The sequence below is a fragment of the Carassius gibelio genome, chromosome B12 (genome assembly GCF_023724105.1).
Source record: "Carassius gibelio isolate Cgi1373 ecotype wild population from Czech Republic chromosome B12, carGib1.2-hapl.c, whole genome shotgun sequence".
Taxonomy (NCBI): Eukaryota; Metazoa; Chordata; class Actinopteri; order Cypriniformes; family Cyprinidae; genus Carassius; species Carassius gibelio.
Window position 1 is genome coordinate 18,212,213 of NC_068407.1, and position 144,179 is coordinate 18,356,391.

General features: G+C 35.7%; 6 protein-coding genes and 2 long non-coding RNA genes across 16 annotated transcripts; 4 read left to right on the forward strand and 4 right to left on the reverse strand.

Annotated features, from left to right (window-relative positions):
- The first annotated feature begins 13,532 nt into the window (after positions 1-13,532).
- Positions 13,533-23,981, forward strand: a1cf (apobec1 complementation factor). Of its 4 annotated transcripts, XR_008156201.1 has the most exons (13): positions 13,533-13,685; positions 16,344-16,487; positions 16,897-17,031; positions 17,220-17,350; positions 17,435-17,673; positions 17,929-18,093; positions 18,471-18,568; positions 18,653-18,932; positions 19,917-20,134; positions 20,235-20,371; positions 22,006-22,148; positions 22,702-22,937; positions 22,968-23,981. XR_008156201.1 is itself a non-coding variant. In XM_052570537.1 (12 exons), exons 2-12 carry the CDS (start codon positions 16,389-16,391, stop codon positions 22,839-22,841), a joined length of 1,785 nt encoding a protein of 594 aa, XP_052426497.1. In that variant the 5' UTR covers positions 13,533-13,685; positions 16,344-16,388; the 3' UTR covers positions 22,842-23,981. The 4 variants fall into 4 exon arrangements, 3 of the variants coding, with proteins under 3 accessions (XP_052426497.1, XP_052426498.1, XP_052426499.1); XM_052570537.1 differs by having other exon boundaries at positions 22,702-23,981; XM_052570538.1 differs by having other exon boundaries at positions 19,941-20,134; positions 22,702-23,981.
- Positions 23,982-29,942: 5,961 nt separating this feature from the next.
- LOC127968995 (phosphatidylcholine:ceramide cholinephosphotransferase 1) lies at positions 29,943-54,607 on the reverse strand. 3 transcript variants are annotated; one of them, XM_052570544.1, is made up of 6 exons: positions 54,514-54,607; positions 39,093-39,885; positions 37,305-37,422; positions 34,395-34,548; positions 31,266-31,432; positions 29,943-31,180 (listed from the first exon to the last, which is right to left on the reverse strand). In XM_052570544.1, exons 2-6 carry the CDS (start codon positions 39,704-39,706, stop codon positions 31,007-31,009), a joined length of 1,227 nt encoding a protein of 408 aa, XP_052426504.1. In that variant the 5' UTR covers positions 39,707-39,885; positions 54,514-54,607; the 3' UTR covers positions 29,943-31,006. The 3 variants fall into 3 exon arrangements, with proteins under 3 accessions (XP_052426504.1, XP_052426502.1, XP_052426503.1); XM_052570542.1 differs by lacking the exon at positions 54,514-54,607 and adding an exon at positions 53,951-54,418; XM_052570543.1 differs by lacking the exon at positions 54,514-54,607 and adding an exon at positions 40,412-40,657.
- On the forward strand, positions 43,675-64,086 carry LOC127969004 (uncharacterized). Of its 3 annotated transcripts, XR_008156204.1 has the most exons (4): positions 43,675-45,723; positions 47,645-47,752; positions 61,277-61,368; positions 63,744-64,086. It is a non-coding gene; the product is annotated as an uncharacterized LOC127969004 (long non-coding RNA). The 3 variants fall into 3 exon arrangements; XR_008156202.1 differs by having other exon boundaries at positions 43,683-47,752; positions 63,744-64,085; XR_008156203.1 differs by lacking the exon at positions 47,645-47,752 and having other exon boundaries at positions 43,686-45,723; positions 63,744-64,085.
- Positions 64,087-66,072: 1,986 nt separating this feature from the next.
- On the reverse strand, positions 66,073-68,430 carry LOC127968998 (glucose-6-phosphatase catalytic subunit 1-like). The gene is made up of 5 exons (XM_052570548.1): positions 68,146-68,430; positions 67,962-68,071; positions 67,752-67,860; positions 67,521-67,636; positions 66,073-67,017 (listed from the first exon to the last, which is right to left on the reverse strand). The coding sequence occupies exons 1-5, from the start codon at positions 68,373-68,375 to the stop codon at positions 66,515-66,517; spliced, it is 1,068 nt and encodes a 355-aa protein (XP_052426508.1). The 5' UTR covers positions 68,376-68,430; the 3' UTR covers positions 66,073-66,514.
- Positions 68,431-71,671: 3,241 nt separating this feature from the next.
- On the forward strand, positions 71,672-73,140 carry LOC127969318 (glucose-6-phosphatase catalytic subunit 1-like). The gene is made up of 3 exons (XM_052571179.1): positions 71,672-71,703; positions 71,778-72,122; positions 72,952-73,140. The coding sequence occupies exons 1-3, from the start codon at positions 71,672-71,674 to the stop codon at positions 73,046-73,048; spliced, it is 474 nt and encodes a 157-aa protein (XP_052427139.1). The 3' UTR covers positions 73,049-73,140.
- Positions 73,141-88,053: 14,913 nt separating this feature from the next.
- Positions 88,054-98,291, reverse strand: LOC127969005 (uncharacterized). Of its 2 annotated transcripts, none has more exons than XR_008156206.1 (4): positions 98,181-98,291; positions 89,402-89,515; positions 88,541-89,258; positions 88,054-88,420 (listed from the first exon to the last, which is right to left on the reverse strand). It is a non-coding gene; the product is annotated as an uncharacterized LOC127969005 (long non-coding RNA). The 2 variants fall into 2 exon arrangements; XR_008156205.1 differs by having other exon boundaries at positions 97,855-98,255.
- Positions 98,292-104,290: 5,999 nt separating this feature from the next.
- Positions 104,291-106,280, reverse strand: ptges3l (prostaglandin E synthase 3 like). Its single transcript, XM_052570553.1, has 7 exons — positions 105,990-106,280; positions 105,717-105,830; positions 105,448-105,514; positions 105,112-105,210; positions 104,930-105,019; positions 104,737-104,796; positions 104,291-104,637 (listed from the first exon to the last, which is right to left on the reverse strand). Exons 1-7 carry the CDS (start codon positions 106,016-106,018, stop codon positions 104,629-104,631), a joined length of 468 nt encoding a protein of 155 aa, XP_052426513.1. The 5' UTR covers positions 106,019-106,280; the 3' UTR covers positions 104,291-104,628.
- A 1,233-nt stretch (positions 106,281-107,513) lies between these two features.
- LOC127968994 (histone acetyltransferase KAT7) lies at positions 107,514-116,142 on the forward strand. The gene is made up of 14 exons (XM_052570540.1): positions 107,514-107,733; positions 108,135-108,282; positions 109,119-109,364; positions 109,546-109,628; positions 109,802-109,885; positions 110,165-110,263; positions 110,642-110,752; positions 111,069-111,260; positions 111,364-111,453; positions 111,626-111,766; positions 113,329-113,422; positions 114,176-114,322; positions 114,432-114,538; positions 115,365-116,142. Exons 1-14 carry the CDS (start codon positions 107,719-107,721, stop codon positions 115,464-115,466), a joined length of 1,659 nt encoding a protein of 552 aa, XP_052426500.1. The 5' UTR covers positions 107,514-107,718; the 3' UTR covers positions 115,467-116,142.
- The last annotated feature ends 28,037 nt before the right edge of the window (positions 116,143-144,179 follow it).

Sequence of the window (144,179 nt, forward strand, 5' to 3'; positions counted from 1 at the left end):
ATTGGTGATAAATGAATATTTGAACTTGAGGCTTTTTTTTTTAGACGAGTAACGTTAGACAGACATGAATGTTTATTCAGAACGGTACTGAAAATAAGTAAATATTGTAGCTGATGCTAAATGTCTAGCAGGCTTGCTGGTGCTAACTTGAGGTAATTTTTATAAATAATGTCCAAATATTTTTATTCAACCACCTATATATATATATATATATATATATATAGATAGATAGATAGATAGATAGATAGATAGATAGATAGATAGATAGATAGATAGATAGATAGATAGATAGATAGATATAGATATATAGATTACATCTGGGGAGAAAAGAAAGGATGTGATGTTCAGAACATGGTAACTACAGTAATTATCAAAGAGGGGAAGAGATGCACCCCGTTTGGCCAGGGGTGTTCTTACACCGCAGACAAGGTTTGAGAAGGAAAAAAATCATTAAGAATAATTATAATAATTATAATTATATTTTCCTTAAGATGTTCTTCCTAACTTCAGGCCTTATTATCTTGTCATATATAACTGTGGTGTTCTGTAAAACCACAAACTTTAAAATACTTTTTTCTTACGGGTGAAGATCAGATTATCATCTCTGTTTTCTCTCAGGTACATCACAGTGGAAGCTTCACAGTTAACATTACTCTCATCAGTGTAGTCCATATCAACAACAAAAATATATCTTGACTCCATATAGTGGTTATTTTGGAAAAAAATCCCAGGTATTTTGAGCAGTAGGATTATAAAAAAAAAAAAAAGTGCTAATATAAAATTAAATTAGCCTATATAAAATTGCAAACATCTATCTTTCAGTACTTTTTTACTTAAGTACATACAAAATTGATTACTTTTGTACTTTCACTTGAGTAAAATTGAAAAAGGAGTACTTTTACTTTTACTGGAGTAATATTTTATTATTCGTATCTGTACTTTTACTCAAGTACTTGATTTGTGTACTTCGTCCACCACTGGGAGTGGTGTGAATAACGTGTGAATTACTGCATTGTGTTTATCAGCTGTTTGGACTTTCACTCTGATGGCAACCATTCACTGCAAGTGATGTAATGCTACATGTCTCCAATCTTCAGATGAAGAAACAAATAAATTGACTTGGATGGCCAGAAGATGAGTACATTTAATAAAAAATACTTTTTTATTTTATTTTGGGGGGACAACCGAACCATAAGTCATAAATACTGACTTTGTTTTGGCCTGCAGAAACACATTATCCATGGTGCGTTCTATTTGTATAGACAGTCCATTATGGGTTTTCTGTCCTCTTTGGAGCTTGACAGGCATGTGTGAAATGTTGAATGGATGAAAACTGCATGAAGATTATTCAAATATTCTCCCCATGATTTAAGAATGAGTATGATTTGAGTACTGACTTTGAACTAGTCTTATACTGTATATCCTATAAAGAGTTTGAACCATTCCTTTGTTCCTCAGAGAGAGTTAAGGGAAGAGCTACTGCTGAAAGATACCATGATGTCGGCATTGTTTGTTATTTTGCAGCTTTTCAATGGGACTTCAATGACAGAGATTTATTTTTAGGTCAACTCCCTCACTCTGATCCCCTGTAGTGGAACAGATTACTTCCATGGTTGTTATAATTGCCAGGGGATGAAACTTGTCTTTTCAACACCTCTCTCATCTGCTGAATCCGCAGTGCTCGGATCTCACTCCTGCCAGGATGTGACTCTCAAGTGCCCTCACACAAATTCCCGGAGACTGGACCCAGCTGAAAGAACTCACAGAAAATGATTCCTCTTTTCTACAGCTGCATTTTATTTTATTTTATTCCTGTGGTACAAATCTGAATTTTCAGCATCATTACTCCAGTCTCCAGTGTCACATGTTCCAAATCACAGTGATTTGGTGCTCAATTATTTTTATTATTATTATTATTATTATTATTATTATTATTATTATTATTATTATTATTATCAGTGTTGTTTATGCTGCTTAATATTTTTTGAGGGAACTCTAATTTTTCAGCATTCTTTGATAAGATAATCAATTTATTGCATTGTTGCTGTATAAAATAATTAATTTCTTCTTTTCTCTTTTTTTATAATAATAAGCAGCAAATCGGCATTTTAAAATGATTTCTGAAGGATCATGTGACTGTAGTAATTATGGTGAAATTTCAGCTTTGAATAACAGGAATAAATTACATTTTAAACTATATATAGAAATAGAAAACAAACAGGTATTTTAAATTTTAATAATATTTCACAATACTACTCTTTTTTATCAAATAAATTCAGCTTTGTTAAATATAAGAGACTTCTTTCAAAAACCAGTAATATTTTCTAACATGTGTGTGCGTGCATGTGCGTGTGTGTGTGTGAGAGAGAGAGAGAAAAAGAGTAAGAGTGTGTCTTGATGCTGTGCCAATATTGTATGCAAAACAATCACGCCAATAAATCTGAAATTCAAATGTAATTTTTCGCCTCACAGAGCTAAGAAAGAACAAGTGGTTTGACAGCAAATGGTAATTCTAATCTTAACCCAGCATATGTGCACTTCCACCTCCAAAACTCAGCCCTCAGGCTGCAGAGATTTTCAAATTCATCAGAGGTCCTTCAGTGTCTGTCTCAGTCCCCATCATCATATCAATAACCATGGAGCAAGTGTACGGATGAAAAGGTCAGGGTACTTGTATCATACTGGTTTCGACAAAGCAATAAGAAACTGTCAGGAGAGATAAGCATCTGCACAGTGCACCAGAAAAATGGGGAGAACCTTTTGAGGTATAATATATATATATATATATATATATATATATATATATATATATATATATATATATATATATATATATATATATATATATATATATATATATATATGATACATTGAATGGTACATATAATAAAACATTGTTTAACCAGAACTGGAACAACTTTGGATGGTAATGACTTTTACAGTCTTAAAGGGATAGTTCACCCCAAAATGTACTTTCTGTCACCATTACTCATCCTCATGTCATTCAAATAAGATATTTTTTTTGGTACACCAATGAACATATTTCACAATTCTCTATACTGTTGGACCTCAATGACTTTCACGTCAAGTCAAGTCTAATAAAATAAAATAAAAATTGCACTTTATTCAGTTCAGTCTAATAAAAGCATCAATGTTGAAAAGTTAATCGATTATAAAACAAATTGAGCTACAAGCAGCTCTACAGAAAGCAATATTATTCAGATAAATTCAGTTCAATGTTGATTGGATTCATTATTAACAACAGTGTCAATGTTGCAAATTCAGAGTAGAAAAAAAAAAGAGTAATTTCCCACCTCAATTCAGTAGAAATGTGTTCTCATCTGATAGTGTCAATCCAGCTGAATCAATAAAATTCATCTGAACTGCATGCTATATGGAGAAAAAAGTTAAACGCTGTAGATTTTCACTACATAATTATTGTGGCCAAAAGAATATATCATAACATATGTGTCAGGATATACACTGGAGACAGAGGTAGTTGAATTTTACACAGTTTTTATTATTTCAAGAGTTCATGAAAGGTGAGTAGGATAATTTCAGGTGCGGATTCTGTGCAGATCACTTAGAAAGCGGCAGAATGCAGGTTAGTTCGTCAATTCGCGAGAAGTCAAAGCCACATAATTCCGGAATACTAATACTTGTCTCTTTACTTTTACTTTTACTGCACAGAGAGTCTTAAGAGAACACAGGAGATATCGAAGCTCGTAGGGAATTCAGGTAACTGGGTTATCTCAGGAGTTCTGGAGCCAGTAGAACAAAGACACACAGGTTATCTTCTCAATGGTAAGTATACGTTACTTCTGGAGGTCTTCTGAAAGCGAGGTGAGTTGGGGACAAGATCGTGAGGTCGATTCCTTTTGGAGGCTTGACAGTGAACTGGTGCTGAGGTGAGTGCTTTATAGTGCCTTGCTGATGGTGATCAGGTGCGGGTGATTAATAATCAGGGGAGCGTGAGCATTGTGGATTGGCTGAGACCGGGTTTGCCTGGTCCTTGACACTACCCCCCCTCCAGGGTCTCCGACGTAGGGGGGGTCTGCCTCCGCGCAATCCTGAGCTGGTGGAAAGGAAGTCTCTTCAGGGCCTAATGGGAGATCGGGAGCCTCTTCTGGGCTTACCGCGAGATCAGGAGCCTCTTCTGGGCTTACCGGTAGATTGGAAGCCTCCTCGGCGCTTAACTGGGGTTCAGGAGCCACTTCTGGGCCCAACTGGGATTCAGGAGCCCTCCCTGGGCTTAACTGGGGTTCAGGAGCCACTTCTGGGCTTAGCTGGGGTTCAGGAGCCCATCCTGGGCATCTACTACCCTGAAAGACAGCGGAGACCAGGACAACTAGAGCCCCAGATACAGATCCCCTGAAAAGACCTTATCTCAGAGGACCACCAGGACAAAACCACAGGAAACTGATGATTCTTCTGCACAATCTGACTTTGCTGCAGCCTGGAATTGAACTTCTGGTTTCGTCTGGTCAGAGGAGAACTGGCCCCCCAACTGAGCCTGGTTTCTCCCAAGGTTTTTTTCTCCATTCTGTCACCGATGGAGTTTCGGTTCCTTGCCGCTGTCGCCTCTGGCATGCTTAGTTGGGGTCACTTCATCTACAGCGATATCATTGACTTGATTGCAAATAAATCCACAGACACTATTTAACTGAACAGAGATGACATCACTGAATTCAATGATGAACTGCCTTTAACTATCATTTTGCATTATTGACACACTGTTTTCCTAATGAATGTTGTTCAGTTGCTTTGATATATAAATAAAGGTGACTTGACTTGACTTGACGGGAGACTAGGAGCCCATCCTGGGCTTAACAGGAGATCTATTGGGCGAAGATCTGTGGACGGGACCGCAGGCTCTTGATACATTTGTTGGTCGCTGTCAGAGTCGTCTATAGGTTCCCCAAACACTTCTCTAAAATGGCAAATGAAATTCTGAAAGGAAGAGGTGACCGCAGTCTCCTGAAACCACAACGCTTCGGCCCATCTCAACGCAGCCCCGGATAATTGCAGGATACTGAACAAGATTTTTGATCTTTCTGTAGGGTATTGATGTGCGTGTTGTTCCAGGACGAGAGACTGAGTTTGCAATCTACACCCGCATGGAAGCGTTGTTTGCGTAAGCGCCGTCTTTGGGTTGTGCTGAATTTATAGCGGTTTGCGTCAAGCTTTCTGTCGGGATACACACTGGAGGCAGAGGTAGGTGAATTCAACACAGTGTTTATTATTTCAAGAATGCATGAAAGGTGAGCAGAACATGATTTCCGGTGGGGACACTGTGCAGATCACTAGTGAGCGGTGCAGGTGAGTCCGTCAATAGACGAGAAGACAAAGCCACACACTCACAGAATACTAATACTTGTCTCTTTTTCCTTTTACAGGAGAGGCCACTGCCCAGAGAGTCTTAAGAGAACACAGGAGATATCGAAGCTCATAGGGAATTCAGGTAACTGGGTTATCTCAGGAGTCCTGGAGCCAGTAGAACAAAGACACACAGGTTATCTTCTCAAAGGTACGTTACTTCTGGAGGTCTTCTGAAAGCGAGGTGAGTATGGGACAAGATCGTGAGGTCGATTCCTTTTGGAGGCTTGACGGTGAACTAGTGCTGAGGTGAGTGCTCTATAGTGCCTTGCTGATGGTGATCAGGTGCGGGTGATTAATACTCAGGAGAGCGTGAGCATTGTGGATTGGCTGAGACCGGGCTTGCCTGGTCCCTGACAATATGATAATATATTGTGTGTGTGTGTGTGTGTGTTTGCTCTTGTTTTTGTGACATATCAGGACACAACTCTGTATAATGACATGGGTATGACACAGGTATTACAAGGAGAGGGTGACTTATGAGGACATAACCCATGTCCCCATTTTTCAAAACGCTTATAAACCATACAGAATGAGTTTTTTTGAGAAAGTGAAAATGCACAAAGTTTCCTGTGAGGGTTAGGTGTAGGGTTGGTGAAGGGCGATAGAATATACAGTTTCTACAATATAAAATCCATTACGCCTTTGGGATATCCCCACTTTCACAAAAACAAACATTTGTGTGTGGCCCATGAATCACACTATTGCATACGCTTAATAGAGACTAAAATGTGAACCATTTTAAACTAACTTGCCGTATAGTGTCAGTCAAGAAATTATTTTATTTTATGGTATTTTATACATTGATCAAGGCTATATCAATTAGCGTTGCATTATAAATATACAATCGCTCGAAGTTGATAAGCGCGTTCGACTTGAAGCAGCGCTGCACAGAAGGATCATTGTATGACATTAAAGTAAACAGATCCAATGCATTCAAATCGCTCTCATGGTACTTTTATGTCATATAAGTGATCATTCTGTGCAGCGCTGCTTCAAGTCAAACGCCCCTAATATAACTGCTCTCACTCTCATAACTGCATATAAAATATTGATACGAGCCATGACTGTTTCCTACACATACAGGTTCTTTTTCAGAAACAGGAGAGCTGGACGTCTGGTCACCCTAGTGTGTGTGTGTGGGGGACACAAATATCTATAATGACATGGGTATTACAATGTAAACATGGATTATGTGGACACTTCCTGTGCCCTCGTAATTCAAATGGCTTAAAAAAAATACTAAACAGTGTTTAATTGAAGTTTTAAACATGCATTTTTTCCATGATGTATAGAGGTAGTGTATGGGGATAGAATATACAGTTTGTACAGTATAGAAAACGGTTACGTCTATGGAGAGTCCCCGTAAACTACGTATGCGTGTGTGTGCCACGCATCAGTGAGGTCAAAACAAGAGTGTAAATCACTCACTGCTTCATTAGTCCATCTTTTAACGGTCCTTAAAACAGGTTTAGCTGATTTCATTTTCTGCCTGTAGGTCGGTATAAGATGAACCAAACAGTGCTTGGAGAGCCCTAAACCATATGTGCATGCAAATGCATCCTTTATTGCTATGTAACAGTGATCCAATATATCACAGTCTCTGGTGGGACTTGAATTTTGGCAGTTCACAGGAGCGATTTGATTTGTTATAATATCCAAGAATTATTAAAACAGAGTCTGGGTACCTTTGCTCCATTTCAGTTATTTGTTCGGCCAGATGTTGCATCGCTTACGCACACGTCCAGACGCATGTACACATTGACGAGAATGAAAGAGGAAAACTCCCGCGTTGAGTAGAAAGGTTTAGAGTTTATGATGAGTGCCTCTAAGTTAGGACAGCATACCTTTTTCAGCGTTGCTGCATCTTAACAACTTTTGTTGATGTAGAAAGACAATCCATCACCTCTCTGCTCTAAACAGCTGGAAGCAGAGCAGACTGAGCATGTTGTCCGGGCGAGCGTGATTTCACCAAGTACAACATGTTCTTGGATCTACATCCTTGTTGATCCTGGAACAACACTCCAATCAACCAATCAGAATTGAGATGTAACTTTTCAGGAAATATCTGTTTTAGGCTTACAACCACAGTTAGGTGCTTCTACACTCTTGTTAATCGACTATCATTTCCCACTGATTTTAGGAATAAATTATGGGTAAGGTTAGGTTTAGGAGTAGGGATTGGGTAAAGTTTATATTTTTGGACAATAATGTTGATCCAGGATCATCAGAAGATGTTGATCCAGGAACAAGTCTTACTTGGCAAAATGCTTCACTCAGCCAGGTTTTAGTGAAGCACAGTTTGAAAAGTCCTTATTGCGTGAGAGGAAAAATGTAAACTCCAAAAAATTGCACGTTCTGAGCTTCAATAGGGCATCAGTTTCCCTCTTCTGCATCTGACCACGCTTATGAACACCACCACTGTACCTCCGAATAGAATGTCCAACAAAATATCCGAACAATCAAAAACCAGAAAAATATTGTCTGGGATGTGTTGCTTAAGGCCATCTCTAGTAAAACGTATAGAAAAATAACAAAACACAGAACCAACAAAAACATCAGAAGAATTCCGAAGCTCAGCATCATGGCTGCCATTTTGTCAGGGTTTGGCAAGGGAGGACCAAGATGCAGAATTAATGTGGAGAACGGAGTTGATTAACAAGAATGAGAACAAACAGATGAGGAAGGAAGACAGTCCACACAATAGGGGAGGGCACATGGCAGGAGAACAGGCTGGTCAGGGATGGGGGTAGCTCCAGACTCTGTGGCAAAAGGAGACTCAAGGAACCACAGGCTTGGCCCTGGGGACAGTAACTCTTGAAGCACCAAAGCTGTTGTCATGTCAGAAGAAACAGCAACCAGGGAGGACTCGGGAAGCAGGGCAGGAACTAACACAACAGATATATAAGACAATACAACAGGAGAGACAAGAGATCGATCAAAAGTAAAAGCTTTTGAAACCATGACAAGGGAGAGAAAATAAAACTGAGTAATAAAATGCACCAGAAATAATTAACTGGAACTTATGAAAACAAGAGGATAACAATAGGAAAAAGCTAGGAATAGATACCTAGAACTAATATGTATAATAAAAACATGTAACCTTGCTGAAAACTAGAAAGAAAAAAAGTTAAAGAACTAAAATAAAGAACTAAACCACAAAGACTGGAACTACACTAGACTAAACAAGGGAACAAATAAAAACCAGCGTAACAAGAGATAAACTAGACTAGATGCTAGGGGTGGACGGATCAATCTAAATATTGATAGTATCGATGCCAACATTGGTATTGGTATTGGATCGATAAAATTGTAATTGAATCGATATTTTAATTTAAATATCTCTCATCTACTACATTCATTATATTTTGCTCGTGTCTTCTACCTCTACAATCCTGATAAAACGCTGCTTTCACATCCTGGCCCGCTGCTACTCCTCCCCCTCCTGCTGCTCTGCTGTGATTCGTTGTTGTGTCGTCAGCTGACTCACTGACACAACACTCCGAGGAGCAGCGAACAGAGTGAGCGAAGCTGATAGCACATTCAGAAGGGGGGCTCAGGGAATGAAGTTATATTTGTTCTTTGTTTGTTCTTCAGTAATAATTGTGTGCACGTTATTTCATTTGCTTTTAAAACCAGAAAAAAGGGCGAGATTTTTTTCCTTTAATTAATTTATTTTATTTTATAAGGATGTAAAGAATTCATTCTACAGTGCCAAATAACTAATAATTTTGTGGACTTCAATACATTAATAAAAAATATTGCCTAAATGATCATTCATTTACCTCAGAAATAATGACATAGACCTACTGCACTCCCCTACACAAACGTTTTTATGTTTTGTTTGTTTGTTTTTTAAGTAAAAAGTATCGTATTGGTATCGGTATCAGCTGACCCTATCAGCTGAATACTGACCCTATATGTATTTGGTATCGAATCGATACCAAATTTTGCAGTATCGCCCACTACTAATAGATGCAATACACTGAATAGCAACTAGCAAGAATGCACACAAGACAAACAAAAAACAAACCAGCAAAGACCAGAGGGAAATTAGCACAATATAAAGGGAAAAGAGCACACAAGGATCAGGTGAACACAATTGCACAAACAAGGAGTAAATAAGGGGGCGTGGTGATTGAAAATATGGAGGCAGGATGAGAGGACCACATGACCAATACAAACAAAGACACAGCCATGTGCTCAGGCATAAAATGAACAAAGACAGGACAGACAAGACTGTCAGGGCAGGATCCTGACAGATAATGTTATTAAATGTTTAGATATCATGATTATCGTCAATAAAAGTATATTGTAAAACCTCTATGATGGCATATTGAATTTAACAGATGAAAACAAGGCTGTGAGGAATTGCAGTTTTTGCAATGGCATGCACTGTATAGGCTTAAGATCACGTAATTAACTTAAAAATTTGCATACTGATTTTTTTTATTTATTATTCTTGAAATGTTTTGTTAGCTTGAACAGTTGTTAACCAACAGTGCAAACTATTTAACATACTGTATTACTGTTTTTTTTTTTTTTTTTTTTAAATGCAAATTAAAAATTAAATATGTCAGTCGCATTTAGAACTTCTATTAGTCAAATTTGTTCTACAAGTTTCCTAAATGTGGTCTTTGGAATGTAGAAACTTCTTTGCATGAGCTTGTTTAAATGTGTATGTAACACTCAAAACTATGTATTGTTGTTGCTTTACTCTGACAAATTGCTTTTATTTGGTTTGGTTGCGTCACTGCTTCAGTTGCATATCTAGTCAAAGAAGAAAATGGAAGATGCTAATAAAAAACAACAGTGGACTAAGGTGGATAAGCAATAGGTACATGCATGGGTTATTATTTTACCACAAATCATAACAAAGTTTATAATTATCAATAGCATATAGAAGTTGAAAAGGCATATTACAAACCAACCAAGAGCTGCCCAGTTATCCCTATGAAAGCCACCCTTTGAAATATAACTCAAAGCATTTTGAGTTATTAATTCATATAAAATGCACTAGCTGCAGTACTATATGCAGATATAGCAGGCCATCAAATAGATTTAAAAAAAACATTAAAAGTGCCTGTTATCTTCCATTATGGCTCTCGTCTTATTACCTTTCCTATCAGCACACATATTTGAAGGTGTAGTTAACCTGAATTAAAATCAGATAAGGGTGAACTAATGTTATTTCCATGCAGATATGTGATTTGAGAGAACTGTAGTTAACTCCCAGCTGATCTCGCAACGATCACATCTGTAATTGAGTCTCCTTATGCTTATGAAGAAGGAGTTAAATGGCTTGGTTAGCATTCCAGTGGGAAATGCTTATATTAGCTACAGTACACTGTGTCTGTTTACAAAAGCAACCTGCTAGAGAGGACTCTATGAACAGCTCACCAAAAAAAATGAAAATTAACGTCCATCACTGATCATCTTTCCCTGTGATATAGCTTTAATCATTGGTGGTGTCTTTAAACTTTACACACAAGAACCTGGTGATAGGTGCAGTTGAAGGCAGTTTAATATTTGAAAGCTCCAGCAGAAGGAATAATAAAGCTGCTTTTCTAGTTTTCCCCTAGTGGCAGTTGCACTGAACTTTCCAACAGGTTGTGAAGCTGCTGTTACAATCCACTTATTAACCTGGTAAATTTCACCTTACTACCATATGAATGAATAATGAATGTATTAATATACACACACAAAACAAATGTTTTTCATCCAATATGTTTCAAAGAAAAGCATTGAAGATTTATTTATTCATTCATTCATTCATACATTCATTCATTTGGCTAATCAGCATAAATAATATTTCTACAGTTAATAAATAATTATTTCAGACATATTTATTAATAACTGCCCATTTTACAGATATGTGACCCTAACGCACAAAACCAGTCTTAAGTCACTAGGGTATATGTTTAGCAATAGCCAAAAAAATAAATAAATAAATAAATAAAATAAAAAACACTGTATGGGTTACAATTATCGATTTTTCTTTAATGCAAAAAAATTAAAAAATTTAAAAAAATCATTAGGATATTAAGTAAAGATCATGTAACAAGAATGTATTTTGTAAATTTCCTACCGTATATATAAATGAAAACTAAATATCAGAAAAACTGAAACTTAAAACTGGTTTTGTGGTCCAATATTAAAGGTTTAGTGCAAACATTGTTAATTCTCACTTCATGCTCATGGTTTTGATTTAAATCTAACATTACATCTTGTCTAGCAGTGGTCTACCTACACAAGTTTTAATATTTTGATTCTCCCAAAGCTCAGGTCCGATCAGAAAATTCTGCATTGATCAGAACTCCAAGCAGCTCCCATACTACTCTCCACTGAAAATGAAGAATTTCCTCTCTATCATTTGTTGGAAATGGTGAAAGGCTTAAAAATCTGCATTGTATGGCTTTAGAGGACTACTAATATAACTCATAACTCACATGAATGACTTTTATTGTGCTTTATTGTGCCTATTTGGAGTCTGGCAGCATGAAGACATTCTGCCCAACATCTCATTTAATGTTTTATGGAAGGAAAATAATACTGGGTCAGAGTTTTAAGGTGCTCTAATTTGTTCAAATTATGAGGTCCCTCTGACATTTTGCTGACTTACTTCCTGCTACACTTTTTTCAGCTATAGAAAACCATTTCTTTTTTTTTCTTATTTGTACTATATCAGGAAGAAGTTTAAAATAAGGCCAGTTTTCACTAAAATAGTAATTTTGAAACATTGCTAGCTTCAGAGCAACATCAGAACTAAATATATGCAGCTCATAAAGTGCATATTAAACATATTAAACTAAATGATTTTATTTAGAAGAAAAACATCTTTTGTAACTGCATCGATTCTCTCCTCCCAGTGTATAAAGTGTCAGCGAAGGTCAACCTGAGGAGCACAAGCCATGAAGAAGTACACCACTAATGATGCAAGACAAACTGGACACTCTCAATGGAATTCATAAGCGCTGCCTGTTTAATTCAGAAAACAGTTACATAACACAATATGGAGAAAAACACACACTTCAGTTAAATAGAGTTGTGTGAAGCATTACGGTGGGATCTTGAGTGTGTGTGTGTTACTCTTTTTGTAGGCGGATGCTGACAGAGCTTGAGTAAAGAAAGCCCAATTTGCACATGGACCAAAGAGAAATCAATAGCACTCTGTAAAAGAAGCATTTTAAGACTCAATAGCTCTCAGGCTTTTTGCTGTGCTGCTTTCTCTGTCGCTATCTGTGGAAGTGTTTTCAATATATCTTAGACTATATGTCTCTTCATAGCCACATTTGCATTTAAAGAGGCAAAGAGTTGTGTGAATCACTGAATGAATCACTGGTCTCCACTCTGATTGGCTGAACCTGATAAAATCAGAAATAAAGCACTTATCCACCCCATTTCCTTCAGCTAGTATAGGCGCTTTTCTTCACAAGGGGGCGCTCTTTCACTCACCATGCCATTTTGCTTGCTAAATCTGAATCGTGATTAAAATTGCAAATAGAAATATCAAAGCTTTTGGTCTTCAGTTCACATTTAGTGAACTTCACAGACTCCAGTTAATGCTGTATTCACATGAAATTCAGGTCAGACTCTATGAGTGCACATCAGAGTTTGTCGTGAGACCACAGGGACCATGGGACCACTTGTCCATATCAAAGTCAAACAAACAAGTCGGAAGGCAGCAAACACTGGGCCTTGACAACAAGACATCAGCAGTAGCATGTTTACTTAGTCAATAGCTGGTGTAGAAAGAAAAGTAAGAACAATCTAGGTGATAAAAACTAAAAAAAAAAAAAAAGACAAATTTGGGTGATTTTCTTCTTCTTCCAGACTTTTTTCAGACTCTCCAAGGCTCAAGGTTACTAATGGTTTTGTTACTAAAATGTAAAGGCAGCTAAAGGCTACATAAGGTTGAAGTGCTGAGGCCCACCGATACAATTTAGTGAATATGTTATTTGGTTGGCCTGTATCTGTATTTGGCTGAAAACAAAAGATCTGAAAAAGAAATCTATTCATATTTGTGACAAAAAAAAAGAGCAGTGTTCTGTAGCATGATCTCTGGCTCAGGAGTCTCCCTGCTGCGGGCGAACCGTGATCGCTGTTCCTGGTCAAAGGGCTGGCCTACAGCGAGAGGCAGAGATAGAGCTGGTTAACATTTAACCACGCCAGTTTGTAAAGCAGCCCCAAGACAGTGAACCTTTGGAGTTTGATATGATGTGATTACAGAATCACCCCAGTGACACGTTGCCAAATTCAGCAGAATGAGGGTCTAAGTCTTCCGGGTGGTGATCTCTGAAATTGCTCAGGTAAGTTGCTTCTTAAATACCAAATTATGATATATAAGGAGCCTTGTCAGGTATAGTGGCAAGAAAAAGGCTGTGGCAGTTTTGAAAAAATGCTTTGCTCATACGTACAGCTCTGTTGCCTGCATTTACACACATTAATTTAACTAATTATTTAAGCTTAATTTTAGCAAAGATATTTCGATTTTAAGATTCAACAACACAAACTCTATTATGATAGTGTTTATCAGTGTTTACAATGCAGAAACGAATCATTTCATGTTGATTTAAACATGAAATATATTGACTATATATGCAACATGTGAATTTCAGTATAGTTGTGAGAAGGTCAGCTGTAACATAAACCCAGAGCTAATCACTGTTTCAATATGGTACTTCTCCAACATACAGTATTTGTTAAACATGGCATACTGAACCTCACAGATGGTGTTTAACAGCAACACTGTGTACATGTGTGATTGGGGTGGGGGGTAAAGTGCATATGATATTGTTTTTGATTTATGGTCTTAAATACAGTGGCAGGCAGCAAACGTTACATGCAATTGAATCGCAATTACAAATATGATATTCCCTGCACTTGTGCTACCATTTCAGTCCAGCAGAATGGCCTTCAGAACATGTTTATTTAGCTTCAGTCAACATGGGCTGAAAAGCAGCCATAGATCCAGGCATGATAAGCGCACATCTAGTTATCTTGTTTATGCAAACGGTAACCAGGCTGTCCAGAAGAGAGCAGTGGATGGACTGCAGACTAATGGAGACCTTTCCGTATACTGTCTTAAAACGCTCTCTTTAATGGATTCCTAATGTTCTGCCATCTCTCTTAAATCCCTGACGTTTGAGCTTCAAGAAAATCAACATTTGTGACCCTTCCTAAAGAGTTTTGATCTCATGCACTGGATTGAATTGAATTAAAGGCAGATTTGCCAACTGCAAAAGTGTGCAGTAATAGCATCTTGCTCGGTGAGTCATCTGTGACAAGTCCTTTCAGTCTAGATAAACTCACTGTGCTTTGCACAAGCTACTGAATTTGCAGAGGCGAACACATTAACGCTGTCATTGCTGTTGAGATGCATTGTAAAATTAATAAAAAGAAAACTACAAAAAATTCCAAAGAGCACACAGACTCCCAGGGGCATCTTGCACCTTTTTTAAGGTTGCACCAATAGTAGTCCTTAGTTACTCGATGCAGTAGGCAAGATATATATATATATATATATATATATATATATATATATATATATATATATATATATATATGTGTATATATATATATGCGCGCCAAATAAAGGCCAGCTTGTGTCCATCTTTTTTGAGCCAGAGACAATGATCATTGTACCATGGTATCAACGTTGCTGTCATGATTACATGCAGATACAGGCGAGCTTTTGAAAATGACTTATCACCTTTGACCCCTGTTTTGCACTCACACTCCTCTGTTGTCTTCAACATCTCTCTTTGATCAATTGAAGCTGAAAAAGACAGACAGATAGAAACTTCACTGATGATTTTAAAGACCCGTGGCCATGTGATTCAATCACGCTTGATAGCACTTTCATCTCAGAAGAAAGAACAATCACAAGGGAGATCTTGTTAATATTAGATTGAGGTAAATGGGGACTTTTGCTTAATTTTTGCTTCAAACTCCTGCTTGCCCCTCTTTTTTTCTCCTCGGAAAAAGACATAGCAATCTTGTGTCTCCAACGAGTCTCCAAAGGGAGCTCAACAAGTGTGCTCAGATTTGCTCAGTCTGCAAAATCATAGATTTTAATGTGAATTTAGTATCAACAAATGACAAAAAAAGGATAATAATTATCAGAGCTGCTATTTACATACTTAGTTCAATAGTTTAGTTTTATTTATCCAAAGAAATCTCCCAAAAAATACTAGATTATAGATATTTTGTCTTCTAAGCCACTATAATATATATATATATATATATATATATATATATATATATATATATATATATATATATATATATATATATATATATATATGATGACAGAATCTACATTTGTGTATGAAGAATCACTTTAGTCTCCTTTGCTCTGAGCTATATATAGATCACTCTTCTGGTGTTATAATATAATTATGCTTTTATATTTTCTATATTACGATTGAGAGAAACAACCTGAAAAGAAAAAGTGTGAAATAAGGGTGGGACACAAATGTCCTCCGGTCGAAATGTATGTGACTCAATGATTGTCTGCTAGTTTGATTTGCTCTCTTCAGTTAATAATTACACCGCGGTCCTTGACCTGGAGGTGGGGGAAATGTTTTTCCCCCACTTTTTTGCCAACGCTGTCCAGCAGATAAAAAGCCAATATATACCCAAAGCTTTCTCATGCAGTTCAAACAGACTTTGATCAGACACACTGATTAAATTAAGATGACAGATGCCTACATTAAGACCAAATAATCATGTTTCTCCTCATCTAGGATTAGATCTTTGTGATAAATTATATAAATTAAGTAAAATAGCTCTTTTCTAATGGACTAGTGTTGTTCTAAAGAGCATTGTTAGGACATATGAATTTCTTACCTTTGAACCAGTCTGTGAGAAACATGTCTTGGCTTCTTATCATGTTCAGATTTAAAGTTGGAGTGTACTATCTTGGCCTGTAATTTATGTGTGTTTGAACTTTGGTTTAATTTCAGTGAGCACCCCTAATTTTGCTGATTTATTGCTGATAATCACTCACAATGGAAACCAATCAAAAATGCGGGGATGGACTGACTGGCATGCAGAAAGAGACTGCGCTGCGTGATCTGATCCAGCGCACAGGATATCAAATACACCAGGTAATAGTTACCACAGCCTCAGGTAACCGGACAGGTGCCACTGGGGCATTATGGAATACGAACACTTGCTTAATTTGACTCTTACTTTAGACAGAAATTTGGTGCCGCTGGACCATAAGATCCATTTCTTTGATGTTTTCATTACTGGAGATACATCTGTGTGGTTGTCTTCAGCGGTTTTTAGTTTGTAATATACTGGCACCATCATGTGGTGAAAATGGAAAAACTCCTACCTTTCCGTCTATGAAAAAAACAGCATACGTCTATGGATCAGTACAATGACGTGTCCATTCCTGAGGTCTACTGTATTGTAGTAGCATATGCATTTAGGGTTTTACTTAGTCCACATCTCAATGTGCACGTTAATTTGTGATATATTAGAGAGTCATCACAGATGTTTTCTCCTTAGGAAAATGGCCAGAGGAGGTATGGTGGTCCACCTCCTGGCTGGGAAGGCCCACCTCCAGAGAGAGGTAGTGAGATTTTTGTGGGAAAGCTTCCTCGAGACCTCTTTGAGGATGAACTGGTGCCGCTCTGCGAAAAAGTAAGGGGGAAGTGGATTTAAAATAAATCTGTTCCCAGAACAACAACAACAACAAAAATGTATTTGCTTTGAAATTTCAGTATTTTTTTTTTTTTACTGTATTTTTTTACTCTGGGACATAAACAGTCTTCCATAGATATTTCAGTGTGGAGTAGCCTTAAAATTGTTACACTTACCTGTCTTTGCAGTTTGGCAAAATTTATGAGGTACGGATGATGATGGACTTCAATGGCAACAATAGAGGCTATGCATTTGTTACCTTCTCCACAAAACAAGAGGCTAAGAATGCCATGAAACAGCTCAACAACTATGAAATCCGGTGAGTCCTTGCTCAAACTAGACTCTTGTAGACAAAGCAAAACCGAAAAAAACTGATGGAAAATTCTCACATATCTTCACACAGGAATGGAAGACTTCTTGGTGTGTGTGCAAGTGTAGACAACTGTCGTCTGTTTGTGGGCGGTATTCCAAAGACCAAAAAGAGAGAAGAGATCCTGGTGGAGATGAAGAAGGTGACGGATGGTGTCATGGATGTCATAGTTTATCCAAGTGCTGCTGACAAGACCAAGAACCGAGGGTTTGCTTTTGTCGAGTATGAGAGCCATAGAGCTGCTGCCATGGCCAGGAGAAAACTTCTGCCAGGTAACATCCAATACAACAAATAATTTCAGCTACATCACATTATATACTATACCAATGGTCTTATCTAAAACCACTCACAGTCTCCTTCAAATGTACCGACATTTTTAAAAGCAATCAAAAATCAGTTTCCAGAGCCAGACAAGATTTTATTGATTTCCCACATGCTGAACTCATCTTGAGTTCAAAGATATTTAGTTCATTGCCCAAAGAAGATGAGTGAGAGATAAAAGACGAGCCACTGACATCTCTTTCCAGGGAGAATTCAGCTGTGGGGTCATCCTATTGCAGTAGACTGGGCTGAACCTGAAGTAGAGGTGGACGAGGACACCATGGCCACAGTGAAGATCCTCTATGTTCGCAATCTGATGTTGCCCACCACAGAGGAGACCATAGAGAAAGAGTTTAACAGCATCAAACCTGGTGAGCTGACAAAAGGTCTCTTTAATATTCTGGTCTCTGGATATGCCTCAGGTCACTCAGTGAAACCTGAGGCAAAAAACAGTGAAAGTTTTTTCTTCTTAGAAAAGTAATTGCGCAACAAGTCACATAATTAGAAGTATCATCCATGTTCACAGAACAGAAAAAAGTCTGGATGGGTTTTGCACCAAAGTTTACTTATAGGAATTGATATTTTGAAGAATTTTTTTTTTTTTTTAAACAACATTGGACCCCACTTATTTTCACAGTATGGAATACTCTGAAAAAATACTCTGTTTCTCCGTCTGAACTCTTAAGTAAATCATTTCATTGTTTTATAGGATTTTATTGAATTATTTACAGTGTTTACTAATTGACAGGTGCTGTCGAAAGGGTGAAGAAAATCCGAGATTATGCTTTTGTTCATTTCTCTCAAAGAGAGGATGCCATCAATGCCATGAACGCACTGAATGGAAAAGTAAGACGGCGTACAATCTAATTAAAACTCACTTGAATCATTCTGAAATTACGCTGTATAAAAAAACTCTGATTTTCCTTCCAGGTCATTGATGGCTCTCCCATTGAGGTCACACTAGCCAAGCCTGTGGATAAGGACAGTTATGTTCGGTACACCCGAGGCACAGGGGGTCGTGGCGGGACTGTGCTCCAAGAAAACTATGCTTACACCGTAGGCCAGATGTACGACCCTTCAGCAGCCTACCTAGGAGCACCAATATTCTACGCCCCCCACGCTTACGCAGCCATCCCTAATCAGTTCCGCTTCCCCAGTACCAAAGGGCACATAAGTACCAGGGGACTGGTGCACTCTCCCTCTGTGAGAGGTGGGTAATCTGATTCACTTGTTCCAGAAATGGATATTTAAGGGTGTGACAATCATCTTCAAAGAAATCTCAATCAAGCTTGTGAAGTACAGTATCTGCTAAAATTTTTGTTGTTCTTACTGACTATATGAAATTGCTCTGATTATTGATGACCAAAAGATCCACTTCATATAATTAAGTATAAGAAAAAAATCAATGCAGACTTGGCCAGTCTACAGTTATTAAAGTCAACATGAAACACTTTTAACATATTTACATTCATAATGTGACAATTCTGTGAAGAAAAAAAAAGACTCGAGGGGGCGGGATCAGCCTCTTATCTCTCTTCCACTTTTCTTCCTCTTAGTTCTGATCTATCCTATTGTAATAAAGGTGAAAATTCTTAAAAGAAAAGAGGCCAGTGGCTGAAATTATTTTAAAGAGGGTTTTGCGATGTTAGCTGAAAAGGAACATTGTTTAAGAGTGAATTATTGTATTAAAAACAAATAATAAAAACCACTTTTGGAATAACATGCACTGATGAATGGTGCACAAACAGGGGCACAATTAATTAAATCGAAAACATTCTTATTTCATGTTGACTTTAATAGACTACAAATTACTTATGTAAAGGTATTTAATTATTGTTTTATAATGGCAATTCAACCATATGCTTCAGCCATTTCTTCATTTGCATGTGACCTTGAACACAATGTATTTTGCTATATTGTTCTTGAAAGTTTGCTTGTCCTATTTACAATTTGATTTTTTTATCCATGCCTGCATATTACAGTCCAGTAAAAATATTTTAATATTCTGATGGGGTCCAAAAATCAAGTCTATCAAATGTATAAAAGAAATGATCTTGCATGAATCAGAGATGCAGCATCTGTAATGTGCTGGCTTGGAATGTATCTACATAATGATCAGTTTCTCTAAGCATTGATTGAAACCCAGGTGATTTCTGGTGATTTGATTCGACTTAATGCCTTCTTGCATTCCTAGAAATTTACATGAATGTACCTGTAGGGGCAGCGGGCGTACGTGGTTTGGGCGGGCGAGGATATCTCGCCTATGCAGGCATGGGTCGTGGCTGTGCCACGTACCAACTCAAGACAGACAAACGCCCCGATGACAAACTCTATGACCTTCTTCCTGGCATGGAGCTCACGCCCATGAACCCAGTCACTCTGAAGCCCCAAGGCATCAAACACGCCCCACAGGTACACTCATAGCCTCACTGAAAAGATCACTTGTGCATTTTAAAAGGAGGAATCTTTCAAAGAAACATTTTTCCAGGGATGATCTTGCCTGTTTTTGCAGATCTTGGAGGATATTTGCCAAAAGAATAACTGGGGACAACCGGTTTACCAGCTTCACTCTGCTATAGGACCAGATCAGAGGCAACTGTTCCTTTACAAAGTCACCATCCCTGCTCTGGCTACTCAATATCCAAATATGTATGTGGCAACTTCAACCTCGACAATACACACATCATCACAAAGCAAGAACACTCGCATTAACTGTGTCACAAAACCTAGAGAGCTGCCTAGATCAGTCATTCCCGACCACATTCCAGGAGGAACCAATAACACTGCAAACTTTGCATGTTTCTTTAGTTAGACACTCCCATTTCATGTCTCTACAAATGCAATTTCTTTTCAACTTTTTATGTCATTTCCAGGAAGAAATTAGTATTATAGTGGTTTAATATATTTGCTTTGCTATCAGCAAAGCTCTCTCTGTTTTGCTGTAGATCTTTAAACCTTTATGCTGCCTCAGAAGTCTGTACCTTCATGCACAAACGCTGCCTGCAGAGTCAGTTGCCTAAGATTTCGGACGTGGCTTATGCGTTTTATGTGTATTTGCATTGCTTTGACCATTCTCTGTAGATCTCAACATCTTGCATGTCACGATTGGTCTGCATTTACTTTTAAAGGCATCCATCTACATTTAAAACTTTGGGAATGTATTACTAACACATTGTATTTTAACACAATATAATATCTGCTAAACGTTAGGGGTGTCAAACTCAGAGTATAGCTTCAACCTTAAAGGGATAGTTCACCCAAAAATGAAAATTCTGTCATTAATTACCCAACCTCATGTCATTCCAAACCCATAATAATCTTAATTGTTCATCTTCAGAACACAAATTAAGATATATTTTTGATGGAATCTGAGAGCTCTCTGACCCTCTTCTCCATTTTGGAGAGTACCCCAGAACGTAATCAGCATTGTTTAATAACTCTAATACTTAATAGATCTAATACGACTAATAATTGCAGAATAAATAATGTTATTATTGTTTTCTTTACGTAAAAACCCCTGATGTCACTATTTTACAGATGTCCTTCCTATGTTTCTGTGCATTGATAGTATTAATATCATTGCTGTCTATGGAGGATCAGAGAGCTCTCAGATTCCATCAAAAATATCTTAATTTGTGTTCCGAAGATGAATGAAGGACTTAAGGGTTTGGAATGACATGATTAATAACATACTTTTCATTTTTGAGTTAATTAACCCTTTAAATAAACGCACCTGATCCAGCTAATCAAATCCTTCAGGTTTATTTGAAAACTAAAGGTATGTGTGTTGGAGCAGGGTTGGAACATTTGAGTTTGAGTCCCTAGCTATAGATAATAATATAAAAGGTATATACAGTAAGTAGTTGTGATTGCCAGTCATGCCGTTAGAAATATGAGAATATGAGAAAGTAGAAATACGTGGACAGTCGGCGTGGATACAGTCCGTGCATTACACAAGAATAACCAATAACAGTCAGAGCTCAAATCTGTTATTTAAGAGGTTTCTTAGTTAGCACGGTGTCTGTGTAGACAGGTTCCAATGTAGCCATCAGAAATTTAATCAGCTAACAATGTTTTGGGACACAGCAATAAATTAGAACTTTTCAATCAGAGACGACATGTACCAATGCATGGTAGACACTGCACTTCCCAGCTTCGGTGAATGTAAACATAACATAACTCACCCCCTCACCTCTATTTTTAATACATGAATCTATTTTTAGAAATCTATACATTTTTCAACACAATATTTTACCTCTGATGTTCTCTGTATGTCCGTTCAGACATCCGTTTACCCCCGCCAAGCTCTGTGCATCAATGGATGAGGCGAAGCTCCACGCGGCCGAACACACGCTGCAGATCCTCGGTGTTCAGACAGAGGGCGCTGACGCTTCCGCTGCTGCGGCCGTCGCTGCTGCATTCCCAGGTATGTGAGGTCTGTAAGACTGCTCCTTTTATTTCACTTCTGTTATTATTCCAATTCTGTTATTATGGAGTAAACACATACCTGAACAATTATTTTAGTCAGTTAATTACTCTGTAATATGACTGTGGCATAAAGATATGTTTTAAACCTGAAATTCCCTGAAAAGAGAAAAAATAATACAACTATAATAATTATAATAGTAAATTATAATAAAAATTCAATTTCTCAGGGCTTCTGCAGTTTTTATGAAGGCAAATGTATGAATGTTTAAGAACTTTTAAAAACTAATAATAAAAAAAAAAAAAAACATTAAGACCCGCAGAAACCCTGGTATTTATAGAAATATAGATTCTCTGTTTCTACTCTGGATTAATTATCAAAACCCATTCGTTTTTATTTCTTTATTCATGTCTTTTAAATTAAGTGGTCTTGTTATCTGATGCCCACATATGTGCATTCTAAGGTTAAGGAAACTATTTAAAAAATAAATAAATAACGCATACAGGTTTTCAACAGTTTTTTTGACCCGAATCCATTCCTTTTATTTTCACAGGTTATGCAATTGCCAGCACCACTGCTACCCAGCTGAAACAGGCTGTTTCTCTGGGTCAGGACCTCACTGCCTATGCAACCTACGAGGGTTATCCTGCCTTTGCTGTGGCAACCCGTGGGGATGCATATGGAGTCTTTTAAAAGCTTTAACTAACAGTCTCTGTAATGTCAATGTTCATCTGTTCCATGTATTCTGTCATGTCTATAGATTAGTAGTGATGGTATATATAGAGTTGTGATAACGTTATTTCTTCCCAGGTATTTTGAGCATTTTTGCGACATTGAAGAATATGAGTCATCTTTTGACTTAACTCAGGAAGAGGGTCGTCTGAAGGCTGCCAACAACTCAATCCCAAACGTTTCTAAAAATGTCACATTCTATGTTTTATTGCTGTTTTTAAGGCTTAAATTCCCTCGATTTGAACATTACTTGTGTCATAAATTGTGGTCATCCAGAATGTTCACCCTTTTATATTTATATATATATATATATATATATATATATATATATATATATATATATATATATATATATATCGAAATTCAGGCTGGACCATTGTTCAATGCTGCCTGCTGCCTTTGAACGATTTCCTTTAACAATGAATCATTACAATTGGATGTAATTTCGAAGCACATATGCCTAGTAATATTCCATTGTGCTAAGTTTCATCCAGACATTTACTTTAGTAAGCTTTGGTATTGTATTTAAAGTGGTTTGTTTTTGTGTTGGTTTTCTTTCAGTATTCATGTTAACACCTAAGTACAGAGAGTTTCAACAGATGAAACCCATTCATACTCTTTTGTATGTATCTGCATGTTTTAGGATCATTTTAGATATGGTTGACACTTTGTATCTGGTTCGTTTATTAGTAGTTTTGCTATATTTTATGAGATAGTTGCAGGCTTGATACTATTTTCCCACTTGATACATTTTCTAAGTGGAGAATGGAAGAGCATTGTTTAAAAACACATGGACACATTTTTGTTAAATATGGAGATGCCTTAAAGGTGACAGTATTAAAGTTTGTGTAGCACTTAGAACTTATTTTTATACCTGACTTCGAACTCTGTTTGGAGGAACTTTGTTATTCGATCATAGAGTTTTTGAGATTATTTATTGCCTAAGTGATCGGCATCAGATCTGGAGGGAGAATTGGAAGGGCATCATCAGGACAATAAAAAAAGCTGAGATCTTCATAGTGCTACAAAGAAAGAGAATTGTGAAAATATAATTCTAATAAATCAACTAACCATTAATAAATCAAATTTACTTCTTGACAAGTGTCCCGACTTTTTTTTTTTTTTTGCACATTTTAAAAGATCATGAAACCCTAAAACACATTTTTGAAATAATAAGCATATGTAGAGGTTGCACATTCTGTAGTTCCCCTTCAGGAACTGGAGCTGCATTGAGATGCTTTGGGAACACCTTTAGCGTGACCACACTCTGAATCACATGTTTAATGAGTCCAATGAATGGGGAGACGCCACAGATGGGCTGACGTAGCGATGGGAACGCTATAAAAGCACGTGCAGTGGAAACAGTGGGAGCTTCTGTCATTCAGTGAAGTGCTCTGTGTGTGTGTGTTTTATTTACCATTGTCTCCTACAACTTAAGAATGCCAAGTCAAACACTAAGACATATAAGGGCGGTGATAAAGGCAAACACCAGTTTAAGCTGTGTGTTCCTCCCTGCCTTTGATACATAACGGGTGGGGATACACACTGCCTTTGTGTTGTTTGCCTTGGAGCGGAACATGCTGAGTCAGCTCTCAATGGGACTGACTGTCCGCACTGTGAGCGCCTCTCGCTGCAGACACACTCTTCGAGGAGGGAGCCCTAGGCAGCGTTCCTCACAGCTCAGGCCCCGCTGCTGCAGAGGCAGAGAGGCAGCGACAGTCTTGGGGATCGCAAATGGATCTGGATATATATCTGGATCTGGATATATACACACACACACACTCATTTAAAAAAAAAAAAAAAAAAATTCAATGTAATTAAAAAATATTTAGGTTACTCCTGTGATGCAAAGCTGAAATTTCAGAAGACATTTCTTTAGTTTTCAGTGTGTTACATTCTGTGTTTGATTACATGATAGTGTTAGTTGTTACGTACTGCTGTGTGCTATTTCTCTGTCTCTCCATGTGTTACTGCTGCTCAACCAGGTGCAGAGGAGAGAAAGGTGATCACTCGCACCTGCTGCTTATTTCTGTTCAGAGACGGCAAGCTCAAAAGCTGTTCAACATGCCTCCCACACTGAAGCTCGATTTCCAGCAGGGATGGACTGGGACTAAAAAAGGCCCTGGACTTTGACTAGGCCCGGCCCAAAGCAATCGGCGTGCGTAAACTCGACAACAACAACAATAACTCCTGGCATGAGTGTCACAAGACTTTAATTGTGGCTCAAGATACCATACCATCCAAATGATAGCAATAGCACAGATGTTGACTAGATGTTGAGCTGGAGTGGGTGTCTTTCTCTGGTTTAAGCTCAACCTGAATAAACAACGATGGAATGGATTTATTTTATTTTTTGTTAAACAGGTTTTATTCCAAGATAGCATGGAATAGTTTATATAATATGCTGTTATAACAGCATATTATACAATCTATTCCATCATGTCTTAAAATGAATATATTACTTAATAATCTTAATTTATGCAGTAATTAATTAATCTTACTGCACATAATAATACCACATCTAAATGAAAATAAACCATTACAAATGTAACTTCTGTATTCAAAATCTTCAAAGTTTGTAAGCATATTAGCTACTGCATGTGACATTTTACATTTAAAATGTTGAAGTTTAGCTGTTTTAACTACTGTAATCATTAAAAATGTAGCAACCTGAATATCACTTCCTAACATCATCCCTAGCAAGTACCTCTCTTTCTCCTCTCATGTTCCATGCATGGATCTGGATCTGCCTGTGGAACCCGCTCATCTTTCTGTTCCTCATCATCACAGGTGGTATGTTGCTTCATAGCTGTCTGGCTCACTTCTTCACTGCTGCTAATATTTAACTGCGAGGTGATGCTGCTGGAAAATATTTCTATATATTTCAGTTAGTTTGGGACATTTAGCGGCTTCAGTATCTAAATTCCGCTTTTTTTCTCTCTCTCTCTCGCCTTCTCAGCCCCACCCTTTTCTTTCCGTCCTGGAGTACCGGCCGTTCTGTGATTCTCCAGATCCCAGATCACACAGATGGCCAGTCCGCCCCTGATTTCCAGAGTGCTGTACCTCTCGCCTGCCCTGTGTTGCTCTTATTGTTGTGTCGGAGATTGACATTGTGTAAAACGTACTCAAAATATAGCTTATTGTAATTTATAAATTTATTTTATTAAAAAGTTTTTATTAAAAATCCCAAGAATCATAATAGTAAAATGTGTGGCACATGCTGATTTTAAATCACAATAAAATGGCATATAAACACTGCAGTATTGGAAATAAATTATATGTAAACCCAGTCACTAACAAGTGAAAATATGCCAGAAATGATCATAAGGAGAAAATCTTTTATTATATATGCGATCTCTTTGTACTAATTTTAAGTCTCTCCGATTTTTTAAAATCTATATTTTATCTAGAAATTTGATTTAATCATTCCAAAAAAAAAAAAAAAAAAAAGGTCAATTGGATTGGTGTACATACTGAACATACTGAAATCAAATAATAACTAGAATTAAAAGTTAGTGAACTAACTTTGATGGTGGCTTGGCCGTCTTGGCCATGGGGCAAAAGAGCCACAGTACTTGTGTGCTCAACATTCTTGAGTTGCCCTGCTGCAAAAAAATAAAAATAATAATACCATAAAAAATACACCTGCAACAGTCTTTTTCCATGGTCCCTTGCTGTTTTCTTTTTTTAATAAGAACAGCTAAGACAGGGTTGTCTAGCTGAATGCGAAATAAGTCATGCAAAAACCATAATCTCTTAATACCATTCAATTTGATCTTATTTTAACAATACTGACAGCATATTTAAGTTATCACACATTACTGAAAAATTAAAGAAGGGACACTATATATAGTATACTTCGGTGAGTCAAGAGCTAAACAAAAAGTCCTGTTTCATTACAAAATACTGTAACATTTATAAACTTTATACTATCACCACAACATTTTAATTAATATTTATTAAAAAAAATTATATTTCATAAAACTGAAACTTAAATATATTATTTTTATAGGCTATACAAAACAAAAGAAAAAAGACTAAATAATAAGGCTGAATAAGCTGATCTAGCATGTTAAATGGTGGTTGCCTGTCTATGAATGGTACTTCACATGTATTTAACACCTAAAATACACGTTAAATACGCGCTGATTTTTCACGAGTAAACAACACGTGTTGTCTACGCGTGAAATACACGTATTTAACGTGTTGTTGACGCGTTAAAATTCATGTGTATTTGACCCTCTTGGCCTTCCACATTAGATGAAGGGAGACGTGAAAAAAGGACATCGCGTTGTTTTGATATGGATTACTTTATCACAGAATATTTGTTCGGCAGCACTAGTTTAGTTTAAAAGTAGACATGTCAAGCTTTCTATAGATATATCTCTCATGTCTCTTCGTTCAGTTAAAGTTCATTTTAATGACGTGTTTGGAAATGAAGATCAGCGCAGACGAGGCTGCAGACAGCACACCTTGTTTGTTATCTTTATTTTATAAGTGCACAAAGTTTTGTTGGTATTATGTTTGTATCCAAAAAAAAAAGTAGACCCTTTACAGATTCGATTGATGTATTGCTCTTATCTGTACGATTAAAACTGAAAGTGTAATTTAAGTAATTGTTGGGGTTATCAGGAGAAAATGACTCAAAACGTGTATATGCGTTAATCGACAGTTAAAAGGCTGTCGTGACTTTTTTTCCTTCCAGTATTCATAAGGTGTATCACGCTGTCAAATTATATTTCATTTTGCACACATAAACAGCTCAAAAACACCTGAATTCTGCTGTTGTTGTGTTCTAATGGGTGGATTAGTGCATTTGCTGTGATATTATTTTTGGAAGCTCTTAAAAATTGCTGATGAAGCGTTCATTTCTCTCTCGTCTTTCTCTCTGTTCTTTGGTCAGAGACATAACTTATTAATGAGATCTGACCCGGTAATAATAACATATGTTGGTTTAGCTTGTCAGTGTGAATGAAATGTGTAGCCTATTTATTTGTCCGAAACGCGGCTGTCATGTGACTTTTTTTTCCCTTAGTGATGTCAAATATTGCATTTTGCACACATACAAGGCTAAAAAAAAAACTGGATTTTGCTCTTGTTGTGTTCTAATGGGTGGATTGTGTGCATTCGCAGGAATATTTATTTTAAGAAGCTCTTAAAAAAACATATAAATGACTTTACCATGTTGTGCAGCGCTGATCAATCTATGTGATGTACAGTCTGACAGAGAAAATCTCACAAGCACATATATACACTCATTTTCATATGTATAATATATTCTTCTGAATTTTCAGCAGCCATGATTCTAGTCTTCAGGGTTCACAAATCATTCAAATATGCTGATTTGCTGCTGAAGAGGCATTTATTCTTTTTATTAATATCAGAAACATTTGTGCTGCTTCATATTATTAGGGAAAAAATCATAGGTTTTCAGATTTTATTTTTTTAATACAAAGCTCAAAATGTCAGCATTTATTCGAAATAATAATAAAAAAAAACCTTAATAAAGTAATAATAGTACATTTTGATCAGTTTCACAAACCATTACTAAATTAGAGTAGTAATTTGAACTTGAAAGTTTTGACTTCTCATAAGTTTACATACCCCTTGTAGAATATGCAACAGTTGTTGAGCATCTATGCAACAACACAACATACTAAAATTCAAGAGTATGTAAAATTTTGAACTGGTTTATTTGTGTAAATTAAGTAAAATTTGGTTTACTTTATATAAACATCTTTATGTGAAACTGCTTATTCACTACAGTACTAAATAAAAAATGCAATTGTTATGGTCTCTCAGTCTTATTCTGTTTAAAGTATTAACATTTTGCTTATTCTGCAAAGGAAAACATTAAGATTAATATGAAACAGGTGAAACATTTTCCTGCTTTATATAATAAGTGGAAAAAGTACTTACATGTTTTACTCTCAAATTCACAGAAATGTGTAGATTTTGTGCAGAGGAAAAAAGCAAACAACCTTTGGAACAAGTGCACACTTATAGTGTATAGAGCTCAAGGACAAAGGTAATATTTGTAGAAATATTTCATGTTGACAGTGTGAAACCAAACTCTCAGATTAGATTATAATTTGCATAACATTAGAGATACAACAGACCATATCAAGACATAAATTTTAACCACAGAGAGAATTTACAGTAAATAATGAATGTAACAAAATAAATACAAATGTTAGGAGTACATTCATAAAATAAATTAATAATAATAATAATAATTAAAAATGATAAAAGATTCTGAATGCTTTGATATCTTCCAAGGTATGAAGTACTTCAATCTAGAAGGTTCAAATTGAGATGCAGCAAATAAAATGCATTATTGCTGTGCAAAATGGTGTAAATATGACTAAATATCTATAATAGAGCTTTCTTGTCCTGTGTTAAGATATTATATGCTTTCCATAATGTGTATACTCCCTAAAAAATGTAATTAATTTAATTACATAGTTACTTTTTATTGAAAGTAATGCATCATGTTACTTTTTCTTCCACACCTTTTCATTCCACTCAACTTTCTGTTAACATGCTTGGATACAGCACTCTGTGAACAGCCAGCTTATTGGCAATACATTTTTATGACTTACACTCCTCGTGAAGGGTGTCAACGATTGTCAGAGACCATTTTGAAGGCTCAGGAAAGCTTTGTAGGTGTTTTGAGTTGATTAGATGATTGGCATGTCAATATATTCTAATTTGTTGAGATAGTTAATTGGTCAGTTTTTGTTAAATGTGAGCCAAAATCATCACAATTAAAAGAACCAAAGACTTAAACTACTTCAGTCTGTGAGCATTGGATTTATTTAATACACGAGATTAACAATGTGAGATGAATTACTGAAATAATTAACTTTTCCTCTACATTCTAATTCATCGAGAAGCACCTATATATATATATATATATATATATGTGTGTGTGTGTGTGTGTGTGTGTGTGTGTGTGTGTGTGTGTGTGTGTGTGTGTGTGTGTGTATACAAGTTATATTGACAAATATTGATAATTCAGACTGTCTGTATGGACACCGTCACAAAAATGGAGCAAAGCTGTTTTGATCTGATATTTTGTAATTTATTTGTTTGTCAATGGACACCTCCTATTATTATGTCTTAATATAGCAGCTTGTGGTATTGGATGGTCAGTGGGGCAGATCATCTGTTCCAGCTCATGGAGAGGATGGATAATTTTGTCAGTTAAACACAGAAACTGAACACCCCAGAGACCCGGATTTCAGTCAGAATCATAAAGCACCAGCTGTCTGAAAGACAAACATGCCAAAAAAACTATTCCAGAAACAAATACTCTATATAACAGAACGAAGACTTGAATAAATACATTCTGAGAAATGGTTATTGACAATGAAATTAGCTTTGTTGACACGGTCATGGAAATACACTTTCAAAAGGAACAGTATTGTTACATTCGAGTGACGAGGTGAGTTCTGTTTCAAGCATAGGTGGTCCAAAACACTGAAATTGTCTTTGAATAAACATAAAAACATTACTACAGTTGACTGTCAGACCACTGTTCGCAATGAACTATTAAGGCACTTAGGAAGATTAGATTTTCCAAATGATAAACATCATCTGTAGCTCTGGATGTAAAGAATTAATTAAAAAAACAAACCTTTTCTGACAGCAAAGTGTTGTTTAGCAGACAACTAGAAAAATGCAAGGCTGTACAAAACTGATTCTTGTTCCTTCCAAACAGAAAAATGCACTTTTTATAGTTTGTCAAATTGCTTACTTGAGTTAACAAAAAAGCTTTGTGCCTGTAAACATGGGGAAAGATAATGAAGATACAAAAAGATAACTTGCCATTTTAGTTTGCTGGCTCATCTTTTGTGAATTTTGTTGGTGCGATGCAGGATGATGCTATGGGCCAACACAAGCCCAGTAACACAAAATCACTGACAATGGTTTCTCCTAAAGCCATTATTGTTTTCAGCCCTATATGTGCTAAGTTTTACATCCAAAGACCAATCCTGGGAGGACATCACAGAGGAATGAGATACTTTGGATGACTGGTTATGTTAATTAAAGGTTCTAGATACAACTCCAGGCTTGTTTAGGCACTTAAGGCACATCTTCCAAATGTAGCATTTGCACACTGGTCAATCTGAGTCTATTCGTGTGTACTTCACATGCCCCCAATGCAGCGATCGCCATGTGAAGGGCTTCTGGAAGCTGCGGGGGACAACGTCGAGAACGTTGCTTTCCAGGTACCGGAAAAATCGGTACCACCATACGTGGGTGAAAAAGTTGGTCTGGGACATCTCTTTGAGAGCCTAGAAAAGATACAGATGTAGAAGGTTAAAGTAAACCATAAATGGGTTGACTGAATGGAAATTTTAGCCAAACAGACAGACGTACATGTTGGTTGGCCATTGTGTGATACCACCAGAAGAGACGTGTGGTGATGAAGTAGGCCACGACGACATCAATTGTGTAGTGGTCATGAGCAAGAAGGATGCAAAACACTCCTATTGCACTCAGAGCCAAGCAGCCCCAGTGGTACCACCAGAACCTTCTAGGAGAATCTGTGAGGAGCAAGAAAATCAGGGCTCTTCTAATGTAGAACCTAAGATTTTGAACTAATGGCATAAGACAAGGGTCAGCAACCTTTTGGCCAAATTTTCTTATTAACTGCTCTGCCACTAAAATTAACTCCTCTGAAGCACCTCGGATGCACGGTCATGTGAATGGTTTGTCGGAGTCACACGCATCTGTAGATTAGCAAAGGTTAAATCTCACATGTAGTATTTATACCTCCACACAAATGCAAAACGTTTTGCAGTTTTCCTTATTGCTCACATGCCAGGGGTTTTCCCTCTGCATGCCGATGTTGGCATATGTGTCACAGGTTGCCGACCCCTGAAATAAGACCAAAATTTACTGACTGTAAGCAAAACTTACATGAAGCTGACTCAAAATGTATTTTGAGGACCATTAAGATTTTTTTGCACTGGACATTTCAGCACTTTTTTTGCCTAAACTATCAATGCTGTAATGGATATATATATATATATATATATATATATATATATATATATATATATATATATATATATAAGGTGTTTTCTTTATTTTCATGACTATGAAAATTGTAGATTCACACTGAAGGCATCAAAACTATGAATTAACACATGTGGGATTATATACAAAAACAAAAAAGTGTCAAACAACTGAAAATTTGTCATATTCTAGATCCTTTTGCTTTTGCACACTCTTGGCATTCTCTTGATGAGCTTCAAGAGGTAGTCACCTGAAATGGTCTTCCAACAGTCTTGAAGGAGTTCCCTGAGAGATGCTTAGCACTTGTTGGCCCTTTTGCCTTCTGTCTGTGGTCCAGCTCACCTCTAAACCATCTGGATTGGGTTCAGGTCCGGTGACTGTGGAGGCCAGGTCATCTGGCGCAGCACCCCATCACTCTCCTTCTTGCTCAAATAGCCCTTGATGCCTTCAGTGTGACTCTACAATTACATAGTCATGAAAATAAAGAAAACTCTTTGAATGAGAAGGTGTGTGAAAACTTTTGGTCTGTACTGCATATATATATATATATATATATATAAATTCAATGTCTCACTGATTAATTTAATACTTAATAAAATATATGTAGCCTCTCTCCGATATATCACAAAGGTTTGGGACTGAATATTGATAAACATGAATTTGACCCCTACTGAACCACTGTAGCATGAAAAATGGATGAAAAAGTGAAACTTCATGCAAGTACAATGAACATATTTTGTATGAAAACAATCTAGAGAAATATGCATGTTATTTTGTTAGAAAAGGAATATGTAGGTTTCATAAATGTAGACAATTTTTTGATACATATTGTGAATATCATGTTGAACAAGATATATTAATATTTATAAAATATATTAATAAATATATTTATGATTTATATATATATATATATATATATATATAATTTTGATGGAATTAATACACATCTAAAAATTATTATCAAATTATGTTTTCTTACACCTTTTACACTATATATTCACATAAAATGTCATGTTTTTTTTTTTACGTTATATGAATGGGCTTTTATGCCTTTAATGGTCAGTACGGTAGAGAGTAGACAGGAAAGCACTGGATGTAGAGAGGGGAGCGGGATCGGCAAAGGACCTCAAGACGGGAATCGAAGTCGGGCTGCCCCGATCACAGTTGCGCTATAGCGGCGCACTAACCACGAGGCTTAATTTGTTTTCTTGCATCAGATTTAGTTTCCTGCAGTTCATGTATAATTTAATTTTTTTTACTTATTTTATAATGGAAAAAGTAACATGATAATAACAAAGATATAACTGTGTAATAACAGCTACGTTTTTTCCTTTTTTTTAATCTTTCAATCCACCTGATCCAAACAGACCCAGAAATGCTAAAATCATCTAAAGCAATAAAATTCAGTCCCTCCAGAAAAACGTGATTATGCGATCACCTGATTTAATGCATAATCAGCCAAAGGCCGCATATTTATGCGGCGTCACATTTTTTTAAATACGCCGCTCTTTTGCCGCATAAATTGCGGATTTCAGAAAGCAAAATATGAAGGGCTAGCATGATTTTATGATCCCTGTATTTTCGTTGCAAAAAACTCATATATTATAGTAGAAAGTTGGAAAATTTTGTGTTTACTTCACACAAGTAAAGCGCCATTTTCCCCCTATTGCCATGGGAACCTTATGAAGTGACGTAACTACGTGACGTGAACATCATCTGCAAACCCCGCGGTGAAACCAGGGTGAAACTTGAAGCGCGCAAATCATTCTTATTTGCCAACAAAAATAAGCGCAAAAGAATGCGCGAAGCAGTTTCCCGATTTGTTACATGACAGTGGAGCCAACTTATATTGCGAGAACTTGCGAAAACTGCGGTTTGATGAAATAAAGAAAAGGTGATTCCCCCAACACCCCCTTCTCACTAGGCTACTAACACTGTTGTAGTTTCATTCAGAAGTTGATGCAACTTTACAGTTGTAAGATTGCACTTTTTTGTTACAGAACAGCACCAAAAACTTACAGTTGTAATTATATTAGTAGTATGTAAAATAATTTACATTGCAGTAAGAGATTGCAACTTAAATATTCTGTCATTTAGTATGCTCGCTTATCATAGGAAGTAATAAGAAATTACTCTTTACATTAAGGTAGTAGCCTAGTGAGAAAAAGGTGTTGGGGAAATCACCTTTTTTTCTATTTTTCATCAAACCGCAGTTTTTGCAAGTTCACGCAATTTCATCGCATAAAATTGCAAAATATCCCGCACATTCCATCGCATTTTTTAAGAAAACGTGCCGCAAAATCAAGGATTTTTGCCCGCAACAATCACAAAATAAATCCACATTTTTCTGGAGGGACTGAAAATTCTTACACTTTTAAATGCATCTCAATGTCCAAATACTTTTTGGTACCACTGCATTATCAAAACTTGTGCTTCAACTGTCCACTAGGGGACGGTGTTGTCTCAGGGTCAGTGTGAGGTACTCACACTCCTTCGTGAAGAGATAAGTGAGGGTGAGCATGACCGTGTGGCCGCTGTACAAATAGTCTCCACACATGTTGTGAGAGCCTGTGATGGTCAGACCTCCCCCTGCAATCATTTTCATCACCCGCCGCATCTGAGATTCCCAGTCACCATACAGCTGCCAGAAACAACAAACACGCATTAGCATTATGACATTCTCCTATAATTCCTTAAAACCTGTCTTCATACACTGCTTGTCCTATTTTGTTTCTGCAAACTCAGCATGTGTTCATGTCTAGAGCATACATCAACAAATAAGCCCTTTGATACTGAACATAAAAGCAAAAAAATGTTCTTGGTGTTTCTTTCTGGGCTTTCTTTCAGCAACTCCATTCAACAGGAAAGCAGATATTCTAATGATAAGAGTGAAAGAGTTGCTGGGCTTGATACGTTTTTCCTGCAGGACCCGTGGTGTGTGTTTCCTGCCTTGTGTAGCTAGTGTGTGTGTGTTCACTGCACATCATCGACCGTATTGAGTCTCTCTCTCACACAGTTGTGAAAGGATCACCAGTGGACTGTCCGCATGATAACACTAGAGGAGTTCCTCTCGAAACAATCATTTCATTTCACAATAATATGGTTTATTTTTTCCGGTACGTGCAGATTTTTTCTGAAGATTCATGCAATTCAGAAAGAGGACCACTGATTGGGAAAACAGTTCCTTATTCTTTTCTATGGGGAAGTCATGGCCTAGTGGTTAAAGTGTTTGACTCCTAACCCTGGGGTTGTGGGTTCGAGTCTCGGGCTGGCAATACCAGGACTGAGGTGCCCTTGAGCAAGGCACATAAATGGCTGCCCACTGCTCCAGGTGTGTGTTCACAGTGTGTGTGTGCGTTCACTGTTGTGTGTGTGCACTTTGGATGGGTTAAATGCAGAGCACGAATTCTGTTGTGTCTGATGTCTCATATTGAAATATGTAATAGAAAACCCACAAAAGATGCATGTTTTTTTTTTTTTAAATCGACATGTTTTTACATTATGGGGGGGGGGGGCACCATTATTTTATGTGCACAGTACATTCTGCGTTGATGGCGTCAAATGGTTGCACTCGGTGAGCTACCGGCGCTTTTTACCATGACACAACTCAGAATACACAACTCAAGAAAATAAAATACTGATATGATACCACATTGTGCAGCTTTGGGTTGTAATTTTCAGTCAGAGGGCAACAAGACAAGGTTAAAAGGTAAAAACTGTTAACCTGAATACACTGTAGGTAGCATGGGATAAAAGCGTCTGCTAAATGCATAAATTAAATTTTTTAATTTAAGACAAACACTATAAGACTTCACTGATTTCCTAGCGATAAGAAGAGGGGAAAAGAATGGGAGACTCGCTTTTTTTTATCTCCACTTCAGCCCCGATGTCTTTGAGGAGTTTCTCAGCTTGGATTTCCCTCCAGATCTGGGGCGTTTAGACTCCTTCTGGGGAAAAGTCGATGATACGGCTTTTGTTTTAAGCCTATACGTATATCCATCACCACATGTAAGCTCTTTCAGTCGCTGTAGTCATCATATCAGTATTTTATTTTTTGAGTTTTCTATTCCGACTTGTGTTGTGGTTACACAGCAACAGGTAGCGGCAGTAGCTCACCGAGTGCAATTTTCCGGTTTGTTTTTCATGATATTTGAATAAATATTTTATTTATTTAATTGTTTGTTTGTTTATTTATTTACTGATTTGGACTTGGGTCTTCATCTTCCTTGTCTGTCTTAAACCATGAAATTTGCATATTAAACATGCTAACAACACAATCGTTTTATCAAATTTGTACTGAACTTTTCAGACGTTCACAACCCTAAAAATATTATTTAAACAATATTTTATTAATTATAAAGCAAAGAGAACAAAATATAATATAATTATTATAATATAATTATTGTAATTATTAAATATAATAATATGGTCTTGCATGATGGTAATGATCATAGAAGTAAAATTTGCGCTTAATTGTTATGAAAATATTATTATTATTCATTTATTGATTTATTTTTTGCATTAGAATAATAAGAATAATATTTTGTTGGACTAATTATAATTTTGGTGAAACTGTCCTAGTGAAATTATTATTAAAATATAGTTTATAATTATTAATATATATTAACATATTATTCATATAACAGTAATTAGAAAACAATATTTGGGTTTAAGGGTGGACCTCCATGCTTATGTTTTTTCCTAAAAAACTTAAATTTCCATATGAACCCCACCATACAAATGTATACCTTGGTGGTTACTTTTTCTCATGAGATGGGGTTGGCAGATCCCATAAAAGTAATGCAAATCAAAATTTTTGAAGAAAACAAATCCTGTCAACTTCTTTCTGACAGTATACCCCCCATGCCTTCCTCAATATAAATGGTTTGCCAGAGCATATAGAAAGAAAAACAGATGAAAATAGCACATTTTCCATGAAATGCACTCCGTGCAATGTGAAATATGTCCCTTTGTGACCTCTGCTCTGATATTTATAGAACACTGACAAATACTTCACATCAACTGCTCAAAACATACATGGTCACCTCAGCTATCCTGTTACACTACACTTCCAACAATATATCACATATAAACAAATAACATTCTGTAATCTGTCTCAACAATGGAACATTATACATGTACAGCATCGATCATTAAAGGAGTCAGGACACTTACACAGTCTATGCCTGAACGTGCGAATCACGAACAAGATTTGAATTACAAAGGGAGTTCTCTATCCTGTTCCATTGTTTTCTAAATATTTTGGATGAATTATTCATTTAACTGGCCAACACGTCTACATTTTGAACATTGCAAACTTAGTTGTGCTGATTATGATTAACAATACTATAAATAATATGGGAATGGGGGAAAAAAGAGAGATGTTGTTGTTTTTACCTTAGGAGAGCATTTGAAGTGCATTCCAGGCACAGGAAGAGTAGTAATGTACATGGTGATGCACCTGTAGAGGTAGAGCGTCCCGACTATGAAAAAGAAGCGTCGACCTACAATTGATCTGTGAAAGGAAGATGTGCTGGTTAAATATTTTAACAACACTACTGCCAGAGCACGTCCAAGCAAGTCATATTTTACATTTCACCCTAAAATTAACAGACATAAATAAGAAATTAGACACTCATTAAAGGGTTAGTTCACCCAAAAATGAAAATTATGTCATTAATGACCCTCATGTTGTTCCAAACCGGTGAGACCTCCATTCATCTTCGGAACACAGTTTAAGATATTTTAGATTTTGTCCGAGAGCTTTCTGTCCCTCCATTGAAAATTTATGTACGGTCTACTGTCCATGTCCAGAAAGGTAATAAAAACATCTTCAAAGTAGTCCATGTGACATCAGAGGGTCATCGAAAGCTCTCGGACTAAATCTAAAATATCTTAAACTGTGTTCCGAAGATAGAAGGAGGTCTTACATCTTTGGAACAGCATAAGGATGAGTTATTAATGACATAATTTTCATTTTTGGGCGAACTAACCCTTTAACATAATGTGACATACAGACATTTAACATGATGATTCTCAATGATGATTCATACAGTGAAATACAAAATTATATACAGATATTTATTTAAATGTAAAATAAATTGCACTACAGTAACGAGAATAAGTTTTTGCATTATGGCAGTGACCTATAAGAGGGAATTATCCTCAAGCATCATTTAAGTAAGATTTAATTCATATTACAGCAATGAGATCAAAATATCGTATTCATTGCATAATGATAATTTAAGTTAAAATTGTGGTTAATTATGAAAATATAACTTATTATTATATTTGCAAATATAATTTTTATTACAGTTATGGGAATATTTTCTTGGATTAATAATCTTTGTTGTAAAAATGTTAATTATCTGAAATTAAAATGTAATATAAAATATTGTAAGAATACGTTTCTCATAAAACAGTAATCAGAAGAAAAGATCACTTGTTTTGCATTACCATAATATTTTAGTGAAAATTGCGTGCAACTGTAACAAAAATATAATATAAATAAGACATTATTCCTGTAACAGTAATCAGATGAACATATTGTTTACATTTTTTTTGCTCTACTGCAGTGCAATAACTATTATTCTCATTACTACAATGCAAAAAAAATATTTTATTTCTGATTACTGTTGAATTTAATAAATAATATATTATTTTAATAATATTCTGTGACAAATAAGCACAAAACATTACTGTAATAAAATATTCTCATTACCACAATGCATATAAATTCAATATTTCTTCTGATTACGGTTTAATTTCATGAATAATATATTATTTCAATAATATTCTGTTACAAATAAGCACAAAACATTACTGTAATAAAATATTCTCATTACCACAATGCAAATACATTAAATATTTCTTCTGATTACGGTTGAATTCATGAATAATATATTATTTCAATAATATTCTGTGACAGTTAAGCACAACTTATTACAGTAATGCAATAAAATATTTTTAACATTTAAGTTAAAATGCTTAATTGTCATGAAAATAATTTCAAAGTCAAAATTCTCCCCACTGTCTTTAAGCAAATTATTTTATGCACTTATTTTAAATTTGTGTAAAACAGGCCTGGGACATTACAGGATTTATGAGAATCACATGTTCAAACAACATTCATGCAAGACTCTCAAATGATTCACATACACAGTGTGTGCTACTCAGAAAACTCACTTATGTTTTAAGAGACTCAGCTGTATAATCCACAAGACCATCAGAATCATTCCGTTGATCTCGCATATAGTGAAAGCCCACTCCACTCGATCAAAAAAGTCAAAGAACTTGTCAGGGAGAGGTGGAGAATCCTCCTTAGGAGGCACACGTTCATGGACCACAGAAATAATGACGGTGGTCAAGACGAAGCAGCATAAGGCATAGACAAAAGCCACGGCGGTCTTTCCCCACTCAGGAGGGAACTGTGGAGAAGCTGGCTCTGGTATGGGAATCTGCACCAGTTCCTTGTGGAAGCCATTCACCATGCCATTCTGGTAAGCCTTTCCGGCACTCCCAGCATTCCCGTTATGATTCAACACCATGTGCCCATTGGCATGTCCATTCTTGTGGACGTCGATATGATGCTCGATCTTAAGAGTCTCAATCTTTTCCAGGAGCAGACAACCACCGTCCGACGAGACCCTGGAGAGGGGTGACCTCTTGAAGTCATCCGTCGTAAGACTTAACAAAGCCAGTCCATCGTAGTTTCGTAATGGTTCAGAGTATTCCTGCAGCCCCTGATCGGTGAGCCAGAGTGAGACCTCCTCCTTTGACCACAATGCTACTTTATTCATATCAGCCCTTGAGCTTGTAGAAATGTAACGGAGAATCTGACATAGGCACACACTGCTATGAAACACACAGTCCTTCTTTGACCATGCTCATGAAGGGCGTTAGGGAGGAACGGCTCAAAATTTCCAGAAGTTTAATCCAAATATGATTCACAACTAAAGCCTCTTCAGAGATGTCTCTCCTGTAACAGAAAAGACAAAAGAGAGTTATTCAGAAAGCACTCTACAATTCTGTATTTTATTTTCTTTGTAAAAAAATACACTTTAGTATAGGGACCAATTCTCACCATTAACTAGTAGCTTATTACCATGCCTATCATTAACATATTGGCAGTTTATTAGTACTTAAAAAAGCGCATATTCTGCAGGACCATATTCTATTCATCTACAAAACTAATGTCAAGCATTTAAAAATAAATCTTTAGTTCTTACAGTATTTCACATTAGAAATGAACTAGTATACAGTTTTTAATCACTATCTGCTAAATACATAAAAAATAATAAGAATTGAAAGCATTTGAGAATAAACCTTTAGACCTTAAATATCTAGAAGATGAGAAATAAATTCAGTCAAATGCATTTTGACTAGTTTTTACAGGAAAATGCATGAAAACCGTTCAAACAGTGCAACAACGTTCCATAGAGGTATGTGCGATATGACATAAACAGACAATGGTTAAAAAGCACGTGTAAGTTAAATGTACTCACGAGTTTCACTTTCCGTTAGAGTTTAGCATAATTTCCAGTCACAGTAGAAACTCTTTAAAAGAAACTTTTCCAAACTACACAACATCGGAGCCATACAGTCAACACAGGAAAGTGAACCGCTAGAACTGCCTGCTATATTTAATCTTCACCTATTTACAGAAAGAAGCACATTTAGTTCTCCGAACGGCTGCGAGCTGGAGCAGAAACACACCGACCAGGACCACATGCATCGTCTGACAGAAAGAATTCCAGGAGCTCTCGAGAGTTTCCATGGGTGTGGCAGGACTGTTTACATTACAGCAGTAGGGGGAAGGGAGGTATCTATCATGGACAACATCTGGTTTGCATTAGTGAGGATGTCTGCCATGAGTTCACTGGTTACCCCTACATAAAGATTGTTTTGAAACCGTGAAAAACTTTATCAAAACTCTTATCTGGTGCTTACCCAAGTAAAACTCCAAGGCATGTTGCCATGCAGTTGACAGGGTTCAGGTTGAGTCAAAAAAAAAAAAAAAAAAAAACACAAGAAAACCTACCCTAGGTCTCTATAAAAGGGCTCTTCAGGCTTTTTCATTAGTTTAAAAATAACAATAGTCAGTGGATTGTCTGTTTAAAACTCTTAATCCAGGATATCACAGTCCCTAAATATCGCAACTTCAAAAAGGCTGTTCACTGATTTTCAACCAGCTTTGTACTTAAGTATTATTATGAGTAAATGAACAATGTGTAAAGTCCACAAGATGTCACTTTTTAAGACTTTTGACAGCTCCAGGGCTTTTCTGACAACTACAGATCGTACTTCTGCATTTTGTAGCCCTGTTCACTGATCGAGTGCATTATGCTTTCATATATTTTTTTGCCACAGTCGTGTTACACCAATTAAAAATAACTAAATACAAATTCACATAAACTTTTAACACTCACAACTCTAATTGAACATGTCTTTAAATTATTTGTTATGTTATTTAACGGAAAACCTTTTATTTTTGGCCATTAATTTACACAACAACACCATTTTGGCATTGTGAAAATTCAAATTTTAAAAAACAGGTTTTAAATCATAAGTATTTGAAAACTTGTGTTATCCACTTCACATCACATATTATGTCTTCATTCTATAGGGCCCTGTCCCAAATGACTTTCGGTCTTGTAGTCTTAAATATGCTTGTGCTCGCCGAGTCTATATGAGTTTATAGGCTGTCCCATTCAGCATTTTAACATTATGAACATTTCTCAGCAGCGCCCCCTTTGTACCCTTGAAGCAGTTTTCCGTGAAGCCTGCATAGATGCAGGCTCCGCACACTTTAACTACCCAGGAATCCTTGCGAAATGCCAATCAGAAAACAGATGGGAGGACATTTCGCTCTAGAGCAATTGATGACGTGGCTGAGAAGAAAATATTTAAGTGTAGGTATCATTACAGTTTTTACAGTACATTTTACCAGTTGTTACCTACAGTTTACACAAACATTATGGTCATTGACCAGTGGTTGATATTTCAAACATGATAATAGCATGTTGAATAATATGATCGCATTATGATTCATTAAATAAATAGAAATGAATGTCGGGGTTTACTGAGTCATATGTTAAAGGGGGGGGTGAAATGCTCGTTTTCACTCAATATCCTGTTAATCTTGAGTACCTATAGAGTAGTACTGCATCCTTCATAACTCCAAAAAGTCTTTAGTTTTATTATATTCATAAGAGAAAGATAGTCTGTACCGATTTTTCCCGGAAAAACACGAGCGTCTGGAGGCGTGATGTGTGGGCGGAGCTAAAGAATCACGAGCGCCAGTAGGCTTTTGCGTTGAGCGCGTCTGGAAGCTGTGACACCGTGAAGACAAAACCAACCAAAACAAACCATCGCTAACAGTCAGATTCAGCGTATATTTATGATCCAGAATCAGATCCAGAGGCTGAAATTGAACAAGAGCAGCATCAGCAATCAGTCTCTATGTGGTATGTACTGAAACTGTATATATTTGCTTAGCGGTTTTGGAAAATGACTAAGTTCCACTTTCTTTGTCGTCTTTTTTTTTAAGCTGTACATGTGGAAAGTGCAGTTTGATGACAACATCGCATGTTGTTTACTTGATGTGCTTACGCGCTGATAGCTAAGTTAACAACACAGAGATATTTGAAGCAGTTTTACTCACCGCATGCGGTTCCAACACACGATCGTGACCCTTTTTCGTTGGGACTGCATTATCCTTAAGAAATAAACGATGTGCAATTCCGGCGTCAAACTGAGCCTTGCGTATCGTTTATTTCTTAAGGATGATGCAATCCCAAGGAAAAAGGGTCACGATCGTGTGTTGGAACCGCAGGCGGTGAGTAAAACTGCTTCAAATATCTCTGCCTCCTTGTTAGTGCGTCCCCTCCCATGCCGAGACTCAGGTTCGAGCCCCGCTCGGAGCGAGTCGTTGCTGCTGCTGCTTTCATTCAGTTTCAGCCTCTGGATCTGATTCTGGATCATAAATAAACGGCTGAATCTGACTGTAAGCCATGGTTTGTTTTGGATGATGGGTTTTCCCTCACAGTAATATAACAGCTTCCACATGCTCTCAACGCAAAAGCCTATTCGCGCTCGTGATTCTTTAGCTCCTCCCACACGTCACGCCACCAGTCGGTCGTGTTTTTCCGGGAAAAATCGGTAAAGACTATCTTTCTCTTATGAATATAATAAAACTAAAGACTTTTTGGATTTATGAAGGATGCAGTACTACTCTATATGTACTCAAGATTAACAGGATATTGAGTGAAAACGAGCATTTTACCCCCCCCCCCCCCTTTAATATATATTGTAGAAGTCCTTCTGTAGGCTATATTAAACACACACATATTAGAATTCAGAAAGAGCTTTATTGCCAAGTATGTTTGCACATACAAAAACTTTCACAAGCTTACAGTATACAGAGACAACAACAAAAACAACACAAAAAAGAAAAATAAGTGTGAATAAAATACTTGTATGTATAAATATAAATAGTGCGCACACACAAAACTGATAAAAATGTAAAGGTGTGCTATAGATAAAATAATGTAGAATATGAATAGAAAAAAAAAATTAAGTTGTAGGGATGAAATAGGATGTAAATTGATAAACAGTATAAGGTTTTAGCACATATTTGTATTGCACAATAGGGAAACATTTAACTGTTCATGAGGTAGACTGCCTATAGCCTATATGTATACATTGCCATTCAAAAGTTTGGGATCAGTTAGATTTTTGTATTTTTTTTAAAGAAGTTTCTTATGCTCATCAAGCCTGCATTTATTTGATCAAAATAACAGAAAAAAAAATGAATGAACAGCTCTCTTCTACCCTCAATACCCATGAGTGAAGTGGCCTCGAGCAAGGCACTGAACCCCCAGTTGCTCCCCGGGCGCTGGATCTATAGCTGCCCACTGCTCTGGGTGTGTGTTCACAGCATGTTCACCACTTACTGCTGTGTGTGTGTGCACTTGAACGGGTAAAATGCAGAACACCAATTCTGAGAATAGGTTACTATACTTGGCAAATGTCACGACTTTCACTTTCACTTTCTATTTTAATATACTTTCAAATATAATCCATTCCTGTGAAGCAAAGTTGAATATTCAGCATACTCCAGACTTTGGTGTCACATGATCCTTCAGAAATCTGTCTAATATGCTGATTGATAATCAATGCTGGAAAAAAGTAGATTTTTATTTTTGGATTCTTTAAAATCCTGTTAAAAAGTTAAAGTTAAAAAGAACAGTAGTTATTTAAAATAAAAAACTAAACAAAAATTATCTCTCTTAGAATACTTTTATTCGACAAGGACGCGTTAAATGGATCAAAAATGACATTGTTAGAAAATATTTATATTTTGAATAAATTCTGCTCTTTTTAACTTTTAATTTTATTTATGGAACCTAGGTTCCAAAAAATATTAAGCAGCACAACAGGTTCAGCACTGATAATAAATCAGAATAAGAATGATTTCTAAAGGATCATGGGACACTGAGGACTGGAGTAATATGATATGAATATTATATGATAATTATTAGAAATTGCAATAATTTCATAATAGTACCGTTTTTTTCTGTATTTTTGATCAAATAAATACAGCATTGATGAGCATAAGAGACTCCACCTTTTAATTCTTTAATAGACAGAGGAACAAAGGAGTTCTTATAAAGGTTAAGTCTACACTAAGGAATTCTGAAGCGTCTTCCCAAAGGAAGTTGGTATTCAGAGTGAAGGACATGAGTGGGGTCTGAAATAATAATTATTATGTCTAATAAATTTCTCATCAAAAAGAGTCTAAAGTGTGGGATGCTGCTTAACTTCTATAATTTGTATATGGCTCTCTGTGTTAGCGGAGTAACCTGATTTTTCTAATGTTCACTGAGATTGCCGAACCAGGCAATCTGAACCTCATGTTTGTAAGTAACAACATCTGATGTTCCAGATATGAGAATGAGACCTAAAATAGCTGTATTATCAGAGAACTTAATCATGTAATTATTAACAGTACTGCATTTGCATTCATTAGTGTATGATGTGAACAGAACTGGAGAACTGACATACCCCTGTGGGGCGCCAGTGCTGATAATCATAGATTCAGACAACGTCCTTTTCACCCTGACCTGCTGACTACGATTGGAAAGAAATGAGCGGAACCCCTTAATAATAAATGGGATGACATTCATCTGCTGCAGTGTTTTTTTTTTTTTTTTTTTTTAAAGAATGTGAGTTATAGGCTGAACTAAAATCTACAAACAACAGTCAAGCATAAGCCCTGGGATTCTCAAGATATTTAGTCACTATGTGCACTAAACTGTTGATTGCATCGTCAGTGCCTCTCAGATGTTTATATGGAAAACTGATGGGCATCTAAATGTGGACCTACTTCCTGTTTTAATTAACTTTGTGTATTTACTAACAGTAGTGCTTGACTTCGTTAACAAAAATGGAATGAAATGTCATTAAAAAATTAGAAATTTAGAAATGTCTAAATGCGTGTTACAAAGTGTGTGAATGATTCATCCTTGATTTCTTACAAAAACATTTTTTTACATCGTATGTTTAATCAAAATAAACCTGCCCCCTACAGCAAGCTCACATTTATCTGCCAAGACTTTTGAAGACTACTCCCACATCTCAACATCCAATGAACAACAACTAAATAGAACCAAGTCCATCCCCACCATTTTTTAATAGTCGTCTTGGATGTGCATCACCATACCGAAGAAAAGATCAGTCGCTGTTCAGCCCACTTTGCAGCTTATTTTGTATGAGAACAATCTACATAAACACACAGACACTGTTCAACAGACAGGTAAAGGGACCAATAACGGTTCATTTTGTTTACATGCTGGGTAGGGATGGTAGATTTGTGTGTAACTAAAGAAATGAACCAGTGTGGGCAAAACACATTCAAACACTTCAGTAGTCTCTGCGTATTTGTATGTACGGAACTTGTGCTCTCATTTCCAGGAAAATGATAAGTCAAGTAACAATGTGTACAAGAAATAAAGGGAGGGGTTCTTATTTCGACAATGACACACACTTGCAAGAGCCTTGCTTCCTGTCACAACTTGTTGTTGACTGCAAGCTATAACCATACAAGAGTTGTTATAGCTATGAAAAACCCATTTTTCAGGAAACAGCAGTATATATTTACATATATATGATCAAATTAGGGGTAAAGAAAAGTACAAAATTTGATATGAAATTATTATGCTATTCAAATCACACTAAAATAAATGAATATAGCTCACATGCAAAAATTATATCAGAGAGTAACTGTGGTTTCCTGTAACATTTTTCACCGCCACAAGCAAATGAATATTATATGTATATGTTGAGCATAAAACATTTGAGGTATGCAATACTGATAACTTTAAAACAAGTTGTAGCAAAGAACATTGTTTGGAAGAACATGAAAATGTTAGTGATACAAAAAAAATACAAAAAAAAAGTTGCTCTTTTATGTGGATAGAGGCACAATAATTGAACTTTGTTTACAAAAAAAGTCAGTTTAGCAATGAAATATCAAAACATGAGGGCTATGTCCGCCCATAAATTTGGATTAGGTAAAAATCGAAATGATCACACAACATTTCTTCCATGTTTTAATTGTAATAGTAAATCCCCATTGTTTGCCAAAAAAAATAAAGTTTGCTTCATTTTCAAATATCTGCAGTTTAATTTAACTTTAACTCATTAAATATAGAATAACTGTAAAGTCACCAAAACTATAAGGTAAAACATTCTGACGTATGAGAATCATTGGCAAATGTTTAACCAAACATGCTGGAATGCTTTTTATACAGTATTGAAGGAGTTCACACACTTCTTGACTGCTTTTCCTATAAGTAACCCCTCCAATTTATTTATTTCATGATGATAATTAAAGAAGAAAAGACCACATGTAAGTTTAGGAAGTTGCTTCATTCTGTAATCCAGTTGCTTGGTTACTTATAAAAGTACACTATCAGTAGCAGTGAATAGGCTAATGTTCATCGGAACTTACAGTTACTCATACCATGTGTTTGCAAAGCAGTTGCTATAGCTAATCCTGACTTTATTTTAGAAATGACGCTACATACTCATTTGAGTATGACAAACACATCACACTTTCATTAAGATAATATTCAAACTGAAACTTTATGTAAAAAGAAACCTCATAAAAATGAAAATCTGTAGAGCAGATGATTTCTTTAACCCATCTATTGAATTCACACAGCCTTTGTTAACTGAGGTGGTTTTAAGTTACTTAACAGTTTCTCCTTTGCAAAGCAAACAAGGTGTGAGACTGAACAAAACTCCCATCGGTATTGTGTATCAGCCTTTTTTTTCCCCGGTTTATCTAGATTTATACAAGAATATGGTCAGACATTTTTTGAATGGCCCACTGAGTTTAAAAGATACAAATTTGAAATACTGTTAGATAACTGCGGCTGTAGCCACACAAAGGGCAAAACATGACGTAAGAAAATGACATATATTTCAGCAATTAAATCACTTTTGTGGCAAGTTTTTAGTTCTCTATCCCAACGTAACTGTCTGAGACAAGTCTTTTCTCAGATAAGATCTTTTCTTTTCATTTAGTTATAGTCTCATTTACATTTGTGACAAAAATTTGGTTGACAAAAACTATGGTGGAAATTATGTCAATTAAATTATCACTATGTATGTGTGGGTGTGTTTGTGTGGGTGTCTGTGTCTGTGTCTGTGTGTGTGTGTTTGTATTATAGCTATATACAGCCCGTTCTCACCGCCAGAGACAGGGTGACAATCCCATTCATTTTCAATGGAGAGCTGGCGTTTTCCGGCGACACGAGTGACAGTGACTTTTGGGGAAGGTATGTGGATGTGTCAGGTGATGCGAATCAAGCAACAACAGTTCAGAATATCTCCAAATGTATGCAAATAATCAGTGAATTTCATGAACGACAACCAATTGGAGTGAAGTCAGTGGAGGACACGTGATTCATCTGCTGTAGTGGAGTGTTATGGGGTAACTAGGCAAGTGGGAACACCCAGTAGCAACCTCAATTGCCAGCCACAAGCGACAAGCAGCAGAAAAAAATGCTGGCGGTGTGAACGGGGATTTACACAGTGTCTACACCGGACGCGTGTCTTGTGGTGCCATGCTGCATCAGCTAAAGACTGTCTACACTGGACACGACAAAGCAACTGTTGAAAATCATTAGAAATTTGTGTCAGCACTCCATAAATAGAAAGCAGCATCAGTTTACTGTCAGGGATTTGTGGTGTCATGCTGTACCGCATCTAGTGTAGACAGCATCACTGATTATTATGAGTTATATTGACTGATCTATATATATAATGAATCTCTATTATAGATCAGTGGTTCTATAGTATTTGACACGCCAATCAAATCACAACATTTCACTGTAGACATCGTCTGATACAAAATTTGAAGACATCGCCCAATCCTAATAATTAGGATGAGGGATATAGAACCCTATGAATTCCATTTTTTTTTATTCCATTTTTTTTTTACATTTTATTGAAAAAAAAGCATGTCTAATTAATTAAAATCATGAAACATATACATTTTCACATCAATTTATTTAAAGTTTAAAGGGGTCATATATGATGTGATTTCAAGTTTTCCTTTCTCTTTGGAGTGTTACAAGCCGATTGTGCATAGATAAGATCCCTGAAGCTGCAAAGACTAAAGTCTCAAAAACCAAAGAGATATTCTTTATCAAAGTTAAGACTCTGCCATCCCTCCTAAAACGGCTCATTGAAACACGCCCCCACTTGTCTGAGTCACTATGTGGAAATATTTACGTAATGCCGCCCAAATGTTCACGCATAGAAAGAAGGCGTGGTTTCAGTAACACAGTTAGTGTTGAAGCAGTCATGTCAGGGAGATGCTGTGTGTATTTAGGCGAAAGCAAAAGCACTTTATTTGGCCTTATGAAAGTAGATGCATTTAGGAATCTTTAAGATTACTTACAACAGAACAGCAACACATTTTATGGACGACTGATTCATGAACCTAGGAGAAGAGGTCATTCTGACTTTGCTACGACAATCTGGCACTTCTGAATTAGCTATTGTATGTTCTGTTATTAGTTTATGTATTTGCTATTGACTGTTCTAATGCTGAGTTTTTTGCTGTGTGTGTGTGTTTGTGTGCGAGACAGGGTCAAACAGTGTAGTCAGCGGTCTTAACCGTCTATTGACATTTATTTTGAAAGCTGAAGCTTACAGTTATGGAAAGTGGCGTTACATTTCTGACGATTGCTTGTGGTGTTCGGCCAATCACAATGCACTGGGTCAGTTGTCCAATCAGAGCAGACTGCACTTCTCAGAATGAGGGACTTTGTAGAAAACTACGTGTTTGAGAGAGGCGGGGCATAGAGGACCTACAATAATGTACAGTATTTGAAAAATAATGTTTTTTTTTTTTTTACATTAAAGCATGTCAGCATATTCTGTTACACCAAATACACAAAACAATGATCTTTAAAAATTCATCATATGAAACCTTTTTTAACAAAAATTACATACACAAAAAGAAAAATAACTAGATGGAATAGAAAAATAGAAAGCTAGTGTTTTAGATACTTTCTTCTGCTTCCTGCACACATACCAGTATCTTCCCACAGATCTCATGGGAATGCAGACCGAGTGAACTTCAAGGGATGAATTAGTATGCTGATGAAAATGAACACTAATTTGTATTTTGTATGTTTACCTGCATTTAATCCTCAGGGGGTACATCAAGCAAATATGTTAGATTTGACTGACAAAAAGCGATTTTAGTTTTAAAAGATTAATGGCTTTAAACTTTTTTTGTGTGTCAGAAGTGTTTACATTTCTCTATTTTAGATTTGGGGTTTTGTGATTAGTCAATGCATTCACTCACTTGATATTGGAAATGAGCTTTCAAAATAAATATCCAACACTGACCAAAACTTAAAAAAAATTATAATGAACATACAACTATATGTAGGTATGTAGGTAAATTTAAATGATTATCATTGTTATGTGGGTGAATATATAGTACAGACCAAAAGTTTGGACACACCTTCTCATTCAAAGAGTTTTCTTTATTTTCATGACTATGAAAATTGTAGATTCACACTGAAGGCATCAAAACTATGAATTAACACATGTGGAATTATATATGGAATTATACATAACAAAAAAGTGTGAAACAACTGAAAATATGTCATATTCTAGGTTCTTCAAAGTAGCCACCTTTTGCTTTGATTACTGCTTTGCACACTCTTGGCATTCTCTTGATGAGCTTCAAGAGGTAGTCACCTGAAATGGTCTTCAACAGTCTTGAAGGAGTTCCCCGAGAGATGCTCAGCACTTGTTGGCCCTTTTGCCTTCTGTCTGCGGTCCAGCTCACCCCTAAACTATCTCGATTAGGTTCAGGTCTGGTGACTGTGAAGGCCAGGTCATCTGGCGCACCATCCCATCACTCTCCTTCTTGGTCAAATAGCCCTTGATGCCTTCAGTGTGACTCTACAATTATCATAGTCATGAAAATAAAGAAAACTCTTTGAATGAGAAGGTGTGTCCAAACTTTTGGTCTGTACTGTACATATACATACACACTCACACACACATACATATGAAAGTCTTTATTGCATTGTTTTGTTTTATAACCCAACCCAAAAAATGGGAAGTGAAAGGTCAGTTAAATTTTCAACTCTAAAACTAAGAGTCAGAATAAAATGGCCAGCAGCAGTGCTGATGGGGAAGGACAGGCCACAATAGACCCATTGAGTCTCTGAATCATTCTCTGTCTTCTCAGAAACTCCTCAACACACACATTCCATAAGCTTAAACTAAATTAGCATTACCAGCACGTCTTGAGTTCACACTAACAAACAAGAGCACAAACTGGGAAACGCCTTGATTCAAGCAGTTCAAAAATCAGATATCAAAGTGGGAGGCACTGCTTTGTACAAACACATTTCTCTTCATGCTTGACTTTGCAATGTAAAACAGAGCAATTAAACTTGCACTTAAAACAAGTAACACACACACATAAGCATCATTACATGGAACTACAAACTTGCGCTTTCAAAAGCAAAGGATGTTAGGATTTTGTGTTTATGTTCCTACTCTGGTTTGATTCAGGCGACTACTATACGCTGAAAATGTAATAACTTAACTTAATAAATGTAAAAAAGACTTACTGAGGAAACTGCAATGTCTATTAAAGGCTCTCAAAATAAGTGCTCTGCGACTTAAAAAAGGTAGAATTAACAATTAATTGAAAAGTTTCTGTATATAACAGATATCATTTCCCACCATTTTTACAAATGGTAATTTCCCCCGATCTTATTAAATGTGTCAACTTTCACATCAAATTCCTACAGTAGCGGTTTCCATCCAAAGATTCGATTTAAACGTATGTGCAAAACTGGAATATCGCATAAAACATTTGCGAATAAAGCACCATTTCCATTCACCGAGACAATGAGAACAAAATCGTCTTAAAACGTTTTACATTTTAGGTGTATTATTGTTGTTTATGTGTTCAATTTAAGTTTTTAAAAAGACGCTGCAGAGCATGCATCATATCACGACTGTTAACACAATGCATTTAAAATCAGAATCATTCTCATAAAAATGACATGTTTACATGCAGATGTGAGCGTATGTGTGATGTCGAAACAGACCGGCTTGGAGTCGGCAGACTGGACAGCCAGTCACCTGTCCAGGCCGATCATCCGGGAAATCTGCTAATTGCCCGGTCGATCAGTGCATCTCTAATACAATATTGACACGATAGTGTAACAAACTGAAAATAAATGAATTACAAAGTCACAACAATAATACACACACACAGAGAAAGTAGGATTTACTTGAAAAAAGCTTTTCCTTCAGAAATTGCTATTTAATTTCCCAAACAATTACAATGAAACACTGTATTAATTCTTAAGTATAATGACTGAAACAGTACTTTCTTGTAAAACATACTCCAATAATCCATTTCATTTACTTAAAAATATATTTTATACTCGTCCCCATAAGTGGGATTTAGCACCACATATACACATCTCATGCTTTAAGCAGAGTGTGTCAGCAGCAAACCATCCACAGCCGTTCGACAGCACTATACTTTCCACAGTAAAAGTCTATATTAGGAGCACATGTCTCCACACAGTGCGCATGTCTCATATTTTCCATAAACAGCCTGGAGCTCTTGGTTATATGAGTGTCAACAACCACAGAGAGAGACTACACAGGACAAAAACAAGCATGTGAGCATGAGGTCAGAAGACACAAAGTGCAACTTCATCAATACTGCTAAACCATTTTTGATGATTAGAAGTAACCATTTAGACTTACTGCAAACTTGTGATCATTTTGTCTTGAATTCCACTGTCCTCTTTACACAAACTGACTTTGTATACAACAAGGAAACAGCTTTATGCAAAGTTGAATAACTTTCTGCAGAGAAGACATTTGACATGCAAATAGCAGATTTTCACATTTATGTATGTCTCTACTTGAGCCCCTTGGGACTGGAGCCCAGCTGCCGGCCTTGTGTTTCCAGTGACTTCCAGAGTACACACACATACACACACCTGATAGACATCCAATTACCCAGAGATCACCACAGGCTCCAGTCTTCCCACCAGCTAATAAATGTCTCCTGCTTAATCCTAATTACATTTAGTCATTAGTCATCTGAGAACGCCTGCACTGAAACCAGACAAATGCAGCATTATGTCAACCTACAAAACCAGAAACACCCTTTTCGTCCTGAACCATACAGCTTATATTACAGCAAGCTAAATACAATACATGTAAGATACAAGAGGAAAATAACATGAGGTTCAGTCAAGATTTACACTGTATATAAAAAAATAAATAACAGAAAATATACTGCTAATTTTCTGCCAGGAAATCATCCATTTATTTTATTAACATTTCTGAGAAAACACCAAGCAATCAAGCGCAAACTTCAATACTGAAAATTCCTGCACGTGTCCTATTTTATATAATTTTTTCAAATGTTTTTCAAATAAATTATTCAAATAAAAATGTAAATGCATTGAATACAAACTTTTTTTATCGGCCAGTTTAATTTCATTGTACACCTCTATTTTTATATTTTCATCGTTCCAACCCGCTAAAATATGATTTCAATTATTAAAATGAGTTAATGTTTTTAACAAAATTAACAAAATAATTTTACTATATAATCTTAAGAGAATGTATTAATCTAGGTTAATGTTATTTTAGGAATATAATACTGTTCAGGTAATTCATGTTTGTTCATAATACAATAACAGATATTACTTTACATAACTTAAAACGTAAGAAATGTATGGAACCATATCTTTCCAGTTATTTCTGTAGTGACTTTGCTCATAATTAAAGCTTTAATAATACTAATAATTCAATATAATTTGTTCTATTAGACAACATAGCATAGATTAAAATGCTTGTAACATTTAAAACTATTTTATTTTATTTATTTATTGACAATATAGTATAGTGCGTGTATGTATGTATGATAAATAAACAGGGTTCCTACAAGATTACTTTTCCAATCCAGGAAAATGACAAATCACTTATATAGCCAGGTTTTTCAATGACACAGTAATCTACTGTGTAGCCAGGCCTTTTCTGAGATTTCATCAAACTAATTTGTTTAAAATAAAAAAGGAGAGTCAACGTCTAATAGTCTTCTATATCTTAGTACCTCAAAGAAGAAGTCGTAGTATCCCTGATGATGCTAGTAGGCTAACATTGGCATCTTAAGAAATATTCCAATATTTAAGTCCGAAATTTCATCCTGCCACCACTCGAAAACAGAGCATGAATAAAAAATCTACTTTTATGCATACACTTGGCAACAGATGTGACAACAACGTTACACCAGCATGCATTAAACTAGAGCAACTGTAATGTTACGTATTCTGACCAACAGAAAGTTGCGAAGATCAACAGATGAACCATTGTATCCGTTAAAATCGCAACGACATTCAAATGTTCGAATCTAAAATTAAATGCGCGCGACGATAGTTTAATGCAATCGAAAACCTTACCACGAGCGCTCGTCTTCACAAACCCACTGGATGCGTGTGCCTTGAGCTTCATCTTGGAGAAACTCGCTCTGAAAAAGCCAGATGTCTTGGAGAGTCTCTTGGCAGCTCACCACGCATGTGTTGAGAGTTGCATAGGAATCAGTGGATGAAGTTGATGGGTTATTGGTAACAGAAGCACGTAGAAACCAAAGGAGGTTTCTATGGAAGCAGATTAGACTCAATAATAATTTCCACAAAAAAATAAAAAAAAAATAAAAAAAAATAACGATGCACATGCATATCCCAATCCACATGCATGAAAACCAATTCACGTGCACAAAATAAGAATAAATATTAATAAAAACGTTTCACAAATGCAAAACCCAATTCACAGATATACAACTGTGTACAACTATTCTGAATGTTTAAAATTCATGAGTGCATCACTGACTGTGAATGTGCGTGAATTGCCCTGGATATGTGTGTGTATTTTTGCAGCACTTTAGCCAATCAGACCAACCCATATAAATAGCTCTGTATGAAGGTACTCTGGACCAATCATAACCTGCTGTGGGCGTGCTTACCTGTATGTTATGTCATCAGCGCGAGACCAAAGTCAAATCTCAGTTCAGCAGAGTAGAGTTTGTGTAACTGGTCGTTTCTTTTCAGTTAACCTTTTTGTGATGACTGATGAGGCAATAGGGGTACTTTGTAACTGCTCTTGACTACACCACTCCCATGTTGTTTGGGTAGGAGACTTCAAGTCACTGGAGGGTTTCTCCCACTCGGCTATCCAATAAATGAATAAACTTAAGGCAAAACTACTACAAAATATAACATAATTTTATTAAATACATGGATTCTGGTCTCATTTGATTTCACTCAAAAGCTAGCTAAACTTACAGTTGAAAGATGGCAGTACAAGTGACTATGGAGGGTAACACTACTTAAAAAAAGAAAAAAAAGAAAATACACACAACAAATTAATAAATACAATAAACCCCATAAGAAATTACAAATTTCCTACACAGCACACTAAAGCTGTAGAAGATGACCTCACACAATAAACTATAAAGAAAAATCACAAAAAACATAAACTAAGTAAGAAACAAAAATAAAGGTAAGGAAAACAGTGGTAAGTTGCACAGAATAAATCAAACACTTAATTTGCTTTTTGACTGATTCCAGAAGCCACAGGAAGTGCAACAGTCGTTAATATCCATTGCTCAACATAGCCACAACGTGAGGGCCTTTAAGGCAACTTCTGTGCAGTGTGTTGCAATGGTAACTCATGTCCACCACTCATCCAGTCAAACCTTATCAGCATCAAGGCATTAAGACCACATGTCTAAAACAATTCAACAGAGCTTGTTCTCCCAACGAGCGACCAAGATTCAAGATTCAAGATTTTTATTCGTCACATATAGTACACAATTATATATAGCGTATATAACCAGCAGTGAAATGTGAGTCAGGTCCGGTCCATGGACAGTGCAATTATTAAAGATAAAAACACTGATGAAAATATACATAAATATAGCTATGTACGAATGAAATAAAAGTAAACAATAAAAATATAAGAATAAAATATATTTTAAAAAATGTATATTGTAGAACGCAAAATAATGTGCATGAAAGTAAACTGTAGTCTTAAATATTAAGATACACAGGGATGTACAATGTGCATTATACTGTAGTCTTAAATATTTAGATACACAGGAATGTACAAGAGAAAAATGTGCAAACAGGTTGACACTGTCAGTGTGTCTATGTGAGGCAGTGAATGATGAATATCTTACTGATAAAATTAATATTAAGTGGAGACATGAAGATGTTAAGAGGCTGGTTTTGAGTTTAGGAGCCTGATCTTCCTCCTGAGTCTCTCTGTTTTGGCATCAGGCTACGGAAGCACTTACCAGATGGCAGCAAAATGAAAAGATCGTTGCTGGGGTGGGTGGAGTCTTTGATGATTTTAACAGCTCTGCTTTTGCAGCGTTTGAGGTAAATGTCCTGCAGAGAGGGGAGAGCAGACCCTGATATGCGCTCAGCTAAGCGCAAAACTCTCTGCAGGGCTTTGCAGTGTTGACTGGAGCTGTTCCCATACCACACTGAGATACACTGAGTCAAAACACTTTCTATTGGCCCTGAATAGAAAGTTTTCAGGATTGCTGGTGAGACCCTGAATTTCCTCAGCTGTCGCAGATGGTACAGTCTTTCCAGGCTTTATTAACCTGTGTTTGAATGTGAGTAGTCCAAGTCAGGTCCTCGGAGATGTTTACACCAAGGTACTTGAAGCTGTTCACCCTCTCCACAGGGGTCCCGCTGATCATAAGAGACCATGCCAAACAATTCAAGCACTGCCACCATTCCACTAAAAAGGAAGTGGCATATTTATAGGGAAATTACTCCCTATACAGATACCCTCAGCAGTGCCCTCTATTGACTTGGCTACATGTTTTATCTTTGCATGCTTACTTAAAACTTTGAAGTAAAATCGGGCATTTAAACACATTCCTTAATGTGACCAGTGTAAGCCAGCGGCTGCTGTTTAGTCCAGTGTGTGTTATAATTTAATAATGATCGATTCTTATGTTTATTCAATAAATAATCATTAACATGGATACCATACCAGAAAAAGCATGCAATTCAATGTGGACCAGCAACTTTTTGATTCTTCAAAATATCTTCTTTTGTGTTCAGCACAAGAAAGAAATGAATACAGGTTTGGGACAACGTGACAGTGATTAAATAATGACAGAAATAAAATTTTAGGGTGATATATCCCATTAATGACAGTTGGCTGCATGTTTAATGGACCTACTTACTGTCCCTTTAAGACCTGCACACATCTAGAAGTTTCACTTGGAACTGAAACTGTCATAACAGTCATTTTGCAACTCATTCATTTGGTCAGTTTCAACATATTTTTTTAAGTCATGCATTATAACTACATTTCTTTTAAAATGGTACCCTATGACTTTGAACATGTTAAGGCGTAAAACTTTGTATGCATTGTTTTTTTTTTATTATTCTAAACAAGTTAGTTGTGACAGTTGATAAAGTTTTCTGAATATTTTGGGAATTAAATGTCTTTGAAATGACCTGACCATGATAAATTGTAATTTGCCTGTGAGGGGGGGGAGTTTTTTACACTGTTAAAGAGTTGGATTCCCATGCTAAACATGGACAAAGTTTCAAAAAACCTCTTCCGGTTTGTCACAAGTTCCGGAAAGTTTTTTTCGAGTATGGCTCTGTGTGACGTTAGATGGAGCGGAATTTCCTTATATGGGTCCTGAGGACACTTCTGCCGGAAGAGCGCGCGCTCCCGTATAGCGCGGCTGAGCAGCACAGACATTTCACTGATCAGAGCGATTCACTGATCAGAGCGTCGCGAAAAGTCACAAAAGAAGTGTATTTTTGGTTGCCAGGGCAAGACAACCCTGCACAGATTACCAAAAGAGAAACAGCATTAAGGGACCAGTGGATGGAGTTTATTTTTACAGAGCATCAACAGAGTTGTGCAAGTGTTTGTGTTTGTTCCCTGCATTTCGAAGATGCTTGTTTTACAAACAAGGCCCAGTTTGACGCCGGATTTGCATATCGTTTATTTCTTAAGGATGATGCAATCCCAACGAAAAAGGGTCACGATCGTGTGTTGGAACCGCAGGCGGTGAGTAAAACTGATTCAAATATCTCTGTGTTGTAACTGCACTTTCCACATGTACAGCTTAAAAAAATAAATAAAATAAAAAGACGACATAAAGTGGAACTTAGTCATTTTCCAAAACCGCTAAGCAAATATATACAGTTTCAGTACATACCACATACAGACGCATTTGCTGATGCTGCTCTTGTTAAATTTCAGCCTCTGGGTCTGTGTCACAGCTTCCTAACGCGAAAGCCTACTGGCGCTCGTGATTCTTTAGCTCCGCCCTTTAAAGTACATTTCATGGCCGAATGATAAATACATTTAACACATTATGTGGAGGGCAGCAGTGGCTCAGTGGTTCATGTAGGTTGTCTACAAACCGGCTCCACCTGACCAAGCGATGAGATGTCCTTGAGCAAGACACCTAACCCCAGCTGCTGCCGACGAGCTGGATGACGCCTTGCATGGCATTCTCCTTGCATGGCAGTCGCTGTGAGTATATGAATGAGTGTGTGTGAATGGGTGAATGTGAGGCAACTTGTAAAGTGATTTGGATGGCCATGGGGTCTGTTGAAAGCGCTTTAGAGTTTTACATCAAAACTCAACACATGATTAAACATTAACAATGGATAATCACAGTAATATAATGTGGGAAAAAAAATTAAGTAAATGAATGTTGATTACAGTAAGAAATTAATACATAAAGGTAAAGAATATAAAAGAGATAGGAGATTAATGTGCAGGAAGAGGACTGTAACTCATCCAGATGTTGTGCCAAAGTGTTTAAATCCTGAAAAATGCAAGGAAAACATTAGTGTGTGTTAAATAAACACTGCATCCTATTGGACAAATGGTAAGTGTAAGCACACTGTTATTCATACACTGAGTTCTCATCAGGTCTATTCATCTTTATATAAAACTGTGATGATGACGGCAAGGTGGGAGCTAAACATTGGCCAAATGCATTGCTGAACAAAAACAGGGCAATGAGCAGAATTATCCACAGCAGCAGCTGGCTTACACTGGTCACATCCAGGTATAGACACGCCTATTTGAAATTTGAAATATTTAGGGTGAATTGTGAAATGTATTTTATGAATGTATATATTTATTTTGTACACTTGAATTTGCTTATGTGAATATATCTATTCGTTGTGCACATGAATTGGTTTTCATTGCACGTGAATTGGAATATGCATGTGTGCATCATCGTGTTTTTTTTTTTTTTTTTTTTTTTTTTTGCGTCAATTATTATTGAGTCTAATCTGCTTCCATAAGTTTCTGGGCTTTGTGATCAGTGACCACCCTGGAGGCGGGGCCAAACCTCGCGTTTTGTGTGGATAATGGATATGGGGGGCAAAAAGAATGAGAATGGGAAAATCGAAGTCGTGCCATATCATTTCACAATGAGCTGTTGTCTGCAGTTGAAAGCAGTTATTGATTGTTTTGTTGATTGTTGAGAATACGGACTGCATTTAGGCCTTAACTTGCATTATTCTTATTGCATATACATAAAATCCTATAATAAAATAAATACATCGAATCAATATACGTGGCATGCATGCAACACGTGTAGTGTTATTAGTGCTGAGTAAATTCGTGTCAGTACGCCGCATTTAAAACACTTAGATATTTAATCAACTTTTACAAAAATGCCTGCAAAGAAAATATTAGGTTACGTGCATTTTGACACAGAACAATGACACTAACATATTTTAAGATATGTCAGAGCAAGATATTTTCAGTTGATACAGCTCAAACATGCATTGTAGTGTCTCTAATTATTCCCTGAGATATGTTATTAGGCTATGTTATTTGTATTCAACTGCGCCACCTTCTGGTCAAAAATGTTAGAGGCTGCTCACGGAATACTAGAAAAAAAAGACAACAATTTTCAACACTGTCAAATTATTTGCAAGATTATAATTATTAGAAATATACTGGTGGGAGGGGGGGGGGGGGGGGGGGCATATACCCCTGAAATTGATTTTAGTTGTAGAGTACTGAGCTATGGTAGCTTTATGGTAAAAAGTCTAACATTGATATATATCAGCCGTGATATAGACACCAATTAAAAAAAAAAAACATGAATAAACAAAATTCACAACACTAATACACACTGAAAACAAATACTGAAGTACGATTTACTTGGGGGGGAAAGGCAAGGAAACAATTTTCACTCAGTAGTAAATTCCACAAATAATTCCAAAAGAAACAAGTAGCCGAATTAGTGACGTTTTTTTGAAAACAGCAACCATGTTTTAACTCTCGATTGGGTTTACTCTAACAAATACTACGAAATGACTTTTTATAATGTTATGATATTTCACTGTATGTGTATCGCCAGACCACTGCATGTGGAACATTATCTGAATGAGTGAACATCTCTGCAGTTTACAATGACAGCACATGTCCAGCAGCAGTGACAGCTGCAGAGATTAGACATATGTTTATGAAGGCATGAGTGTTTAGGTGAACTATTACTTTAACCCTGTGAAGGCAAAACTAGGAAATAGTCAGGAGAAATCAAATTAGACAAAATGTAGCACATTTATTTTCTTGAGTATCATGTTTGATACATCAGGGTTTTATGACACATATAGTATGATATAAGTGAGAATATGGATCTTTAGTGACGCTCTAGGAGGAAAAATATGCAATTTGGTGCAGTTAGTGATATTTAAATGGCTGAAGTTCTAATAGCTTGTAATGGAAATCACTGAGAACAGTATAGCAGACTGTTTCCATAAAATGCAGACAGATATTATGCTGTAGCCTCTGTCTTTATAATATTATATTTAATGCTTAGTTTTATGATAAATGTCTTGTTTTTTTGTTGTTGTTTTTTTTTTTTTTTGCTAATAACTGTTTTATTTGGTTGATGGAAGGCTTGAAGTAGATGGTTTAGAGTAGCGCTGTCAAACGATTAATCGTGATTAATCACAGTTTAAAATAACTCTTTACTGTTTAAATATATTTTAAAATGTAATTTATTCCTGTGATGTAAAGCTGAATCTTCAGTATCATTAGTGTCACATGACCCTTCAGAAATAATTTGCTCCAGAAAAATGTATCATTATTAATAATGTTGAAAATGGTTGTCCTGGCTGCTCAATATGTTTTGGGGAAACTGTGATTTTTATTTCAGAATTCTTTGATGTATAGAAAGAACATTTATTTAAAATAGACTATACATTTCTTTACAGTCAGCAAACTTTCTGCTAAAATATAATGTTTAAAAAAATCAATAGATATGTGTCGACAAAATAAAACTGAATGAAGCTAACTACAACAAAACTTTGAAATTAAAAATCCAAAAGTATTATAATCTTATATTTCTATTTGCCTCTATTTTGCTTTTTAGTTTTTGTTGTTATCGATTGGCAGCAAATCTTTCCCCCTTTTTCCTCAACAAAATCTCCTTATAGTGACATATATATCTTTAATGATTTTAAAATATCCCATGTCTACAAATTCACTAACAAACCAGGGTCAAACGTCTACAGAAGTTAACCTGCTGTGTCAATAAACAAGGAATAATCTTGGACTTATGCAATTATTAATCATTCCTCTTTATGTTCATCTGATATTGGATTTCAGGTGAAGCACATCTTTTATTCATTGAGCAGCATGAATACGTGCATTACTAGACTGGAGATTGGTGTGTAGTTTATACTCTCACTTCTGTGTTTGTGTAGGACATGGCGATCTTTCTGACAGTGGAGGAGAAGGGTGCAGGACTGTTCCTGCTCACTGGGCCTGAGGATATGGTCACTGAAGTGGGACCTTGGTAAGACCAATCCTAATGTATTCCGCCCATTTTGAACCCTGTAAAGCCTGCAAAGTGAAATAATAGAGTAAGCAAAAGTGATTTTTTTTCTAAATGGAATAGTATGTCAAACCTTTACACAACATCTGAAACATTTTTATTCTTTATGTGTTGGTGTATGTGTTTGTATCATGTTTGATACATCAGGCTTTTATACCTCATAATATTCAAGGGAGACCAAAGATCCCAGTTTTATTCAGAAATATGCAGTTTTCTTTTTTTTTTTTTTTTTTTTTTTTTTTTTTTGTTAGGTCCAAATATATAATGTCATGTGATATAATGATAACTGAGAGATGAACAAATAAGCACTCCTCAAAAGCCTGATGTATCTTATTCAATACTCTCATATTTAGCATGATTTTTCTCCTTTAGTCCAGTAGGCCTAAGTGTTCATCTTTCAGCATTAATAAAAATTTGTTGTCAAATGATTAATCACATTATATATAATTATTAATTAATTATATATATATATATATATATATATATATATATATATATATATATATATATATATATATATATTAGGGGTGTAACGATACGCGTATTCGTATTGAACCGTTCGGTACGACGCTTTCGGTTCGGTACGCGGTACGCATTATGTATACCGAACGGTTCGTTGGAGTAATTAATTATATTTGAAAAAAAAAAAAAAAGAGAGAGAAAGAAATATAATGATATGCGTTCAACAAGGTAGCCCAATAACCCAAACAACGTAACAGGCAACGCCCCTGACACTCCCGAAGAAGAAAAAAACACCATCTTATATGTTTATGTTAGGCTACTCAGCAGGCGCTCGCTCACTCAGTACGCGCTGAAGGCTCGTGGCAAAATAGCCAATGCGTTTAACAGACTAGAAATGAGAAGATCCTCCAATAACCAACAGGTCTGGTGTTTGGGTGCACTTTGGATTCCCTTTAAGCTATAATGGTGATGGCAAGAGAGTGGTGGATAAAAAAACAACGGTATGTCGCATCTGCAACATGACAGGGTACACCAGCGGGATTACAAAAAAAAAAAAAAAAAAAAACCAGCGGGAATATCTGGGATATATGCGTCAGTACTATCTGGGAAAAGACGAAAAAAAGGAGAAACATGCACGCAGCAAACTATCCCTGCAGCATTTAGAAACTATAGCTTACAGGGAATCCAACCCAAACACCAGACCTGTTGGTTATTTTAGGATCTTATATTTCTGGTCTGTTAAATGCATTAGACATTTTGCAACGAGCCTTCAGCGCGTGCTGAGTGAGCGAGCGCCTTAGGGGCCGCTCACATATCGTGCCTAAAAACGCATGGAAAACGCTAAGCGCGTCTTTCTCCTGAGGCGTCTGTCTTTGCTAAGCAACAATGACGTGCTCTCTCCATGAGACGCGGAAATTTCAGCGAAGGATAAATGGATTTGCAGCTCTAAAAATCGCTTGCAGTAGCTCTGCTACTGAATTTATTTCAAAATTGCAATCCATATACAACTATGATCAGCTGTTCCTTCATCTTGGCTGAGCTCTCAACGTTGTTACGGGAAAGGATGAAGCTGATTGGTTGGTTCTTGTCACATGACCCGCGGTGCGCTTGCGGCATTCTGAAAAGTTGAGATGTTTTTACATTTTGCTGTATCTAAAACGTATCGAACCGAACCGAACCGTGACATCAGTGTATCGTATCGAACCGAACCGTGAATTTTGTGAACCGTTACACCCCTAATATATATATATAAGAAAAATATGTTATGTTTATATATTAAATATATCTATTATATACTGTATGTGTGTGTATTTATACATACATAAACACAGTACACAGACTTATATAATGTAGACAAAACGCATATTTTAAATATGATTAATCATTTGACAGCACTTCTAAAAATAAAAATGTAATTATTGTGTAATGGTTGTAAAGATGTCACAGCAAAAAGACCACAACCTGAAGGAGAGAGTTTTACAGTAAAACCTAAAGGCCTTTTACTTTCTAAAAACCTATAAACTGTCAGTCAGATGACAAAAGATGTAGTAGATTGTGTCCAACAAGTTTTTGATAATTTAAAGGCCTTAGAAATTTGCATATTAAATATGAGACACTAGGCTTTATAGGGTTAATTGCATTTTTTAAAATTATTATTATTATTCAAGAGGCAGCTTCATCTGGCCAAGTACTACCAACAGACAAAGACTGTCCGCCTGTGTGTAAAGTGACTTAGTTGATACCACAATAATACACAGACATGGAAAGAAGTGTTCATATAGCATGCTTTCCCAAGGTTATGTTGTGCAGTGATTCTTCCAGTAGGGGGCTGTCTTCTGAAAGGTATTCTCCTGGGTTTGTGTCTATGTGTGCAGGGTGTCAGAGTTTCGCAGGGTAAAGAAGCAGAAAAGGCTGGATGTTACCAGGGTAAAGCCAACAGTCTGGTGAAGAGAGCAGAAGCTGAGGATTTACTGAGGGAGCACATCTGCAAACTCACTGCAGGAGAAGAATAATATGACCACATACAGTCGTGATGATTCATGATGATCCAGATCAGAACTAGACTGCTTTGTTGCAGTTTATACTCTAAGTGCACAATACGTTGCAACACATCACGATGCACCTTCAGTTGATAGAGGCTCCATTTCTGTTTTTGGTGCACTACATAGCTACTCCATATATATATATATATATATATATATATATATATATATATATATATATATATATATATATATATATATATATATATATATGTTTCCTTGCTGTAGATTTATTAGATATACTGTATGTCATATTTCTGACTTGTTCCAAAAACTTAATTACCCCTTTAAACTTAAAATCTGTCTGTGCCACCTTTAGCAGCAGGAACTGATAACTATAGATCAGTGTATATATAGATGTGACTTTTTTAGCTGGTAAAAATACTAGTGTACTAATAATTTTTGCCACCACTGTATATACAAATGTGTGTTCGCTGTATACATGAATTATCCTGAATTACTTGCCTTTCATTTAGATCTGGAAGATAATTTCATTTAATTTTATCTAGACATGTGCTGCGCTTGCATCATAGGAGGAAAGAAATGTAAGAGGTTTGAATCTATGCTTGAAAAGCTCCTGTCTCAACATCTCAACAATCCTCTTCTTTGAGGTTGGTGATGTCGTTCTGGACCATTCTGTCAACAATAATCTTGATTGTCCACCTGAATGATCTCAAACTTAAATTCTGAAAAATGTTGGACATTTACTGTAAATAACAGAAGTTGGAATAAACTTCTGGACCCAGGAGGACTAAACATCTGTCATCAAAAATCACAGTCCACCCCCAGCTTCACTAAAAGAGAAGCCATGATTTTTACATGGTCAATTGGGGAAATTCGGATTTGATCTGAAATGCATCTGCACCTTCTACCTCTCTCTCTATGTCTCTCAGTCCATGTCTTCTTACAGTTTCTGCTCTTGCTCTTTCCACTACACTAATGCCCTTCTCTCTAGGCATCTCTTCTCCCTTTCCTTCTCCTCTCCACTTTTCTCGCATCTTTCTCTCTGCTAATCTGTTTACACTCTTCATCTTCTCACTCATTACACCCCTTTCTTGTTATGCATATAGTGCATCAAATATCTTGATACATTATGTGCCAACAAACCATCAGGATAACACTTTTTTCGGTAACACTTTAGAATAAGGTTCCATTAGTTAATGTTAGTTAACTACTTTCGTTAAGATGAACTAAGCAAGAACAATCCTTCTACAGCATTTATAAGTCTTAGTTCATGTTAATTTCAACATTTACTGATGCATTATTTAAATCAAAAGTTGTGCTTGTTAACATTAGTTAATGCACTGTGAATTACCATGAACTAACAATGAATAACTGTATTTTCATTAACTAACATTAACGAAGATTAATAAATACAGTAATAAATGTATTATTCATGGTTTGTTCATGTTAATTAATACATTAACTAACATTAACTAATGGAACCTTATTCTAAAGTGTTACCCTTTTTTCTTATGGTCCCTTTTGAACATTCTGTTGACACTAAGACCCAATCCCAATCCTATTTTATACCTTATACTTTAAATACTGAATTGTTACATTATATTTTCCAGCAACAAGAGGATATAATCGTTGTTTTTAAGTAAACTCTTAAAAGACAAACACACAGACGTGCATACACGCAACTTCCATCTCTCTCTTCTCTCTCTCTCTCTCTCTCTCTCTCTCTCACTCTCGAATTGGCAATATTTGAGAAAAGGGTTTATTGATTTCTTCACTGAACAAAATTATAAAAGCAAAAGACCTATTTCTCTCAAATATTGTTCACAAATCTGTCTAAATCTGTGTTGGTGAGCACTTCTCCTTTGCCGAGATAATCCATCAGCTCACAGGTTTGAGGAAAAGTATTAATTTGTTTTATGTTACACTCAATCGTGAGTTCATATTAACGGTCATGTTACTCAAAGAAATGCAAAAAATCGCTAATGTTTGCTAACTTCAGATACTCTACTGACTGTAAGTAACTTTGCAAATGCATGTGGACTTAGTCTACCCCTAACCAGTCTACTAATACTTTTTTTTAACACTCTAATAAGAGTTATAAGACATCTAGGTGATCTAGTCAACAGAATGTGTTAAAGGGACCATAGAAATAAAGTGAAACTAAAAATGCAAATAAAAACAACAATACTAGACAAGATATATTTTCAGTGTTTTATTAAAAATGACCTAAATAATTTCCAAAAATAAAATATTACAGAAAATACTTTAAAGAAAAACCTACACCTCTTAGGGAGGACAAAAATTGTCCTCCTATATACATATACTGTAGTTTAGAATTTCAGTTCCCAAAAAAGAACTTATCACTTATTTTGTCAAATAACAGACCTTTCATGTAGATCCAAAGGCACTAAAATATAAAAACGCTACAATTCTTTATCTCACACAATGCACCACTGTAATGTGTAATATAACAGTGCTTCAGTGTCTGCATCCCTTAGTTAGGAAACACATTTAAACAGGCTAGTTGTTCATTGGCAGTGTTCCTTCGGCTGATGGGATGAACTATGGAAGACATGCTAGTTTGAAATACTGTAAGTAATTGCGCAGTTCCTCACAGTCAGTTCCAGTTCTTTCTCAGCTTAAAGCTGTTTTTTGCTTTGTAAACCGAGGGCTCTGGACATGCAGTACGGGATGATGCTGACCGTGACGAGGGGAACGGTGGCGCTCTTGCAGAAAGACAGCAGGTAGAAGAGGGCAGCCGTGTGTGAGGGAGGCTTGATGGTATCGAAGAGATGCAACAGAGACAGAGAAGTGATGATACAGGCCATCCTGACTCGAGCGCTACTGCTCTTCTTGCTTTCAGTGTACAGCGGCGAGTGAAGGCCGAGTCCCAGACCAAACAGGGTGCCCATGTTCCTCAACAGGCTGGCGAACGGCGTGGTGTCCAAGTGGACCCAGGCTGGATTGACGCACCACCGCTGGGCTTTCTCAAGCGTCCACAGCAGATCCACACCCAGAGCTTTGAGCAGCAGGTACAAGCCCACCGCAAAAGAGAGCAGGAACACTGTGACATTGAAGTAATTCTTTAGACTGGCACTGTAGATCCATTTCTGTCTGCTGAAGGCCTCGGCAACAATCATGCCTGTGAAAAAACAAGAATAACTATATTAATTCTCAAGAATACATTTACACATTTTTTGTGCTTTTTCAGTTTAACAGGTATACGACGAGTCAGAAATGTACAATAATTAAAATTTTTAGTACATTTAAAAAAAAAAAAAAAGCCTCTTAGATATTAATATTGTGATATAAGCATTTGGTATTTCTGCAATGTCAAAGCTGAACTTTCAGCATCGTTACTCCGGTCTTCAGTGTCACGTGATCTTTCAGAACAGATTCTGTTCAGTTAATGAATTAATTAATGAATTTTAATGAATTTATATTCTAATGGTTCTTATTGTCAATGTTGAAAATTTAATATTTCATATTTCATATTTTCAACTTCATATTTTCGTGGAAACCATTATACAGTCACTTCGATGCTTCATTGCTGAATGAAATGAAATTCGTCTTTCAAAATGAAAAGCCCCTTTAGGAATCTTTATATTTAAGAGTACAGAAATGATGATTTGTTGAGCTGTCTACCTGAAATAACTCCTGCGAAAACTTGATGGGGGAAATGAGCGGCGATGAAGACCCGAGAGAGACAAACACAGACCTGAACGGTCCAGAAGAGTGTCCAAAGTGAACCACGTACGTATCTAGAAGAAATAAAATGATAGTACATCATAAACATATCGCAGAAGCAACTATCTATTTTAAAACAAACGCAAAGTAAAATTATCTTTATAAATATAGTGATAAAGATTGACTTACAGGCTCTTAGATGAGGATTTCTTCTCTTTGCTCAGTATTATGGCGAGAATTGAGGTGACCAATGTGTAGTAAACACCAGCAGCGCCCATAGCGTGACCAGACGGGCTTCCTGCATCAACAAGCAGCTAAGTGAGCAAAGTGCTCTTTTGATGTGTGATAAAACAGGTTTTGAGTGGACTAGTGTGGTACTTCTAGAGGAGAAAGACGCACCTGGACCGGTCTCACAAGTCATGGGATACTGCTCAATATGCGGTGTTGAGCTGTTGATGTAGTAGGACGTCTCATGGACCCACCAGTATGGACGTTCTCCAAACAGGATCCTTAAATAGATGAAAGGAACAACATTAGATTTCAATTCATGATTTAATCTGACAGTAAACTCTTATTTGCTTACCATTTGAAGACCAGATTGAGCCAGTCTCCTATCACCGCCACCCAGATGAGCTTGATCCCGACTGATTCTTTCAGATGGAACCAGATGGGAAAGAAGATGAAGAAGGTGTTCCTCAGATCTGCCGCAAAGGAGACGAAAAGAAACCATCCTTGGGCGTCTTTGTAATGGGTCTGAAGGTATTGGGTGCTACTCACTCCAAACCCGTGCACTGTGTCCATCACAGCATTCATGTTTAGACTTTCTCCTCGGCACTATGTGTTGTAGAGCTGGTCAAGAGTGATAGTCCTCCAGCGCCTGCCTCTGCTTTTTATACTGCAGGCCCACCATGTCAACGCATGGACAAAACGATCTTTGAACCTTGCACATGTGTAATAAAACACAGAGTGGAGCGAAAAAAAAAAAAAACACATGAGTTAAGAGCTTGTTTGTCCTGTCAGAAGAGATAACGCACAAACAAGTTCATTAGAAAAAGGATTTAGAAAAGACGTAGCAGTGACTCATTGAACTCTGTGACCTCAGAAACACGTCCAGCCTCAGTCAACATCTATAACTAATTTCTAAATAAGCATGTGTGTGTGTGTGTGTGTGTGTGTGTGGATGTATATATATATATATATATACATACATATACAGTGTGTGTATATAGCGAGAGAGAAAGAAGAAAGAGAGATAAATTGTGTGTGTGTAAAAATGTTTACTAATAATAAGATGTAAATATATGTTAATAAATGTAATCAAAATCTGTATTTGCATGAATTATAAAACATTAGGTATACCTGATATTTGTATTAATGACTGATCCTTACATATAAATAAAACATAAATGTGTTACATAAAGAATATTAATCCTGATATTTGTATTATGCTATAATTTCCCTGCATATTAAAATATTTCAATGCATTTAAATTTTTACTGTAATGTTAAATGTAAGTATTTTTATATTTTTTTTTTAATTGGCATAAAAAACAATATTACACGTTTCCTTTTTTTTTCAATTTAAATAATAATAACAAGCTGTTTATTCACTTACTTATGTATTTTGTTTGTTTGTTTCTTTCTTTCTTTCTTTTTTTAATGGTATTTGGGTCTATTTTGTTCCCAAAACAAATGTGTTGCAATTAATCTATAGACCTACGTCATTCTTGACTAGGGCAAAAATGTACCAAAACAATTCAGAAGATAGTATTGGCAGTCTGGGAACCTGTTGCTCTCAGACAGGCATTCTTTTGACTGCTTACATAGGCACATGCTGATATATATTGAACTGGTTTGTTTAAGTGTGTTACATAAGTGAATGAATCATTACATTGATCAGTGATGCTTAAATGACAAGTTAAACTGTAAGCATTGCAAGGCTTTTTGTTAGTCAGTTCGAGCTGATACTTGTGGTGTTTGTTTGTCCTTCCAATTGCATCTTTGCATATAACAGAATAGAAGAAAATGATAACGGAGTACTCTCTGCAAGGGTGTTGAACTGGTCTCTTTTCAGTTCAAGTCAAAAGAGCCCACTCCCATGTTTCTACGATGTTTTGGCTTTGAAAGGAGAATGGGCCCTCAAGGGCTTGTGGGGCCCCAGGACCATGTGAAACCCATGTGAAAAAGAAGTGTGTTTAACTGTATTGAATGTGCACTTATAGTGTATCTAAAATATTTCAAGTATATTATTTTACACATTATTTTAAGGTATCCTTGTTACATTGTAATTGTACATTTAAGTACTGAGTAATATTAATTAACTAGTGTACTTAATATGTGATTAGGGTTTGGCCTGCATGCAATTATGATTTATTTATTGCTATTATAACAGTAAGTAGCCTACATGTTGCATGTAACACGGACACCTTAAATTAAAGTGTTACCAAAAAAAATTACTTGCAGATAATATAATATTAATGAAATATCAAATCACTGGCCACTTAATGGTGCACTTTTTAATGATGTCAAATTAAAAGTTTTACTGTAAAAAAAAATGAACTTGTATTTGCTGTGCTGTCTAACATATTAAAGCACATTTTTATTTTTATTGTAATTTGTTAAATGAGATTGCATTTCTTTTTTTACTTACAAACATATTTTAAATACACCAAATACGCATTTCAATAGAAATTACATTCAAGTATATTTGTGTTTGACATAAATGCTCGACATTACGCTCAACTTTAAAGAGCCACACAGATGGGAAATCAAAAATTACCTGTATCACAGTGTATGATGTAGCTGTCCATCAGTGTAAACAATGTGCAAAGTAATTAAACCAAAAAGTACACGATTTATAAAGTTATTGGCTTCTAAAGTAAGGAGTCAACTCTGAATCGCTGAAACGAGTCGTTATAGATTTCAAATCTTTTGCCCATCTCTATGTACGTCACTAGGAAAACTTTGCATAATAATCTCCGCCTACCGTCTTGGGAGAAATGGAAATCTGACGTTCTGTTCTGTTCACAACATTTCACTGATGACTGCTTTTCTAATCTCGGTGAGTACAGCGGGATTTTCAAAGCGTTTGGCCATAAAAGAGGGTTCATTACCAACTTTATTTAGACCAACGAGCATCTCCGAATCACAACGTGAAGTATGATTATGAAGTTATGTGTCTGTTTTCTCCCGAGCATCTTATCAGTATGTGTGCTGTCTGCAGCCTGTCTGCGCTGATCGTCATGTACAAACACGTCATTAAAATGAAGTGTAAGTTTTTTATTTTACTGTTTGCTTTAGCGGTGAGAGGAATAAGACATAATTCACCCCAAACAGATGCTAACGCATAGTTTACCATGGAGGTGTGTGCGGAACAACCAATCAAACCTTACTATGTTAGTTGACCAATCAGAACACAGTATGTTACCGAGAGGTGGGGTTTAAGGAAACGGAATCTTTTGAACAGCTTCGTGCGAACCGTTTGGGGATCTCTGAGAATTGAGGTAATTTTAAAATGATATTTTGACAAAATGACAATGTTTTTCAACCTTGGATGGATTTAAACCTAATGTACAGGACTTATAAACTGTGATGGGAAGCTTAGAATTTTCATCTTACTGGCTCTTTACCCATATTTCAAAGTCAAAATAAATAATTATGAACTTGCATCCTATTTAGGTTGGTCAAAAGAGCTCTCTCAAATTCAACTAATTGCATCTGAAATTAATTTAAACTATAGTACATTTTCATTTAATTGCAAATAAAAATCCAATGAAGTGTCCAAATAACATTACATTCAATTTGTACACAAGTATATTATTTCAATAAGTACTATTTTTTTTAATATGCAAAAATGAAAAAAAAAAAAAACGTGTAAAGTGAAAACATAATACCATGAATTACACAAAAACAATATGTAACAAGTCAGAACACTAATGGATCAATGAATCTTTACAGAACAGTATGGTTTATTCTTTTTGCCACGATCACAAGCCAGACAGAAGATCATTTGCATTAAATGCATCAATCCAAAATGTGATCGCATTGACATCACACTCCATGAAACCAAATACAAAACTAATCAGTATGTCAACTCAGCATTTTATCAGTATGTGTCCCATCAACGTCATCACAGGTGAAAGGTCCTGAAATCGAGGGCCTCTGAGTTCTCCAGTCAACATGCAAACAAAACCAATCCCTCTAGCCTTGAATAAAGTCCAGCTAGAACAGAAAACCGGGGTGTGACGGCTGGACGAAGCCTGGCAGGCTGCCTGCGCATCTGCAGCTTGATCCCCATCCCTGTGGCTTGTGTCTGTCCTCCGCTTTCCAGGGTGACTGTCCCGATCTCTGGCTTCCACAGCTGGGGGGTGAACCTAGCTGTCTATTTGCAGACGGAGTACTGGGACTCTGAGAATCTGTTTCAGTGGGTTTCATCTGCGGCAGATCTCCACACCACCTTCTTTGTGTTTTTCCCAATTTGGTTTCATCTGTGCAGAGACGTGGCTGTCAAACTCATCTGGCTGGCTGTGGTTGGAGACTGGCTAAACCTTGTGCTGAAATGGTGAGATGCTCATTGGTTTGAAACAAATTGAAATGACTCAGAAATTGCTAGTGAATTTCTGAACTAACATTAAGTAATGGCAAGTAACACATAGAATGAAACATGACATTTTAAAGTAGAAAGACTGAAATAGTATTTCCTTGTTTGTTTCATTTCCATCTTTAAAAAAAAAAACAGTGGAATAAATTGCTGTGTTATCAGAAATGTTACAAATTAAATATTGCCGCACAAAGAATTTGTCTTAAATATTTATTTAATAAATTACTTAAATATTAATATGTTTAGTATTAATATGAATAACACATTTTAAATTGGAAATGTTATTAATATTTTCAATAGTGCACCAATTTATAACATTGTAAAATTAATTTTTGATGTCAAGTAAACATTATTTGAAAATACAGTTTCTGTGTTTCTACTTAAAGTAAATCATTCTTTGAAAAATATTTTTTCACAGTGTAATAAATTGGTGAGTTTTCAAAAATATAATTTAAATATTGCACAAGGAAAGCATAAAACACAGTTTAATGATTTATAATTAATTAAATCATATAATAATTAAAATATTAATGTTTAAAATGAATAGAAATATCTTGATAATTTAACTTAGAATATTTCTGATAACTCACTGATTTATTACTCTGTAAAAATGTATTTTTTCTAGATTAAGAAAATAATATTTATTTAAAATTATTTAATTGAAATGAATTATTAAATCATGCTGTATTTTTTTCTCTCCTTGTACTGCTATTCTCCCTCTGCAATTACATTTATAATTGAAATGATTTTTAATGGTGCATTTCCATATTATTTTATGATATATTCATAGGGTGCTCTTCGGTGAGAGGTCATACTGGCGAGTGCATGAGACTAAGTTTTATGGCCCTATAAAATGCCCTGAACTTCAGCAGTTCTCCATCACATGAAACTGGACCAGGTATATTACAGTATTTATTGCAAGGCTGAAATACTTGATTTTTATTGGTCAATCTCATATAATAAAATCATTAAACCTAAATCTTTATTTCAAGCTTGGTTGTTTATTGTGAAAGTGAAAGTCATTTGCCAAGTATGGTAACCCATACTCAGAATTGGCAGTGAGAAGTGAACACACTGTGAACACACACCCGGAGCAGAGCAGCTATAGATCCAGCGCCCGGGGAGCAACTGAGGGTTCAGTGTCTTACTCAAGGGCACTTCAGTCGTGGGTATTGAGGGTGGAAGAGAGCACTGTTCATTCACTCCCCCCCATCTACAACTCCTGCAAGCATCGAGACTCAAACCTGCAAACTTCGGGTTACAAGTCCAACTCTCTAACCATTAGGCCACAGCTTCCCGCATTTGTTTCATTTGTAGTCAAAATTTGAATTGGTCAATATTGCTCAATAAAATAAAGACCAACTGAATGTACAAAACATCCCCTTCTAATTACTTTGAGTATATGCTGTGTATGAAGCACAGCTCTATCTCTGAATAAAATCTACTCTGTAAACAGGTGGTTATGCAATTTAATCAAGGTTGCTGTTCTAATCTTTCATGTGGAAACGGATCTTCCTCTGGTTATCGTAGCGTGTCAGTTCAAGGGCTGCGTCTGAATGAAGTCAAATGTATTACTACTAATATTACACATGCTGGCGAGGATCCATTCATTCTTGACCTGAATTATAACCCTGGATCAATTCAAAAGTCTCATAAATTACCTGTCCTGAACTGATATTTTATCTAAATGGCTTCTGGTATTTTGCCCAAGTTGGTTTGTTGGTCTTATCTTGTTAAAGCTGGATTTAGCTGGTGTCTAAAACTCCTCCAAACCAGCAGACAAGTTTAGGCCCTTAAACAGATTCATCTCTAATCAAACAACATTTCTTTTCCCACTCAATCAATGATTTTATTTTATTTTTTCATTGCCCTGTTTTCACCACACAAATCATGCTTGTTTGGGTTTTTTTCTGTCAGGAAGCCTGTCGGGTCACGCCATGGGTTCTGCGGCCCGTGGGTGTTGGGTATGTGATGGTTACTGCAGTGCTTTCCGTTCTCACTGAAAGACAACTACCCCCTTTACATTATAGGTTGGTCTGAGAGATCTGTGCCTGATCATCTAGGTTTAATGCTTCAGTATCACACACATCACACAGTCATTTCTGCTTTCAGAGTTTTGCAGCTGATGCTCTAGGTGCTTCTGGGTTGGGTGGAGTTACTAGCATGTCTAGGTCTATCTATCAGCCCATTTTCCACACCAGGTCAAAATCGATCAAAAATTTAATTCTTAGTATTTAACATGCATACCATTTTCAAGAAAGGTTTCATCAGACTTTCTTATGTAAACAGTTTCAAAAAATAACTGAGTATATACAATGTACACCTCTCATTATTTGTACAAAAAAATTATAATACATTTTTAATGTAGTGTAAATAAAAAGATGTGTATTTTCTTTATACAAATATTTTTTCGGTAGGTTGCGCCACATTAAATTTTGCAACCAGAGTCAGATTTGTTCTAGTATCGTTGATATAATTAATAGTTTATTTTAATAGTAATTTTCTTTGTTCTGTTTTTCACTTTGTATTTGAATGTCTGTAAAGTTTTTATTAACCTTAAATTTGATTTGATGTTATTTCAGTACATCAAGTTAAACTAAATTGAAATGAGAAATGTTACTTTATTAACCAGCTGAAATAAAATATTTTTTTAATTTTAGTTTTATTTCAGGTAATGTTTATTGTGATTAATTTTTTTTTACTTCAGTAACAAAATGTTTTTTTATGGATTTAGTTTTTTTAACAATAAATCTCATCTGAATGTTTCTTAAATAGTATGGAGCAGTGTTATCAAAATACTTTTTTTTTAGAAATAATAATACAGTATTTTTTGCATCTTTTTTTTTTGGCCCCCAAAATAACATATATACTTTTAATTCAGAAATTAAAAACATGCTCATCTGAAAAATATTTCATTTAAATATTTGTACACAGAAACTGCTAGTAAATTTCACAAATAATTACAAAAACAGCAAGTAACACTGAACATGTAAAAAAAATCAATAATTATTAAAATAGTATTTTTTTTCATGTAAAACAGTACAATAATCTTTGTTTATTTACATTTTATTTTTAATTACAGTGTATAATATTCAAGCCATGTTTGAATTGCATTTTTATGCATTTCTGAATTAATAGATCCTGGAAAAAATAAGCATCACTATATTCACTTGATAGTGCATCAGTGCTTCGTGCAGGATCCAGGCGCTCTCATGGCTGCTGGTCTTTTATTTCCAGGTATAATTGAAGCAGAAACATTCTCCAGAGTGCAGTGGATCTACAGCGCAGGTCTGAGGAAGTACCTCAGCGTGAATGTGTTCTTGCTCTCCTTCACCGTGGGTTTCTATGTGCTTCTGAAAGCCGTGGGTGTGGGTCTGCTGTGGACATTGGCAAAGGCCCAGAAATGGTGCGTCAATGCAGACTGGGTCCTTTTGGACACCACCCCCTTCGCTAGCCTGCTGAGGAACATGGGCACTCTTTTTGGTCTGGGGCTTGTCCTCCACTTGTCAGGCTGCAGGAAACACAGCAGCGTCTCTTACAGCACAGGATGTATTAGAGTGTCGCTGGTGTTGCTGCAGCTTCTGGACAAGATGACATTTTCCTCAAGTAACCAGTTACTTTTCTACTCTCTGTCATTCTGCAAGAGCACTGTGGCTTTGGAGCTTCCCACTGCACTCGTTCCTGGAGTAATATGTTGGATATCATCAAAAAAAAATGTAGTGCAACATTTGTACAAAACTGAAACTTGGAGTTTTGTGTTTTAACTGCTAATGCAGTGCTAATGCAAACATTTTTGCAGTGCACTCTTTCTTAAATACCCCAGATGGCATGTACAGGATGGGTAGCTTTGAACTTTTAGTTTATTGCATGCATTTTATTATTATTATTATTATTATTATTATTATTATTATTATTATTATTATTATTATTATCTGCATTATGAAAACCAAATGTCCGTTTAAAAGAGAACGAGAGAGTGAGAATTTATTTTAGAAATGTAGTTCTTTGAAATGCAGTTTGTATTCATGTTGGTTTAGAAAAACATATTTTTATAACATTTTCAAGAAAATTGTATCTTTAAAGTAAAGCAGTTTTGTTAAAATAATTGTAAAATAAACATTCATTTAAAAATTATAAATTAAATGATAATAAAAGATTTTGAGAAAAATTAAAAAAAAACTTTAATTTAATTCTTTAAAATTCTATTCTTCTCCTACAGTATGTCTTTTAGAAACAATATTTAATATGAAAAGTTGGTCTGAATTATGAAAGACAAATGTCCATGTTGGGGAAAATAAAATGTTAAAATAAAAAAAATAAAAAACTTTTTAAAGTGTACCTCTTAGAAATGTATTATATTTTATACCATTGTCAAGAAAGGTTTCTTGTAAATATGGCATTTGGTAAATCAAATAAAAAAATAACATTCTATATATATCTAAATATTTGCAAAGAAAAGTTGTAATACATTTTTAAAGCAAGTAAACAAAAAATGTCATTGATATTTTCATGCAAAAAAAATGAAATGCAAAAAAATGCAAAAGAGTCTGCCTTTTAGAAACTTTTGAACATTGTTCTACATTATGAGACCCAAATCAATAGTGAAAGTTTCAAGACGTTCGTCCTCACGAATATAACCTGACTATGATGAGTTTATGTGGCTGTAATCATCTCTTAAACAGATCTTTTATTTAAGATTAGCTGAGCTTGTTTTTGGCAAGTCTTTGGATTGCGGTGCCTCCCAGCATGCCTTGTTATCTGTGAATGCTTTTAAAGGCGGCTGCTCCATTCACTAACTAACTTTCATTCACATCTTCTGTTCAAAGGTCCCTCAGTCATGCTCTGTACATATGGTTGTCTTCTGTACATTGTTCATATGATGGGGATTATATTATAGGGATCATTCTGCTCCAGGTGTGTGTTCACTGCTGTGTGTGTGTGCACTTTGGATGGGTTAAATGCAGAGCATGAATTCTGAGTATGGGTCACTATACTCGGCTGTATTTCACGTCACTTCAGCTCAAAATGTAGAGCTTATGTAAAATGTATAACACTGCATCCGTTTGGAGCTATACATTAATCTATACCAAAAACTTTCTTTAGACAAACAATTTTTCACATTAGATTAGATCTATTTCTTACAAAGGGATATTTTAAAATCGGAAACTAAAACAATTTTTCAAAACTACCATAAAAATGATTTTGATTCATTATTGCAACATTCAGGTTTTCTTCAAAAATTTTAATTGATTTGCATTTGTTGGATTCGATACATATCCAATATGTTTTAACTGTATTGATTTGTATGTTTAGATATATTTAGAAGTGCCTACATGCATTCATAAACGTAGGATATCTCTTGGCATCGTTTTATGACTTTAATTATGGAATATCATCTCTTATCATTTTTTTGTTATCTGTTACCAATCTGAATGAATGCATGCATATCTTTCAGATGAACTTATACTGACTACTTTAACTGCACATGATGCTGCATAATGAAATAATAAATGTTTACAGTGTGGAGACAGTGTTTGTTTCTGGTTCACTCATACATGTCAAACTTTTCACCAAAACCTCTGTTAATGTTTTCCAGGAGTCCAGGTGCAGGGGCTTCCTACATTAGTGCACTGTAAAAAAATGTTTTTTTCAAATGAATAAATAAAAGGTTAAAGGTTAAAAAGTATATTTTACAAGGCAATACCATTTAAGTCTTTAAAGAATGAATGTTTAATCAATTGTGTTGCTTACGGTGTCTTTGTAATTGTTTGTGCAATCCAATAATTTTTGAATGAAAGTGTTTTAAAGTAAATCCTACACTATTTTTTTTTTCAGTATGTGAAAAAAAAGCTAATACATTGTATTAAAAAGTGGGTTTTAGAAAATTATTACATTTATTTAGAACACAAAAGGTTTTCTTTGCATTGTTTAAAAAGTTTACGTCAATAAAAACAGATTTTTTTATTTCCTTATTGATTAATTCTCTCTTCTGAGTACTGCTTTTAAATATTAACTTGCTTTGCCTACTTTTCTCTAACATCTTTTATACGTTTAAATTTTGTTCTCCTGTAAGGGTTTGTGAGGGGCGTCGTTGGCCAAAGTTCAGAACATTTTGTTTATGTGGTTTGAGGCCTGGAGAATCTATCCGGCCCGTTACATCACAGACTGCACAAACATCCTTATCAATGTTTTTCACTCCTTACTGAAGGTTACAGGTTAGACGTGTGCCACACAGCACTGTTCTGTCCCAAACAATGCACTGGTTGCTTTTCCGTTGGTCATTGGCAAAATAATAATAATAATAATAATAATAATAATAATAAAAAGAGTAGTTCAAGTTAAAGTTCCGTTTTATTTCTAAGGCATGTTTACAAGACAATACACGTTGCTACATATTAAAAGCCAAAGAGAAGAGAGGGGTTGTGAGACATGATGTGTACTCAGATAAAGTGGAAGCCATTCTAATGTGAACTGGTCTGAAGTTGTTCCAGAGGGTAGGACCAGCCACTTCAACGGCTCTGGATCCCTGGTCTTTAAGTGGCTTCTAGAGATCTGGAAGAGAAATCTGCCCTTCGATCTTAGGCTACATCCACACAAAGCCAGAGCTTTCCCTGTAGGAGCCATAAGGCTATTAATAATGTTACTTAAATGTCATGGCTGTATTTAGCTAGGGTCTGTATTTCCACCTGTGGTAAAGGGAAATAATTGCACCCCTTTGGGGACTTCCTGAAGGTAGCCATCTTAAACAGGAAGTGATGTGGCAAAGGGGAAGAGGGAAGGGAGACCGTTTTTTGACCTACATTATACCACACTGTTTGTTTTTGAATTAAGATTTTTGTTTCCAAGTTTTCACTTTTTGGTTACAATAAATCTCAAGTCTGGTTAAAACAGGAGTAGCGTCAAACATACTTTCCCTCACGGAAGTGGCTTAAGAAGGAAAGGAAGCCACTAAATTAAGTCAAAAAAACTCCCAAGAAGGACATACAGGCATACAGTAGGCCCAGTGAAGGCTGCTTTCAGAATGATCAAGCCATGTGTGGCAGGCATCGACAGCTTTCAAAGGATTCTGAAGCTCATCCAATGCATGAGTAAACAAGGGTGAACTTATTTCTAAGAGCTGTGGTTGAGAATTTTGGCTTTGATCAAAGCATGGTACAAGAAGTTGATGCTTACGTGTACATTGTGGCCTGTTGATTCTAAGGAAAGCTGGATACTTGATTGTGCTTGTTTGTGTCAAACATGGCTGATGAACTGTCCAAAAATGAAAAGGATGAAATTGGACCCCTCAGTTCTATGCGTAGGGGAAGCTTGGTGTGTGCACACGTAGGATGAATGAAGTAAAGGCTTTGCTTGCTGATGGTGGTGATGTAGAATCAATAAAAAGAAGTGCAGAGACATTTTTTATGTCACTTGGAGAATTTAAGTCTGCCCATAGTCTTGTGCAAGAACAACTATCCGATGATATCAGAGAAAATGAGCGTATTGACTGGTTTGAGCCTAAAATGGCTACATTTGAGAACTTTATGAGTGAATATGAGATGTGGAAAAATGTTCAAAAGGATCCACAAACACTTATCGAGCCAATTGATAGCGTTTCGAATGTGTCCAAGAGGTCACACAAATCTCGTAGTTCTTACAGTTCAAGTATATCATCATCGGTATCATCAATGAGGATAAAAGTAACTGCTGATAAAGCAGCTCTTCTTGCTCGCAAAGCTGTATTAAAACAAAAACATGCCCTTGAAATGGAAAAAGCTGCTTTGAATTTGAGACTGGAAACAGTAAATTTGGAATGTGACATAGCTGCAAATGATGCTAAACTGAAGGTCTTTGAAGACTCCGCAACAACAGCAAGCCCAAGTCTACAAGTTCGATCTGTTAATTCCCAGCAATCTTTTGAACCTAAGGACGAAATGAATGAGTATCTTGAAAAGAACGGTGCTGAGAATTCTAAGACATCAACGAAACAGGATCATACATCACCAGGACCATCGCCATCTTTTGAATTTGTTCAACTTGGAGCTATCCCGAAAACTCCATTGCAAAGAATGTTACAACCTCCAAAACTCAACCAAGTAGCACATCAAAAGTCCAATGTTGAGGAGGTGACAGCAGCAACATCTGATAATCCTGCTACAACTTTTCAAAATCCATCTGTTAGTTGCACAGATGTGAATCTTTTGAATGTGGTGCATAGGCAAAATGACATTGCTGAACTTCTGGTCTTGCAGCAAAAGCACACATTACTCCCATCTAGAGAAATCCCAGTGTTCGATGGAGATCCACTAAATTTTCGCCCTTTCATGCAAGTCTTTGAACATGGCATAGAAGATAATACAGACAATAATAGGGATAGACTTTACTATCTGGAACAATTTACTTATGGCCAGTCAAAGGAACTCGATCGAAGCTTCTTGCATATGGATACTAGAAGGGGTTATGGTGAAGCTAAGAAGCTCCTCAAATGTCATTTTGGTGATGAAGTGAAAATCACCAGTGCTTATACGGAAAAGGCCCTGGGCTGGAGTAATATCAGGACCGATGATGGAAAGGCCCTTAGTGCTTATGCACTTTATTTGAGAGGCTGTTGCAGTGCTTCAGAAGACCTTCCTAACATGCTTGATCTTGATTTGCCTTCCAATCTTAAACAGATTATATCCAAACTCCCATATAAACTACGTGAAAGGTGGAGAAACATAGCATGTGACATTCTTGAAAGAACACACAGTAGAGCCAAATTCCAGGACGTGGTTGCCTTTATTGGAAAACAGGCAAAGATACTTCAAGACCCTCTCTTTGGTAATATTCTAGACCATACTTCTGCTACAAAGGGCATTAGGGCCGAGACAGGGTCTCGTCCTTTCAAGTCTGGGAGTAAGAAAAGCTTTGCTACTTCCATATCACCACTGATAACCAGTATGAAAGAAATAAAGATCCATGAGGCTATAGGTGTTGCATTACAGGCTCCCTGCTTGTTCTGTTTCTTATGGTGGCCTAACGGTGACATTAGCCAACCATTGGAAGAATATCGGATGTTAGTTCACCTCTTTGGTGCCGTCTCTTCACCTAGTTGTGCAAACTATGCACTCAAGAAAACGGCAGAGGACAATGAGGGCAGTGTTGGTAAAGAACTTCTTAGTACCATTCGAAGGAACTTCTATGTTGACGACTGCCTAACTTCCTTACCCAATGAGGATGCAGCTATTGCCCTGATTCGAGACTTGACAGTGGTCTGCGCCACCGGCGGATTTAGACTGACAAAGTGGACAAGTAATAGTCGCTCTGTCCTAGCCTCAATTCCAGTAGAGGAGAAGGCCAAAGACATGAAGGCGTTAGATCTTGAAATTGATAAACTCCCTGTGGAAAGAGCTCTTGGAATTCAGTGGCACACTGAAACAGACTCCTTTTTCTTTAAGGTTAACTTGAAGGAGCAACAGTCCACCAAGAGGACTATTCTTTCTACTGTGAATTCCATCTACGATCCAATTGGGTTTCTTGCCCCATTGATTCTTCCTGCAAAAAGAATCCAACAGGAACTTTGCTGAGTCAGTTGTGGTTGGGACGATAAGATTCCAGACAACTTAACAAAATATTGGAAGGAATGGCTTGAGGGTTGGGACAAACTTACCCATCTAAGTATTCACAGATGTGTCAAACCAGCAAGTTACGGCAAAATAAAAACTACTCAGCTACATCACTTTAGTGATGTGAGTGAATCAGGGTACGGTACTGCTAGTTACCTGCATCTTACCAATGTCAGTGGTGATGTTCATGTGGCCTTTGTATTGGGCAAGGCCAGAGTTGCTCCACTAAAACCTATAACTATCCCCAGGCTTGAGTTGGCAGCTGCTGTCCTTGCTACATGTGTTGACAGGATGCTAAAGAGAGAAATTGAAATTCCACTCACAATTCCACTGTCTTCTGGACAGATAGCACATCTGTCTTAAAATACATCTTTAAGGACACAACACGATTTAAAACATACGTTGAAAATAGAGTTTGCAAAATACGTGATTTGTCTGAGAAAGCCCAGTGGCATTATGTGAATGGCTCACTGAACCCTGCAGATGCAGCATCACGCGGCCTGTCAGTCGATTCCTTTCTTGGTTCAGAAAGATGGTAGAATGGGCCAGAATTCCTTTCATTACGTTAGTAGGCTTTATCCAGCAACAGACATTTCAATCAGAAATTACGTCTCTGAGAAAAGGACATACTGTTATGAAAACTAGCAGTATCTACAAACTCGATCCTTTTCTGATGGATGGTATCTTAAGAGTTGGAGGGAGGCTGCATAAGATGTCAATGCCTGAAGATTTGAAACATCAAGTAATTTTGCCAAAGAACAGTTATCTGTCCACATTACTTTTAGACCACATTCATCAATCAACAGGTCATTGCGGAAAAAAAGATACTCTCAAAGCTTCGCCAGAAATACTGGATAGTTCATGCCAATTCCACTGCCCGGAAGCTCGTCAGGAACTGCCTGCCATGCAGACGTTGGAACGCACCAGTAATGGAGCAAAAAATGGATCACGAGGACCTTGTCTGACAAAAGAGGACATGTTCGTTGTGTCTTGGTTAAAACAAAGTCCAACATACTGGAAAGACCTATTAATAAACTATGTCTTCTTCAAGAGTAACCCTAAGAGTAACTTTGTTGCTTGCAGAGTTGACATGCTCTCTCAATTAAGGTAACGATCACCACTTTTGACAATTTTTTTGGGATATATTTTTGAATCTTTTCTTTGATTGATTTTTCCATTGGACTATTTTTGAATCTTTTTCTTTAATTGATTTTTCCATTGGACTATTTTTGAATCTTTTTCTTTGATTGATTTTTCCATTGGACTATTTCAGAAACTTTTGTGTGTGCGAACATATTTTAAAAAATCTTGAAGTACATTGTAATATGTATTTATATGGCTCCTCAATATACATATAATTTATATAATTGCCTTTTCATCGTCAATTAAGGGGCCGGAATGTAGGAGCCATAAGGCTATTAATAATGTTACTTAAATGTCATTGCTGTATTTAGCTAGGGTCTGTACTTCCCCCTGTGGTAAAGGGAAATAATTGCACCCCTTTGGGGACTTCCTGAAGGTAGCCATCTTAAACAGGAAGTGATGTGGCAAAGGGGAAGAGGGAAGGGAGACAGTTTTTTGACCTACATTATACCACACTGTTTGTTTTTGAATTAAGATTTTTGTTTTCACTCTTTGGTTACAATAAATCTCAAGTCTGGTTAAAACAGGAGTAGCGTCAAACATGCTTTCCCTCACGGAAGTGGCTTAAGAAGGAAAGGAAGCCACTACATTCCCTATATCCAATCTTTTTTTCCCCTCAAGAAATATCAACCCATTCTCACTCCAAAGGCGTCAAAAACCGAAGCATGGTCAAGCGCCCCTAGCGTCACTTTTATGACGCCAAATGTGCCTCTCGGCGTCGAATATCGAAGCACTACGACCTTCATTGCTTTCAATGGGAAACTTTTGGCGTCAGAATTCGACACGAGGACAGGAGATGTTTATCGCTATAAAATCACGTTCAAGAAGTCTCAGCACACATCGCGATACTTGCTATCAGTTCCACAGTTTGGGTGAGTAGTCGTAAATACGCTCTTTTAATGCCTTTTATAAAATGTATTCTGTCTCATTTATTAATCAGATTAGTGCCATATGTTTAATCGCTGTATTATATCGGTCATCCGCGGCTGTCTTTGAGTTTCATTGCGTTTAAATAAATGAACACAGCTGCTAATTAGTCTGATTAAACTCTATCTGTCACCTGACGTGCATTAGACCTTCGATCCGTTTTATATTATTATTAATTTCAGGATTAATGATGTAAGTTGTATTTGTAGTAAAATCATGGTAATCACGACACTTACAATAGTAATAAATGAAATGTGAAGTTAAAACACAGTAAACAGGACATTAGTAACTGTAACTGTAGTTTTACTATGGTATATTAATAATCAATACAACAATACAATAATCACCAAACCAGCTATGTTTGTATCACTGTAATGTTAGTGTTTTTATGTGCTTTTATATGACAGATATCACAGTAATCATATGTTCTGTACCATGCTTTTAATACCTTTTAATGTAAATCCAAAAAAAAAAAAAAAATCAAATTAAAAATAAATAATAAAACATGTATTTTTCCATTTTGCAGTTCATTCATATCAGTTTATATTTATATATATATATTTATATATATTTATTATATCTAAATATTTTGCTCACAGATCATTATTAACATTCTGTATATAATTCAATTTTATTTACTCTCCCCTTTTTATTATTTTTATTTTTATTTTTAGCTGAAAAGACGTAAAGGCAGTCAGCCCAGTGGTGTTTCTGGAGAGGGTTTCCTTCAGAAATGGAGAAGACCGAAAGCTGCGGAGGCAGATATTTGCAGCAGTAAGTCTGTGATAGTTTGTCTCTTTTATCAAACATTCCTGCTGTTATAATTTGTACAGCATTTGTTGTTTCTTAAACTGTTGCACTGTCCAAATACCCACACTTGCCATCTTTGCACTTGACCACTTGATTACTTATTTGAAGTCTTTCCTGTATTTGGCCTAGTGTTCGAGTGAGCATGATAACCACAAGTGTGTGTCGAACTTTTCATGACCTGATGACTGTGTTTCCCAATCCTGATCCTGGAGAACCCCAGCACTGCACGGTTTTGGTGTCTCTCTTATCTGCCTTGGAGTCTTCACTGATGAGCTGATGAGTTGAATCAGGTGTGTTTGATCAGGGAGACATCTCAAATGTGCAGTGTTGGGGTTCTCCAGGACCAGGATTGGGAGCCACTGCCTTATGGGACACTTATGTGTTTACAGAGATTTTTAATAACTAATTATCAATATTTCACATACTGTACATTGGACAGCTTCCCATGACCTCTTGTGAGATCTCGGCAAAAAGTCTGACGATTTATTCCAAAACATGATGCATGATGGGATACACTAAGCTTTGTATAGTGCTCCGGAGCAGTATTGGAGAGGTTTAGTGTGTGTTAAGGACGCTGTGCTTTGGCATTATTAAGACCGGGGACAGTCTCGTTCACACACTGTCACGTACACACACTCTCAAGTGGCCAAGACTGCAAGTTTGGGTATCTGGACAGGGTCAAAAACTTAAAAATGATCCCTAAACACATCACAGTCTTAATAATCCAGTTTAACACTTGTATGATATTGTACAAGCCCCAGGACGGTGTCATCTGACACTATCAAAATAATTCATATGACTATAGCTTGCTATTAATTACTTGCTTTCAATAATGGATGCATTTAACATTTAATTATACAGCATCTTTACAGAGGCTGCTTTTATGGTCTAAACAAAACACAGTGTAATGTATAAGTTGAATGTCATTTAATATTTCCTTCCTTTCTGTCTTACAGGATTGTTTGAGGATAAAGCTGTAGCTCCATCATGCACAAGGACTCACCTCGTTAACTCTTTATCCCCCACACACACAGAAATGGTCCCTGGATCAGTGATTAGACTTTGCAGTGGTTTGATTTTTGCAGAAGATGTAACTTTGTTTTAATTATAAGCTCATAATGAATACATTACAGAACCAGTGATGAAAACAATAGTTAAAAATAGCGCTCCATATTAAAAATATATTGCACACTTGACATGCATGTCTTCATGGTGTTTTTTTGTGAGTTTGAAACATTTACATTGTGTTGTATAACATTTTGGTCACAACACTTTTTCCAGTGTTCTCTGAAAGACATACTGTATTTACTGTTTTGTTTTTTAATAAAAGCATTTTCATTTGCATACTGAAAATAGTTAATGTTTACAACATAACTGCCTTTTTGTTCTTTATGGTGGCAAAAACGAGCTTGGTGACAGAGGATGCAGTGTAGTAATTTGGGCATGTTGTCTTTAAATGAGTTTGACATATAAATAAATAATGGAAGATCCTTACAAAAATATGCATGTTTATTATGCTTTATGTATTTATTTGTTCATTCATTCATTTATAATTTCAGTTTTTATTCCTAGAGTTCAAATGGTAGAGAATGGTAAATCACAGAAACACAAATGTGAACAATTTTAATTTTAAAACACAATGTAATATACAATGTAAATTTTAGAAGCACGTCATTTGATTAGTAAATATATTTGTCTTTGGTCAAAAAAAAAAAAATACAAATCTTAAAAATGTGTCTTATATTTATTATAGAGGAATCTGTCTGTTGGATACAACTGCGACTGCTGGGCATGTGCACATCAATATTGCCCAATGTTTGTCAAGCTGAACAACGGAGGAAGGTGAAGACGTTAATAAAACCGAATCTAATAAGTAGCAAGCTTAAACTATTGTTAACCGAATCTATCCCTTCAGCCGAAAAACGAAAGACGTCGGTCATACATGGATAAGGAAGTGTGACGCTACTGCTCAGCTTTGATGTCATTGGCTATGAATTTTCAGGACAGTCTGTGGTTGGACTATCTTTTAACCCATATTAAACAGCGCATCATGTTAAAAAGTATGTTTTGCTGCTATCATCACATTAGTAATATATTAAGTCAACAATGAAGTGTTGCTATCTTGATAAAAAATGACATCTTTAGCGAGATCTTAATCCTAACCCTAAGCATAACTTCAATGAACTACAAAAAACAGCCCCCTAGTGTTGCCTTTGCATAGATAGAACGACGGAGGCTTGTGGGTAATGTAGTTTAAAACTTTTTATTAACGAAACGAAATAAATTATTTATTTTAAGGAAAACTGGATATCTAAATATGTTTATTGTGCAAACCTCTATGATATATTTGAGAGGCAGGCTGAAATGTGGTATTTTACAGTGAGCAATATTTAAAATGCCTTTATGTCAGCTTTCCATTTATTTCTGAAAACTGAGCTCAACATTATTTTATCAGCATAGCATAAGTAATAATCCTGCCCATTTTCTCTTTGATATGTTAATTGGACTCTGATTTACAGCCATTTGAAAAGTACAGTTTTGGGCTCTTCCGGGGGGTGCTACTGGGCCCCTGGGGGTTGAAGGGCAGTAAAACCTACATAAATGTATTCTCCTCATAATGGACAACAAACTGAGCTGAGTCACATTTATATCTGACAGTTTTCACAGTCCTCTGTTTTCTATTCTATTCATCATGACTATTATACCTTTTGACAGGACATTGTGAGGCCATCTGATGAAACATTGAAAAATTAGAAAGAAATGATTTAATAATGAAAATAATAGATTATTTATTTGATTTTTGAAGTATATGGCAAGAAATATAATGGATGAACCTGCAACAACTTGCCTTTATCTATTCCCCACCTGTAAAGCAGTAATCAAGGACAATGTGTACACATTGTGATACTTCACTATTACATAAGGACAAATTCATGCAGTGCTAAGAATATTAATTATTAATTATTAATATATATATATAACTATTTAGCAAAAATCAGTGTAAAAATGTCTTCCTCACCCTCACCGTATCTTATTCCTCAGGTGCTGGACATCAGTAATTTGCCTGCTCTTGGTTTTAATGCAGTACAAGATCCACGTTGATCATTCCTGCTACATTCTCAGTTATCCCTCAAGTGTTTGTAACAATAAAGCCCATGGCACCATCTTGTAATGCAGAATAGTTAATCTCGTAACTTCCTTTATTTCACAAAAAATTTTGCATATTTGTTACTAAAATATAAAAAAATTACTTTCTGGTGTACTGATGTCCCAGATGTTATTAATCCGATCAAAAATGTTTATGTCTTAAATAAAAAAATAATCTCAATAATTAAAATGTTGTTTTTCCAAGTCTAAAATAAACACATATGAGCCTACCTAGTAAAATTATGTATTTACCAAGAATCTTCAGAACACAATATTCACCATTTTCATTTTATTGAAGCATAGACTATAAAGTTGATAAAGTAGCATCAAGACGAATAAGATTCAATGAAAATAATTATCATCAAAAATACATTAACCTCATATATTAATCAGTTCACACAGATGAGTGATGAAATGTCCTTAAAAGTCACAGAGTCCCATCCAGTCAACTGTGATGCAGATCATGTGATACATATAAGACATGTGATACTGTTCCAGAAAATAATGATTCCCATCATCACATCTAAACTGGTTTCATCTCCCCATCGTGTTCTTCTTCTCTCGTGCCTGGAAACAGTTTGTGGTTGATATCCAGCACTGATGTGCTTGTTCTCAGCCAGAGGATCTCTCAGTCCTAAGATCCCAGACCTGGTCAAAGTGAAACAAGCAATCCAGATGAAGTTGTTTAATGGACAGAGAGCTCAGCTTATGTTCTGTGTGATTTTAGCAGTGTGAGCAACTATGACCCTTGTAGTACTGTACACTTACCATTCTTCAAGCTGTTTTGAGACCTTTTGAGAAGCTTTTTCTCTGAAGAGAATTTAGCACATCCTCTTCTTTCACTCCTTTCAAGAGCATCATTTGGTCAAAACCCCTCATTTGGCTGATGAGATCATCTGTACAAATTAAAATACTGCAATAAAAATTAAAGAATTAAGAAAAAGTTACAGAGGCAAAGGTCTTGCTCATGAGACTGCATTAGCATGTGTAGTTCTCAGAGACTCTAGAATTCATCTATTGTTGCAGTAAATGTGTTTTTTTCCTCTAGAATCTTTCTCCAAAGTTCCTGACTTCTCTCACAAATGTGTTTTAGTCTGTGCAGTGTAAGGCCTGGCTTCAAACCAATCAACTATCAATTCACAATTTATAACATAACATTTAGAAAACAATTAAATAATGTCAATTGGTGTTTATATCAACTAAACCAATTTCATGAGACTTGTCTACTCTTAAAACAGGTGGTGTGTTTTTAAAAACATAATATTAAAAATGTCCAGTCACACTTTGCTAACATGCTGCAATTGTAATAGTAAAAAAAGAAATTAAGGCTGACATGACCAGTTCTGTGAGAGATCATCATAAAATGTTGTATAACACAGCATTGCTTCAACACACACATACCAGAGGACTTCTGTTTGTTTGAGCACAAGATGGCCGTCTTCATTCCTCATCCTGAGCAAATCATTTCCTTGGTCTTCCTTCTCTTCTGTGAAACAAGATAATCTCTACTTACTCTGTGTGCAATTAATATTGCTCATTAAACATAATTAAGTTAATTTAAAGTAAGATTCAGACCAGAGCATTTGAGGAGTAAATGTTGATTAAAAAAAATATTCTAAACAAATGTACCTGGGAAGAGCTGATCATGGCAAGATTCGCTGAGACTCAGTAATAGCTCTTAGTTTTTAGGAAGGTTTGTGAGGGTTGGCTCTTGAGTGAGTTGTTGAGCTTGATATTTTAGACCTGAAAAAGAAGAACAGCATTAGGATTATCTGCAAAAAATCCTGTAAGACAGAAAGAAGGAAATATTATTAATTACGTGCAACTTGTACATTACACCTCTGTAAAGATGCAGTATAATTAAATGTTAAATGCATCCATTATTGAAAGCAAGTAATTAATAGCAAGCTATAGTCATATGAATTCTTTTGATAGTGTCAGATGAGACCGTCCTGGGGCTTGTACAATATCATACAGTGTTAAACTGGATTATTAAGACTGTGATGTGTTTAGGGATCATTTTTAAGACTTTGACCCTGTCCAGATACCCACACTTGCAGTCTTGGCCACTTGAGAGTGTGTGTACACTGTAAAAAGATTGCTGTAAATTTTACAGTAACTTACTGGCAGCTGGATGCCAGTAACTTACTGTAAAATAGTTTACAGTATCATTACTGTAATTCCATTTACAGTAATAATAATGCATACTGTATTACTATTTACAGTATGAGTACTGTATTTTTCAATTACAGTACAAGTACTGTATTTTAATATGCAGTAATAATACTGTATATTGTATTATTATTTACAGTACAAGTACTGTATTTTTATTTACAGTACTAGAATTGATTTCATATTACTCAGACTTTTTTTGTAGATTTTGGTCTAGCTTCATTTGCTTTATTGTTACAAAATTAATAAAATTTTAATCTACATGTCACTGGTAAGGTTGCAATAAAGTTGGATGAAACTGATCTAATCGCAGCAGTCAAAGTTTTATTTAATATAGAACTCAAAATACTGAGAAAACAAAGCAACAAAACCAAACACAGAGTATAAAAAGACGAACCAATTAATGAAATTAACAACAGGTGTAACTGATGTTTAACGAATGAAAAACCACTAGCTGTAAACTATACGTTTTTTACTCCCCCAAAAATGCATAAGTTCTCATGAACATTTGTCATTAAAATGTGCTGTTTCATTGTTTAACTATTTCATTATTTAACATTTACTTTAAAAAGTACATTCTACAAATGTGTTTGAATTCATCCTGTGTATTTGTAACATGGCTAAAAATTTCTGAAAAACATTCTGAAAAGCAGAACAAATCAAACAGTAAAAACATATTTTAGTCTTGTTTTCTTTCAATAATTTGGCCAGTCGAATTCAACAAGCTCTCTGATGAAAGATGTCACAAGAGGATTCAGGCTGGCGATTTTTCTCTGCACCCTTTTTCCAGATGCCCGGCAAAAAATCTGTGATTTTGATTTTGTGATTTAGGCATTTGGTGCCATCAGGGTTTATTCTCAGAATGAACCTGCAAGCAAGAAAAAACACATTTATCAAACCACTGATTTCCCAACAGTCATAACATGGTGCTATATGCAGTTTTATGTTAATAAAAGCAATATGTACTATATAAATAAATAATTAATTATACATTGTAGACAGATTATGAACAGATTAGACAGATTATCATGAACCTTTGTGAGGTTGCAATTAAAATGAGGGACACTTTTTAGTGATTATAAAGAGACAGCTCTTTGCGTGCTTTCTGCCATGCCAAATCAAACATAGTAGTCTATTTTTGCTTTTCTGTTTAAATTAACAGTGGTTTGGGAATTTAGATAATTTATTGGGAATGTTGATGCTGGGTTGTGATGTCTCTAGGCTCTGGTTCTCAAACTTTTTAGAGTAGTACCCCATGAGGCTTTTAACATCCATCTGCGTAACCCCTCTCTGCAGTTACACCTTTTTCACTTAGGGTCAATATTTGCTCCTAATATTTGCTTTTTTTACATTTACAAATACTTTTATAAAATAAATAATGCTTTAAATAAAAAATATAAAAAATTAAATAGAGAAATATGCAATGATGGTAAAAACTAAGTGATGCTTTAAATATGAAATTAAAACCCCCAGTACGTCGCAACAAGTCACTATCTTTATTTGTGAGGCATTCATTCATTCAGTAAGGAAGCAAATGGCTGTAATTATCAATGAATCATTGAATTATTGGCTCTCTTAATTTATTCAAAGCCGCAGATTCATTCACAAACACTACTGTGTGGTGCTGTTCTGCAGTAGCTTTCGTTGGAGCTATTTTTTGTATCGAAAAATACTGACTATTACTGTGTTTAAAATGAACATCACTTAATATTAATACCTTTCGTTTGTTGAACTGTTGTATAAATCAATGTCACATTAGCAATCGAGTGGATATTCGTGTTAAACACAGGAACTCACACAGGGAATGTTTTTGTATTGAAGAGATTTTGAATCTTAAATCGTCAGTAGGGTTGCCACCTTCAATACAGAAAAATAAGGGTAAATCACAACTTGTTTTCATAAAAATATTAATTGCTAATGAACTTTAGTAATTGTATAAGGTGGCGTGAACACAGATTTTGGATAAAATATTTGTCACTGTTTGCAGATAGTAACACCATCCAAACAGTGAAACCACATAACAAATAACTGATCTACAAACATTTATAAATTCATGTAAAACACACAATTATTGTTATTTTCTTTTTATTATTGGTAAGTTAATCTATTTTATATAGTCTATTCTTAATTGTACTGTAGCCTATTGAAGAATGCAATCATTTAAATTAGTTGTTTATTTGCTTCACATAGGCACTGTATTTTAATTATTAAATATATCTCTCTTATCTCTTATTAAAATAATGCTTATGTGTCTGACTGTACACCTTAACCGTAATAAACAAATCGGTAAAACTTTAAAATGTGTTTAAAAAATTATCTGGAGCAGCTTCCACCATTCTTTCAAATCGACTCTCTGCCAAGAGACCCGCCCTCCACTGACTATGATTGGCTGTGAACCTGAAACAAACCAATCAATCCAATGATGGCAGTGAGTATTACCCAATCAGGGGCAGAATAGGACGAGTATTCACAGAATGCCGGTGGGATGATCTGCATGAGATGCTGCATTGAAGACAACTCGGAAAATACGGGACAAACCACGTCCAGTATTGATTCAAAATGGGACGCGCTATTTTATTCTCACATGCGGGACGATTCCGTATTTCAAGGGACGGATGGCAACCCTATAAGTCAGTCAAGTCAAAATTTATATATGAAAAGCTCTTTTCCAAAACGTGATAAATTCCATAAATTTTTTTTTGTAATTTTGCAATGTTTTGTAATTTTGCTGTGTACTGACCCTATTTGCTGCTCCATCAACGTTTCTTGCCAAATCGCTATATTTCCATGTTTAAAATGCACTGCAAGATGCAGGTTCTTTCCAAACCGCGATAAGCGCTGAACCTATTTTTAGCCTAAACATGATATATCCTCAGGACTAATCAGAATTATCTTTCTCTCTTCACGCTCTCACCCTTGAATCACTCGCACATATCGCGCCAGACGCTCAGTTCGGCTCATTCGCACGTCCGTACCGTGCTAAACGCCTTGCGCCGCAGGACCTCCAGATGCACGTAAACGGCGTCTTTGCATTGACTTAAAGGGATGGTTCACCCAAAAATTTAAATTACGTAATTAATTAATAACTCACCCTCAATTTGTTCCAAACCCGTGAGACCTCAGTTTATCTTTGGAACACAGTTTTAAGATATTTTAGATTAAGGCAGAGAGCTCTCAGTCTATCCATTGAAGCAGAAAGGTAAGAAAAACATCATCAAAGTAGTCCGTGTGACATCATAGGGTCAGTTAGAATTTTTTGAAGCATCAAAAATACTTTTTTGTCCAAAAATAGCAAAAACTACGACTTTATTCAGCATTGTCTTCTCTTCGGTGTCTGTTGTGAGAGAGTTCAAAACACTGCAGTTTAGTGGAAAAAAAAAGACCATTAGACAGCTGCAGCTCATCCAAAACCTGCCAGGATTCTGACTAGAACCAGAAAATCTGAGCATATCACACCAGTCCTCAGGTCCTTACACTGGCTTCCAGTTGCATTTAGGATTGATTTTTAAGTACTTTTACTCGTATATAAGTAACTAAATAACCTAGGACCGAAATATATTTCAGATATTTTCACTGAATATAAACCTAACAGACCGCTCAGATCACTAGGATCGAGTCAGTTAGAAATACCAAGGGTTCACACAAAACAAGGGGAGTCCTCCTTTAGTTACTATGCTGCCCTCAGTTGGAATCAGCTTCCAGAAGGGATCAGATGTGCTAAAACACTAGTCACATTTAAATCTAGACTTAAAACTCATCTGTTTAGCTGTGCATTTATTGAATGAGCACTGTGCAATGTCCGAACTGATTGCACTATATTTTCACTGTTTTTTTATTCTATGTTATGTAAAATCATTTTCTAACTGTTTTAAATTAATTTTAAAACATCTTCAGTTCTCTCTTCACAGCAGTTCAGTCAGTGTACTGTTTGAGTAAATGAATTACTCCGGGATATTGGTTTGTTTGAACTCAGAGGGAGTGTCAGCCACATTAAATAAATTAACACGCAAGTCATTTGTGGATTATGCATATTGGAACCATTTAAAAGATTCAGTTCGATCTGTTGAACTGGTTCAGAAAGATCTGGTTACATCGAATGATTCGTTTGCGAACCAGATATCACAAACTGCTTTGTTTTGAACTCTCTCACACAACATATACGGAAGAGAAGACAATGCTGAATAAAGTCATAGTTTTTGCTATTTTTGGACCAAAATGTATTTTCAATGCTTCAGAATATTCTAACTGACCCTCTGATGTCACATGGACTACTTTGATGATGTTTTTCTTACCTTTCTGGACATGGACAGTAGACCGTACACACAGCTTCAATGGAGGGACTGAGAGCTCTCTGACTAAATCTAAAATATCTTAAACTGTGTTCTGAAGATAAAAGGAGGTCTCACGGGTTTGGAATGACATGAGGGGGAGTCATTAATGACATAATTTAGATTTTTGGGTGAACTATCCCTTTAACATGAAAATCACTTGCGCCAGACGCTCTTTTCGCATTTGGTGTGAACGCCACTCACTCACATACACAATGTCATGTCATGATGTGTATGTAAAGTTGAAAATGGATATTTTACTTGTTTAAAATGTGCTAGAGAAAGACATATGACTACTACACTCAAGTCTTTTGCAGTGTTTCACACGCGTCAAATTAAAATTATTGTTTTTAATTTTAATTTAAATGTTTCTTGAGCAGAAAGTCAACATATCGTCCCCTTGGAATTATAAGGTTCTATCTGCGTTCTGAGCAGTTTTGAGATATTGAGCTTTAAATTTTTTGCATTCCATGTAGAAAGCACCTTTTTATTTTCTAAATAAAATGTTCCAAAATGTACATAACTTAAAAAAACTACATCATATAATGTAAAGAAGTGGCCACAGAATAAAAATATGTAAATAACTAAATTTTGACAAAAATGTCAGATAGAACCTTATAATTCCAAGGGTACGATATTACAAAGATTTCTGAAGAATCAAGTGACACTGAAGAATGGAGTAATGAAAAAAGGAATACATAACATTTTAAAATATATTTAAATACAAAACAGTTATTTTAAATTGCAATCATATTTAAAAATATGACTGTGTTTCTGATCAAATAAATGCAGCCTAAAAGCTTTAGGATAAGAGCTTGTGATGTACAGCCTGGTTGGATTGGCTGCTGCCTAAAATAATTAAACATAATTTACCACTTTATTTACAAAATATTAATCTGCAACACATGTTCACAAGAGCACCGCGATGCATGCATGTTGTGTTGACACAAGAGCAGACATTCAGTCAGCTCTCGGGTATCTGTCTGCTGGTAGATGTTGACCAACTTTAATCTCATCCGTAGTATCAAAAAAGCTTTTTAATAGACTTACCAAGTGCAATCAGTCTTGGGGTACTGGGCAGAGAGAGGCTTCTCTCTCCATCTGTTGGAGTTGCAGTGACCTAAAAGTAGAGCAATTAACAAAAGGTTGGGAGAAATTAATTACATATATAGAGAACATACTTGCATCTTGTTTTAAAATACTTCTCAATGTGCTTTATAAGCATATGTCACTTTGTGATATCTATGTCTGCCTATCTTGCAAAATAGAAGTTTGATCATAAATGATGATGAAAATTAAAGTGTACCTCAAATGCATGACATATGAATACAAAAACAGTAATAGTCTTTTAGAAATGTCTTAAGAAACTATAATCCTGCCATCTCTTACATCCTCCAGTAAATGTGGGTCATCTGATCTGTGTGTCTTTGCATCAATGTACTGTGCTTTGACTGACTCAAGGGCTCAAAAGTGCTTTGAGGGTCTCATTTACTGGAACATCCTGCAAAAAGCAGTCCTTTCCTTTGGAATTTTTACCTAGATACACCTGTTCAGGTGCCACATAATTAAAATTCCTCTTGAAATATGTCTTCTGTCAAAAATGTTTCTTTAAAATGGTAAATGGACTGCATTTATATAGCGCTTTCAACAGACCACATGGCCATCCAAAGCGCTTTACAAGTTGCCTCACATTCACCCATCCACTCACTCATTCATACACCGACGGCGGTGTCTGCCATTCAATGCGCCATCCAGCTCGTCGGATGCTCGTCTTTATCATTGCAATTATCATCAACCTCAGAATGCACAACAATGTCATCATGGATGTCATTGTCATCATGGATGTCACTGTCATGTCTACAGTTTGATGCATCAGCATCTATTATTACAGGGTTCTCCAAAGATTCTCTGTGTTTTCTGCTTATGTGAGATGTGAAAGATGATTTTACATGAAAATGTTTTTCACAGTTGGGAAAGGGGCAGGTAACGTTTTCCCCATCTCTTATATGCCAATTTAAATGGACGCAGAAGCTAGGAAAATTTGGGGGTGTACAGTATGCTCGCATCCCACAACCTGACAAATCACAGCATCCGTTTGAGCAGGTCTGCAGTTAACCTTATTTGGTTGTGTGTGCTTACGAAGCATGTGTGACTTTAGTGCAGACAGAATCTGAAAACTACAAGGACAAGTCGGCAAACCACCATTGAACCTAAAATTAGACAGGTTCCTATGCATTATGATACGGTGGTAAAATCTGTAATGCGTTCGCACAGATAACTTGCAGTGTTCGCACACAAAACTGCGCAACCATCTTGACTGCTGCTTTTTTAAACAGTATGTTAAAGATAGAAATGACAGTTTTCATATTATGTTAACGTTTTAATATAAGAGTCAACGTTGGTATAATAATCACCAGCTGTTCCTCATTGAATTATTGTTAGCTTACCAGTTTCTTCAGATGACGGTAACCGCCAGAAAAGAACTCCAAGCAACTCCAAACCTCCGACGTTCCGCGGTTCTAACAGCAAAAAACTAAATGAAAACGAAATATTCACTTCAAAATACTGTTATACAACCTCCGTCTTTAGTGTTGCCTCACGTTTTCTTTTTGTACGTCAAGATAGTTTGCTGTTAACGTAAAGTTTCCACAGAGTCCTCCTGCTTAGCTAATTTACATTAAAGAGGCAGAGGAGCATTAAAAAAAGCTTATTTTGTTTCTGTGTCACTAAATATCAGTCAATGTAAACTTTATTCACCCCGTTGAAGTTGTCATAATGATAACGGTAGTAACAATTGTAACATTAATGTTACCTCAGGCCTTGACAAACAGGCAGAAAAAAAGTCTTGACTACAGGAATATGTCCTCACAACTCACTCAATTTGCAACACTGGTTCTTGTTAGGTTGCTGTTAATAAGTGACTGCATTTGAAAATATCTCGGTTTTAAATAAAATAATTACAAAAACAATACTAACCTTTTTGTTGAGTGTTTCCTCAGTTGTCCCAACCAACCGAAAAAAAAAAACCGTTGAAAAGAAGTCTCCGTTGTCATTGGTCAGTTTTTTCGCGGGCATTGTCGCTACTGTAAATCGATTTACAGTAGAGAATGATTACAGTACTAAACGTATATTTTCCCATAATCCTTTGCTATTTACAGTATTATACTGTTGGCACATGTAACAGTATTATACTGTACATATTACAGTAAAATACTGTTCAAATTACAAAAATCCGTTACAGTGTACGTGACAGTGTGTGAACGAGACTGTCCCCGGTCTTAATAATGCCAAAGCACAGCGTCCTTAACACACACTAAACCTCTCCAATACTGCTCCGGAGCACTATACAAAGCTTAGTGTATCCCATCATGCATCATGTTTTGGAATAAATCGTCAGACTTTTTGCCGAGATCTCACAAGAGGTCATGGGAAGCTGTCCAATGTACAGTATGTGAAATATTGATAATTAGTTATTAAAAATCTCTGTAAACACATAAGTGTCCCATAAGGCAGTGGCTCCCAATCCTGGTCCTGGAGAACCCCAACACTGCACATTTGAGATGTCTCCCTGATCAAACACACCTGATTCAACTCATCAGCTCATCAGTGAAGACTCCAAGGCAGATAAGAGAGACACCAAAACCGTGCAGTGCTGGGGTTCTCCAGGATCAGGATTGGGAAACACAGTCATCAGGTCATGAAAAGTTCGACACACACTTGTGGTTATCATGCTCACTCGAACACTAGGCCAAATACAGGAAAGACTTCAAATAAGTAATCAAGTGGTCAAGTGCAAAGATGGCAAGTGTGGGTATTTGGACAGTGCAACAGTTTAAGAAACAACAAATGCTGTACAAATTATAACAGCAGGAATGTTTGATAAAAGGGACAAACTATCACAGACTTACTGCTGCAAATATCTGCCTCCGCAGCTTTCGGTCTTCTCCATTTCTGAAGGAAACCCTCTCCAGAAACACCACTGGGCTGACTGCCTTTACGTCTTTTCAGCTAAAAATAAAAATAAAAATAATAAAAAGGGGAGAGTAAATAAAATTGAATTATATACAGAATGTTAATAATGATCTGTGAGCAAAATATTTAGATATAATAAATATATATATATAAACTGATATGAAAGAACTGCAAGATGGAAAAATGCATGTTTTATTATTTATTTTTAATTTGATTTTTTTTTTTTTTGGATTTACATTAAAAGGTATTAAAAGCATGGTACAGAACATATGATTACTGTGATATCTGTCATATAAAAGCACATAAAAACACTAACATTACAGTGATACAAACATAGCTGGTTTGGTGATTATTGTATTGTTGTATTGATTATTAATATACCATAGTAAAACTACAGTTACAGTTACTAATGTCCAGTTTACTGTGTTTTAACTTCACATTTCATTTATTACTATTGTAAGTGTCGTGATTACCATGATTTTACTACAAATACAACTTACATCATTAATCCTGAAATTAATAATAATATAAAACTGTTCGAAGGTCTATGGCACGTCAGGTGACAGATAGAGTTTAATCAGACTAATTAGCAGCTGTGTTCATTTATTTAAACGCAATGAAACTCAAAGACAGCCGCGGATGACCGATATAATACAGCGATTAAACATATGGCACTAATCTGATTAATAAATAAGACAGAATACATTTTATAAAAGGCATTAAAAGAGCGTATTTACGACTACTCACCCAAACTGTGGAACTGATAGCAAGTATCGCGATGTGTGCTGAGACTTCTTGAACGTGATTTCATAGCGATAAACATCTCCTGTCCTCGTGTCGAATTCTGACGCCAAAAGTTTCCCATTGAAAGCAATGAAGGTCGTAGTGCTTCGATATTCGACGCCGAGAGGCACATTTGGCGTCATAAAAGTGACGCTAGGGGCGCTTGACCATGCTTCGGTTTTTGACGCCTTTGGAGTGAGAATGGGTTGGAAATATCTGTGTCCACACAAAGCCTCAAAATATTTAGGTATAGTAGCTAAAGCAAAAATTCTTGCATTGAGATGCACCGTCACGTCATGCTAAACCTGTAAAACTATTTCTTCTGTCAGATGGTGATTGGTGCTTCCATGCACCCTTGGGAAAAAGAAGTAGCCTACACATTAGCATGCTAAGGAAAAACTATTTACTTGAAAAAAAATATGCTTAAGTGTGAACTGAATGTAAAGGTTTCATGTTATTTACAATGCAATTAATTCTTTATATTAAATGCAATTAGTCAAACTTTAATGGGGGGGGGGGGGTGAAATGCTATTTCATGCATACTGAGTTTTTTACACTGTTAAAGAGTTGAATTCCCATGCTAAACATGGACAACGTTTCAAAAATTAAGTTGTACGTTTGAAGGAGTATTTTTGTTCCCAAAATACTCCTTCCCGTTTGTCACAAGTTATGGAAAGTTTTTTTCGAGTATGGCTCTGTGTGACGTTAGATGGAGCGGAATTTCCTTATATGGGTCCTAAGGCACTTCTGCCAGAAGAGCGCGCGCTCCCGTATAGCAGAGCACTGAGAGCACAGACATTCACTGATCAGAGCGATTCACTGATCAGAGCGAGAGTGTTGTGAAATGTCACAAAAGAAGTGTGTTTTTGGTTGCCAGGGCAAGACAACCCTGCACAGATTACCAAAAAAAAAAAAAACAGCATTAAGGGACCAGTGGATGGAGTTTATTTTTACAGAGCATCAACGGAGTTGTGCAAGTGTTTTTGTTTGTTCCCTGCATTTCGAAGATGCTTGTTTTACAAACAAGGCCCAGTTTGACGACGGATTTGCGTATCGTTTATTTCTTAAGGATGATGCAATCCCAATGGAAAAGGGTCACGATCGTGTGTTGGAATCACAGGCGGTGAGTAAAACTGCTTAAAATATCTCTGCCTCCTTGTTAGTGCGTCCCCTCCCATGCCAGAGACCCGGGTTCGAGCCCCACTCGGAGCGAGTTGTTGCTGCTGCTGCTCTCGTTCAGTTTCAGCCTCGGGATCTGATTCTGGATCATAAATAAATGGCTGAATCTCGTAAGCCATGGTTTGTTTTGGATGATGGTTTTTCCCTCACGGTAATGTCACAGTTTCCACATGCTCTCAACGCAAAAGCCTATTCGCGCTCGTGATTCTTTAGCTCCGCCCACACGTCACGCCTCCAGACGCTCGTGTTTTTCCGGGAAAAATCGGTACAGACTATCTTTCTCTTATGAATATAATAAAACTAAAGACTTTTTGGAGTTATGAAGGATGCAGTACTACTCTATAGGTACTCAAGATTAACAGGATATTGAGTGAAAACGAGCATTTCACCCCCCCTTTAAAGTGCTTTTCGGACCGAATTAGGACATCAGTATCTTTATATGTAATTTCATAATTACATCTATTGTTTTTTTAAATCTGGTTAGTCTAATGCCCAATGTTATATTAAACTAAAATATTTTTTCATGTCAGTCTTATTGAAACGCAGGTATGTCATGTATTTTAATATATATATGTAATTGCACATTTCTAATAATGAAGTTGCTATTTAGAATTTTTAAGTGAATAAACATCAAACAACAGCTTTAGTTTTTCCACAAAATATCAAGTAGCAAAAACGGTTTTTAACATTGATTATAATAAGAACAGTTATTTAATAACTAAGCATCAGTAATAATCCAATCAGCAAATTAGCAATTAGAGTGATTACTGAAGAATCATGTGACACTGAAGACTGGAGTTATGATGCTGAAATTCAGCTTTGATCACAGGAATAAATGACATTTTTAAATATATTCAAATAGAAAATAGTTATTTCAAACGTTAATATTTCAAACAACTTTAAACACAAAGATATTGTTTGACTCCAGACAACTTGGAATATAGTGGAAAAGTTGGATTTGCTGCGTTCATGATGCTCTTATCGTGACTTTGTGTCCTTAAAAGCTTCATTCACCATTCATTGTACTGTAAATGTAAATGTATTTAAAAGAACAATCAGCATATTCTTCCAAATATCTTCTTTTGTATTCCATAAAAGAAAGAAAGTCATTCAGGTTTGGAATGAGATGGCAGAATTTAAAATGCTGCAAGAAATCACGATACACTAGCATTGTAATCTTATGATATTTAGCTTTCACCTCAGCAATCATTTCCTACTTATCTTTTTTTTATCACTGCAGTTCAGAGTCTTGAGTGGGTCTCTTCCTCTTTGTACGCACTGATAAACAAGATTTGGCCAATGGACTTCTGCATGCACAATGATACCAAGAGTCTGTTAAAGAGAGGTATAAGGTTAATGACTGCTTGACCTGTTTTCCGCTCTGCTGCATGAATGATCTATAATAAAATGGCAAAGACTTTTACATGCACACACACACACACACAGGTCCACTTGGCCTAAGTCGAGGGGGTCACCTTTGCCAGCTGATGTAGTTGAACGAACATGGCACAATCCTGCTGTATAAGAAGACTTGAGCAAGAGTCGTCCTCACAGACCTGCCCTGCTGTGCTTGCAGGAGCACAGGCAATAGATTGCATGTTTTGGAATTTGGAACGGAGAGGGTTTAAACAGCTGATAAAAACATTGTAATATTATAACTTCCAGCCAAACTAAGAGTCCTCAGTTTAAAAAAAATATATAAAAGTTTTATCATCTGAATCAGGAGAGAAATATGCATAGATCAAGTACCATTACATGTGAAAACAGTTCCAAACAAACATGTTGGTGGATACTGATGTGAGAAAACAAGAGGGAGTTTTTCACTATAGAGGAGTGGTGTGGATTACTTTTTTTTCAGTTGTTTGAACTCTCATTCTGACGGCACCCATTTACTGCAGAGAATCTATTGGTGTGCAATTTGGGGAAGTTGTGGCCTACTGGTTAGAGAGTCGGACTTGCAATCAAAAGGTTGTGAGTTCTAGTCTCGGGCCGGCAGGAATTGTAGGTGGGGGGGATGCATGTACAGTTCTCTCTCCACCTTCAATACCACGACTTAGGTGCCCTTGAGCAAGGCTTTGAACCTCCCACTGCTCCGGGTGTGTGTGTTCACTGTTCTGTGTGTGTGCACTTCGGATGGGTTAAATGCAGAGCACAAATTCCGAGTATGGGTCACCATACTTGGCTGAATGTCACGTCACTTCATGTAAAGCTTTGTTCTTATGCAAGAAACCAACTCGTACATCTCGGATAGCCTGAGGGTGAGCAATTTTCTAAAACAAAATACATTTGAGGGTGAACTATTCCTTTTTACATATTATACAAGATAATGATAATAATACTTTGATAAATATAACATTTTATAATTTAGTTTTTCTTACAGGTCAAGTTATTTCTTTGGATAAGCATTGTATGATCCTTATACAGTATTGTTCAAAATAATAGCAGTACAATGTGACTAACCAGAATAATCAAGGTTTTTAGTATATTTTTTATTGCTACGTGGCAAACAAGTTACCAGTAGGTTCAGTAGATTGTCAGAAAACAAACAAGACCCAGCATTCATGATATGCACGCTCTTAAGGCTGTGCAATTGGGCAATTAGTTGAAAGGGGTGTGTTCAAAAAAATAGCAGTGTCTACCTTTGACTGTACAAACTCAAAACTATTTTGTACAAACATTTTTTTTTTCTGGGATTTAGCAATCCTGTGAATCACTAAACTAATATTTAGTTGTATGACCACAGTTTTTTAAAACTGCTTGACATCTGTGTGGCATGGAGTCAACCAACTTGTGGCACCTCTCAGCTGTTATTCCACTCCATGATTCTTTAACAACATTACACAATTCATTCACATTTCTTGGTTTTGCTTCAGAAACAGCATTTTTGATATCACCCCACAAGTTCTCAATTGGATTAAGGTCTGGAGATTGGGCTGGCCACTCCATAACATTAATTTTGTTGGTTTGGAACCAAGACTTTGCCCGTTTACTAGTGTGTTTTGGGTTATTGTCTTGTTGAAACAACCATTTCAAGGGCATGTCCTCTTCAGCATAGGGCAACATGACCTCTTCAAGTATTTTAACATATGCAAACTGATCCATGATCCCTGGTATGCGATAAATAGGCCCAACACCATAGTAGGAGAAACATGCCCATATCATGATGCTTGCACCTCCATGCTTCACTGTCTTCACTGTGTACTGTGGCTTGAATTCAGAGTTTGGGGGTCGTCTCACAAACTGCCTGTGGCCCTTGGACCCAAAAACAACAATTTTACTCTCATCAGTCCACAAAATGTTCCTCCATTTCTCTTTAGGCCAGTTGATGTGTTCTTTGGCAAATTGTAACCTCTTCTGCACATGCCTTTTTTTTAACAGAGGGACTTTGTGGGGGATTCTTGAAAATAGATTAGCTTCACACAGACGTCTTCTAACTGTCACAGTACTTACAGGTAACTCCAGACTGTCTTTGATCATCCTGGAGGTGATCATTGGCTGAGCCTTTGCCATTCTGGTTATTCTTCTATCCATTTTGATGGTTGTCTTCCGTTTTCTTCCACGTCTCTCTGGTTTTGCTCTCCATTTTAAGGCATTGGAGATCATTTTAGCTGAACAGCCTATCATTTTTTGCACCTCTTTATAGGTTTTCCCCTCTCTAATCAACTTTTTAATCAAAGTACGCTGTTCTTCTGAACAATGTCTTGAACGACCCATTTTCCTCAGCTTTCAAATGCATGTTCAACAAGTGTTGGCTTCATCCTTAAATAGGGGCCACCTGATTCACACCTGTTTCTTCACAAAATCGATGACCTCAGTGATTGAATGCCACACTGCTATTTTTTTGAACACACCCCTTTCAACTAATTCAACTAATTGCCCAATTGCACAGCCTTAAGAGCGTGCATATCATGAATGCTGGGTCTCATTTGTTTTCTGAGAATCTACTGAACCTACTGGTAACTTGTTTGCCACGTAACAATAAAAAAATATACGAAAAACCTTGATTATTCTGGTTAGTCACATTGTACTGCTATTATTTTGAACAATACTGTATAAACAAACACATATGAAAAATACCACTTCATTACAGATTTCGAACCCTTTAATATAGAAAACACATACATATACAGCATATGAAAAACATCATTAAATCACAAAGAGAAAATACACATCGAATGTAGTTTCTGACAATGCAAGGATGATTCTTTTTGCAAGGATATAAATAAAATTAAAAACAAGATCAAAAACAAAATAAAATTAAATTAAAGGTTAAAAAAACATCTATGTCATACATATAAGTCTAGCTCACAATCTCAATGGCGGTATATAATGATAATTTATCAGGGCAATGTGACTTGGCTTTTACTGCTCATATAACATTTTAGAAAACTGTAATGGTTCATCTTGGGCATTGGTGCACGCTCAGTCACTCTGTAAAGAAGAAAAGAAAAGTAATATCATGACCTCAAAACTGAAATGAAATAACTAAAGAAGACTACATAATCATGTGATACTGTTTCAGGAACTTACAAGATCGTCCAGGTCATCCATGGCAGGAGGCTCTCCTTTGTTCTTCATATCATTAAGCATCTGCATTCCAAAAGAGTTATTATATTTTACATAAAAAAATAGTTTATCTCAACATGCTTAAACATCCTGTGTCTGTGCTGAAAAATGATAACAGGTGTTGCATCACCCTATTCAAACAGATGAATGGACTTACATCCACATAATCTTCATATTCTGCCATGCCCTCTTCCTCTTCATGTTCCCAGTCCCTCCAGTTATCAAAGTCTACTAACAGCCATGCGGGCTGAAAAGACAAGAAAAAATGACAAGAGCACAACAGATAGAACGATAGAACAATCGATGTATGGATGGATAGATGGATGGACGGATAGATACCTTTGCAAGATCTTTCTGGAGCCGAGGCCATGCCACATTTTCCTTCACTTTCCTTATCAAGACATTAATTGTCCGGTCAAAGACTTTCTCCCTTGAATCCTAAAAGATCATTTCAAGGGAGCGGTTTAAGACACTGATGAAATGTCAAGACATTTAGCATCATTTACACATTTCATGAATCATGATGTATGGTCACAACAAAATAAGACTTTAACATTTCTTCTGTTGGTTACCTCCAATAAAACACAATAACAGGTTTAAAAGTGCATGTAATATGCCATCGAAATATTACAAACGTGAGGGTTCAAATCACAAACTGAACGGTAAAATACTTACAGATTTAAATACTCGGTCATAAAATTCAATCTCATTGTAGATATTGTTGTCATCTATGTCTTTACAGCTGAAAAATAGGGAAATATTATACATTTTACACATTTGCTTACTTGTTTCGAAATACATTATCTAGCTGATGTTATTAGAGAAGTAAAGCCCCCAATCTGAGAGTTTGTTTGTTGCTATGGGATCCCTATGGGATATTACTGAGAAACACAAAAATAATCAAATATATTTGATAGAATAAATATCAGAAATCCTTTTCTTACCTTAAAATTATTTTCGTGTCCTGGATATCTACTTGAACATCTTTGGGGTTTTGAACCACAAAGTTGATAGTCAAATACTTTTTCCGGTCGTACCACAGTGTTTTGGCTGGTTGACTAAAGAAATTAAAAGAACCAGTTTAGACAAAATATGTCTGATCTAAAGTAAATAAAAGAAATATTTTAGTCTAAGTGAAGAGTTCATTGCAAAAATTATTCAAAGACATCAGCATGCGGCTTCTACCATTTCAAACAAGCCCTGGTGTCCACACCTACCAATTCTCTGGTCTCACAATCTTTGGCATTTTTAAGTCCCGTAGAGTTGTTCCTGTAGTTCCCGGTGTAAATATTTAAACGGTTAATAGATTATGTGGTTTTCTTTACTTTTAAAAAGAAGACCTAGTTTTAAAGAAGACAGAACTGACTGGAGAGAGCTTAGTATGTCTGTGGTTGGCTCTATTTTTAGGATGGATGGTATCAGCTGCTGGAGAGCAACACACCACTTCACCCCCTGCTCTTTCCATTTAAAGGCGCTGGTGGAACATTCAGGAAAATCACTGTCGTTTCTACCCTCACCCAGACCGTGATATTCCCTTTCACACCTCGTGTCTGAGGAGGAGGGGTAAGAATCTGACAGAGAAACAGATGCAAACCTCAACCAAAGGTTTACTTGAGCATAAAACATTTCAGTTTTGTTCATATATTTTTGTCTTACAGATCAAATCTTACAGGTGAAGCTGAAAATTTGAACTCACCATAAAAAGTCATTCAATTCTTTGCACATAGGCTTATTCTTATCACAAACAAGGTATTTTTTTTTTTTTTTTTGAGGATCTGTAATCTTGAAGGATTCTGGTCTTTCCCATAGAGCTGATGTTGCTGAATCCAGCTTCATGAATGTCATTAATAATGGCCTCGATGCATATTTAATGCGTCTGCAGCGCCATCTGTGGAATTTGTGTGGCCTACGTTATGTCGATATTTTACAATGTTTAATTTTTTTTTTTAATTATTATTATTAATTGCAAGACAAAATTAATACAAATACAAAATAGCACTGCATTGACAAAAAAAAAAAAAAACTTTTTTTAAATAAGCTTTAATAAACTTGTTATTCTTATTATTATCAATGTGTTTAAGAGATTTATCGATAAGCAAAATCTCTGCAAGAAAGACATCAAATCTACGTAATGTATTTGAGAAATGTTGATTTATGAATAAAAAAAATTACAATGCAAAACAAGAAAATTGACAACAAGATCGACAACATGGTTACTAGCAGAAAAATACAAATATGATATTTTGCAATGTGGAACCAAATTTAAACTCACAGTTACGTCTTTGTTATATTCTTTAAACATTTAAATACAGCACTTATTTCACGAGAACATAAAAGGACGTAAACATGAGAAATAATCTTTATAACATGATGTAAACATGAGAAATAATCTTTAAAGAATGCATTAGTTGAAAACAAATGTCAGTCCTTTTAACTTGTGCAAATAATATCGAGCTAGTATAATAAATTAATCACACAAAATTACGTCTAAAACACATTTTCGCATAGCATCTATTCAAAAGGTTGTTGTACACACGACTTTACATCTTAGCATTTGACCAATTGGATCGTCTGCATAAAAAGATAAAATAAAAGAAGATTCACTCTGAAATACTTAGATTTGTATATTAAAAATCAAGAAAAACAAGATTGTTATAAACCAGAAAGTATTCGTTTGTATTTGTATGATATATCTTTTAGTCTACTATATGGTCATGTCATGGATGCCATCGCGTTACCCGGCGCCGCCATGTTTTTCGCCCTCACGTCACTTCCGTTTTGGTTCGGTGTGGCGCGAGTCGCGAGAGAGCGAACAATAATTGGCGAGAACAGAAACACAGAAACATATGAACACACAGCTGCTGCATTGTATAAGATAACAGAAAACAAACATATCCGTTTGACAGATTTGTAAAAAGTACAGTGGTTGGATTAATCGAAGAGAACATGCCGCGGAGAAAGGTGAGAGAAAATACGAGAATTGGGTCACTATGTTAACCCAGTCGCCTCAGCGCGCGCTAACGGCTAGCTCAGTGTTTATGTACATGTTTAGACAAATATAGTTTAGTTGTTTTGTAAATATTTAAGTTATATGTCAGAAGTATTAGCAGCTGACATTTTAACACGTGAAAAGCCACCGAGGTGGCTCTAAAATGGTTTGTTTCCAGCTGATAAGCCAGTTAATTTAGCGGTTTGGCTTTAGGTGAGGATGTATACAAACACAACCATTTCGGTTTGCTTTATACGCTAAAAGTATGTTTTTGACCATATTTATGTATTATTTATGGCATCTTTAATTATAATATTTAGTCTGACTTGTTTAGACGTGCATAGTGATGTAACTGTTTACATGGTGTTTGCAGAGAACAGCAGGCAGCAGTTCAGAAGGGACTGCAGATTCTGATGACTCTGGAGATCACGAGAAGACCGACAGCTCCCACAGTGAAGCCCATCAGCGCAATAACACCCGTCTGACCCGAGCGTCACTGCGCCTGAGCCAGAGCTCTCAAGGTAAAAACACACAGCTGACATATTGGCACCTAGTACTGTTGTTCAGTTGATAGATTTAAGGCTTGATGATTTTCTTTAAAGTGCCATTTGTCCAAAACACTTCAGAAACGGTTCACTTTGATATGCTTTGGATAAAGTATGTGTTAAAGTAACACACCTTCAAAAAGCACATTGTTTACTATATGTCATTTATGCCTGCAAAATTTCACTAGTGTTACTGCAGCTTAACGATTATTTTTGATTCTTTAATTAATCAGAAATTAAATTCTCATTTTATTTCTAGTAATGCATTAAAAAAAATGGAGGCTGAATTAATAAACATGAACGTATCCTGTATATTTTGCAAAAAAAAAAAAAAAAAATGGAGGCATCAAGAAAACTTTTGTAGTTAATCAATGCTTATTTTATTTACTGTTATTAATTCAAAAAGTTGGAGTCTATAAAAATAATCATGAATATATCCTGTACATTATTATATATATATATATATATATATATATATATATATATATATATATATATATATATATTTATTTTATGTACAGGATATATTAGTACACATTTCATAATGTAAATTGTAGTAAGCTTTTCAGTTTTCTTTTAGAATGTAAAACAAATCAAATGAATCTCTAAAAAATGGACCATATTTTCAGAGCAAGTTAACTTAAATCATTACAAAATGTAAGTGTTAACTGGCTTGAGAGATTAAATTTTTTAACATAAATTATTACGGTGATGTATTTGTGTTTTAATTCATGAAAGTTACTGTTTGTATTAAAATCCCTACTGCCAGGTTTTTATGCTTTTCTGTTTGACACACACTTCAATGCATCTAGACGCTCCACCGGATGTGAAACAAGCAGCTGAGAGAGACGAGTCTCCCCCCAGGACACCCACAGGAAATGCCCCCTCTTCTGAATCTGATATCGACATATCCAGCCCCAATGCATCCCACGATGAGAGCGTGACTAAAGACCAGAAAGACTCTGGCAGCGATCCCTCTCACCGTCCAAAACGCCGCCGCTTTCACGAGAGCTACAACTTCAATATGAAGTGCCCCACACCTGGGTGCAATTCTCTAGGTAATTGCTCTTCAGATTAATTTCCTTTTGCATCTGCTTAATAATAAAATCCAGTGCTAATGGTTTACAAGGGCTTAATTGAAAAAAAAAAACAATCTTCACAGTTTTATGAAACATTTCAAATTTGAATGGATCATTTATAGTCAAGCTTTAAACTAAAATCTGTGTTTCTTTCGAACAGGACATTTAACGGGGAAACATGAGCGACATTTCTCCATATCAGGATGCCCTCTCTACCATAACCTCTCAGCAGATGAGTGCAAGGTGCTTTAAGCCACAAGTATACTTTGCTTGTCTGCTATATTTTCTATTATTTTTGTTATGAATGTTTTTGCATGGTCTGAGCTTTGACAGTTAAAAAGATTTTTTTTTTTTTTTTCTGTTTTGTTTAGCACGTTCTCTGTTGTTTATCTTTGTGTGCTTGTCATCCCTATCAGGTGAAAGCCATTGAGCGTGATAAACAAGAGGAAGAGCGCAGTCAGGGGCAGAACGAAGAGAACAGACATGCTACTCGACATCAGGTGCTCGCCAAACAGATGTTCACTCAACACCAAACAAACATGACAGTGTGTTAATGCTCCTTAAGTGCATGCATGCTATTTTCCCAGAAAGACACTTATGTGAAGGCCTAACGTCAGCAGCAGGGTGCTTTCTATTTTTAAAATGATTTATGATTGTAAGCCATAAATTCTGTGGAGCACCTGACTTGTGAGCTATCCATGAAGAGATTTATCTGGAAGAAACAATGTACTTTATAGTAAAAGTGGGGTGTAATATTAATTTGCATTGCTCTTTCACAGGCACCAACTCAAAGACAAGTTCGATATAAAGAGAAGGTCATGGAGATGAGGAAGAGGAGGGATTCTGGACTGACAAAAGACCAAAAAGAAAAGTACATGGTAATTGTGTCCTCTGTGATATATTAAAATATCGGTAGCACTTTATTTTACAGTCCTGTTCCTTATGTACATACTATGTACTTATTATAGTAATAACAATAAGTATGTAATAATTAGGTACTTTACCTAAACCTACCCCTAAACCTAACCCTACCCCATGTAGTTACCTTGTATTACCGGAACTTTTTTAGATGAATACACTGTAGGTACACGTACTGTAAAATAAAGTGCAACCAAAATATCTATATATTACTTTGATTAAAAAATGAGTTTTTTAATGAAGGTGTATAGTGCCATTTATATTTTCTATAATGCTCAGGTGTTATTAATGATGTTTATATATGTGAACTATCTGTTTGTTCTTGTTTGATGTATCAGGAGCACAGACAGACACATGGAACCGCGCGTGAACCACTCCTGGAGAACATTACCAGTGATTATGATCTAGAGCTCTTCAGGAAAGCTCAGGCCCGTGCAGCAGAGGATCTGGTATGAAAAGACATGCATCACTTCTGACACAGCAGATCATCAGTGCACCCTTTAGCTTCATCCCATCAGATTGGAAATAAAGACAATAGTCATTTAAGTATTTAATTTACAGATATTAGGCCTATAGTGTGGTTATGTAAATTGCAGGCATTATAGTGTGTGTGTGTGTGTTTTATTTGGTAGAAATAACCATATGATGGTTTACTGTTACTGTGGTGAAATTAATTGAGATTATGGTTTTACTGCCCAGTCCTAGATTCTATGTGTTATTTTAGCTTCATGTGAAATTTGATGTCTAAGGTTTTGTTGTTTGCAGGAGAAACTGCGTCTGCAGGGTCAGATCACAGAGGGCAGTAACATGATCAAGACCATCCTGTTTGGCCGTTATGAACTCGACACTTGGTACCATTCTCCCTACCCTGAGGAATACGCCCGTCTGGGGCGTCTGTACATCTGTGAGTTCTGCCTCAAGTATATGAAGAGTCAGACCATCCTGCGCAGACACATGGTATGAAATCCAAATTCCCTTAATAATCTCTGTTATGATTGCATGTACCGGCTAAATTTATATGGAGATGAAGTCAAATGTGACGTTGTCATGATCTATGCAGGCTAAATGTGTGTGGAAACACCCTCCTGGTGATGAAGTCTACAGAAAAGGTGCCATCTCTGTGTTTGAGGTTGATGGGAAAAAGAACAAGGTGGGGATTGGTTGTTAATGTAATACATTTTTTTTGTGGATGTATGAATACAAAGTTTTGGAGGTGTGTGTTGCTTTGTGGCATTGCCTGTTTTCCCTCTTATATCTAATTCTAAGCTGTTGATGAGCTTGTTTAAAAAATATATGAAATGTATTAATCTCCGCCTCAACAGATCTATTGTCAGAACCTCTGTTTGCTGGCCAAGCTTTTTCTGGACCATAAAACACTGTACTATGATGTGGAGCCTTTCCTGTTTTATGTGATGACTGAAGCTGATAACACAGGCTGTCACCTCGTGGGATATTTCTCAAAGGTAATTAGCTGCTTGAGGCTTAATGTTGTGAATTACATGATCACAAAAACATAAGCACCAAACTGTCAACTAGGGATGTCAAAGATTAATCAACAATCGATTCATTGTGAAGAAGAGATACAGTCGATTAAAGATATTCGTGGATGGTTAAGCAATTTAATCTTGGGATGCGTGCATTGTGCAGATGTGAGTGATGGTGACGGGTCTGGCTCTTTGGCGAAAATAATTCAGTTACATAGGAGTTACGCTTTTAATGTGATTACAAATTTTAAAAGTTAATTACAACAGAAACAATACAAATATATTTTGTATTGAAATGTAATAGCCAAGTCATGTTTAATTTTAATTTCCCCAGCAAAGTTTCCAAAATTGTGCGCATTAAACAATAGCTGTGTTTACATGGACCCCACTAATCCAATCGTAACAGGACTAGAAGCACAATCAGAATAAAAAAAGTCACATGTAACCAGGTCAATCGGATTGAATTGGCCAGATCTGATTCAGATTTCGATTGGTTTGTAAGGGGTGGTTAATTCTTTTTGTAATTTGAGTGAGAGGACATGTAAACATTTGATAGGATTGAAAACTGAATCTGGAAAATACTGCGCATGTGTAGTGACATAAAAATAGCGTAATGACGTATAACGTGCTGAATGAGCTGTTCTTCCTGATGAATAAAGTGTCATGAATGAATGTCCTGCCATCATAAAACTCCCCTTTCGCTCAGCATCTGTGAAGTGGAGCAGCACAACGTCCCACCAGACTGTCATCCACAGACGACTGGCACTTTTTCTGCTTTATAAAGTAAGCAGCACAGCACAACTGTTCATGTGCTGGTCGTGGCCTAATTAGGACCTGAAGTAGATAAATATCAAGGGGGCTTTTTAAAACAGTATTCAACAACAGCGGGAAACTTTATATTAATGCAGTGTGCTCATTATATTAATGCAAGCTTGTGACTTATAAACATATCAACCTGATCACTTTATTTAGCATTCATGTAAACACTATGTTCGGATTCATCAATCAGAATGAGTTTATTCCGATGTTTCGGAGACTTGAGTTGCTTTTAAAATAACCATGAGTACTTTTCCTCGATTCGAGTCAAGTCTGGAATCATTTCAGGTCGAGTCTGAAGTTTATAAAAATGACTTGAGTCCGAGTCAATAACTCGAGTTTGTGCAAAAACTGTTGGTAGCTGTAACAGCTTTGAGTTTAGTTTAGCTTCAGTGGGATTCTGCTTTAAGGGAAGTAGTGACTGATTGAATTTAAAATCTTTGCTGTTTTCTGTTCTGAATATGTGAACGAGGAATCTTTCTGAGGGTCTAATTATCTGAATTAAAGAAAAAATCTAGACCAGGCTTAAGTGTTTTGTGGTGCTACTAACCAATTTTAAAGAGCATTTCACCCTGTTGAGTACTGAAAACCTCATGAACTGGCAAAACATGCGAATAAAATGCTACTTTTATGAACAATAATGAGAAATTCTAGTCTATGGTGGCTTTAGAGTCGAGACAGAAGAGTAATAAGCAGACTGACTAACTGCTTCTCCGTTTGTGCAGGAGAAGAACTCGTTCCTGAATTACAATGTGTCCTGTATCCTGACTATGCCACAGTACATGAGGCAGGGATACGGCAAGATGCTGATTGATTTCAGTGAGTACCTGTGTTATGTCTACGAGTTTACAGATTAGTGATATTGAGATCTAGATGGTTATCTAAAGGCATGTCTAATTAATCAAAATCATAAAACTTATACAATGTGTCAATTTATTAAAAGTTTAGCAAATACATCTGGGGCCCTATGAATCTTTTTTTCCAGGATTTTTCTTATTATTATTATTATTATTGTTATGCTTCTGAATTCTGTTTTATTGGTTTAACTATATTTGAATAACCAAAAAGCATGTGTAGTTAGTCAAAATAATAAAACTTTAACAATTCATTTATTGTATTATAAAAATGTTACAATCATAACGTCCAATCTAAAATCTAATCAAGTGAAAATTTTATAATTTTATTGTTTTGGCAAACAAAGTGCTGCACAGGTGGGTTTGTAAGTTCCAGTTTTATAACTGGGTTCTGCAATATCACCTGTGTTTTCAAGAATCATAGACCTCTATACATGACATCAGTATTTGCCCTGAAGAAGGCCACAGAGGCCGAAACATGTTAGCATGTTTTTAATGGATAGCCAAGTTTAAAAAAGGCTTGAGTTCCTCAGAACCTCTGTTTATTTGGGAAACATGACATCAGTACTTTGACATCATAACCATGTACATGTTAAAACTGTAAGCGTTTACAGTGATCTTGGAGTTATGTCAGAACAGTTGTAGCTGTAATGACATTATCTCTGATGCTGTTATTATTCAACACGTGCATCACTGTCTTTGTTTGGCATGGTTCTAGGTTACCTCCTGTCGAAGGTTGAGGAGAGGGTAGGTTCTCCAGAGCGCCCTCTCTCAGATTTGGGCCTCATCAGTTATCGCAGCTACTGGAAGGAAGTGCTGCTGCGGTACATGTACAACTTCAAGGGCAAAGAGATCTCCATCAAGGGTAAGAGAAGTTGCCCCTGCCATGCAAGGGAGCATTTGTAGGCACGTTCACTGACATCCCTGTGAAATCACTGTGGGTTTAGCCTTGTTTCTTGTTTTGTCCTGTTCAGAGATCAGTCAAGAGACTGCAGTGAATCCTGTGGATATTGTCAGTACTCTGCAGTCACTTCAGATGCTCAAGTATTGGAAAGGGAAGCATCTGGTCTTGAAGCGACAGGTATCAGAAAACACTTAGACGCATTTTTTTACAGTACAAAATTGATTTTTTTCCTTCTTATATATATATATATATATATATATATATATATAAAAACACTAACTTCTCTCTTTTTCTATTCTATTTATTCATTTTATTTTTATTTATTATAAAATTAACAAAAGCAAAAAGGCCTCTAACACTAGCTTGCTCTATTCTTTTTCTATCCTATTTATTTTCATGTTATTAATTATATAATAAAAATAAAAAGACCTTGCTATGTGTACTCCGTTAAGCTATCGGAGACTGTTTTGTTGGTTTGATTGCTTCTGTTGTCCTCATTTGTGAGTCACTTTGGATAAATTATCTGCTGAATGACTAAATGTAAATGTATTTTATTATTGGGCTGCTATTTCCATGGACTGAACTGTTGATGCTCATTTATTAATTTTAAAATCCAAAATAGATTTTTTTTTTTTTGTATTGTAAAAAAAAAAAAAAAAAAATTAATTTAGTAGTAATTGCATTGTTGTTCTTGCAGAAATATCATTGCATTGAAATAGATCAATAATTCAATAATTTTTCAAAAGGAATATTTAGACTATTGTTTCCATGTTATGTTCCTGCTTTGTGGAATAATAACAGAAGATCAATGGCATTTCTCTAGCTTTTAAGTATTCATATTTTTTTCTGAAAGCATGCATAATTTTGAAAGGATAATATTGCATATAAATGTAACTTAAAGGCTGGAGAAAAACACCTCACTTAGTTTTTTGTGTATGTTTTATATTAATTTTTTTTTTTTCCCTCTCTCTCTCTGGTTGTCTTCTGTTTCTGAATGGCACAGGACCTGATTGATGAGTGGAAGGCCAAAGAGACCAAAAGGGGCAACAACAACAAGACCATAGACCCCAGCTCTCTGAAATGGACCCCTCCCAAAGGAACCTAATGGACTTACACGTTACATTTCTTACTGCCGTTATGTCTTTTTTATGACTCCATCAAAAGTGTCTTTGCAATGGCTTCAGCTGTTAGTGTCAATTTATTTTTCTCTTTTTATGTGCCCTTTTGTTATCTGAAATCTCACTTTTTTTATACAGTGCTATTTATTTTTTGAAATCATGTTTCATTCATATTTTCTCCTGACAAATATAATCTGTGCCCCAGCATATATTTAGAAAGTTTTTTTAAAGCAAACAATGTTTCTCATCAGTAGAATATAGTGAAAAATGAGGCCTTACAAAAAAAAAAACATTTGATTTACACAAGTTTGTTCCCTGATTTCTTAGTGTTTTGTGAACATGTTTTCATTTTAATCAGAACTGGGAAAAAAATTATGTTTGATACAAATTTATTATGTCACATTTGATACCTGAAGCAAGACATTTACTTGCTTAATGCTCCCAAATGATGTTCTGATGAATTATTATGTTGGTGCCAGTTAAGCGTGGAGAATAATTGTGTACTGATTCACAGAGGCTAGTGAAGTCTAATAGAGCGCTGGATACTGCAGTCTTTCCCATTCATCTCGCACATCTGCTGTGTGAACAACAACATGATTTCACATTCATAAACCGCTGATTTTTCATCATTTTTTGCATAAATACAGTCCTTCTTTCAGTGTTGTACCTGCTTGTTTGTTCAAATCTCCAGATTTGTCTATTGCTGTGCTGGTCTCTGGGATTGTTTTTCTGAAGTCACCTGCAGATTAATATGAAAACAAGTATTTCAACTTGTTTAAACTTGCAGTTTAGCAGTTTTTAATTTACAGTTAGTCATTTAGCAGATGCTTTTATCTAAAGTGACTTGGAAATGAGGACAATAGAAGCAATCAAAACTAACAAAAGAGCAACAATATGCAAGTGCTTTGACAAGTCTTGGTTAGCCTAATGCAGTTTATTTATTTATCTATATAATAAAAAACAAGTAGGATAGGAAAATAATAGGGAACATACGTGTTAGAGGATTTTTGTTATAATAAAAATAAAAATAGATAGGAAAAGAATAGAGCAAGATATATTGATGGAGGCCTTTTTTTTTTTTTTGGTTGTATAAATAATTTACTAACATAAGATGGCCTAAAAACATAACTGCTGGTGTAAGAGCAGTGTAAAGCCATACCTCCTGAAGATCTCTTGCCCATCAGTCCCACAAACATGTCTCCCTTATGCCCTGTGAAGAAACAGCTAGTCTTTAATGCATGTTTTTAAATCAAGACATTTAGACCATGGCAAAAACTCAATCTGTTAAGATACTGGGTTTCTTAATTCACCCTTCCACAATTGCAGGCTTTAGAAAGCTTTTCAATTGTTTTTAAAATCTATTTGATATAATTCATAGTCATGGCATTAAATGTTGAATACACTGCAAACATTAATATCTCCCTATATATGTTAATACAAATACCGAATTTTTTTTTTTTTTTTTTTTGAGGTGCAAAATGAAAATATTGTCTTGTCTGAGAAAAATTACACAAGTTTATGCTTAAAACATAATTTATTATGTTGTATCACTTTGTGTAAATATTGATTGTTAGACATTTGTGCTCGAACACAACAAAATACAATACAAGTTATGTTTTCCAACAAAGTAATGCTAATACAACTTTGATGTGCTCCAGACATTTACATTCAGAGAACATCTTGATACATTTCTCAGTTCCCTTTAATATATTGTTTAAAGAAAAAAAAAATCTAAAATGTACCGTTATAAAACCTGCAGAAACCCTGGATGTAGAAATGCATGTTATAAACACGATTTTATATATGTATATTAATCTAAGGAAATACTTAATTTAGATACTTGAGTGAAATTACTTCTTCGCTCCATTTTCACAGGCCGGATGACTTCTAGAACAAGGGGGAAAAATAAATATACAGTAGTGTACATATTAATATCACTAACAATTGTTAATATACTTTGTGAATGTGAATTATGCAAGAACAATTGAAATGCACTAGAATCATAAATATTTTGTTAATGCTTCTGCTTAATTGTAAAATTGTAAAAGTTTTTTAGGTTTAATTTTATTTTAAATTAGACTCTTGTAGGTTGTTTTGTACCCTGGAGTCAGCAAAACCAAATCTTACCAGAGCGTTTTCCCATTAGTCCATAGAACTGATGAGATTTGGATCTCTTTAGTAGACTGGCTAGTGTCTCCTCCACTGGTTCATCCTGTTCAAACAACCAGCGCATTGTGATTCGTGCTGTCAAACGATTAATCGTGATTAATCACATCCAATATATAATATATCTGTGTGTACTGTGTATATTTATTATGTATATATAAATATACACACGTACAGTATATTGAAATATTCTTATAATTTATATTAAAGGTAAATGTAATTAATGCAATTAATCATTTGAAAGAATGCACAACATTGCATGATTTGGTTTTATGATGGAAAAACATTGAAAACTATTTATTAAACATAACCTTTTTGATTACTGAATATATATTTGTTTAAATCTATAAAAAAATAAAATAAAACATTTCTCACCTCCCCGTTATCTGAAATCCAGGGGTCTCTTTTTAGAGTAAAAGACAATCCTTGAACACTGCAGGAAAGAGCAAGTACGGTCAGCATTAACACTGTGAGTTTCCAAATCTCCATAAGTAACCAAAATGTGCAAATAAAACAAGCTTAAAATACAAAATAAAAATCTTCCTCAGCTAAAAGATTTTCTCGGGCAGTACAGTCTGTCCAGCCAGCAGGAGGGTCTTGTGAAATTGCTGGTCTTTTTTGTTCTTCACATAGTGGCGGCTGCATTTATAGCCATACGGCTGCCAACCCCCTCTCAGCTCTCAGGTCCCAAAACCAGCCTCGTCACACCATCTCTGCCATAATCAATTCATATACATTTATTGCATTTATTTGACATCCACTTGACTTGAGTGATCAATGACACCAAATCCATTCCCAGGTTTTGATTAATCGGACCCTTACACATCAATGAAGATGCAAAATAATTTATGAAACTATTATTTTATTTGTTTTTGAATCCATTATTAGACCCTTTTATGGAAGATTGGTAGATAAGAATCATGGATATAATACAAAAATATATTAACAAATTATGAATTCAATTTACTCATGACAAAAGCAGTAAATTAACTTACAATACAGCCAAATGTTTGAAATGACATTAGCAAATATTTGACCTCCTTTTCTGTGCTTGGAAAACATGTATATCTAGTATAGATGATATTAGCCATTTCTAATTACATTTCTGACATTTCAGTCTTTGTTTGCAGAGCCAAACAGAATTACTGGTGTCTTATACTTTCACTGAGCTTGGCAAACAGTCCCTTCTTAAGTAGTAGTGACTAACTTACTAAGTACTTAATTGTTCAGTAATTTCTATTCATACAGTAAATTACATTTGACTCCCCGTAACCAAAAGCCATTGCTTTCAAATGAGCCTGGATTTACAAAATCAGTAAACTCTAATTGCTCAAATCATATTGTTGCTAATGGAGAAACTGCTTCTTACTGTAACTTGTCTTATTATACCACTTAGTCTGTGATTTATTAAAGAATAGGTTTCAATTATATATTTTGCCTAAGAGTGATTTAGATGGCTTGAAGTTGTCAGTCCATATGCATCATCGTTTGGCTCTGTTTTGTTTAACCCTTATGTTGTGTTCTGGAAATGTTGGTTAATGTTGTCTCACTGAAATTAAACTTACTGACTTTGCTCATACAGGGTAAACCGATTTCCCAAAATGACTGGCCTACAAAATATGTTTTATTGCTACCAAATATTGGATTCTGTCTTGATTTCTTTCAATGCTTTCAGTAAATCTAAATTGACGATACTTTGTGCTCTACAACATGAATAACAGCCAAAATGAAAACGCATTTTATTTTTATTTTTTAATGTAGGCCATGTTTGTAATAAAAAATATTTGGGGTGTGAATGTGTGCAGTTAACTTTGTACAACAAAATGTCCAAGTATGGTCAGGTTATGTTTACTAAAAAATACAAATAAAAACGTATTGCCATTTTTGCAGAATTTCGTACCCACTCAACAGATAGCTAGATGTTTGGAAAGAAACAGAAGCCATTCTAAGTATTAGAAGTAGACTAAGTGAACCATTAGGATGATTTTTAAAATGACATTACAATAAAAATACAAATACAAATAAAAACCACTTGCTTACAACTTACAAGGTGCATATTAATACCATTTGAAAGCACTGCTCCACTGACAATTTTGTACCTTTGTTTCTTCGAGTGTAAGAGTAGGCTTTAAACTAGTATTAAAATAAGTACTAAGTAAAAATAAGTGTTTGATTACGTCATTGTCTGAGAAAGCATTAATTGTGCTTCTTTGAGTAGGCTACTTCAAAAGCTCAGTGCATTGTTTGCGATCGTCTGACAATTAAATGTAAAAGTGTTTGTATATTTTTTTTATCATCATATCAAGCTTCACACAAACACCTCTCATTGATCCCTAGATGACACACAGGATTTGTGCTCTTTGATCTCACCACAGGTGCTTAACAAAGCAAGAAACCAATTTTCGATAATTTCACCTGAATGCCACTCGAGCGCTTCCAAGCCCACAGAGGTCTAATGTTGAGTGCTGAATCAAACAGATTCAGAGGCTCTTCATTTACGTATGAAAAAACTGCTTCTTCAATAGGGTCTGACAATGCTGACACCATATTACCATGTTATAATCAACTGTTTGCCCATAGACTTATGATGGAATATATTGATACTAGTTGATCAGCATTATGAGAAAAATGTAAGGCTGAATTTAAGATTGTATAAATTTGATGTATTTGAATTGCATAATACAATTTCCATCTATTAAGACTGCTGTATTAAAAAAAAAAAAAAAAAAAAAATTAATAGACGTAAATCAAACATGAATGGAACAGGTAAGGCTTTACATTGTTTACAACATATATGTATCATATATTTAATTTACATTTTGGCAAGAAAAAAAAGTTGTAGGAGATGTTTATCATTTTTAACTGAATAAATGTTATTGACTTCACAGTGAACAGATTTATGTCGATTTGAATGATAACCCTGTGAATGATTTAGAAAATGTAATTAAAGAAATGCAAATATTGTGTTTTATTTTATTTTATTTTATTTTTATTTATTTATTTATTTTTTTTTTTTTGGGGGGGGGGGGGGGTATGTCTTGACTGCATCCACGTTGACCTCATGCTCTTTCAACTTCCCTTTTGCATCATCTGATTGCTGGTTACTGTTGCTTTTAATACATGTGATGAGACATGTCTTGGTTTTTATCAGCGGTTCAACTTGTCCTGTAGTTTCTGAAGCCTTTTTTCAAACCAGACAGATGAAACCGATATTTGAAATCTGGTTAAGCTGTAGTAAAGATTTAATTTTTTAATTTTTTGCCATTGTAGGTCCTGGTCTGCATGTAGAGGAGCAGAACAGCGTGTGATGGAACAGGTTTTGTCAGTCGTTAAAATGGTTGTTCAATCCCAGAATCAAGGTTATCAAAAGCAATAAAGAAATGTACCAGCAGTTTGATCTGAAAATCTTCTGTTAACTCAATTAGAGTGTCACTCTGTGCAAAAGTATATCAGATTTCTTTGAACATGATGTTGGTTTATTAACCGTTCATTATGTTTTCAGGGAAATAATTAGCTACAGTCAGTTAAACAACCACATAGGGGGAAAAAAAAACTATCATATTTGATACACAAATTTCCAAGGCTCTAATTTATCAACATGATCAAACCTGTTGTACACAATGTACTACATGCCTTCGGTTGGCTGACTGATAATTGATACTTTTTTAGCAAGGAAAAAATGTTTTAGTATCATTATAAAAATGTCAATCTTCAGATCATGATTACTTTTTTTTCTTTTTCTTTATTGGTTTTTATAAATGTTAGAATAACTTGTATATTGTTAGTAATATTTCAAGATGATTATTTACTGGATAGAAGCAACAGAAGTTTATTTGATTATCAGAATTTCAAGCTGTCAGAATTTATTATGTTTTGGCCATATAAATATCATCAACAGATTTTTTTAATGATTGTGCTCTGATCCTGTGCTGACAGATTCCTCGTCAGACTGGCCAGATGCCAGTTTTGCATGTGTGCGAGAACAGTCATTGAGTCCAACAAACTCCATTTAATGTCCTTGTAGATTTTATGTGTTATTACTGTTACTTTAATTGTAGCAATTGTGAGTCTGTGATCACATTTGCTGTTTTACTAGCTATTGGAGTGTAGCATCATATAAATCAGTATGGCTGATCTTTCTGAAATTTGACAGGCTCTTAGAAACGATCACTTTAATTTATCTCATTAAGTCATTAAAATGAGAAGGATTTACACAGCTGAAATACAAAATTATACATCAGTCTGATTAAATATTGCTTCTAAAATAGATCAAATAGATTATGGTGCTAATTTCAAAATGTAACAAATTCGATTCCAATTAATGATTAATTATTTTGTGCTTTCATTTAATAGATTTATTTCTGATTTGATATTAGCATCATTATCCAGCTCTTGTCACCCACTTAAAACCTTAGGTAAACATTTGCTATAGTTTAGTCTTTGAAAAACACCAACAAAACTACCATGCATATAATGCAAACAACCAAAAATCATATTTAAAACCCACTTGACTTGTGTTTCAGTTGTAGCAGCCGTATTTAACAGTGCAGAACACAAACAATTGATGTCTAAAATGATGGCTGTCTTTGGAACTGCACATTCTTGGATTAATCCACATTTTACAGCATCGTTGTTCCAGAGAACCACAGGTTTCAGTACTAGGCTACTTTTTTATTTTCTGTTTGTACCAGATTACATGGTTTCACCTGCAAACTAATTAAGTGTTTTAACTCATGAAATAGAGATCCCTATTTTCAAAATGTATATGCTTATATATGCAGTATACATACATCCCAAGTTTTTGGCTAGTAAATCACACTTTTAATGTTGTTTATTGTAAGTTTTCCTAAAGAGCCTTTGTCAATACTAATAATTCAGCATTTAGTTGCATTAGTTCTACTCTGGTACTTTTGGTTATCATACTTTTTTTTTTTTTTTTTTTTTTTTTTTTATTGGGTCACCACTTGATCTATAAATTGTTAAACAACACCAATTCTGAAAAACGGTATGAAATTTGAAGTAAACAAAATATAACTACATTAGACTTTCAAATGGCAGTGCATTTCAGGTCACCACATGCAAATTAACCCCTCCATGTTAAAATTCATACTTGCCTCTCAAATATGCCTATCATTTATTTTTATTTTTTTACCCCTTTAAACTCTAGAGGGCAATATTGTTTCATTTGTGAAACATTAAAAGTGTCCTGACAGGTCACTGTTTGTGTCTTTTTCCTAGACAAGCCATGCTCTGTTTACCAACATTAACTTGACTTTAACTCATGTAACATTTCTTTTTTGTCTACAGTTGCAAAGTAATAACCAATCAGTATCTTGCATAAATTTGAAGGAGACACTTAAAATGGATTTTGCATTTTAAAAGACACGGATTGAATGTAATTGCCTTTGGCTAAAATATAAATACTCGTGTAATTCCCAGTCAAACTACTTTTGTGACAACAGTGGCACCGTTCCAACATTTTGATATATTAGACGTTCATGTTTGGACTATCTCCGTGATACCTGTAACAGTTAAAGGATACGTGGAAATATTTAACACAGCTTTCATAAGAAAATGTCTAGAGTGGCTGTACAGTTTGAACTGTACAGTTATGGCTTATTTGTGGTGGTTGTAGTTGTTTGTGATTTTACTGGCTCCATAGCGTCCGCATATTTTTTTTTCCTTTCACATTCACAGGCCTTTGACACAAACACTAATATACTTGGCAAGAGGCTAAAATGTGATGAGTGTAAATGTAGTACATCCACACTAGTATGTAAAAAACAGCTTACTCTTAAGACTCATTAGATCTTTTTTTGTTTGTATGTTATATAACATTCTGGGTTGCTATGCTAGCATGGCGCAGACAGACTCCCGAAATAAAGTTTTAGTAAGTCACAATAGCGGGCGTAACATGCAGACTTGCACAGAGCTATAAATTGTCAGCGAGAGAGAGAGTGTTCTATTGCATATTTGCTCCCAAAGGCCTGATTCTCATGTTCCTTGAGTCATTTTTCTGCGATTTTGAGGCCCATGGCACATCATGTGGCCTATGAGAGCAGAATTAGATTTTGAGGCAGTAACTTTGGTTTTTTATTTCTATTTTTTTTTTCATCTCTTCTCTTACATGTTCACAAAAGCAAGCCACAAAATCCAGATCCTATGAGACAGCTGTCATTTTTTATTTGAACTTTTGTCGTCTCATGAGTCTACAACTTATTGATGTTGCAAAGAACAAAAATACATTGTGCCTGAAAAACATTTGACTTGCGTGAAGCAAATACAAAACAAGCAAGCACTGTCTTTTGATAATAAATTGTATTATGTAGTGTATATTTATATAGTATACAGTATAAAATAAACTATATTGTATTGTTAGTGTAATATACTTCTAAAAAGGGGATATGTGTATTACAGGAACTATATACACAGGTTTCACAGGTTCTTGGAAATAATTAGCTTTTGCTTTGTTAAACCTAGATACAGAAAGAACAAAATATGATGTAACATAATATATAAAAAAATTCTAAAAAGAAGAAATAATTTTCATAACATTATTCCATAAAATGATATAACTTAATAATATGATAAAGAATGATTAAATTAATACTGTAGAATATGTATTATATTTGTAAAATAAAATAATTATATATTGTATAAATGAAACATAATAAAATTAGATCCAGCTAAAAATGAGAATAAAATAAAAATGGTTTATTGGCAATGCTTATTTTTACATTAGTATTTATTTGCCCACCACTTTATTAGGTGCCAACCAGCATTTTGTGCAGTGAACGGTTGCCAGTTCAAACAAACATCAGTCATGGACACAATGACATTTTCTCACAGACCCTGTGTGTTGATGTGGGTCCCTTATAAACAATAACCCACATTCACTGATATACACACTCGTACACTTGTAATTAACAGCGAGCTTTCTTGCCAACAACATAACAGTCTTCACAAGCAGTTATTAACCATTTTTAACAGTCACAGGAAAGCTCTTAGTAGTGCATTTTGTTCGCTCGTTAGACCGCTGATCACATGGCTGCATGCAGAAACCAAACCTGCAAGCTTGTTATCATGGTTATGTCCTACCATTTTTCCTTTCAACACTTTGAAATTACAACGACATACAAAATGAATGCAGTAGTCCAATCTTGTGGCAGCACTGTTCAGAACACCCTGTTCAGTGCTCTGCTTTGCATGGACAAATTAGCTTATACTTTGTCTTCCAGCCAATGTCTAGCTCCTCCGGTGAACCACAGAGGTGCAAAAGCCAACAGCATAATGGGAAGACTGGGAGTGTTGTTCAACTGGACAAATGTCAGCGAGGAAAATGGCAGTCAATTCATAATCATGTCAGAATAGATTAGGATTTGACGTATCCCTCATTTGTCCTCCTCTGTAATTATCAGATCTAGTGTGCTTTAATGCGTTCCTACAGTTACTACCGCACAACAGCCGTTCAAATGAGCCTGCGTGCATGTCACTGATTTATACTTCAGGATCTTCTTATTTCATTTTGTGTATGTTTCATTTCATCTTCTGACTAACTATGTTATGTTTACAGTGCACTAGTTTGTTAGCTAGCTATAAACCAAATTTACACTGATATATATATATATATATATATATATATATATATAATGCAAAAGTATTTTATTTTAAATGCAATTACTTGAATTTAAGAGCTTAAGAGCTTTTGACCCACATAAGTCGTTAAGTACAGTATGTTAGTCAGCACATCGAAATTAAAAGATTATTTAAACATAAGGATTTCAAACGTATGTTTAATTTGAAATTATTACAAAGTGCACTTTTTAAAGTGTATTTGCATGGTCTTTTATTTCATTAATATTATATTATATGCACCAACAGTTTTCTCTATAAGTGCACGTTTAATATAATTAAACACTCTTTCACCATTTTTTAGCTATAGCTTTATTAGGCAATGCTAAATCGTGTAAATTATGTCTGACAATAGTAAGCTATAATGTTTTCTATATTAATAACTAGTGTCAACATAATATGATTGCAATGTTTGTCTTGCTGCTAGGTGGATGTTGCTATGGACTATTTAGCCTATTATAATAAGCCTGGATGTATGTCACAGATTAATATTTGATTTATATGCTGTCTTTTTACTTATATATGTTTTTTTTTTCAACAAATAGTCAGTGAACAGAAGTAACCTGTAGAAAGTGTTTATAAAGTCTACTACTACATTTTATGACCTATCGAATAATATTCAAAACCTTGATTAGTGCTCTTATGTAATTAGTATTAAACATAAATAGACTTCAAATTAAAATAGACAAAATTATGATATAATATTATAAATATAAAATAAACATTTTATATTTATAATATTATATATAATTACATATAATGTTTTTATATCAAGAAACATTTCTTCTTATTAATGTTGAAAACAGTCATGCTGCTTAAACGTTTTGTGGATTTTTTTTTATGATTCTTTAATTGGAAAATCCAATATCATTCATTTATGGTAGTGCATTTAGGATTTAGGTTTCCACAAAATATTATCCCACAAAAAATGTTTTAACACTCATAATAATAACAGATGTTTCCTTAGCAGATCATCATATAAGAATGATTTCTGAAGGATCACGTGACACTGAAGACTGGAGTAATGATGTTGAAATTCAGCTTTTACTCACAAGAATAAATAACATTTAAAAATATTTTTAAACAGAAAATTAAATTAATTAAATTAAAATAATATTTCAGAATAAAACTACTTTTTACTGTATTTTTAATCAAATGAATGCAGCCTTGTTGAGCAGAAGAGACTTGAGTGTAGAATGACTGTCTTCCCAATAATATGTAGAAAGAGTCTAAATTATAGTCTTATTCAGATGTTTGTGTTTAAAACTAGCCACTTTTCATGATGTGGTAATGGTAGGATAATAGATTATCTATCATATCTAATAGTTCTGACTAATAAAAACTACCAGGACACCAAGTGTACTGAAAACTACCTGATATTGCTCACAATGGTGCAGAAATTCACACAGAGTTTGATGCCGTTGACTTTACGAGGCTTGTTTAATACATACAGTACGTTTCTTCCCCTCCTCCGCTGCCTGCTGTATTTGCAGGCGGCTTTAGCGCCAGACACCCTGAGGCAGCAGTAGCGCCAGTGAGTCTTCCCACCTCTGTTTTTGTGGTGAGAGATGACATGTCGAAGCTTTGAAGAGCTGCAGAGGGAGGGAGGGAAGGACTGAACACATCACTCTGCGAGAGCACAGAAATGTCATGTGGCCAGCAGTCCGCCCAGATTCCCTCACTGTCTAAGTGGGCCGAAGAAATGTAGACAGGAAGTACAACTCTCTCTCTCTCTCTCTCTCCCACACACACACACAATTAAAAACTCCTAAACACTGCAGTGCCATATTTCCGTCATACCTACCCCGTCTGAGTTGTGCTATGCGATGCTACAGTCAGCTCAAAGCTGTGCCAGAACCCACACCTAATGTTCAGAACTGCTGCAATATATCACAGTTACTTTGAGAGAGAGAGAGAGAGAGAGAGAGAGAGAGAGAGAGGAAACACTTGGAATGTTGAGTCTCTTTAAATACACCAAACAAAAAAGAGACACAGCACAAACAGACCCAGACGATCCACCCACCCGTAGCACCTACACCAAAATAAATAAAGACACCAGGACAAACACAAATTCTTCTTAAGTATAGCACAATGCTTTCTGTGTGTGAGCGTTTGTCTGATTGTCGCACTTGTGAAGTCATTGTTTTGGGTATTTCTGCCGTTTGCTGCCGTTCTTGTGGTTAGAAACGGCACAGATGCTCCTCTGTATAAATATGGATTTAATGTCATCACAAATCAGGTCCTCCCTCGAATTGGGTGTCTATTAACTATCCGGTTATAGTTAACAAGTACATACAAATGATATTAATCTAAAATACAACTGTTATATATAGTGCATGATAAAGTAAATTTGATATATAATGTTACCTCTTTCACTTGATAAACTGTTTATTAATAACTGAACACCATTAAGCTAAGCTATCAGGCTAATTGGGTATTTGTATGGTATGCTAGTATTTAAGCTAACTAAAACAGACACAGGAATTCTAATCAGGCAATAAAGAGAGTACCCTTTTAAAGTTATTTGATTGCTTGGGGTCCTAATGGAAATTCTGATGGAGGGCTTGATTTCTTTGTGGCAATGGCTGAGTGGAATACTTGATTCTAATCGGCTAATCTGTATTATGCAGGCAAATATTTCTGTGGCCCTACTCTGACTGAAGTCTCATGCAAACGGTTTTTAAATTAGCTGTTAGAATGGGTTAGCCAAGTAGTGCTTTTTCAGACTGAAATGGCTACAAATCTAGAAAAAAGCAGATGACATCACGTGCTTATAATAAACTGAACATTATCATCCATTGGTATAGTCTGTAATGTAGTTGTTGTTATTGTTATAGTTATCTTCCTTGGTATGAATGGACTTTTATACTGACACCTATTGGTGTGGATGCAGCATTAAGCAAAAGCTATATATACAGTATACACATACACACACACACACACACACACACACACACACACTCACACACTATATATATATATATATGAATATAACATGCATGTTTGCTTGTGGTGAGATGGATGTGGGTACACCTGTACACAGAGACGCTAGACAGAGAAGTTCACCTCGCTCAGCTGTGCCAGCAGCGCACCTCCTGTAGGGTTTATGTCCGCTTGGATCTCCTGTGTGAAGTGCCGACCTTCATTTAGAGACAGAGATTAGAGAGGAAGCTCTCTGCATCCCTCCTATAGAGATCAAACAGCGCCAAACCCACGTCTCATGCAGGGCTGCAGTCAGGGTTACAAGGAGTTGGTGCACAGTATGAACCACACACTCTTAGACAAATAAGCCACCAGACATTTGTGCACAGAGCAGCACAGACTCAGAAGGCATTGCTAGCACGCTGCATTAATTTTGTGCATTTCACTTCTGCTGTAGTTTGTTCTGCTTTAGCTTGATTGATATGATAAATTGCTTGTAATGCTTCTCATTTGTAAGTTGCTTTGGTTAAACAGGTGAAACCAAACACTTTATGCAAAGATACCTTTTAAACCGTAATATGCTGTCACATGACCATGTCACTTTGCATTCATTTTCCATTAATGCAAAGTGAGTGGCGCTAAGAACCTTTTTTTTTTCAATTCATTATGGTATTCCCAATACACATCGTACAGGCAAGCTTTACAATCATGATGCTAATGTTTATAATTTATTATGTTTTGCTTATTGGAGCTGGATGATAATAAAGCTTGTATTTTGCAAAGATATAAACAATCAAGCAGTTGAGTTTTGCTATATGGTATATATTCCAACACACTCATATGGAAATTCGTAACTTTTAAAGTTTTTGGCAAAGTGGTGGCTAATTTTGTGTAAAATTTTTGGTTGAAATTACTTATGGGTTATTTGTCACATAAATTAAGAAATATATGAATTGCTGGCTAATTTGTACTAATTTGAATGGATTCATATGTATCATAACTTACCTTCTACTAGTGTTGGGAAGTTCGGATCATTTAACCAACTCAGACTTTTGAGTCTCGTTCAACAAAATGAACAAATCTTTTCCCAAGTAATTTCGTTCATTTCCTTCATTTTAGCAAAATGTAACTGAAATGTTACGTGTTACTTCCCCAACACATCTAATACTTAAGCAAACGTAGATCACACAACAAACAATACACGTGACAGACCCATACGCTAAAAACATGCAGTCCAAGTGGGAAAGATAATTGATTAGTTCATCTCATGAGTCTTCGGGTCGAGTCGTTCCTTAATCACGTGACAGACCCATACGCTATTTCTGACATTTCTGTCACTGTGTTTTTGTTACTGTTTCTTCAGGATCTGTGGTGTGTTATTGTTTTATAAATAAATAAAATCCTGTTATAAAGAAAATATTGATCAAATTTGTCTATCAGTAAATAAACTCTAGGCGATATAATAATATAATAATCCAAGCCTACAATACAAAGTATTTATAGCCTAGTTTTTTTTCATTTTTAATCCAATTTTGAGTTTGCTGGTATAATGATTGCTTTTCCTAGACAAACTTGAGATTTTGGTCTAATATATGTACAAGAAGATTGCTCAAAAAGGACATCAAGTAATCAATTCTCTTTCCGGCTCAAGACTGCATTGACTGACACAGGTGAATTAATACTAGCGGAACAGAATTTATAGAATACTGCGCAAGCGCGACTGAACGAATCACCCTCCGAGACGACTCATTCTTCCCGAGTCACATTAAAGATTCGTTCAAAATGAACGAATCATTCAAGAATGACACATCACTACCTTCTACACCTCTCTGTCCCATCTCTATGGAAGCCCATTTCTGCCAGGTAAGAAAAAAATGTATGCCTTCAAAAGGCATAATTATGAGATAAAACATCAAAATGATGATTTAAAAAATCTAAATTATAACTCAAAAAATCAAAATTATGACTTAAAAAGTTGACATTATGAGATAAATGAATTTACAACCAAATGAACTTCATTCTTCCTCCAAAAGAAAACTGAATAAACGCTTGCTTACACATAATATTCTGGCCACATCTACCGCATCTACCGCTTAATGTTTAACGCTTCTTGTAGATTTGTGAAAAATATATGTCTGTACACATAAAGTGTTCATTGATGGAGCTGTGATGAGCTGATGATCTGATCAGATGAGAGAGAGAGATGCAGAGCAGGGCTCGCGAGGAACTGGATTAAAAACCACTGCTTTAGAAATTTGTTGAATTTAACAATTAGAATTGTTAAAAGATGGAATCGCGGATCAAATATTAATATATTTTTTATGCACCCCTAGTTTTGGCGGTGTGGCAACAACTCTTCCTCTTCTCTATAACAGCGCAAAATGGCCCCGCCCCCTTTGTCACATGTTCCCAGTTTATGCCAGTTTTAGGGTTTGTGATGTCACCTTGTTGTATTCTCAACATGCCGTTTTTGTAGGCATTAAACTGCCAGAAATTGAAAAGACAATATCTTAGTTTGCATTGAACTTTCAGCGCCGCAACTTTGCAGATATTGTTTATGCACAAACAGCAACATTACACACTAAAAAGTTAAAAAAGTGAAATTGCAATCAACCACCCCTTTAATTAAGAAAAATGTTAAATTTTTTTAAATGTTTTTTAAATGTTTTTTCTTGGTTATGTGAATGTTAGGGGAATATTCCATTTTATAACTTTGCAAACATTATAGGGATGTTGTGTTTGAATGTTCTGTGAACATTTTGAAATAGTAACATTTAAAAATGTTAGACAAACATTCTGCTAAAATGTTTCAGGATAAAATGTTCCATGAATGATGTATAAATACTGTTTTTGAGAACAATATTAAAGACCAGACAACTTTTTACGAATGTCCTATCAATGTTCAACTGGAAGAATGTTTGTTCATAATATTGAGAAAGCCTCGCCAGAACATTCTGAGAACGTTACTTCAGGTTTCCATACAAATGACATCCATCTCGTTGAAGAGTTAGGTTTTCTCATGAAATCAGGGTTGGCTATTTCAAAAACTCAATATCTGTGTTAAAAAAATAAAATAAAAAAAAACACCAAAGAAATCCTACAGTATTAGAAAACATCTGTGGAAATATGTCATAGTCGGTTTCTGATTGACTTCAGATACCTGTTTGATTAGCTGTGGTTTAGTGCTGCTTTTATTTTGATTTGGCAGTGAGTGATTAAGGAGTTCTATTGGATGACTTCCAAACTGTGTTAATTAGATTTTGATTTCCATCACCATCAAACATTTTGATAAGCTGCCAAGAGGAGGCCAGGAGGTTTGTGATCTTGGCGCACCATCGACTTGTTGCATTAGAATTTTGCATGATGGCTCCATGAGTTTCTTAACTGACTGAATCACTCTTTGACTGGCCACAGAATCCCAGACTGCTCTGTCTGCACCTGCAATTACTGTGAGTCTGAAGGTTCTTTAATCAGGATCTGGAGTGACTTCATCTGTAAACTCCATCATAAACAAGTCTTGTATTTAAATGACTACTTCATAACAGTTTATTCTTCTTACAACATATTATCCTAAACCTATGCCAATGCAAAAAGCTCAGACAGTTCATAGATGTAAAGTCATGAACTGCTTTGAAAACTTCAACAGTTTGGCCATGTTAAAACAAGTATGTGTTACACAAACTGAATGGTTCGTATCTGTGTTTGTTTATTATAAAATCTTTCTTTGTTCTCAGTTGTTATCAGCATTTGTTATTTATTTGTTTATTTATTGCAAACTAATAGCATTCTTTTATTTATTCATTCATGTTTAAATTATTTATAAACTGCAAGCGTTATTTTATTTATTAATTCATTCAAAGTTGTGATCAGAAACTATTTGTTTGTTTATGTATTATAAATTATTACCTTTCTTTCTTTCTTTCTTTCTTTCTTATTTATGAGTATTTGTTTTTGGTTATATGTTTGTATGTATGTATGTCTGGGTGTATTTTAAATTCAGTGATTGTTTGGTTGTTTCTTATAAATGATGAGCTTCGCTTTTATTTATTTGTTGATTTATAGTCATCTTAGCATTTAATTGTTTGATTTTTATTATAAATTGTTAGCTGTTCTGTCTTTCTTTTTGAATGTATTTATTTAAATGGCTTTATAACCTAACATCACGGTGGGGAGTTTAGCAGTTTTTGCAAACACCACTGACAAATTCAAAATCATACTTTTATTTGATTATTCTATACGCCAGATTTAATCCTGGAGTGCTTATTGTTGTAGCATTGCTGGAGTGCTCTGTTATGTCATTAAAGTAAAAGGGCCTTAGTAAATAAACATATTACACACATCATTAGAGTGAAAGGCTGTCATTATACGACTGAAAGTCAGGTAGGGTGTCAAAATCTAACTCACCCACTCTGCCAGATCAGCAGTATGTAATTTCATTAGATAATTATAGCACTCAACAGCTTAACTATGACATACTCTATGACAACTATGGCTCTCTTGCAGGCTACTTTACATGTCGTCCAATGTGACGGCGCACTGCGTTTGGTTTCGGTTTGGCTCAATCAGGTTAATTTGCCCATGAATGGAGCACCTGGACAAATGACTCAGCTTTAACGGCAAAACGCAGCCACAGCAAACAAAGAAACCAAATGAGCAGAAATGACAGTTATAGATTCCTCAAGGGACGGCATGCTTTAACAATGTGTTAAAACCTTTAAGAAAATCACAAGCTGTCAGAAATGCTTATGAGCGCATGAAAATAACCCCTCGTGGTGGGGGGGTTTAAAAACCTCCGAAAACAAAATAACACCTCCACACCTCCCTCTTTCTGGTCTTTCTAGTTGCGTCTACATTTTCCATGGCTGCCGGCCCAGCTGCTGAGAGAGCTGTTCCTTGAAGCCGCAGTGTATTTAGAAACAAGGTTGAGGGAGAGCGCTCAGGCTCCGTGCGGCAAACACAGGCCTCACAGTTCTGGGCTGAGGCTTGGCAACAGACCTGACCAGAGAGGCCATGCAGCCAACAGCATGTGAGAGCAGGCCAAAGAATGAGCCGTGTGTGTGTGTGTGTGTGAGGGAATCTTCCTCGGGGCAAGAGCTGCATCTAAGGTGTGCCAAACAGCAGAACCTGTCTGTCCTTGATTTACGTTTGCATGCATTAGTTGTCCGGCTGAGCTGCATTCAGAAAGAGTGACTGATATAACTGATTAAGTCTTTGACCTGTCCACTTTACGGTAAATAATCATAATTGTTCGAAAGTGTGATGTGACGTGCGCGTGAATGCATGCCTGGCATTCTTGTCGAGTTGTGAGGCGTTCCTGCCCATGTTTTTGTCTCACATTTGCTGCCTGCATGCGTCAGGCGGTTATGTTTTCTCAGTTTCTGTTGTTTCATCTCGATTTGCAGGGGTCTGGTTGTTGTAAAGCTGGAAGAGGGTCCAGATGTTCTGAGTTTTGACTCATCCACACAGGAAGAGGAGAGGAGAGCATGTGAAATTGGTTTCATACGTTTTGCTGACAGTGAGGTCATTACACTGTGTTACATTACACTGGGTGACAGTGTGTGTTAATCGGGAGGTGGGGGAATGAATATTCATCTTCAGAGACAGTGGTGGCTTCAGCACTAGAGAACTTGGGTGCTTTCCAAGCAACTGCTATGCATTTGTTAAGGTGTTCTGCATGTTTTCTTGCAGGGCCATTTCCACTATTCAGGTGCCTCAATAAGACGAAGACGTTTGAACGAGGAATCAGAGTGCCCATGATAAACCTATTTTTTAAATGCATGTGAAGAGTTCATAGAAATGTACCCTTGTTGAATTCATAATAATGTTTTTTATGAGTATTATTATTATTCATTTATAATATAATGACTGTGGTGTAACCATCAAGTAATAAGAAAATTATTGTTTTCAAAAAAATTGTTTTCTCAAAAGATTTCTCAAAATTATTTGCAAAGTATTTATTTACAATTGTATGTACAAGTATACTGTATATACATGTACTGTACGTAGAATTAGAATGAATGATTCGCTCATAAATATCTTTTTTTGTGGCACCACAAACAAAACATTTTGATTTTTGTATTATTGCAAGTAATAATATTAAAATAATGTAACAGTATGTGTGTGTGTGTGTGTGTGTGTGTGTGTGTGTGTGTGTGTGTGTGTGTTAGTGCTGTCAAACAATTAATTGTGATTAATCAAATCCCAAAATAAAAGATTTTGTTTACATATGTTTGTGTACTGCGTATACTTGTTATGTATATATAAATACACACACATGCATGTATATATTTAAGAAAAATATGTGACTTTTATATATCAAATATATTTATATATGATATGATTTATATGAATATAAATATATACAAAATATTTTTAATAATAAATAAATAAAATAATAATAAAGTAATAATATTTATACATACATATTTCTTGTATATGTGTGTCTTATTATATACATAATAAGTATACACAGTACACACACATATATTATGTAAACAAAAACTTTTATTTTGACTGCAATAGATTTTTTTTTTCTTTATTTCTGTATGACATTTGACATTGTAATGCACTTTATGGTTGCACTTTATTTGCCCCCACAAAATTCTCAAAAATAACTTCAATACAGAAATGAAAACACACTCACCATAGAAGAAGTGTGTTCAGGATTTGTGATTTGCAATTAATTTTAATTTTATTTACATTTTTTTATTATATACATAAATAATGGATAGGACAAAAAAATCACATCATTGACCCTGCATTATACTGTAAGTAGAGATCTTCAGTCTAATTTATCATATCCCCACCGAATACCAAGTCACATTGCTTAGAAAAGTAACAGCATATTATAGAATATACAGTGTTTCTCAATGTTTGTCAATACAATACAATACAATACAAAATAAAACGTTTGTCAATACAATAAAAGGTATATTGTTTTTTATTTAGAGCCAGTATAACCCATTGCAGCTTAAAAAGATGAGTAAGTGTATTTGCATTTGTAGACCTATTGCTTTGTACAGGAAAATACTACCATCTCTACTTAAGTCTCATCAGTGTTCATTGCTCTTTAGACATATGGGAATGACATTAGGGTTCTCTACCTACACCACAGCCTCAGTCATCTGTCAATTAAAAAAATAAAAATACAATATAAATCAGCTGTCTTGTAGGAATATCCTCCCCGGGGTCTGTATGTCTGGGCCGCAAAATGCAAAACCACTGAGAAGAAATAAATACAAATAAATGTTTCTGATTTGTCTTCTGTGCCTTTGTCTGTCCAAGACACTCAAGTCCTCAGTGTGCCAAGCTGAGCATCTACATTTGGGTTTGGCTGTTCTAGTCTGCGAAAACCACAGGAAAAGGAAACGTAAAGCCATCTGAAAGCTTGAAAAACACTGGCCCGAGTAAAAATGGCTGTAAAAATGGAAACATCCAGTTTATACTAACATTTTCAAATTTTAACATTCAGACTGCCTTTTTTTTCTAGATAATGTGTCCTCTTTTTACATTTGTTTAGTTTAACTCACTGTTTTCAGAGTAAAAATGATGTTATCATTTACTCAGACTTTTTGATTGCCATGACTGTCTTTCTTCTATGGAACACAAAAAGAGTTATTTATTATTTTAACTCCATGAAAGTGAGCTTTCACCACGACTGTTAAAAACATTTTCAGAGCAATTTACTGGCTTCAGAAAAACGTATTATAGTTTATTTAGACTTATATATATATATATATAATTCCATGTATCCATTGCATGGAAAAGAGCAGCACAAATATTTTTCAAAACATCTTCTCGTGTTTCACAGAAGAAAGTAAGTCATAACTGTCTGGAATGACATGAGGATTAGTAAATGACGACATAATTAACTTTTCAGGGTGATCAAATCATGATTTATTCCTTACACGGCTTAATCAGACGTCATTCTTTTGTGTTTCACACACAGGTCCTCTCACGCATATAGCCTCGCTCTGTGTTCCCAGCTTTATTGAGTGTGTCTAACAGTCCTGGGGAAGGAGTGTAGAGTTTTTGGGATGCTCCAGCGAGGTGGGCCATCTGGTCACTGCCGCCGGGCCCTTGAAGTACTGTGAGAGAAGCCGCTGCGGTCGGCCATGGAGACTGGAGGTTTGCAGCACAGCACTTCCAGCCCTTGCGCTGACCTCAGAAAAGGAAATCTGGGTTGGAGAAACAGAGGGGTTGCTCCTGAGCTATTTCCAGAGCACTCTGCCTATCCAGTGCCACCCACGAGATTCCATAAGACAGAGGAAGAGTCTGAGTGTGTGTGTGTGTGTGTGTGTCGATCAGCAGGATAAGATTTTGAATCTGACTAACCTATAAAACAAAATTTACCCAGGTGGTTTATAAAAATGCCAGTCCAATTTTTCATCAGTGTTGGTATTTTTTTCCATTTATTTTTCCCATTGGGATTGTAAAGTCGTTATAAGCCCTAATCCAAGCCAACCAACTATGAGGTGAATGAATCACAACATTACAAAACTGTATTTGAAGCATGTTTTTATTTGCACTTAATGGCTTTAATGAGGTAAAATCTACAATCCTACAATCCCATGAGGCTTTGTGAATGACAATCAAATAAAAATGATGGAAACATGTAAACCTAGACATTTTAAGTCGTTGATTATATTTTAAACGATATATATATATATATATATATATATATATATATATATATATATATATATATATATATATATATATATATATATATATATATATATATATATATATATATATATATATATATATATATATATATATATATATATATATATATATATACTGTGGTGTCTAACAATTAATTGCATCCAAAATAAAAGTTTTTGTTCACATAATATATATATATATATATATATATATATATATATATATATATATATATATATATATATGTGTGTGTGTGTGTGTGTGTGTGTATGTGTGTGTGTGTGTGTGTACTGTGTATATTTATTATGTATATATAAATAGACACACCTGCATGTATATATTTAAGAAAAATTTGTAATGTTTCTACATTAAATATATTTATATATAACATACATTATATGAATATAAATAAATATACATGTAAATATTTTCAAAATATACACTGTATGTATTTGCTTATATATATAATACACAGTATGGACACATATAGTATGTAAACAAGTTTTTTTTTTTTTTTTTGGATGCGATTAATCGTGATTAATCATTTGAAAGCACTAATATATACACATATATGTACAAGTTATTGTTAAAAATACATTTTCCTGATAAATTTGATAAATTCTTTTTTTCTGACATTGTGTCATTTAAGGTGGAGAAAACTGTCTTTATAAATGAGTAACCTAATCGTCATCAACCGATTCATTTATAGACACAGATTCGTTCATCAGTAACAAAAGTAACTAGTCATGTCTAAAATGTAAGTCGCTTAATATTAACTTATTGTTCACTGAAAAGTGCATAAAAACAAATGTCACTCTCAGTCATGCATTATGGAAAAGAAAGCTTGCCAGTCAGTGCGATATTAAGCATAATACAAAAAGGCTTGTTTTCTCTTATGTAAGGAATCCCAATTTGCACAATTTATATGATTTGTGAGCACAGTCATAGTTATTAAAAATGAGTTAGTGTACGGTATTTTATTCATATTCCAATTTTACCATCACCAAGAACTAGGTTCTGCTAAGCGTAAGCTGTCATGCTGTCCCTGCTGAATATACTAAGACTCAGTCCTCTGTCGTTTCACTCAGTTACTTGCACATACTGTAACAACTAAACCACAAAGTGAGTCTCAGCAAGTAACCATAAATCATAAATCACAGTCTTTTTTGATGCCATGTTTAAGTCTGCATACCTTAACCTAAATTTGTAGTTTTGTATTTTCTTTTCCACGACTGTATAAGCAGTCGCTGGTCGCTTCTGTTGATGGATATGCAGAAAGGGAGATCACGAAGAGAAATATGAGGCTTGTGTTACAGTGCACAAGCTCAAGATTCAGAGAGGCACAACGCTTGGTTCAGATGAGCTCATGGGCATCTCTGTTTCAACAGACATCAATCGTATTCTGTGGTTTTGTGGTTACTTCTAAGAACTACCTTTTTATAATCAGTGGGAATCTGACTGTGAAGCTGTAGTTAGAGACTGAAAAGGCTGAGTATGTTTTTTTGACATAAACGTGGACTAAAGTGACATTTGAACAGTAACTAAAGAGCAAAGGCTATCAATCACAATTATACATTTTTAAATCAATTCTTAAATCCCAAGCCTTTAATATTTATGCTGCATTCAGTTTACATTTAAATGGAACTTTGCTTTGTTATTTTATAAGAAACCATTTCTCTATTATGAATCAAATTCTGTCAATTTTATCATACATGTCAAACAATAAATGTTGTTATTTGTGCTTTTTATACTACAATATGTAGGTTTGTTTATTGATTTACTTTGACATTTCAGTTTCAAAATTCATTCTGACTTTTGTTTCTTTCTAAACGTCTGTGATTGTAAGTTTGGTGAGCGGTTACAAAATTCTGCAAAAAAGCGGATTGCTTTATTGCAGCAACAATGCACTCTCTACTGTAATTAAGACTGTGATATATTTATGACAGTGGACTTCACTCTTTTAACTGCAGGGGACACCAAAGTTGACAACCCTACATACAGTTGCTTTAATGAGGCGTAGCAGATAGCTGCATCAATATCTCTTTCTCATTAATATTAGTTACAGCACAAAAGTAAATACAAACAGTGTTGGGCAAAGTTACTTTTAAAAGAAATGCATTACAATATTGTGTTACTCCCTAAAAAAGTAACTAATTACATTATTTTTTGCTTTTCTTGGAAAGTATTGTGTTACGTTACTTTTGCGTTATTTTTTTATATAACTCTGTTAGTTTTTAAATATGAACAGAGATTGATTGTTTTCAATATAAAAAGTTCTATTTATAGAAATATAAAATCCCAGTCAAACCAAAAAGTGTAATGAATGAATCTCAGGCTGAAGGAAAATAAAATTTATAAAAATATAAATAAATCTGTAGAGTAGAATGGAGGAGAGGAAGGTCCAACACTCTTTCAGCAATAAATAAACAATGTAGAACAATTAACTGTTTATCTAAAACTATCATTTTAATATTTTTTTTCTTATTAGTATGATTGAATTGGATCATCAAAGGTCAGCAGCAAATACATTAGTTAATAAAACGGGATTAAATACATTTTTGTTATTTAACATATTTAATTATTGCAGGTTTGCGACATATTCTGAGTTTGCATTCCAATGTTTTAATTCGTTTTGATGAATACTAAATCTTTTTTTTTCTGCAAGTGGGATGTATTAAGGCACATACACATTAAGTAACATTAAGACACAGCGCACACAACACCTTTACTTCCAATTTCTCCAAATATGGAGACAGAAGACTTGTCAGTCAATAAATGGGAAAACAAAGTAACTGTTAAGTAACTCAGATATTTTCTCGTAAATTAAAAAAAATAATACCTCACTTTACGATTAAAAGGCCCCATTACCTTGTATCTTACGTTATGGTCCCGTAGAAGCAGTTTTTGTAAAAATAAGCTAACGATTGCATCATAACCTGCGACTCTCTGTCGCACAGTAGAGAAATTACCATATGGACAGGAGGAGGAGCTCGCAGACAATCTTTTACTGTCTATGAGGCAATCGGGGGGACGTGGAGGCATAAAGTCAAGGGAAAAGCACATAGAGAGTACATAAATGCGACGGGACAAATTTGTTCAACAATGTCAGCAAGATTCAGTGGGTGATTCAGATTTCTCTTGGCACAGCTATTAGAAGACTTACAATTGTCAGAACGGTTGCTCACCTGACATCTACATCTACGCAGTTCGCTCGACCCCCAGGAAGTGCGTTCTTCTAATCATAGACAGTAAAAGAAATGGACACAGCGACCTCATTGGATTTCAATTGAGACAAGTGAAGCCCATTTTAGCTATTTTTAGCACTTCCGTTTCTGACGCGCAGACTCAAACTAAGCTTGATGACGTCAGCAACCCGTCTGACAGATGTAAATGTTCTAGTAGCTGTGCGTGCAAACTGCCATCGTTAATCTTGCAGAGACGGCGAGCTTGAGCGGGGAGTTCTTTGGCGTGAGTGAGTAGGAGTAAGTATTCTGATTAATTATTGTGTATAGTGTTTTAAAATGTAACATTATTAAGTTATGTAACATTATCAACGCCATATTAAGTTAATTGCCTGCGAGCTTCTCCTCCTGTCTGTACAGGAATTTCTCTACTGTGCGACAGAGAGTCGAGTGGTTATGACGCAATCGTTAGCCTATTTTTACAAAAACTGTTTCTACGGGGCCATAATGTAACATAGAAGGTAATGGAGCCCTTTATACATTATCGTGTATCTTTAGAAATAAATAATGGACAAATGCAGTCTTTAAACGCCTCAGATGTAAAGTTATTTAGTGAAGTTAAGCCAACGCAAGTGAAGTTCTGCTACAAGATGGCGGCACGCGGCCGACTTCCTTGCCGCCTGCTTCTAATTGACTTAACTTGTATCCATTGAATCCAATGGGGTCACTGTGTTTCTTTTACCGTCTCGCCCCTAGTCAGACACCACTACGTCATTTAACAGCAACAAAAACATGAACGAACACTGAACGATTGTCTTTTTATTAACTAACATTAACACAGATTGATAAATGTATTGTTCTATGTTCTTTGTGTACCATGCGCATGGTTTATGGGCATAGGCCATGTCTTCTTCTCCGTTTTAAGTGTATCTCTGTGGTAGAATTACGGCGCCACATGCTGGTCTGGCATGTATACTACATCGCTTGTAGTTTCGTGTGGACGCGGATATTTCTTGAGATAAGGGGGAAAAAAGATCGGATTTGGGTAAACACCGTCTCCGTGTGGACGGGGCCAAAGAAATAACGGGTACTTATGGTTATGGATACAAAACAATATTTGTATGGAGTATAATATTTGCCTCTCAAATGCACTTGAGTAAAGTCATGAGTATTCCCCAAAAACGATACTCGAGCAAAGTACAAATCCTTCAAAATTGTACTTAAGTACTGTACTCAAGTAAATGTACTCTGTTACTGTCCGGCTCTGAATTTAAACTCTAGTATACAACTCGTTTATTATTATTATTATTATTATTATTTGAGTGTTGATTATTAAATGTAATAACATCAATAGCAATTGAACCTTTAACCTTTAATATTTTAGTAATGTGCTAACTGACCAGGTTCCTTGTATAGTTCACAGCATTAGTTGAGAGATTCTTTTTGCATAAGAAAAACTGCCATGTTCTTTTGTGGATCCAAATGAATCAATATTGAAACAGAACAGCTTGTAAGTCAGAATTGAATCAAATCATGAGATCCTTTTTTTTAAATTTCTCATTAACATTTCTATTAAAAGAAGCTAACATAGTTTAATATAGCTTAATACATAGTATAATATAGCTCTATCACTGCGGTCAGCAGGTGTTGCAGGTGAACAGTCCACAAATAAAGTGTGTGCATTCATAATAAAACGTGCTTCAAATGGATACTGGGGTGGGGGTGGGGGTGCGGGGCTTGGAATATCCAGGACAGTTTTTCATATAACTCCGACTGGATTCATCTGAAATAAGAAAGTCATATACATCTAGGATGCTTCGAGGGTGAGTAAAACACAGGCTAATTTTCATTTTTGGGTGAACTAACCCTTAAAGAGAATTTCTCTGGGTGAATAAATGGTTAATAGTTGGCAACCTAGATTGCAAATTTGATTTCAAATAAATGAAAATAAGCCTGTGAGGGACAGACCTACAATTGAAAATATTGGAAACACTGCAAAAAATACATTTCCAGTTCTTAGTCAGCAGAAGAAAATGTTTTTGCTTTGAGCAAATTAATTCAGAACTTTCAGACATCCAGAGAAGTCTCAGTAATGTTTCATTTAAAGTATCAACTTTGTCTCCAAATTCGCTTCTTAAAAATTCTGTGGAAGACATAAAAATTGACATTTAAAACATAGTTTACAGAATTTCTGTCTATTTATTTGTTTTTGCAGTGTGCAAGTCATGCACATATGCATGGCAATGATCCTGGAATCATAGAAATCATGGAAAGTTTTTTTTTTAGTTTCTAAGCATCTGTATAGTCAATCAGGAGTCACCTCACAGCTTTAGAGTCCTGAATGAAGCAGGCGAGCCACCCAGGAGGACCTCCAGGAAGTCCTGTAAGTCTCCGGATGGAGATTTTTAGGTTAAAGTTATTTTAGGTAGCTTTGCTTTAGAGGAAATTATAGCAGCAGTGGTAAAACGAAGAGAGAGAGAAGGGGGGAGAAAAGACAAGCGGTCAGAAAAGTGTATAATTTTCTCATTTCTCTCATGGAGGATGAGGTATTCCTCGAGAAGCCTTCATTAGATTTATGAACCCTCTAGCCCATCCCTCTGACCCCAGATAAACAACGTCGGTCTTCTTAAGGCTGTGGAGACCGCGGTTGGGGGCTCGGTCTCTCCTGCTGTAACCCTTTCTGCACGCTTGCATACATGTTATCTAAACTTCATCTTGTATTGTAAAACTGTCAACACTATTCAAAAGTGCAGCCATTTCCATGGAAAGCTTAGAGGCCACAAATGAGCAGTTAGCTTCATGTTAGCTCATAGAGTCATTTTATCATCATTGTACTATCATTTTATGCAATGCTGCACAGTCATGCAGCCTGCTGCTAACTACTCTCAAGAGAGGTGTGAATGCATTTTGAACTTCTGTGAGCTAAAATCACAGTTACAGTAACACTATAATAAACTCATTACGTATTTCTGCTTTTGAACCATGCATGAGTCAGTTTACGTCAATTGTAGTTGCCTTACTGAAGCTGGCACTTTTGCTTTTGTAAAGAAACTGAGGGACAAATATAAATAACTTTCATAACATCACAATGCTCCAAATGTTGTTTCAAGAGCTTAATTTATAATGAACCTGGAACATTTCTTGATCACTTAGCATCATTATGCTGTCTCTTTCAGCCTTAATCATAGTCTTTACAGGGTTTCTTTACATTCCATGCTTCTTTTCAGTAATTTTATGCAAAAGCGGCTTCTTTTTGGAGACTTTCTCAGATTTTTCCCCAGGTTTTGCTTTTATCTCTATGACAGCCAGAATTAAACTCTTTAGTCTCTCGAACGCCACTGTAAGGAACATAAATTTCACCCTTAATCTAAAAGAGAAGTTGGGAGTTTTCCATTTGTTATGTTCAGAAACGTTGAGCCTTGGTGTTCATGCAGGCCACATTCATTTGAATTCTGCTTGCAACAGTTCCTCTTCTCATGCTGATGAATTTGTTTTGTTGAGAGCATTTGTTTGGTCACACAGCCAATGACATCGACAACAAAATATATAGGAAGTGCTCCATCTTTCCTTTTAAAAAATAGATTTATTACATATTTGATTGTTGCATTTAATTTGAGCATTTATTGTTGCTTCTCAGACCAAACCTGCGACACATTGTTTGGCCATGACACACCAGTTGAGAACTATTGCTGTAGGAGATGTATGAGATTATTTGTGCTGTCAAACTCTGTTTCTACAATGCAGAGCAGTGTTTTGGCAAACAAAAACTTGTTAGCAGTTATTTTAACGAGTCTTTTCTCCACCCCACCACACACTGTGCTATGTGATTCCCAGTAGCACATCTATAAAACAGCAATGAATTAAATTAATAATGAGAACTGAATGTCTTTGGGTCTATTCCAAATCTAGCAAGCTGCCTACAACTGATTTAAAGCATTCTACATAGGCACCAACTCAAATAGTGGCACAGGAATAGTGCTTTTCTTGTGAGGCTTGACTAACAACTTTTGGGATTTGGTTAAATGTTTAAAATAAGGTCTGTGGTAAAAACAAGCTCAAGATATTTTCACATTTTATTTTATGAGATAAAATACATCACTAATTCCATCTTGTGATTTTTTTTAAGTTTGA

What these genes read in the sequence shown, in the direction of transcription:
- a1cf (XM_052570537.1), top strand. Translation starts at nt 16,389, where the DNA reads ATGGAAACCAATCAAAAATGCGGGGATGGACTGACTGGCATGCAGAAA. An exon ending in TGAACGCACTGAATGGAAAA is followed by an intron (nt 18,569 to 18,652) that starts GTAAGACGGCGT and finishes TTTTCCTTCCAG; the next exon opens with GTCATTGATGGCTCTCCCAT. An exon ending in GCTACTCAATATCCAAATAT is followed by an intron (nt 20,372 to 22,005) that starts GTATGTGGCAAC and finishes ATGTCCGTTCAG; the next exon opens with ACATCCGTTTACCCCCGCCA.
- LOC127968998 (XM_052570548.1), bottom strand. Translation starts at nt 68,375, where the DNA reads ATGAATGCTGTGATGGACACAGTGCACGGGTTTGGAGTGAGTAGCACC. An exon ending in GACTTGTGAGACCGGTCCAG is followed by an intron (nt 67,861 to 67,961) that starts GTGCGTCTTTCT and finishes TTGTTGATGCAG; the next exon opens with GAAGCCCGTCTGGTCACGCT. An exon ending in AAATCCTCATCTAAGAGCCT is followed by an intron (nt 67,637 to 67,751) that starts GTAAGTCAATCT and finishes TATTTCTTCTAG; the next exon opens with ATACGTACGTGGTTCACTTT.
- LOC127968995 (XM_052570544.1), bottom strand. Translation starts at nt 39,706, where the DNA reads ATGAATAAAGTAGCATTGTGGTCAAAGGAGGAGGTCTCACTCTGGCTC. An exon ending in CTGAGTCTCTTAAAACATAA is followed by an intron (nt 37,423 to 39,092) that starts GTGAGTTTTCTG and finishes TTCCTTTCACAG; the next exon opens with ATCAATTGTAGGTCGACGCT. An exon ending in ACTTCAAATGCTCTCCTAAG is followed by an intron (nt 34,549 to 37,304) that starts GTAAAAACAACA and finishes TGTTTCTGGCAG; the next exon opens with CTGTATGGTGACTGGGAATC.
- ptges3l (XM_052570553.1), bottom strand. Translation starts at nt 106,018, where the DNA reads ATGCCAAAGATTGTGAGACCAGAGAATTG. An exon ending in GACACGAAAATAATTTTAAG is followed by an intron (nt 105,515 to 105,716) that starts GTAAGAAAAGGA and finishes CCTATTTTTCAG; the next exon opens with CTGTAAAGACATAGATGACA. An exon ending in ATGACCGAGTATTTAAATCT is followed by an intron (nt 105,211 to 105,447) that starts GTAAGTATTTTA and finishes ATGATCTTTTAG; the next exon opens with GATTCAAGGGAGAAAGTCTT.
- LOC127968994 (XM_052570540.1), top strand. An exon ending in TCTCAGCAGATGAGTGCAAG is followed by an intron (nt 109,629 to 109,801) that starts GTGCTTTAAGCC and finishes CATCCCTATCAG; the next exon opens with GTGAAAGCCATTGAGCGTGA. An exon ending in CCATCCTGCGCAGACACATG is followed by an intron (nt 111,261 to 111,363) that starts GTATGAAATCCA and finishes TGATCTATGCAG; the next exon opens with GCTAAATGTGTGTGGAAACA.
- LOC127969318 (XM_052571179.1), top strand. Translation starts at nt 71,672, where the DNA reads ATGTGTCCCATCAACGTCATCACAGGTGAAAG. An exon ending in AACGTCATCACAGGTGAAAG is followed by an intron (nt 71,704 to 71,777) that starts GTCCTGAAATCG and finishes CCTTGAATAAAG; the next exon opens with TCCAGCTAGAACAGAAAACC. An exon ending in CTAAACCTTGTGCTGAAATG is followed by an intron (nt 72,123 to 72,951) that starts GTGAGATGCTCA and finishes ATATATTCATAG; the next exon opens with GGTGCTCTTCGGTGAGAGGT.